General features: G+C 50.6%; 3 protein-coding genes across 7 annotated transcripts; 2 read left to right on the top strand and 1 right to left on the bottom strand.

Moving 5' to 3' along the window:
• Positions 1 to 2,562: 2,562 nt before the first annotated feature.
• On the bottom strand, positions 2,563 to 15,368 carry Tldc2 (TBC/LysM-associated domain containing 2). Of its 3 annotated transcripts, XM_032904620.1 has the most exons (7): positions 15,243 to 15,368; positions 13,293 to 13,376; positions 11,463 to 11,609; positions 10,688 to 10,840; positions 8,056 to 8,151; positions 4,103 to 4,176; positions 2,563 to 3,001 (listed from the first exon to the last, which is right to left on the bottom strand). In XM_032904620.1, the coding sequence occupies exons 2-7, from the start codon at positions 13,323 to 13,325 to the stop codon at positions 2,866 to 2,868; spliced, it is 639 nt and encodes a 212-aa protein (XP_032760511.1). In that variant the 5' UTR covers positions 13,326 to 13,376; positions 15,243 to 15,368; the 3' UTR covers positions 2,563 to 2,865. The 3 variants fall into 3 exon arrangements, with proteins under 3 accessions (XP_032760511.1, XP_032760513.1, XP_032760512.1); XM_032904622.1 differs by lacking the exon at positions 11,463 to 11,609 and having other exon boundaries at positions 15,243 to 15,364; XM_032904621.1 differs by lacking the exon at positions 15,243 to 15,368 and having other exon boundaries at positions 13,293 to 13,400.
• Positions 15,369 to 21,278: 5,910 nt separating this feature from the next.
• On the top strand, positions 21,279 to 89,186 carry Soga1 (suppressor of glucose, autophagy associated 1). Its single transcript, XM_032904619.1, is given in 16 exon segments — positions 21,279 to 22,130; positions 22,133 to 22,242; positions 39,528 to 39,752; positions 45,358 to 45,516; positions 57,142 to 57,204; positions 57,798 to 58,973; positions 61,563 to 61,703; positions 65,402 to 65,527; positions 67,251 to 67,481; positions 67,742 to 67,846; positions 68,734 to 68,901; positions 70,784 to 71,035; positions 74,704 to 74,775; positions 75,657 to 75,727; positions 77,512 to 78,862; positions 84,099 to 89,186. Coding segments are annotated over 16 exon segments (4,965 nt in total). The 5' UTR covers positions 21,279 to 21,562; the 3' UTR covers positions 84,246 to 89,186.
• A 7,458-nt stretch (positions 89,187 to 96,644) lies between these two features.
• On the top strand, positions 96,645 to 106,643 carry Dsn1 (DSN1 component of MIS12 kinetochore complex). 3 transcript variants are annotated; one of them, XM_032904617.1, is made up of 10 exons: positions 96,645 to 96,796; positions 97,111 to 97,434; positions 99,476 to 99,549; positions 100,473 to 100,545; positions 101,600 to 101,690; positions 103,364 to 103,423; positions 103,807 to 103,884; positions 104,936 to 105,083; positions 105,870 to 105,957; positions 106,386 to 106,643. In XM_032904617.1, exons 1-10 carry the CDS (start codon positions 96,772 to 96,774, stop codon positions 106,469 to 106,471), a joined length of 1,047 nt encoding a protein of 348 aa, XP_032760508.1. In that variant the 5' UTR covers positions 96,645 to 96,771; the 3' UTR covers positions 106,472 to 106,643. The 3 variants fall into 3 exon arrangements, with proteins under 3 accessions (XP_032760508.1, XP_032760506.1, XP_032760509.1); XM_032904615.1 differs by having other exon boundaries at positions 105,870 to 105,943; positions 106,386 to 106,622; XM_032904618.1 differs by lacking the exon at positions 105,870 to 105,957 and having other exon boundaries at positions 106,386 to 106,527.
• Positions 106,644 to 110,500: the final 3,857 nt, after the last annotated feature.

Below are 110,500 nucleotides of genomic sequence, written 5' to 3'. Positions count from 1 at the left end.
TTCTTTTATAAGTGTTGCCTTGGTTGTGGTGTCTCTTGATACAGTAAAACAGTGACTAAGACAGATACTTTAAAAGCATTAGCTTGTGTATTTTTAGGATTAATTGAAACCTTTCTCCTTTAGCTACCTGTTTTCTCAGGATAACTCTCCCATCGATTCTGAGCTCTTGGGACAAATGATTGTCTTTTGTTTTTAATTCAGAAATTGAGACAAGGGAACAAACTAGAATTCAAAATTGAAATTGTGTTGCACTGTGTGGTTAAAGAAATAAACAATCCTAGACCTGCTGAAGAGGTGCCTGGCACCCTGCTCCTCCCCAACGCCCACCCCCTTCCATGCTTCGGGAGCATTGGGAGCCGCTCCTTCCTCAGAGGAGCTGACCTCAGTCCCTGTCTTTATGGTACAACTCCCCCTGCCCCCTGCTTTAGGAGGGCTAGGTTCAGAGGGCATCTCACAGCAGGCTGCTCCCCAGGCTGCTGTGAGTGTCTCCAGACAAGGTTGCACTCCAGCTCCAAGGGACTCGCCGCTTGCCAGCCTGGAGACGGGCCTTCGTCCACCTCTTCTGAGCTGAACTGATCAGCTGCTCAGAGACCACAGACCCCACCTTCTGGCTGCTCTCTCCTGGAACCACCGTGGCTTCAGTGTGTTTATGGGTTTCAGAACATTCTGGACTGCCTTTGTGAGCTTAGTGACTGTGCAGTGAGTCTCGGGTTCCCTGTGTAGCTTGCTGGTCCTACTCGTGCAAAGCCGCCATGCTTCTCCCTGCAGCCCCCCTCACCTCCAACTTTGCACAGCTTTACCGGCAACTGAATCGAGTTGGAGCCAAGGGTGGTCACCAGGAACACTGAAGATTCGGACACTGGGGACAGAGGCAAGAGCGGCAGGTAACATCTTAGTGACGTTCTCCTGGGTGAACAGTCCTGGGCTGCCTCTCTCCTCTGGGTAGCCAGGTTCTGTCTTGTCCACTTGTGGGTGAAGAGTATTTGGTGTGTCTGCCCCTATGGGGTCATAAGTGCACAAGGGAGGTGCTAGCTCTTCCCCACTAGCCAAGGTGCCTCTGTAACTCCGGGAGACAGCCAGACTCCCCTCTCCTTCGTGTGCCCAGACTCGAGGTTAAGGATTGCATAGTTTTCTGTGAATGTCGTTTTATTTTTGTCAATCTATATTTTTTTAATCATTGTGGTTTATTCTGGAATTTTGTAGCCCTAATTTTGTACTATGGGATGCGGGAAACAATTCTGAGCCCTTTCCTGCACCAGGCAGCTGTACTCTATGCCTTTGATGCTGTTTTCCTTGTGAGCACCGGTGTCATTTATAAGACTGCATAAAGAAGCAGAGATTTAACAGCCCAGCCTCGCGAGTTACTGAATACCGTCAGCTTGCTGTAAATAGAGCCACAGGCGGAGTGATGGTGACTTCGGCTGGGTAAGGGGACAGCTGCAGTAAAGCTTTCCCGAGTGTGTTTCTATCCAGAAACTAGAGGGCAGCTCCGTAAGCACCGTGTCCTCAAACCCCGTGTGCCCGGTTCGTAAAGGAACGCATTTTCTGCAGGGCCCACGTAGATGCTTCTTGGCGTTAGCACTGTGTGCACGACAGTGGTGTTGACAAAGTCCCGGGTGCTTGGTTTTCCTCACAGAATAAGAGCAGGACATAGTTGGCTCCTTTCCAGCAGGAGGCAGCGTGGGAAGGGTGGTGGGGCCTAAGTTCAAAGGCTCTTGTGCCTGAAAACGAGCTCTTTCCTCTCAAGGCCCTCGGGTTCTGTCGACAAACGTTCAACTCCTTTGCCCAAATCTATATATTGTTCAAATGCAGCCCTGTCTCTCTCCTGAGCTCAAGTGACAGATGTGTGAGCACCTGCCCTGATGCTGACCTTCAACCCCGCCCGCCCTTTGGTTTCTAGAAGAGACAACAGGGCAGGAGCAAATGGTGCTTCTCTTTATTAGTTTTTAGAGGCAGAACCCAGCCTTCTGGGTTTGACAGAATTCTTCAAGTGAAAGTAATCTCTAAAACACAAAGAGAAGGATGTGCGTGCATGTGCGTGCGTGTGCGTGTGTGTGCGTGTGTGTGTGTGTGCGCGCGCGCGTGCACATGTCGGTGTATATGTGTGTGTGCGCGTGTTTTGTGTGCGTGTGTGCGTGTGTGTGTGTGTGTGTGTGTGTGTGTGCGTGGCATGTACGGGGTGTATATGTGTGTGTGTGTGGTTTTTGTGCGCGTGCGTGCGTGTGTGTGTGTGTGCGTGTGTGTGTGTGTGCGCGTGTACATGTCGGTGTATTTGTGTGTGTGTGTGGTTTGTGCGCGCGTGCGTGCGTGTGTGTGTGTGCGTGTTTGTTTGTTTGTTTGTGGTTGTGTGTGTGTGTGTCGTGTGTATATGTGTGTGTGTGTGTGTTGGGTGTGTGTGTGTGTGTGCGTGTGTGTGTGTGTGCGTGTGTGTGTGTGCGCGTGTACATGTCGGTGTATATGTGTGTGTGTGGTTTGTGCGCGCGTGCGTGTGTGTGTGTGTGTGTGTGTGTGTGTGTGTGCGCGCGTCTGTGTCCCGCTTGACTGGAAGAATATGAACATTTATGGGGGGGTAGGATTTTGTTTTATTTTCTTTTGCTTTTTGGTCTTCTAGGGATCGTCAAATCCCGAAAAGACAAATTTTACACTCCTTCAGTAAGAGCGTCTTTCACACCTTTATAATCAGTTCTTGCTGGAGAACAGTGGCTGCCCCTGTTCTTGGGTTTTCGAGCCATAAGGAGACTGGCTGAGAGCCACAGTCCACATGAGGGCTCTTCCCCGTTTTGAGTCAGGCAGAATGGCTGTCCTGTACGAGCATTGCTGGACAGCATCCAAAAGTGACCCAAGCATCTCGGGTCCGGGGAGGTGTCAGCTTAGAGCCCAGGCCTCCAGCTCCCTGATGCAGAACTGCTCCCGCCGGGCCAGCACTTCATTGTCGAAGGTAGCACAGGGGTAACTTCCGCCATGGTACAAGTCTCCATCCAACCACAGCCCAAACTGGCCACTGAAGAGAGGGAATAGGCCGTGGAGACAGCTCTGTAGGTAACGTCGGCTGTGCAAGCACAAGGACCTGCCCCCAGCACCCACATAAAAAGCCAGGCAGGTCACATGCTCCTGTGGCCCTAGCACAGGGAGGGCAAGGGCAGATGGTGAGGACTGCCAGTGTCAGTGATGTGGTGGAGATGGGCCATGGCCATGTGCGTGCACACACACACACACACACACACACACACACACACACACACACACGAGAAATCATGGCACCGTTGTAGCTCCCTCAGCCATGGCTGTCCTCATCCCTTACACCAGTTTATCAGGATGTGTGGCATTTTTTTTTTTTAAAAACAGTCCCTTGGCTTTAAGAACTGTATACTGTGGTACAGAGCCATCACCTCCACCCAGCTTTACAACACTCTAATCTTCACATTTGAGAAAGAACCCAGGAGCTGGAGAGATGGCTCAGTGGTTAAGAGCACTGACCGCTCTTCCAGAGGTCCTGAGTTCAATTCCCAGCAACCACATAGTGGCCCACAACCATCTGTAATTGGATGCTCTCTTCTAAGGTATCTGAAGAGAACTATAGTGTACTAACATATAAATAAAATAAATAAATCTTTTAGAAAAAAGAGAAAGAACCCAGGCTGGAAACAGGAAGTGGATCAGTAGTCAACAATGGCCAATGTACCCTGCGTCCTGTTGCCCCTCCATGGAGCTGAGCTGAATGCAGAATGCTTTTGTTTTACCTTCAGGGAACAACTTAATGTGCTTCCATGTTAAGGGCACACCAGGGTAAGAATATCCTTCACTCGTTTCTGCCAAACTCCCACTCCTGTTCCAAAACGTGCAGGCTGCACATCTTCTAACGAGTCTTGTCGCATGGGCCTCAGAACTCTGGGGTTTCCCCATCTTGCGACTCTAATCACATCCACGTGGATGTCCCCACTCACTTCAGACTAAGATGTCACTAAGCATGTGGCCCTCTGGGGATGGGCTGTGGTGCTGATGCCAGAGGGCATGAGAGGAAGGCAGCCTGCCCATTCCACCTGCAGCACCCTTGGGAGAGGGACACGGGCTACCCCAGGATGTGGGGGACAGAGACACGCACCTTCCACTGCCCATCATCAGTGAGTCCAGGTCTCCTTTCACAAAAAAAGAGTTGTGCCCTGTCCACTTAAAGACCTGGGTGAAAAGGAAAAAGCAGTGTTACCTCCCAGTGTTGCCGTTGCCGTTGCAGTCTGACTCCAGGCCACGTGGTGGCAGTGTTGCGCAGGAACCCGAGGCTTCTGGGCTCAATGACTACCAGGAAAGACCGGGCTCCCAGACCTCAAGATTTCCATTTCCTTGGACTTCACCCCTTATGCCCTCTGCCTCGAATCGCCTACATCCTAGCAGCACGGAATAAATGCTGGCAATAAAACAAACCTCTGAGGCTTCCTGATTTCAAAGATAGAAAGAGGGAGACAGCCAGGCCTGAAGCTGGGATGGGACCGCCTCTCAACCAACCTATCACATGACCTACAGACCTTTAAGGCTCGCCTTGACCTCCTGTGAATTTCCATCCCACCATCTGGGTCACAGCCTCCTCCTGATCATAACTCCCCCCACCCCATATGCTTCCCACAACCCTCTCCATAGTGAGCTGCAAGGGCCACCAACTTTAAATTACACTGTAATCTTCTACCTAAAGCCTTCTGGTGCCCGCCACTGTGAAGGAGACAGAGTGTGCCTGCCCCCATCCCTGCTTTTCTCCGGGCGCTCTCCTCCCTTACGGATTGCACCTGAGTCACACTGACCTTCTCGTCAGCCACCAGCACCTGAAGGTGCTCATGCCTTGGGGCCTTTCTGCGTTCAGACCCCTCTGTCCACAGCACCGCCCCCCAACCCTGTCCCGGAAGGTCACTTCTTAGCCTACAGCCTGAGTGCCATTGCAGAGAGCCCCATTTTTGACTTCCCTAGGTATCCACCCCCTCTGAGACAGCTCCATTCACCCAGCAGTGTGCCTCGCCTTGTCTGCCCCACTCCAGTGTAATTCTAGAACTGCCTGGGTGCCTCGCTACACTCATGAATTAAAAGAGTGAAGACTGGAGAGCCAAAACAGGCAATAAAGTTGCTTTTAAGGGCCCCAAAGTACAGTACGTTGCTTCCTGTAATCAGACGTCCCAAGTGCTAGGAACATCACCCCCAACTCCCAAAGAACAGAAAGATAAAGGCCAGGCTTCGAGGGGATGCGACAAAGCTAACAAGGGAGGGAGGATAAGAAGACCGGATTCTTCAGCGTGTCCACGCTTCTTCTGCTATCTTCAAGGACGCAGGACGCGTCCTTCTGATTTGAAAGAGCAAGATAAACTTCGCTCCAGGAGAAACTAAGATAAAGTTCGCCGTGTTACTTGGAGTGGCAGTTACTTGTGCAAGCGCTGGGAATTCATAAAGAGCTCCAGCCAAGACACAGGCAAGGATCGAATTTTTCAAAGTATGGGATTCTGTAATAACAGGCCGGGGTGACAGTGACCCCTGGAAATAATGACTTTCGTGTAATAATTTTTTTTTTAGCACTTACACAGCGGGCACGGTTAGGCATTGGTTAGAACAGTAGACACAATAGCAAAACACCTGCCTCAGGGGTTGGGGATTTAGCTCAGTGGTAGAGCGCTTGCCTAGCAAGCGCAAGGCCCTGGGTTTGGTCCTCAGCTCCGGGGGTTGGGGAGGGACACCTGCCTCAGAGATGTTAAGGAGAAGGCAGACAAAGGACTAAGCAATGGTATGTTAGAGACGCTAGCAAGAGAAGTGACACTCAGGGACAATAAAGATCTAGAAGGGACAGTCACTTAAAGGAGTCAGGGTAGTTGCTGTGCTGGGCGCGGTAGGGTGGTCCTGAGGATAGTGTGTTCGGATTCAGAGGAAGGGCTGCTGAGCAGAACAGCACATGCTGAAGCCCTGGGTCACCGTTGGGCCTGTATTTTTTGCCTTCCAGTTTAGGCCAGCATTGCTGGGGCAGAGTGAGGGGGAAAACAACCAATATTAGAACGAGGCTGGGGAGGAGCCATCAGTATACGGCTATCACGAGAAGAGCCGCAGAGGAAGCAAGGGCAGTCAGCAAAGATAAGAACCAAGTCCCCGGCTCTGGTGACGGCAGTCAGTGGGAGGTTCCAACAAGAAGAAAATACTAGAACTTTGGGTTTTTAGTATAAGCTGCAGAAGGAAGGTGTGGGTGACAGACTACCGTCTTGGGGACGCCTTTCCCTTTCTCCCAAGAAGAGACCACAACAGACCAGGTATATTGTTAGCAAGGCCACCCACACCCCTTTAACCATCTTGGTGGGGGACTAGATGACCGTGTGACAGAGCGTATTTACCAGCGTCTGTGCATTGGAGGGGAGACTTCTAATAACAAACGAAAGCACCCACAACCAGCACTCTGTCCATTTCACAGAATGCTCTACGAAATTACATGTTCTATCTCACACACCGATGCTGTCCGCCTTTGCGGATCCTGAATGTGCACCCTTCTCTGCCATAGCCTCTGCCTCCGGTGTTCCCTGCCTGAGTGGAGACTCTGGTGTTGGTTTGCGTATCTCCCCTCACCACTGACTGAGTTGGGTGTATTCCCAACCACTTTGCACCTCCGTTCCCTCATCTGTGAGACGAGGCGAGGATAGCAGTGTACACCCATGGGGGTTTCACGGCGACTGAATGTGCTGCTCCGTGAGGTGGCAAACACAGGCCTATGAGTTACTGCCGTGACTATAATTTATAATAGAGGTTGTGTGGGCTCTGCCTATCGCGAAGCACCCAGCAGCTTCAGTCAGCCAACAACTGAACGGTAGGAAATCTGCAGGTAGAAGATGTTAGGGACCCCTTGTCTCCCTTCTTTTTGTTTTTGTTTTCTTTTTTGGTTCTTTCTTTTTTTTTTTTTTTTTTCGGAGCTGGGGACCGAACCCAGGACCTTGTGCTTCCTAGGCAAGCGCTCTACCACTGAGCTAAATCCCCAACCCCAAACAAGTAAGATCTTCCATTTTTTTTTTTTTTCTTTTTTTTTTTTTTGGAGCTGGGGACCGAACCCAGGGCCTTGTGCTTCCTAGGCAAGCGCTCTACCACTGAGCTAAATCCCCAACCCCCCTTGTCTCCCTTCTTCAAAAGCTCCAGCCCTTCAGCAGTTTGTTCCCTCTGAGGTCTCAGCCACCAGTGCCTGTCACTGAGCTCTTCTGTGTATCCTATGGGGGACCTGAGCACCCAGTCACCAGCTTCCTAGTGAACTCTGTGGGTCCATCCACCCATCTCTTCGCACGTTCCTCCTCCCTTGCAGCTTCCAGCCACTGTCTTCATGGTCACATCCAGCACTTGTCCTTAGCGAGGAGTCCAGGGAGCCCCTCCACTTCATTTCGAATGGCCCTCCACCTACCTACTCCTTCCCCTTGTCCTACGCCTTGCTTAACAGCTGCCCCCCAAGTGTCTGACCTCGTGGAGACCCCTCCTCTCCGACCCCACCTTTGTTCACCCTTCATTCCCTCTGGATTTGCTGGCCTTCTGCCTGGTCTCGGCCCTGCAATCCACTTGGTGTTTCCACTCCCGCCTACCCCTTTCCCATTCTTCGCTGTGAATGCTGCCTGCCAAGAGCTGGTCTGAGAACTCTGGCTGCTCTGGTACAAGCCTGGTCAAGGAAGAGCTGCACCCCTGTGAAAAGTGGACAGAGCAGGGATAGCCTCTTCTGGCCACTCGTGCTCTCTGGGGCCCCCTTCTCACACCCAGGGACGGTGTAACGCCTTCTTTCTCCTGCAGGCTTCGTGTGCATGCTCTACAAGATGCACTGTGTGCATCCTCCCCCTCCCACACCTCAGGTCTGCCACACTCGAACCCATCTTGTCCTTTCCAGCCTGGAAAGTAAATCTGCCTCCCTCCCTCACTGAGTTCATGGTTTCTGGAGATCTCGATGGGCAGCTAAGGGCACTACCATGCCTACCATTGCCCTGTGGAGAAGTGGACAGGAGGCAGCCCAACATGGAGACTCCCCAGAGCTGTGACCTGACATAGCCTTCCTCCATGACAGAGGTTGACCCTTACCTTTAGCTGTGGGGAGAAGGAGAAGAGGAATGTCTCTCCAGTACCATAGAAGCCTTTGCTGAGTCGGAGAGCTGAGGAGGAGAAGGCACCAAACATCTGGAAAACAGAGAAAATGGCAAGAAAGGAGCTGGGAGTTCACCAGCCAACTCATCCACCAGGCTTCGGAATGCACGCTTAGTCTCTGGGACTCCTGGGGAGTTGGGTGCAAAGATGGGGGACATGGCTGCTCCAAGGCCCCCAGGCCACCCTCTGTCCCACACTCCTGCCTTCCCTGAGTTGTCATGACTCCCCCACCCCAGCTGCCACCCTCTGTTCTAACTGTCTGTGTCTCTGTCTCTCTTCAGGGTCCTGCTGTGTAGCCCAGGCTAACCCAGAACTGACTTCCATGAGAGCCTTTATATGCATGTGATATGCCCAGCCTACCTTTTCTTAAATATATATTTTTGTGTCTGTCTGTGTATATTCTATGAATGTGAAAGTGCCCGTGTGTGCGCGCAGGTATACACACACATGCACACGCATGTACACGCGCATGCACGCACACACACACACACACACACACACACACACACACACACACACACACACACACGCACGCACATGCGTTCATACGGAAGCCAGAGGCCAGTATGGAGTACCTTCCTCTGTTGCTTCCCACCTTATGTTTTGAGACCGGCTCTCACTAACTCCAGGACTGACCAATGAGACTGGTTGGCCAGGCTCCTCCTGCGCCTGCCTCCTGTGGGTTACAGACAAACCTGGCTTTTTTCATGCCTACTGAGAATTGAACTCAGGCCCTCATGCTTGCGGGGCAAACACTTTACTGACAGAAATATTGCTTTAGCTCCAGATGTACTTATTTTGTAGAAAGACTGCTTCCAGAAGAGGTGGAAATTACAGGGGGGGAAAAGCCATCATCAAAACCCCCCTCTTCCTCCCCAAGGCGATGTATATAGCTTTATGGATTGCTTCCTTCTGGCGCCTGTTCAGTACCAGAGCACAGACTTTTCTGCACACTGACAGCCCACACATAAGCTGTTCCCTCTAACCTTTTGCCACCAACTTCTAATGTACAAAAAAGCCAAGGGCTGGGGGTAGAGTTCAGCTGGTTAAGTGCTTGCCCAGCACACACCGGGCCCTAGATTCAAACCCAGTTGAACTACCACCGATGATGATGATGATGATGATGATGATGATGATGATGATGATGATGATGATGATGATGGGTCAAAACAAGGACAGATTCCTTCCACCTTAGACCTAACAGGAAGTTTGCTCTAGCTCCCATACTGACTCCCTTTATATTTCTCAGGCCCACTTGACTACGATACTATGACCCTTCAGTCCTATCCACCAGCTCCTAAGAATGGGGTTTGCTCTTTTATAAGCCCGGGGCTAGTATCACATCCAAAGAGAACTAAGGACAATTCTGTTTGTATCTGTTTGTATCACTGTGTATTCAGTTGTCCTGGGTTATCTCAAGAATGTGCTTCACGTCCTGCTTTGAAGAGAAAGGAACACGTTGGACAGCTATGGCTCAGCGCCTTGCTTCTCGCCTGCCTGCTGTTTGCGTGACTGACAAAACCACCTTCCTTCTGTGGGATGGCTATTGGGATTGGGGTACGGATCATCACAGTGCTGCACAGGGACTTCTGGGATGCAGGATTCAGGCTTAACGCTAGGAGGAACTTCTCATTCATAGCACATAGCCTGTGCCACAGAAGGGGCTCTGTGCAAACAGCGCGAGTTTCCTGGCTCTCAAGCAAGAAGTCTTCCCAAACAGACTCTCCTGTCTATTTGGAGCTGCCCTGAGATCTCTTCCAACTCTGGAATGTTTCTTCTGCAGAGGAACATTTAAAACCGGCTTGCAATCCTGCCCGCCTTTCTGCATAAAGAATCTACCAGAAATTCTATTGTTTGAGTGACCACATAGGTTTTGGACACAGCCGTTGAAGTTTCTCTGTGGCATTTAGGAACAGTCTTTGCTGTCCCCTCTCTGATTTCCTACAATCCATTCCTCCCCCCCGCAGCTGAGGATAATTTCAAAATATGTACCCATCGTTTAGATACAGATCCCCTGCCTGAAACTGTCCTGAAGAGCCAGAGGTGGGGCATCTGCCTGTACTCAGCCACTGGAGAGACTGAGGCAGGAGGATTTGCAGCTCAAGGTCAGCACAGTCTACATACGGGGTTCTGAGCCAGCTTGTGTCTTAGTGAGAGAGACCCTGTCTCAAAATAAGTCAAAACAACCCAGCCGTGATATGGTGCTTGCAAAGCTAAGAGTGTACGTAGTGCATGGTGTCAGCGGGTAATTGCTCAATGCCCTCCTACCCCACGCCACCCCCACTGCCACCCCCACTGCCACCACTGCCACACACACAAAAGAAATTAGGCCTAACACTAAGAGTGATGGCCCATTTCTGGCTTGATCCTGATCTTCTCCATATCTCTTAACCCGGCACACAGAAGTGGTTTCAGACACACGAGTGGCTCCAAGTGTGACTGGTCTCAGTGTCACTATCCCTATACCTTAGGTGGTGCAGTCTGCCACCTCTGCTTTCTTGTTTATTACCCTTCCCTGGACAGTACCCGATGCTCTGTCTAGGAGCCCCCATGCCCTGGCCCAGCTCACCTGGCCATCCTGGTCTCTCAACAGCAGCAGTACTGGCCCGCTGTGACCCTCCATCTGTCGGTATAGCCGCTGCAGACTGAAACCATCCCTTGACGTGCAGAAGACCAGATTCCAGGGGTGGCCAGTGACCCTCGGGGGCAGGTGGAGACTGAGCTGGAAGTAGGGTTAGAGCTGGGTGAAGGGATTGCCCCTCCATCTGCCCCCTCCCCTTACTCACCCTTCGTTTTGCCCAGAGGCTCTGTGTCCATTAGCTAATCTTCGCTCCCATTTTACAGATGTGAAAACTGAGGTTCGGGGAGATGGAGACTAGATGGCAGAGCCTTCGTTCTGCCCAGAGGCTCTGTGTCCATTAGCTAATCTTCGCTCCCATTTTACAGATGTGAAAACTGAGGTTCGGGGAGATGGAGACTAGATGGCAGAGCCTGGATTCTAACCCAGGGCAGATCTCTGAGAACTCACCTTGGTTACCTGGTCTTTAGGGGACAGATGAGAGAGTTTCCTCTCCTGGCACATTCCTCTGTGTCTGTTCCACCCCAGCACTGGCTTTAGTCCCCAGGATCCATGTCACCCTTGCTAGGTTTCCCAATTCTACCCAGTGAGAAGGATGGTACTAATATGACTAGAGAGGACAGGAAGCCCAGGGAGAAAGCATGATTGATTCGAGGTGACGTTTAGCTAGGGACATTGCAGCTTTGACTTCAGAGCCCCTGGGTGTGGCTGGAATAGGGAAAAGGACTTCGGGGCTGAAGTCCTACTGCACAGAATGTGCCCAAACCTGCTTAATCTCTGAGGCACCTAGGACCTGGCTGGCTTCTGTCAGTTGAGGCTCCACAGGGTCCTGGGGGGCTGGGGCTGGGGCTGGTTCCTCCTCTTCCTCCTCCTCACCTTCCTCTCCAGACAGTGTGTCCTCCATTTCTGTGGGCTGTAACGATTCGAAGAAGCTTGGTAGATCGAAGGACACAGGGGCACCAGCTGCCACCCTGACATCCCATGCTCAAAAGCTACAGTTGTCTTGTCCCTTGCCCAGGCTCCTGCAATGCTAGCCCACCCAAAGGAGCCGGAAACACCCACCATAAGCAAGACTCTGTCCCTGCCTCCAAAATGCTTTCTCCTGGCTAGCCACTGCTAGTGAAGGAAGGGGGCAGGCCAAGGCCTGCACAGTGCCACCCAGAGGGGAATGATGGTCTATTTCCAGTTTGCTCTAGCCCCAGGGCGAGCACCGGGCTCCGAGCTCTAAGCCTGGAAGAAGATAGAAGGGCAGGTGGGGTCCAGTTCTGCTGCAGTTGTGTATGTTAGGACAGGAAAGAGTGGCTTCAACAATAAGATCCATCACAAGAATGGCTGGCATTGATCATCCGGAGCTCTGTGAACAGACCCCGTGTGGACAGCCTGCTGTTATTGGTGTCTTTGAATCCTCTCCCTGTGTCCTAAGAAGGTGCTGCTGATCTCTGCATCGCACAGGAAAACCCTGGGGCTCACTTTCAGTCAGTGCGGGAAGAGTGCTGTCACACCTAGCTCTCCACAAAATGTGTGATCGTTCACATGAGTTGTGTGTTGCTTGAAATAGAGGCGTGTGTGTGGGCGGGTTGGTGTGTTGGTTGTTTGTGCGTTTTGAGGGCGAGCTGGGATTTTATGTGCGTGTGTGTGTGTGTGTCTCTGTGTGTATAAGGTGTGTGTATGTATATGTGTGTGAGTGTGTGTGTGTGAGTGTGTGTGTGGTTGTGTGTGTGTGTGTGTGTGTGTGTGTGTGTGTGTGTGTGTGTGTGTGTGTGTGTGTGTGTGTGTGTGTGTGTGTGTGTGTGTGTGTGTGTGTGTGTGTGTGTGTGTGTGTGTGTGTGTGTGTGTGTGTGTGTGTGTGTGTGAGTGTGTGTGTGAGTGTGTGTAAGTGAGTGTGTGGTTGTGTGTGTATGGGGTGTGTGTGTGCGTGTGTGTGTGTGTGTGTGTGTGTGTGTGTGTGTGTATGGGAGGGCAGGGCTGCTGCTTGGACTCCATGCTCAGCTCACTCACTTCATTGAGTTTCCACACTCTGCCACGGTGTGATCGAGTGTGCATTCACACATGTGAGTAGGCCTGTGCACAGTAACATTAGGCTCATCGCAGAAGGAGATGCCCGTCTGAGAAGGAATACCTGCTGTGCCCCTCCCTTACCTCTCCTCCACTCAGGTCAGACATGGAGGGATCCTCAGGATGGGATAGTCCCACAAGGGACAGCAACAGTGTCTATTCCCTCTGGAGGAGGGTCTCAGGACCTTGGATGCCCCAGGTCCTCCATCAGCCCTTTCTTTAAAGCCCCACCAGCTGGAAAGGACTTAAGAGGGGTAAATACACCCAGACACACACACACAGACACACAGACACACACACACACCATATACACACACACCATACACACACACACACACATACACACACCCCACACACACACACACCCCATACACACACACACCCCACACACACACACACCATACACACACACACCACACACACACACACACACACACACACACACACACACACACACGAACACACCATAGCCCAGGCCCCTCCCTGCTAGGGAGCTCATCTCCCTTCCCAAGTGAATTCCCTGCTTGTGCCGGACACTTACCAGCTGAGTGTACCGCCATTGCCGGCCTTTCATTCTATCAGAGCTCAGGACAGGGTGTAGTCCTTGGGCCTGGCGGAGGAAATGCTGCAAGACAACGGCAGCAATGAGGAGGTGCCTGGGCACACCCCACTGGATCCATGCCTACCCAGCTGCCCTTTGCTCCCTCTCACCTGTGATCCCCAGGCCAAGTGGCCATGGGGTGGGTCTGTGAGCAACTTGGCATTTAAGGTCGCATGTGCAGCCAGCACCTAGCACATGTTAGCCATACACAGCTGGAACCTAGCACATGTTAGCCATGCACAGTAAATTCCAGCTGTAAATTCTGGCCACTTCAGTGCCTTTGCCAGAAGTTTGGCCTGGGAACATTGATTCTCTTGTAGGAAACCTAATGTCTGGACTATGGATTCAGGACCATTGGTTCCCTAAATAACTGAGAATAAATCCATTTGCTATTTGCACCCCAGGCCTCAGTTTCCCATTGTATAAAATTTAAAAAATATGCTAAGCCAGGCATAATGGTGCATATATTTACGGCCAGTACTTGGGAGACAGAAGCAGGTGGGTCTCTGCAACAAAACCAGCTTGGTCTACAGGTCAGCCAGGGCTACACAATGAGACCCTTCAAGAAGAAGAAGAAGAAGAAGAAGAAGAAGAAGGAGGAGGAGGAGGAGGAGGAAGAGGAGAAGAAGAAGAAGAAGAAGAAGAAGAAGAAGAAGAAGAAGAAGAAGAAGAAGAAGAAGAAGAAGAAGAAGAAGAAGAAGAAGAAGAAGAGAGAGAAGAAGAAGAAGAAGAAGAAGAAGAAGAAGGTGGTTATGTGTATTTGTATTTGTATTTGTGGCCATGAACTAAGGCTCTCCTTCCATCTTTATGTCGGGTCTAAGAATTGAGCTCTGGGTTGGGGATTTAGCTCAGTGGTAGAGCGCTTGCCTAGCAAGCGCAAGGCCCTGGGTTCGGTCCCCAGCTCCGAAAAAAAAAAGAAAAGAAAAGAATTGAGCTCAGGTCATTGGGCTCGTATGACCCAGTTGTACCCACTGAGTCACCTCACTGCCCTTCTATCTAACATTCAACATATTGTACCAAAACCCTCAGAATACTTTCCAGGACCGACAGCCTACAACCGTGTCCCTGTCAGCCAATGAGTGTGCAAAAGCCTGAAGGGCTGTGATCAGACCAAAGAACTGACCTTTCGAAGACATAGTTTTGCCCAAGGGTGTGTGGTTCAGTAGGAGGTACTGTGTGCTAGGTACTTACCTAGCAGATATGAGGCCCTGGATCCAATTCTAGTATAAAGAGAAAAGAAGGGAAGGGGAGGAAAGGGGGAGAAAGGAAAGAAAGAAGGATAGAAGGGAAAATGAAAAGGAAGTGAAGGAAAGGAATGGGGAGAGGGGAGAGAAAGAGCACAGACTGTAGCTCAGGGATAGTGGCAAATCACACCCTCCCACACACCCCCTCCCCCTCTTACCCAACACACGGCAGCTTAGCCCCAGTGTGCACAAGGCCATGGGAAAAAGAGGAGGCAGGGAGGGGGATTAGGACAGAGAGAGAGAGAGAGAGAGAGAGAGAGAGAGAGAGAGAGAGAGAGAGAGAGAGAGAGAGACCCTTACTTGGTTTTGCAACCTTGGGCAATGACTCCGCCCCTCCTCATCTGTTAGCACTACGTCTGTCTTGTAAGAAACGAAGATAACGTCCAGGCATCGTGATGCTAAGCCTAGCCTCCGTCCTCCCATCCATCCTCCCTCTCCTGTGCTCAATTTTGTGTGGTGAGCTGTAGCACCTGCCCTTTGGTGCCACTGGATTATCACACCCGCCTCTTGGAGAGATCCAGTGTTCAATTCCTGACAAAGGCCCACTTGGCCTCCTCTTGAGCCTCAGTCAAATCCAAGGTGAGGGTCAGTAGGGGAAGGGAAGGGAAGGGTAGGAGCTAGGAAGAATGCGGCTGAAGATACTCACCCCAACAATCACTGATGACCCTTCTGCAGCTCAGCTCATCCACTGAGGCCTCTGTTTCCCCCCAAAGAGACGGCCAACCTAGAATGGCCTGTCCACCTGGCTGTCTGGACACAGTGACTTGGGTCCCAACTCTTGTCTTCTGTGTGTGACTGGTGTCTCTGCCCCGCCCTGGTTCCAGTCCTTCTCCCAGCCTCTTATACCTGCCCTGAGGCGGCAGTCCTGGCTCCATGCCAGGTCAGTTCCAACTGGGAAGGCACCAGTGATTATCCTACATCAGAAACTCAAATCCCACAAACACAGGAACAAGACCGTGCTGCCCCCTACTTAGCTCTGTTGCCATCAGCCGCAAGATGGGAGAGATACCAGGCTCTGTGCCACCAACGTGCTTCTCTCTGGCGCCTAAGTAAGTACCACTTGTTTACTGATGCCCACCGTGGGGTAGGGGTCAGTCCTCTCACTTAAGGTTAGAACTGGTGCCGTGCGCAAAATGACAGGAGAAAGGGCTGTACTGCGGGCTCTCCACCAATCACACACAAGAAAGGTCTACACTTTGGGTTCTCCACCAATCACTGCAACCTGTAGGGAGCCTAGGTCTAAACTCTACCCCAACCAACTCCCCCCGCCCCGCCCCCTACCCCAAGGACTTTCTTCATTGGCCTGGGTACATTTGGCAAGGTCTCTCACAGGAAACCCAATGTCTGGCACACAATGGGCACCCTGCCAATGGGGTTACTTCTCTAAGTGTGGCTCGCCGTGAGGACTGCTATATATATATATTTTTTTTGGTTCTTTTTTTTTCGCTTTACCACTGAGCCAAATCCCCAGCCCCTTTATTTTTTAATCACAGGACTCAAACTTGGAGGGGGGCTTCAAAGGGAGCGGCTCCACAGGGCCAGGAGTCCCTGAAAAACATGCTGGGAAGATGAGCTCGCTCACACAATGGCTCTGCCTACCTCCACAAGCTAGAAGACTGTCCTAATGGCCATCAGATGACTTGGGCTTCAAGGCCAGGTAACCTGAGGAATAGTCCCTCCAGGAAGTATGGACTGCCTAAGGATTTGTATTATAGGGAAAACAGGAAAATAAAGGGTCCTGTTGTCACCTCAAACATGGCTGTTGCAATGGGTGTTTGAGCTATAAACAGCTCAGGGTCACAGGCCTGGGGCTTCCTCCTCCCCTCTCCCCCACTTCTTTCTTTCATTTTGTTTTTTTTAAATCGTTATTAATAATTTACTTATTTCCATTTCATATGCACTGGTGTTTTGCCTGCATGCGTGTCTGTGTGATGGAATGTGTCAGATCTTGGAGTTACAGACAGTTGTGAGCTGCCATGTGGGTGCTGGGATTTGAACCTGGATCCTCTGGAAGAGCACTCAGAGCCCACAACCCCTGAGACATCTCTTCAGCCCCCTCTTTTAAAAATTTTTTGAGTCAGGGTTTCATGATTTAGCCTGGCTGGCCTGGAACTGGCTATGTAGACCAGGCTAGCCTCAAAGTCCCAGAGATCCTCCTGCCTCTGCTTCCTTGGTGCTGGGATAGTTAAAGGCAAGCGCTGCCACACCTGGCTTACCCACTGCCTCTTGCAGACACCTTTCCCCTACATTCAGTACTTGACCACCAAGCACTCTGAGAGACCAGTGAGGTTTGCCTGGCTGTCCCGTTCTGTGTCCTCATGTCCTGAAGATTCTGTATGTGATATGACAGGAACACCCCCATGCCAGGTTACAGTCCCTTCAGAGATGCCACCGTAGGAATTCAGGTGCTCCAGGGCCTAGTAGCCCTGCCCTGCCATGCAACTCTCTTCATCTTTCTCTGCCACCAGACTTGCATGTCCCTTCAGAACATGACCGTCACCACCATCACCGTCACCCCCAGGAATGACTTTTGTTGTGTATGGTGCTGAGAATTGAACCCAGGACCTTACTTAGCATGCTAAGCAAGCATCCTATAATCGAGCTATATCCCTAGTCTTTGATTTCTTGAGAGAGGGTTTCTCTATGTTGTCAAGGTTGACCTAGCATTCACATTTGGGGGGAGGGGTTATTTTTATGTCTGAGCATTTTGCCTGCTTGTCTGTACCTGTACCATAGGTGTCCCCAATGCCCAGCAGCTCAGAGCCCTTGGAACTAGAGTTACAGGTGGTTGGTTGTGAGTCACCAAGTGGGTACAGGGAACTGAACCTGGGCTCGCTCCATAAGGAACAAGTACTTTTAACCGCTGAGCCATCTCTCCAGTCCCTGCCTCGAACTCTTGATCCTCCTCCTTCACTCCTAAATGTTGGCATCATAGGTCTATGCCACTGTGCCTAGTGCCTTCAGGAAACGATGTATTCACTGGAGGGGAAAGGTGAGTGGGGGTGAAACACTCACACTGAGGATTATTTCCAAGAATGAGAATGGAGACATTTTGCAAAGGGGTTTCAGGAATGTGTGGAAAGTGTTTCCTCTGCGCTGTTAAGGGCAGAATCTAAAATTCTGTATTATTTCAGCAACACAAGTTGAAAAGAGCCAAGAGAGCACGACCAGAAGGGGACACCCCTGTGTTCACTGGGCCGTCCCGCTCTCCTCTGAGCTCGGGTGGGTGTGGCACCTGTCTGACATCCTCCCTCTGGCTCTCTCTTTGGACTTGTCCGCAGATGCTTCGGACTGGCTCTGTCCTCTATGAACTGAGGCTCTCTTACCCTTTCACACCTCCAAGCCCGTCCTTCCTGCCGAAACAAACAGTGGCGTCACTGTTCTGCCTCGAAAGCCGGTAATGGGAGATGAACTTGACATCACTTGAGTCCTCGCTTCCGGCCAACAGTGTCTGGCTTGTCGAAGCAGAACACATCCTTTCTCCATGGCTTCTAGATGCATCGGTGTCCCCTTAGCCACCACAGTCATGTTCCTCAACCTCTAAGCTCAACCAGTTCTTGTCAGCATGGAAATCTACTTCCGGATGTAAATTAGATGCTGCGACTCCCTGCTCACAGATTCCAGTGTTTGTCACTGCAACACGGACAACGCAGGCCGCTGCTTATGACCCCTGGTTCCTGCTTTCCATTCTTATATCTCCCAGGGGCTTCCAGTCATAGTAACCACCCCTCCCTGAACATCTGTCACACTCTCTCCTCCTCCAGGGACATTGCCCTTACTCTTCAGCCTGCCCCAGATTCTCTTCCCAGGCCCTCCGGCTAGCTCAGCATACAGGTCACTTCCTCAGAGAGGGTTCCCCAATAACCCTGTTCACGTGGTTTTCATTTACCAGCCAGTGGCTTATTTCTTTCATGATTCGTATGATGAAAACAACCTTCACTTTGGTGAGTTAACTTCTGTTTGGTTTCCATCCTGTCGGTCAGTTTGGCGGGCTCCAATGAGAGAGCCGAGGCTGATCTTTCGTTTAGGTCCCCAGCCCCTTCATTTCTTACAACCTGCCGCTAAAGCCATCATTGAAGGCTTCCTCCTTGATCAGATTTTTTTTTTTTTCTAACAGCACCCTCTGGGTGCCTAAGTTGGATAATTAGTAGCAGGCCCTAGGTTGGGTCAGCCTCTGGTCAAACAAACCAAGCCAGGCTACTTCCAAGCTGTCTGACGTGGCCATGCATTCCAGTGACCCACTGCCGTGTGAAAAGAAAATGGGGCGGGCGAACCCTGCCGCCTCCAGAGAGTTGTTCTGCAGTCCGTGTGGCTGGTGAGAGAACTCACTTCCGCTCTACTCACCACGGGTGGTGGCTCAAGGCCGCCAGTGAAGCATCTGTAAGCTCATCCTCTCAGGTCTGGTGGCCAGTGGGGACTAGAGCTGGAGTTGGCGGGACTGACCTCACGTGGCCACCCCCCCCCTTACTCTTCACCTGGCTCTTGGATTCCACGGATGGAGAGAGGGAGCAACAGAGAAAGCTCGTGAGCGAGAGGCTTGACAGATGCCGTGTTACACAGATCTTCTGCCCAGACTGGAGGGCAAGAAGGAGACCCTGTGGCCGCTGGGAGTCCCAGGGTCGCTGTGAGAAGGGCTATTGGTTAGATGGAGAACAGCAACTCCTGAAAGTTGTCCTCTCACCTTCGCCTGTGCACTGTGGCATGTGTGCACTTGCGTGAGTACATGCATGTGTGACATGCACGCAATAATAATGATGATAATGATAATAGAGCAACTGGAAGATATATACATATATATATATATATGCTTCTCTTTGGAGAATGCAACCAAGTTCTTTAATCCTTAAAAACATAAGTTCCTTAATCGACAAGGGTTGACACACTTTTATGGTCCCACTGTTTGGAAAGGTTAAACCCATGAATTCAAGGCCAGTCCGGCAATATAATGAGACCCCTGTCCTGACAGAGAGGTGTGGGGGGAGAATGGAGCATGGTCTGCATTAGTGCTCACCCAACTGAGGATGGCCCCAGGCACACCCTCTCACACGGCAAAACCCAGGTTCTACACGGGAGGAAAAACACAGAGCCGGCAACAATTTCCAAGAACTGCACAACCTCTCTGTATCATAATGACGAGCCCGTAGGGGCAGGGACAATCAAGCTAGTGAACGTGTTACAGGTATATTAGACCAGGCTAGGGCTGGACTCTGAGGCCTGGGTGTAGGAGCATTCCCCTGGGGTCTCTAGCCGAGGGTTCCCAAATCACTGCCCAGCAACCTTACCCGGGCCCTGCTTGTACTTCAACGTGGACGGTGCACGGTGGGTAAGAGAAAAAGGAGTAGACCTTGAACTAGCTGGTCATATTGTAGGCCAGGGGAAGAGAAAGGGGAGGAGCCAAAGTAGAAGAGAAGAGGGCAGAGGAGGACGAGGAACCCATGGAAAAGAAAGGGGAAAGGAGGAGAAGGGGAGAGAAAGACAAAGAAGGGTATAAAGGAAGAAAAAAGTCTGCATAGTGTCTCTGTGTGTGTGTGTGTGTGTGTGTGTGTGTGTGTGTGTGTGTGTGTACATGTGTAAGGGCTATCCTTCTGGGTGGCAAAAGATTGGGCAACCACCATGCAGATGAGTGCCTTTCAGGGCCAAAGAACTTTCTATGATTTAGGCGCAGTAAGGAGAGAGCAGAGGTGAGGAGGGTGTGAGGGACCCCGAGAAATCAACTCTGTTACCCTGAGTAGCTCAAGAGGAAAAAAAAACCACGCCCATCAAGACTGGGGCCTTTTGAGTCCATGGGGTGGAGACGACCTGACCCTGTTAGTATTCAGGGTCACAATCTTCAGCCCATGCCAACACCCACCCGGCCTAGAACCTGCCCCTCAAGCATCTAATGATCTGGCATCTTCAAGGCACAGCCTGAAGTTAATCGCAAAGACTGTGAAACTGGGGTCGGGGAGACAAGGCTATGCCTGGGTTCACAGGCAACTAGGGTGTGCAAAGTCCGGGATGCACGAGGGGTACCACGGACCCTGCGGCAGCGGACAGAGAGGCAGGAGGAGTCCAGTACACTCCGGAGGCGTGAGACTCAGGGTCCATCCTACTTCCTCCGCTGACCAAGACCCGACCGCGTGCCAGGTTGTGTTCAGTTTACGGTTCTATAGGATGGGGTCGTTTGTCATGCCCAGCTAAAGGGGGCGGAGTTCGCGCAGGCTCAGCACCCACAAGGGGCGCGCTGCGCGGTGCTGGGTGTGCATGGATGCTGGCTCCGGCCCTTTGAGGTCCGCGGGGCCTCTGCCGGGGAATATTCTCTCCTGCCGTCCACGAGGCCCTCACGGCGACGCCGGGCTTCCAGGCTCCTCGGCCGGGTGTGATCCCCCAGCCCGTAGCGGAGCGACCGGTGTCCCGGAGCGGCAGGAGCAAGCGGAGGCCGCGGCTGCCCAGGCCCGCCTGACCCTCGAGGGGGTCGCTGTTGCCTCGCGGATCCCTCCCTCGCTCCCTGCTCGCGTCCCTCCCCGCTGCTCCCGCCGCGTCCGCCTTTTGTTCGCCGAGCCGCGCGCCCCCGAGCCGAGGCAGCGGGGCGGGGAGCTGGCGGGGCTGCGTGGGGGGCGGGCCGCGCCGGGCGGAGCCGGGGCCCTGGCCTCAGCCGGACTGGGAGTCCGAGGCGGCGATCGCCGAGCAGGCTGCAGTCGGGGTCCGGGCGCGCCGGGGGCGCGGCGAGGCGGAGGGGCGGGTACCGGGCGGAGCCGGAGTCGGAGTCGCGGCGCCTGGAGGAGATCGGGCCGCGCGCTGCGAGCACCGAGTGGCGGAGAGGCCGCGCGGCGTGGGGCAGGGCCCGAGCGCAGCCCCCGGACGCAGGAGACCGGAGCGCAGTCGCGGCCTGAGCGGCGGGAGTGCATCCGAGAGCCGCCGCAGGGACACCCAGGCCGGCCGCTCCAGGGCCATGCGCGCCGCTCGCTGAGACCCGGGGAGGCCGCGATGGAGGCGCCAGCGGGAGAGTCTTCGGCGCGAGGCTACGGCCCCCCGCCTGCGCCCGCGCCCGCCGCGGAAAGGAAGAAGAGCCACCGCGCGCCATCGCCAGCCCGGCCCAAGGACGTGGCCGGCTGGTCCCTAGCCAAAGGCCGCCGCGGCACAGGCCCGGGTGCCGCTACAGCCTGTGGCACGGCGTCTTCGGCGAGACCGGACAAGAAGGGGCGCGCTGTGGCTCCCGGTGCCCGGGGCGCAGGGCCGCGGGTGGCCGGGGTGCGCACGGGGGTCCGCGCCAAGGGCCGCCCTCGTCCGGGTAACGGGCCCCGCCCGCCGCCGCCGCCGCCCAGCCTCACGGACAGCAGCTCCGAGGTGTCGGACTGCGCGTCGGAGGAGGCGCGCCTGCTGGGCCTGGAGCTGGCGCTGAGCAGCGACGCCGAGTCTGCCGCGGGCGGCCCGGCGGGGACCCGCACTGGGCAGGCGCCCCAGCCCGCGCCGTCGGGGCAGCAGCCTCCGCGGCCGGCCGCCTCCCCGGATGAGCCGTCGGTGGCCGCATCGTCGGTGGGCAGCAGCCGCTTGCCCTCAGCGCCTCGCTAGCCTTCTCCGACCTCACCGAAGAGATGCTGGACTGTGGAACTGGAAGCTTGATGCGGGAGCTGGAAGAGCTGCGTTCTGAGAACGACTATCTCAAGGTGGGGACCTAGGGGAAGAGGGGAGTCGCAGGGGCGGGGGAGGACTGTTCATCCGGGCTCAAGAGCCCCAGGGCCCGAGGCCACAGGCAGCCACTTTAACGCTGACCAAATAGGGAGAGACTGCCCCACCTTCTCTTTCCACTTTTCTCGTGAGGGGGATTATGGCTAAGACACCGACTAAAGGACCACGATGTGCACTCTCCCACCCGCGGTAAAACTGTTTTAGTGGATGCTCGGATAGGTGAGTGGGGATAGCCAGCCAAGGCTGACCTCCACTTTAAGCTGCCCAGGACCCCGCCCCCAGGTCAGCAGGCCTTCCCAGCTCTCCGTTCTGGAACCAATGTTCTTGTGTCAGGCTGCCAGGGAAACCGTGGCTATCCCCTGGCAAGGAGAGGCAGAACACCATCCTAAGTCCTTACCCAGGGCCTCCCCGGCAGGCCTGTCCTCGCCTGCCTTTTGGGGCGGATCCAATTTGAAAGCGTGACATCTGGGAACATCCCCTTGGCTTGAGTCCACTTCCGCCCAGTCTAACGGTCCCACAGCCTGGGAGGATGATGTCGTGGGAGAACTGGTTCAGAGGCCACTTCCTCAATCCCAGGATATTGTCCTCTGTCCCCTCTGAGAGTGGTTTTGGGCAGACTTGGCCCGTGTTCCCTGTGGGAAGAGGGAAACTGCCCTGCTGACTAGGGGTATTCCCTCTGTGTGTGTAGGACTGGAGAGCTGTCTGGGAGAAACAGTCGGCTGTGACGGGGGACCGAGGTGCAGCCCGTGATCTGGCTGCCTCTTCCTTGACACGGTGGCAGCTATGGGGACAGCCCTGCGCTGGCTTCTTGACCTTGGCATGGGAAGCTGGAATCTTTATGGGCTGTACTGCCCCAGCTGGAAGATGCTGCAGTATTGTCTACCCTTGACAGTCGATGGCCTGGCACAGCACCCAGAGTGGCCTGGCCAGGAGCCATGGAGTTGACAGTGCTCTAATGACATGTCTGCCCTGCAGCTCTTAACTGCCCCTTGCTTCTACTGTCTGGGGGCGGGGGTGTCTTCTTCCTTAGGGTGTTGGGGTGTTGCTCTTGCTTTCCTTTGGGTCCTCTATCCAGCATGTTCTTAGTAAACTCCTGTACACTAGAGGACACAGGTCTATCTGACAAAGGACTATTTATTTACCACCTGTTTGTAGCCCAGGCTTCCCCAGGCCAGGCTTCCATTCTTTTTCAGTGAAATGGGGGTATAAGTCTTCACAAAGGCGTAACTCGGTGTGGACATTAGATAGGTGGGGTTCAGTTAGCCGGTGGAGTCTTCTGACGTTAGCTGTCAACGTGGAGTGGGTGAGGGTGGAGACAGTCTCCTGGGATGCTCCTAGTGGCTTCCTGAATTCCCAACCTCAACTACTCCAGGCCTGGACTTGAGCACCTTCCTCCAGTAAAGGAGGACAAATCACAGTTCTGTTCTGTTCTTCCTGCCCAGATCCTGGCCCCTTTCCTGTACTCCCAGGAACTGGTGAGACAGAGCCCTGAACTCCATCTGAAGCCACCCATGAGTATGTAGATGGGAAAGTGGTCCCAACTGGCTGAGGGTTGAGTCCAGGTTCTCCTAGAAACCAGGACTGGGTTGAGTTCCAGTTCCAGGGCCAGCCTGCGCCTCAGTTTCTGCCGTCCATTGAGTCTTTGTGCACAAGCTTCGGGCCACTGTAGGATCTGTAGCTTCCTGGCTGTGTGATCTTGGGCACGTTACTTACCATGCTTGGACCTGAGCGTTCTCCATCTTAAGAATTAAGCAAATACACACAGATCATCCTTAGAGATTAAAAGTGCACGGAGCTAGAACATGGGCACTGTAGGACACTTTAGATGCAGTAGCCGAGATATCCTGCTGCTCTCAGGACAGAGAACATGGTTGCTTGTGCATCTGTCTCATTCTTTTGTGGATTCTGTGGGAGCAGGCTGGAGTCTTCCTCCTGACCTCGAATTCATTCATTCATTCACTCACTCACTCACTCACTCACTGTTTGCTTAGAGCAGATTTTGGAGCATGACTGAACTAGGGAGAGCCTCAGTGACATCAGAGTTAAACAATAGTCAGAACAAAACACAGTGTGGCTGGTGATAAGGGCGAGCTTTGTGGAGATGGGGCGGGGACTCGTGGAGGCCAGGAGCTGAGAGATGATGGAGCCAGCCGAATAAGGAGCTACAGTAAGAACATTCTAGGCTGGAGAAAGTTGGGCAAGTGAGGAAGGGAGCCATGCTGACACTCGCTGCATGCATTCGGGCAGTACCCACATTGCTCTGCAGGACCGTTTCCCACAGTGTCTACCCTCACGGAGATACAGCGAAAGCTCTGTGAGTGTGGACTGTACACCTATATTGTAGCTTCCTACCATAGGTGTTATTTTGTCACAGTGCCAGGGGCTGACTGTAGCCAGAGCAGGAAGGGTTCCTGTTCCAGGCAGCCAGGGCTGGGAGTCAGGGAGAAGCCGTCTCCTGAGTGTTTCCTGTTTCTCTAAACCACTTTATGTCTGAGGTACAGAAACTGGGTTAGAAGGAAAATGACTCCAAATCCCCAGTGTGTGCACCGCAGACTGACCTTATGAGTCCAGGGACTCCCTGGATTGCAGCCGGCTCTGGCCAGGTTCACCTCCTAGTTTGTGTGTGTGCTAGTGTGTGGGTAAACTGTTAATAAGAAGGACCCCTGGGTAACTGCCTATCCCCTGCCTCAAGAGTCCCTGCTCTGGGACCTGAGTTAGGTAGCAGACCATCTAGCCTCTGCCAATGATAAGACAGAAAGCGCTTTTCCAGGGAAGGTGGTGAGCTTGGTGTCACTTGAACTGTTTCCAGAGAGAGGTCTGTATACAGGCGTAGGGTTTGTGGGGAGCACAACGTAAGTGGTTCTGAGTATTGGCTGTGATCACAGAGAGCAGTTGGGGAGATATGTGTGGTGGCTACAGTCTGACATGGGGTCCCTTCTAGTCGAGGTGTTTGGGGTCATCCACTGGGGTTTTCAGGACCCAGAAATATGGGTTTATCTGCAGGGCAGCCAGGTTAACTGTGTTTGACTTTGACCCAGTGGTCTAAGGTCCCTGTGACTACTAGCCATTACCCATGTGCCGTGCCGTATCTCAGAGTACTGGCGCTCAAAGATCTGGCTTGGAGCTCTGATTCTACTTTTGCTGTGAGGTCAGGGTCCAGTGGCTGGGCCTGTCTGAGATGCTTTTGTTTGTGTTTTGTTTTGCTTTGTTTTCATTTGTACAAAGGATACGACGGGGTGTGACTGGACACTCACAATGGATTTTCTCAGTAATCAGGGAGTAAATAGTAAATAGTAAAGAAAGCCTCTGCAAGTGAGGTCTTTGGGTCTCTTGAGGAACCGTTAGGATTTTGAGCCAATGAGTAGACACGATGTCTGTGTGTTCATTTTCGGAGGAACTGGGAGGAGCCAAGAGGGTGGGCGTCCTGAGCCCTTGAGGGTTAATAAACCGAGTGCTGCTTCAGGCAAGACAGAAAGGCAAGATCACAGGTGAGGCGCCAAGGCCCCTGCCTGGGGTTCCAGCTGTGCGTCATAGATGCCATTCACAAGGTTCCAGAGAAAAGCCCTTACTGACTGTCATTATATAGATGGGCAAGTGGAGGCTCCAGGATTCTGTCGTAGAGCCCACATTCCAACCCTGCTGTTCTACCTCAGTCCGGTTCTTTCTGCCTTGTGGCTGGCGAGATGGAGCTTTTGATTGCTATTGGCATGTCTGGTCTTGGATGGTGGTTGGTGAGAGGAATCCTGTAGGCCAGATGCCAGGCTAAGATCTGTAGGCAGCTATGGTGAGTAAGCTCAATTGGGGAAGTGTCTGCTCAGCGAGCACAAAGCCCTGGGTTCCATCCCTAGACCTGCATAAGCCAGGAATGCTGGCACACGCCTGCAATCCTGGCGTTTGAGAGGCAGAGGAGGGCTATCCTCGGCAATGTAGTGAGTTCAAGGCCAGCTTGGGCTAAGACTGTGAGTCACAAAAAACAAAAAAACCTAAAAGGCTGATATCTACGTAAGCCTGTAGGTAGGGGTGTGCCTCTGAGGGGATCACGCTTGTAAAATGGGGGTCAGATTATCATGGACCCCTTTATTGTGAGGATGCGTACCCATTGCTCAGTAAATGTGCCAACCCAGTCACCATCCTTTCCTAATGTTCCTCTCTTCCTCCCTTCCTCTGATGGATCCCTGAGTCTTCCGAGTGGCTAGCCTCAGGCAGTTCCTTTAAAGCTCCTGGGAGGTAGAGGAGGAGGGACCCAGCTAGTCACTATGTCAGCAAAGTTCGCTGGTTCCTGCCCTTAGTTGTAGCTTCTGAGGGGAGTGCGGTGGGGGGAGCAGCTCCGGCAGGATGGAAAATGTGTGTGGCCGCTACTGCAGCTGGAGGAGACCATGAAGTTCAGTGTACTCTGCAAGGAAGGGGCTGGGCCTGGGTCCCCGGACACAGTCTTGTACACATAAACACATGTACACTTAGTCAGAGCTCAAGCCTAGAGGCCCAGAGCTACTTACTCATGCCTGGCTGATGTATACATTCAGTGACTCACTTATGCTATATACGTCCGGAAGCCAGCCTTCTAGGCACGTTCACAATGAATCCACATGGAAAGTGACAGACAGACCCTTCATGCCACACACTACCAAACACAACACATACCAGCTGGAGACTCCGGGCTGGGAAGCACACACTCCTACACACAGCCTGGAAACACTCTCAGACCTGGGAAGCCCTTCTACATGGGAAGGTGTGCACATAAATGCACATAGACATTCTCTATGCACGCCAGCATCCGTAGGATCCCAGAGACCCATCCTTGTCAGGTGACACAGACACTGGCTCGCCTCGGAACCCAGAGCCGCCCCTTCCTCAGAGAGCAAGCAACCTTTGCGCGTGCACCTGAGGTTCAACAGATTTCAGATGGATACACTCACAGGCAGGATGGACCCAACCTCCATACACATTAGTCCTGACAGAAAGGTCGATCATGCAAATGTCAGACGTGGTGTTTGCTTAACGAGGGCACGTAGACATTCATGCTCATACATACACACATCTGTTTATACTGACTGTGACATTTCACCCACACACATAAACACAGGAAATCTTGGTCAGTGTCCCCCTGGAGCTACTGTGTATGGTCCTTCTGTTTCCAGAGGTCATAAGGCTTCTTCTTAGCGTGCTGCTGGGACCATGAGGAGTCAGGACTGGGTTTGTAGCTGTCTGGATCTGGGAGCTCCAGGGACCCAACTGAGGAAGACTGCAGGTGGAGTCTGTAGGTCTCCATGACTGGAGAGGCTGCATCAAAGCTCCCCAGGCTCCTGAGCCAGGCCCTGTAGGGCGACGGGAAATAGACTTGTGTCAAGCCTGCCACAGAAGGAACAGTGCCTCAGGACAACTCTTCTAATCCTTTTGGAATTTCCTGCTTACCATGTCTCTCTCTGCTGCAAGTTCCAGAGGCCGTGATGCCCTGATCTTTAGAGGGTGCCCATGTCTCATCTAGAACTTACAGAAGTGAGAAGAGATATAGGCCCCCAAGAGCAGCTGAGCGGGCTTCCTGGAGGTGGCGGTGTCATAGCTGGGGGTTTGCCTGAGTGGCTGCCTTAGTGCTCAGCATTGGAGGGACTTGTTAAGTAGATGTGTGGGCCTAATTGGTCAGCTCTGGTTCTGCCCTGGAAATGCATAGGCTTAGAAAGGAGGGCTGGAGCCAGGTACGGTGATACATGCACTCAGGCGGCAGGGGCAGGAGTTCAAGGCTAGCTGGTACCACAGAGTGAGACCCCCGTCAGGAAAGGACAGAGCAAGAGGGAGAAAAGAATAAAGTTGAGTCATGGGTGGGAGAGTCGTGGAATTAGAGGGTGCGGTGGGGAGTACTTAGGAAGGGTACTAGCCTAAGTACCATAGGCATAGACCCCTGGCTGGAAGATAGCTTTGTCGTTTTATAGCAGGGGTGGGACCATGTGTCCCTGGTGCCAGGCACAGAACTGCTGCTATCTCAGGGTGCTAATGAAGGCAGAAGCAAGGAAGACTATGAGGTCCCATAGGCACACTCCGCTTTAGAATCAGATCTAAGGCCAAGCCGCACCGTGTTACTTCCTTCCTGTGCATTTTGCCTCTGGAGAACCTCAGTTTTCCAGTCTGTATAGTGGGAATTCAATCCCCTTCTTGCAGATATTTGGGGAGATAAGAGTTCAGACACATAAGAGCCCATCACTGTCCTGTATACAGAAGATGAGAGGAACCCCAGGCTCTAGGTAGCCTCTGTGGCAGAGGGACACTCCAGAAAAGGGATTGGTTAAGTTCAAGGCAAATGCCTGGCTGGCAGCCAGGGTTAACTGTGGCCAACCCCTGTCCTCCAACATATGACATCATTTGTAGTCAACACACCCTTCTGGTCCAGGAAGGTGGGGCAGCACGGTGGCTGCCTTTGCTGGCTGTCCCAAGGTAGGACAGGAGTTCGAAGCTATTGTCCATCTCTCTGTTGAATCAGTCAAAAGGACTGAAAGCACAGGATCTGAATGAACACCGGCTGTAGCTGGGCCTGCGCTTTGCTCTCTGTGTTCTCCCTTCATGAGCCTCAGCTCTATAAAATGTCCTGCACCATCAATGCTCACGTTCATCAGGAGGGAGCCAGTGTCCAAGGAGCTGGTCCCCTCTGTTTTTCACTCATTCTGGTTCTCAGCCTTCAACAGCCCCTGGCTCTGGTCTGACCCCTGAGAACCCTGGGTCCTGGGTTTCAGGCTGCTCCTTGCTCTGGATGTGCCTATCTCTCTGGGAGATGTGTGGAGCCATTTGCATTGTGGGTATCGGTAGACACATTTCTCCTTTGCTCACCTGCCCTAAGTCACTCTGACCCTGATGGCCAAAACCCGTGCCTCGCTTGCAACCTAGTGATGCTTGCTTACTGGTGGAGGACCGCCCTTGGGAAAGCATTCCAAGATAGCGGTAAAAAGGCTCCTGCCTCGGCCACAGATGAAAGTAAAGATGGCTGGTGTGTGTGTGTGTGTGTGTGTGTGTGTGGTGTGTGTGTGTGTGTGTGTGTGTGTGTGTTGTGGTGTGATTCCCCAACTGCCTGAGCCTGCTCTGCTCTTCTGGACTCTTCAATAGCACCAGACTTTGCTTGGCCACCCCTCCCTGGTCCTGCCTTGCCTAGGCCCCACCCCTCCTGTCCCAGCCCATGCCTGAGGCTGTGTGCCTTTAAGTTATGCTCCCCCAGCCTTTCCTCCCAGATGCCCTGGTGCCTTCTTTGCCCTTTCATTACCTGATCCATTCTCCTGACCCCTTTCCATGAGCTCCTGGGGGCTGCTCCAAGCCAGGTTTCCTGTGTTAGGTACTAGGAGCTTTGTAGGGACTTCTCGGTGGGACATTTAGCTCGCAGTGACTAGATTGGTTAACCGGTGATTTCTGGTTTCACAGCAACCACGCCTGGTTCTGCATGGCAGCTCGGACCTTCCAGAGTGTTTAGCCCTTCCTTCTAACCGGGCTTAAACTGAAGCCCAAAGAACATTACGTCACCTTGCTAGCTAGTCACATCAGCTGCAAATGACAAGAGGGATTCAGGCTGTGTTGGCTCTTGTGATTTTTAAATCCTCAACTCCCTGCCCTCTTCTGTTACAGATTTGGCTGAAGCCCAGAGGTTGGGGGATGTTGTCAACAAATCCTCATCCAAAGCTGCCTTCCTTCCTGTGCACTCGGCAGGACAGGAGGGACAGTGTCTGTGCTCCCTTGAGTGTGCCCAGCAGCACAGGGCCTCGAGGCATTACCCCTAGGCTTTGAATAGGGCAGTGACAAACCAGATATGACCTTGGGTAGGCAGGAGCCCCTGGCCATCTCTCTGTCCTTAACCAACTCTCTCTCTCTCTCTCTCTCTCTCTCTCTCTCTCTCTCTCTCTCTCTGTCTCTCTCTGTCTCTCTCTGTCTCTCTCTCTCTCTCTCTCTCTCACACACACACACACACACACACACACACACAGAGACAGAGACAGACAGAGACAGAGACACAGAGATAGAGACAGAGACAGACAGAGACAGAGAGAGACAGAGACAGACAGAGAGGAGAAAGACAGAGAGAGTGTATGCTTCCTGATAGAACATCTACCTCATATGCAGAGCTGTGTCAGGCCTGGAGACCACCTCATGGGCTGTGGGGCCTTATCTCCCTCAGCCTCAGTTTGCTCCCTTGTGAGGTGGGAAGGGTAAGAGTAGAGCTTGCCTCAAAGGATCATCGCTGAGGAAAGAGACAATGGCTTCTCATCTACCTGGTGTCTGGCCCATGCCACCCTCTGGAAGTGCCAGCTTTCGTTACTTTCGTTGCTCCATTTATGAGCCTCAAAACGAGCCCAAGTCCTGACTCAACTCCTCTACTTTCAGGCTTCTTGCCTTGGGGACGTAGGGAGTAACTGCACTGTTGCCACGAGCCGGCCTTGTCAGTGCTCTCTATGGTGTTGGAGAGGCAGGGCCCAGAGAACTGGGACCTCATAGATGTCTTAGGATTAGATATCCCCAGTGCCAACGGAACGGGGAGCATTGAGATCCTGTGCCCTGTGACACCTGGCAGTTTGTGACCTCCTCTGGGAAGCTCGATCCTGACTCCCTCAAGCCTCTGCCCAAAGAGGCTGAGCTGAGTTGAACTTGACCTGGAGGCAGGAGCTCAGAGCCCTTCTCAGCCTCAGTGCCTTTGAGTTCCCCTTCCTCTGCCTCTGGAGTATTTGCATTTGAGCTGAGAGGGAAGTGAAGCTTTCTGCAGCCCTCCTCTTGGGGTCTGAGTGCAATGATCTCATCTGGAACCTTGTCAGAGTCCCGGGGAGGAGGAGGGACAGCAGATGGCTTTTCTGGCCTTTTTGGGTGGGGTTGGCCTGCTGTCCCTGTGGCCATTGCTGGCCATCCTGCTGGTCAGCTCTTCCATAGCTGGGGTAGGTTGCCAGGGGCAGAGTGGGTGACAAGTGACCTAGAGCCAGGATGGCAGATGGGTAGGTAGCCTGGGCCTTGGCCCAAGGGAGGGCCATGATAGCCAAGTGGTGTGGGAGGAGGTGGGCAAAGTGGAGCCTCTGGTCCTTTGTAGAGTGGTTGATTCGAGTGGAGTTCCTGGTCCCTTATAGAGCTCAGCCTTCCCTGTTCTGAGTGTGCGTGAGAGCTGGGAAGGAAATGATACATTTGGGTGAGATTTGGAATCTGTCATGGCTGCGGCCCAGTGTCACTGTGCTGGGAGTTGAAGCCTCCATGGAGACTGGAGTCTAAAGACAGTTTTCTGCAGCTGCTCAGTGGGCTGGTGGTCCTCCCCTCAGCCTGACTGTCCCCCCCTCAGTCTAGCTGTCCTCCCCGCAGCCTGGCTGTTCACTCATGGCTATGTCTTGAGCCCCTGTGTATATACTAGGCCAGGCCTGGCATAGGTGGTTCACTCGTGACAGAAATGGGCTTTCCACAATCAAGCAGACCAATAAGTAAACTCAACGTCACCAACAGAACTGTGTCTTGCAGGATGAGGGAAAGGGAAGGCTAGCCTGCATGGCTTTGCAGGAGGCCTAGGCAGGAGGTGCCACAGGCCACCCACCCAGGAAGGGCAGAGGCCGAAAGCTGACAGGCCAGGTGATTCCTGCTGCTGGAGGAAGACTCGGGTGGCTGGAGTGTGGGGTGGTTGAGGGACACGGAAGTGAGACGGAGTGGGGGTGAGGCCTGGTGGAGCCTGAGCTCCTGGCACAGGTTTGTTCTGCATGATGAACAAGACGCCCCCCCCCCATGGAGGTTTTGTTTTGCTTTGCTTTTTATGTGTTTGAAAAAAAAGATCTCACTGTAAAATAAGTTTTGATAAACACACTCAGTTCCATAATTGATAACTCCATTCAATATAAGGATTAACTAATGCCTATAAACAAGGTACATTAAAATCGTATTTCATTTTTTTTTTAAAGATTTATTTATTTTATTTCATGTGAGTGCACTGTAGCTGTCTTCAGACACACTAGAAGAGGGCATCGGATCCCATTACAGATGGTTGTGAGCCACCATGTGGTTGCTGGGAATTGAACTCAGGACCTCTGGAAGAGCAGTCAGTGCTCTTAACCACTGAGCCATCTCTCCAGCCCTAAAATTGTATTTCTTCTTCAATCTATTCTATTTATCTACCTACCTATCTACCTACCTTTCCATCTCTAATTAATGTGAGTGCAGGCATGTGTGTGGGGGTCAGACGGCTTGTGGAACTGGGTTCTCTCCCTCCATCAACTGGGTTCTTGGAATTAAAGTCAAATTGTCAAGCTTGGTGGTAAGGGTCTTTATGTACTGAACCATCTCACAGGCCCCTAATTAAAAAAATTTTTTTTTCTGTATATAAATTATACCTGAGAGCTAGGGGTTTAGCTCAGGGCCAGAGCCTGGACTTAACATGTGAGACACAGTGGGCTTAATCCTTCCCTATCAAAAAAAAAAAATAAAAATAAAGGATTAGAAGGGTTCATTGTTCAGCCAAACTTCCTCTACAATCAAGGCCATCTCTCTACCATTGGTCAGTTCTCTGTCCCATAACCTCACCCATCCACAATGTCACATGCATGGCATCCCACAGTGTCTACTGTGACTGGCTTCCTTCATGGAGCCAGAGCCCCGCTGCTCCAGGCTTTCAGAGCCCCACCCCTCTGCTGCTGCTGGTGTTACATGGAGGGGTCACGGCTTAGTCAGGAGACACATGGGCTGTCCCCAGGTTTTGATAATCATTTGTGGGTTCGAAGTGGGGAACATTTAAACAGTTTTAATCACATTTTGAGAAGTGATAGAAGGAGGGGGAGGGAGAGAAGGAGGGAGGGAGGGAGGGAGAGATCACTGCATGCCTTGTTCTAAGTTAGGAGTACATTGTGGTGAGGGAAGAGCAGTCATGGCGAGAGCCAGGACCTGACCACCAGGCCTACTGTAGGCACACGTTAAGTGTTCAAACACCCGGATGGGCCAAGGTTGTCAGTGTTTCTGAGGTAAAACAGGAAACAGGGATGGAGCGGGAGGCCTAGGTGTGCAGTCTGTGGGCGTTCACTGCGCTCGGCTGTCAGTTCCCAGCTTCTGACCCCGCCTGGACATAGCCAGATGTCAGATGTGGTCCATAGGCCTCCATGTGGCACCGGGAGCCACTCTCTGGTGAGACAGAGTCGAAGAGCTCCACCCACCATCCTCTTGTCTTCAGGAACCTTGTGTCCTCTTGGCTCCTTCTCTGGGTTGGAGCTGTCGCTGGGGTCAGACGACCCGCTGCCTACGCTTGCTGTATGTCTGCAAAGGGACGTCACGTCCAGTGATTTCCATTTCTCATAGGCCAGATCCATCATGCACACAGTTTGTACTCCTGTACCAGGAAGGACTCCACCAAACCCACCCCCCACTTTGTTCTCGCGGACAGTCAGTCATCTTACCTCCATGTAGGCAGCACAGAGTCAGTCCTTGAACCTGAAGTCAGGGCTGGCCGGGAGGTTCCAGGGATCTGCCTGTCTCCGTGCCTGCACAGCGAGCGCTTTGCTCATTGGACTATCGCCCCAGCGCTGATTTCCCCCTTTCTGTGCTCTGATGGGAGCAATCGGGGGCTGGGATAATAACCCAGGCTTTGTAGATTATGGTGCTCCCAAGAGAACAGAGGCTCTGGTGTCCTATTCTATGCATGGACCCTGTTAAGTCTCTGCTGAGACCCTCAGGATAATGTCTTTCAAATACAAGGAAGCCAGCTAGATTGAAAGTTACTAAAGTATGCTACAACCATGATATAGTTATGTGTTTATTAACTCTTTTTTTTTCTTTTCTTTTTTTTTTTTTTTTCCGGAGCTGGGGACCGAACCCAGGGCCTTGCGCTTGCTAGGCAAGCGCTCTACTACTGAGCTAAATCCCCAACCCCGTGTTTATTAACTCTTGAATTCCGATGGCTGCTTTAACAACTGTAATTTCAAGGCACTGATGAGTATTAACAATATTTTGACATTTTTGCAACAACCATTATAGGACATGAAAAATATTAGTAATTTTTGGTGTCCAAGTCTCAGGTGCTTCTGTTACAACCTCACTTTGTTCTTGAGACCACAATGGAAGGAGATGCTAATTCTGAGAGGTTACTGCAAATAAAGGTGTGACTTTGTTGAGGAGCCGCACAGAGGAGGGGTTTCCTCCAGGGCTCCACCTGTCTGGGTGGGCTCGGCAGGGCCCGTTCCCTGTGATGGACACAGCTCTCTGTAGAACGGGTTCCTGGCTTGCCTTGCTTTCTGCGAGGACCCATGAGATGATTCACCAGGAATGTCTGTATAAACTGTGGCGTCTCTTGCCACCCTGCAAGCCTATTATTAGCAGCATTGTGAGTTCATGTTGGGTCCTCCAAGCCAGCCTGAACCTAGAGACTCTTCCGGGCCAATCTCCCAGGAGTCCTGGGAACTGGCCATCTCTGAGAGGTTGCCTCCTGCCGGCAGCCCTCTTGGATCACCGTTGAACAGAGAGATACTTGACATGTAGGAAATGGGTGGGAAGCGGGCAGTTCCCTGGGCAGGCAGACCTTGCTATCCTCTTGTGGTGGCACTGGCGTCAGCCTGGACTCTACCTCCCCTTTCACACAAGCCCTAGACCTGGGGTCAAACGGACCGAAGTCTCCTGGCTATGGAGAGAGACTGGGCAGGCCAATAGCCTTTCTTTTTCCTTCACACCTTCCCATGGTGCCTGCTGCATTCCACATCCTAGGGATGGTGGGGACCAGAAGTGGGCAAGACCGGGTCTTACCCTGCCCTGCTTCCTCAGGCAGTGAGAGGAAGAAAGATGAGGGGGAAAAAGCGAACACAACCATAAGTCATTACCATCAGGGACCATTGCAGTTCAGGGTGTAGGTTCTGAATCAGATTTAGGGAGAGAGGAATGTTCTGGAAAGATGCGAGAGCTGGGAGTTAGCGCGGTGAAGGTCAGTAGAGCATAGCAAACGGCCTGAGTAAAGCTGGAAGAATGCACAGTTAGCATGTCCTGGCCTAGGGCCACTTGCCTTGTATGGAATCCAGCTTCACCCCTGCCTATCTTGGACAGCTCTGGGAAACTTCTGTGCCTCTGATGCCCCCTCTGCAAAATGGGAGCATTTTCAATGCCGCCCACAGGGTTAGGAAGGGCATGAATGGGCCTATGTTTGTGAGCCTCCCATAGGCCAGGGACAGCCTTTCCATCCTAGTGTATCTGGGTGCAGGTGCAAGATAGGATAGGGAACAGATGTGAGGGGTCAAAGGTCAGGGGCTTGGCCCTGAAGCAGAAGCCAGTGGAATGAGCCTGAAAACCACCAGCTTTTTTTTTTTTTTTAATTCAGACTTCCTCTCATCAACAGACACTGTCTTCCGAACAGAGCCAAGGGACCTTGAAAAGGGATGACCATGCCGGGCCGCACTGTCCCTAGACCCTGCCCTCCGTTCCACTTCCTGTCTGCAGCCTGGGCTTAGACCTTGTCCCCTTCAAGGGACAGAGAGTAGCACGAAATCAGAGCTCCGTGGAACTGCGTGACACTTTTCTTCAGCTCCTTTAGGGTTGATAACGGTCTAGAGGTCTAGTTCATTTCAGGGTGTGGGGGTTGAGACACTGCACAGTGTCGCCTTTTACTTCTGAGGTACAGGGTGAGATTTGGGAAGGGGAAACCTCAGAACCTTGTTCTATGAGATCGAGCCCTCTTTCTCGTTTTCCTGTAGAAGAGTTCAGGAGGCGGCATCTCTGTGGGGCCTCTGGACTGCCTGTGTCTCAGCTCTCTCCAGCTGGACTGCCACCCCAGGGCCTCCGAAGGCAAAACCTTGAGTGCAGGGCCCAGGTGCCCAGAAGATCTCTGGGCTGGGTATGGACACCGAGCCTCTGTCCTTTCTCTGCCCCCACCTCAGACCCAGACACCCAGAGTCTCTGCCTAAGCTCTACAGTGTCCACCCCATGTGGCCCACAAGTCTGCTTTTGTCAACTCAAGCCGTGCCAGGAGGGGCTGGTGGGTGTTTTGCCTGCAGCTGGGGCAAGCCCCCCTAGAGGCCTCAGCCCCGCAAACCCCTTCAGATAGAGTTGGCATGTCCACAACAGCCTGCACTGTGGTGAAGACAGTTCCTCTGAGAGACAGCTGTGGGGGATAGTCATTCACTCACTTCTTCCCTACACGCCTGTGGCAGGCTCAGAGCCAGGGACTTGTGCTGAGAGATGGACTCTTGTCTTCCGTAGGGAAGAAAGCGGGAATGTCTTGCCTCAGAGTCCCTCGGGGAATCCACCCCCAAAGTTCCTGACTTAGTGGGTCTGGGTTGGGAATATGGGGGGTTTGCATAGTGCTGGGGGTAGAGCCACACCCCTGAGCGTGTTAGGCAGGCACTCACTACCAGTGAGCTGTACCATTCTGGGAAGCACTGTCATTCAGAACCAAGTAGAGAAATTGTGATTTGATATTTTCTGTTTGACCGTGCACTGCTTTCACAAAAGCCCATTACTTAAAATATGGTGGGACATCTCCTCCTGCGATCTGTATGGAGGGACGTCTCCTGCGGTCTCAGTGGCACACATCTGCCAGTGAGTTTCGACAGCTTAAGCTGGAGTGTGCCTGTGTTCCCCCTTGACTCATTCTGACCTAGAGTCACTTGGGCCCTCACAACTTCCCAGTCACCATGCTCTGTCAGGAAAACAGGGTAACATGTGAGATACTCATGGATGTCTGCCTTCACTTCCTGCCTCTTCCTTCCTGCCCCCTTCCCTGCCAGCTGAGCTGGTGCATGAGCGCCTCACTTCCCCATTTCTCCCACCGACTGTCTCACTTCCTCCCCGTCCACTCTGGTCTGCCCATTTGGGCATGGCGTGGGGTGGTGACTCTGTGTGCTTTGAGATGACTGCGCTCCACTGCAGCCAGTAGGCAGGGTCACACTCTGGGGTTGCTGGGAGCACACCCTTAGGACACAGTCTGGCTCTCTGAGGAGGGATACTTGCGTTGAGGGAGACGGCATGTGGTGGGGTGGAGTCGCCAATCCGTCTCTTCTGTCTTCTTTCCCGGGTTCTGAGAAATAGTTCCAGAAGCTAGGCAGATGGATGGGAGGACCTCTGGGGGGTGTGTTGTGGCCTGGAAATCTTGGCTTCTTACCTGCCCATCAACCCAGCAGGCCACACCCCTTCCCCCACAGGGAGCCATTGCAGCCAGGCCACAGCCTGTGCTCCTCCCAGTAGTGGCAGCTGGCAGGCAGATGTGAGGAGAGGTCTCCTTGATTCCTTTTCCGGACTGTGCAGACCCCTGGGGTGAGCAAAGGGTGTGGAGAGCAGAGGAGATCCCACCTCTACACCCTCCCCTTTCTTCCCATCCTCCTTAGGGGTTTCCAACCCTCCAGATGGGCGTCCTCTCCAGAGTGGCCTTTCTGTTCCTGGTTGCCTCCCTGCTTCTGTCAGTGCCAACCTTGTGCACTTTTGGGAGCAGAGCGTTTGTCGGGGCCTCGTCCCCGATGACTCAGTTTCCCTTCTGCATGCAATTTTGTCAAGCGCACAGTAGATATTACTCATGTTTGTGACTCAGTTTCCACATTTCTTTTTTTTTTTTTTTTGGAGCTGGGGACCGAACCCAGGGCCTTGCGCTTCCTAGGCAAGCGCTCTACCGCTGAGCTAAATCCCCAACCCCCAGTTTCCACATTTCTTGTGAGACATAATTATGTGCGTCTTCTGCAAGGTGTTCACATTCCCCTCCATGTAGTGTCTGAGAGTCACGTCCCATCTTTCTCAGTGAAAAGTCTCTCTTATTCTCTTCATTAGCTAGGCACATTTTCTTTCATTGGATCAGCACTGGTTGGGAGTCTGCAGAGGGTAAGCAGGCGCTGGGTGTGGGGGGCAGGCAGGTAGGGCAACCTTCAGGCTCCTCCCACAGTCACTGGGAGACCAACTGTTAAACAGTTTCAGATGAGCTGAGGGGGTGAGACTCTGACGGAGCTGTGACAGAGGTGGCAGTAGCTGGACTTCCTGATCGAGGTCATCTTTTTTTTCTACCGGAGACAAGGCTTTACTATGTATCCCTGGCTATCTTGGAACTTATTCTGTAGACCAGGCTGTCCTCGAATTCAGAAATCGGCTTGTCTCTGCCTCCCAAGTGCTGGGATTAAAGGCATGCACCATAGACAACCTCTTGGTGTGTCTGGATACATTGAGTTCTTTTCTACTTCTGAGTCTTTGTATACACTGTTCCCTCTTCCTGGAAGTCTTGTGGATGTTGCTTCTTGCCTTGGCTTAAATGTCCCTTCTTTAGATATGGTGTCCTTGGCCATGTCCCCTAGCCACCCCCCCATACCTTCCACATTACTGCTCACTGCCATATAACTCATATTGTTACTTTGTTATTTTTGCTTCCATGATACTTAAGGGTATCTGAATTTTCTTTTTTGTTTACTTTGTTTTTCAACCAAGGCTGTGCACCAACACCCTTTCCCGGTTTTTTGTGCTGCACAGTGCAGGCTATGTAGCGTACACTTCTGAATGTTTGTGGCGTGGTTCCCTGGTGCATGTTCCCCAGTGCTTCTGCAACATGCCTCTACTGTTTCCTCCATCGCTGTGACAAAATGCCCGAGACAAAGGAAGGCTGTATTCCCTATGCTTTTGGAGGCCTCCATTCAAGGTCATTTTTTTGCCTGCCATGACACAGAGCATCAAGGAGGCCGATTACCTCACGGCGACCAGGAAGCAAAGAGAGAGGGCAGAGGGTATCAGTAGCCCTTCAAGGGCCCTCTCCAAAGATGTTGTACCCTTGCCTCCTAAAAAACGGTCCACCACCTCCCAGTAGAGCCATGAGGAAGACTCGGCCTATAGCAAGTGACTTTGGGGAGCCTTAAGATCCAAATCGTAAGAGTGATGCAGCTGAAGATGATCTTCCAGGTCTCTGAGACTCGAGTACTGGTGGGCCGCATGTCTGCTGAGTGCTCTAGGGCAAGCATCATCTTCTCCTGGGCCTTTTGCCCCTTGTAGATGCTTCACACTTGTGGAGGCCCTTTCTCCACCTGCAGAGCCTGTCTGTCTTCTTCTACTTCTCCCTCACATTGCTGGTTCCCACTAGCTTCCCTCTCAGGTCCCACCCAGATCATCCAGAATCACACTCCTGTCTAGAGACCCTTCTCTTAGTCTCACTTGCAAAGCCCCTTTTGCCCCGGAAGGCATATATTTACGATCCCGGGAATTCAACTGTTGCTGTCTTTGGGCGGTGGTGTTCAGCCTGTAACCCCAGACCCTTAGGTCTGCTTGCTGAGTGTGGCCAGCATTCAGGCACCCTGGCTACTGCCGTGGCATCTTGGGGGTCTGACCAGTTCTTTTTCCCCTGAAGGATGAGATCGAGGAGCTACGGGCTGAGATGCTGGAGATGCGGGATGTCTACATGGAGGAAGACGTGTACCAGCTGCAGGAGTTACGGCAGCAGCTGGACCAAGCCAGCAAGACCTGTCGCATCCTGCAGTACCGACTTCGTAAAGCCGAGCGCCGCAGCCTCCGGGCTGCCCAGACAGGCCAGGTTGACGGTGAACTCATCCGCGGTCTAGAACAGGACGTCAAGGTCAGTCTGGGGTCTCCGCCAACCTTCATAGGTGCCCTTGTTGGGTGGTTGGATTATAAACCCCATTGGGGATCCCGGTTAGCCCTGTGGCTTACTGCTTGCCTTGAGCAGATTATCGTGCCTCTCTTGGCCGCAGTTTCCCCATCTTCAAGGGGGAGCCCTGATGGATCGACAGGTGCTCCAAGTGGGATATCCAGAAAATGGTATGACAAGAACCCACCTGAAGCAGCAGGAGGCTGTTTCTCGTGTGTCTGTCTGCCTTGTGTATGGCTTTGACCTCTGAGTAGCCCCTACTTGTGGTCCCTGCTCAGCTCCACAGTTGTCTTATGGAGGGACTGCAGCTGAACTGGGATGGTTCAGAGCTGGGCTCCAGTATCCCTGGGCCTTAGGATTTTGATCAAGTCATCTGTGTTTCGATTTTCTCATCTGCAAAATGGGTATAAGACCATACAATCCAGGACATTGAAACCCTGGCCAAGACACCAGAGGGACCGACAGTGAGTAGCTACTGTTACTGCATTAGTTTTCCGGAGGAGGGTGCCAGGGAGAAGCCCCTACCCAGGGTCAAAAGTCAGGCTCACCCACCTCTCAGACCTCACTGCTGGACCCCGCTCTCCTCTGTCTAAGGAGCAAGCAGGAATAGCCCCAGTCAGACAGGCCAGGGATCAAGGAGAGAAGTCTCCACTGCCAGTCTTTTTTTTTTTTTTTTTTTTTTTTTTTTTTTTTTTCGGAGCTGGGGACCGAACCCAGGGCCTTGCGCTTACTAGGCAAGTGCTCTACCACTGAGCTAAATCCCCAGCCCCCCTCCAGTCTTAATGTAAGCCCCAAACGTGGGGACCCCGAGCCAGCCTCTGCTCTCAGAACTCAGTCCAGTGTGAACAGAGAACCGAGGGTGCTGGGATTGGTACAGGCATGGAAGGAGCCTAGGAGTTCCGCAGTTAGCCCAAGGGAGAAGAGGGCATGAGCCCGGGATGATCTAGGACTCCAAAGGGCCCCCGAGGGCAGACAGGTGCTGAGCCCAACACACACACCTGCTGCGGGAAGGGCCCTGAGAATCCAGCCCTGCCAGCCATTCAGAAAGGACGCTGTTCATTCGGTGACCAGTGTTGATTTAGGAAGGCTGCGACCCCACGCAAGCCTGTGTACCTGTGTGGAGCCAGTTTTCTTGACTGCACACCAAGATCCTGTTACCTGAAAACAAATAAACAAACCAAAAACATAAACAGAACACGATTTTAAAAAAAAACCAAAACTCTCCAGTTCCCTCATTGGTAGGAGACAGAGCAGGGAGGGAAAGAGTGGAGCTGTTCAGGCGAATCTGTGATTGGGCCCTGATCTTTGAGGATTTCTGGGAGGGACCCTGGACAAGCAGACCGAGAAGAGAGGGTGGGGAGCAGGCTGGTGGGCGGGGCATGAGCAGCTGGGGTGGGGGTGGGGCTCAGCCCTGCAGGAGGAGGGGAAGGGCCCCTTCTGTTGGGATTTGAACTAGCCAATCAGCATTTCCGCGCGTCTCCTGCCCACCCCCGCAGCTTCAACGCTGAGCTCATGCTCTGGCTCAGCCTTCGCTAGCCGCGCAGCTTTGCCGGCATCCTTCGTCCCAGTGTGCAGGGAATGTTAGAGGCAATTATGGAGGTCCTCAGAAAGCTGACTTCCCTGGCTTCCCCTAGGCAGGCTGAGGGAACCAGGTGGAGAGGGGTTGGGGGGGGAGTATGCCTAGGGATTCCTCTCCTGCACAGCAGGCTCCTTGGCCCTATGCCCTTAGGGCTTTTGAGCTTGGGTGGTTTTATTGAGCTGGTGTGTTATTAGTGAGATCCCAGCCGCCACCCTAGAGCAACTCTCCCAGGCTTTCACTTTTTGCTGGTCCACACAGTTAACGAGCTCTCCGACCCTCAGCAGGAGACTGTCTACCGTGATAGTCTGGCTACTTTGTGGCTATGTGGGCTTGGATAAGCTGCTTCCCATCTCTGATCCACTATGGAACATGAAGATAAGTTTAGTATCCTATACAGACTTTGATGAATATAAAATGAAATTAAGAAATAGTGTCCTGTGTGGTAGGTGTGGCACCAGTCAGCTGAGCACGTGATGGGAAGGGGTCACGGCTGGGGGACTCTGGGGTCCACTGCTTTTCTTGTAGTAAGCCCCAGAACATGTCATTAGTATGAACCCCATCCTTACATAAGGATGCTCTGGCCTTGGTTCTGTGTCCTGGGTGACCTGCATCACTCCTTAGAGCCTTAGTTTCCCTCTGCGATGAATAGGGTGACACACCCATCATGTGATCTTGGAGTTTGGTCACTCGTGCCTCAGGATGTTTGCCTGGCCTAGGGTGCTGCTTCTGGTTCCCATCTCTCACCTGGAAGATCAGAGCCACAGGGACATACTGCAGTCCCAGGTTCGGAGCCCAGAGGCTGATCTACCCAGGAGCTGGGGGCCGCCTGCTGCTGATGGCCTTGGGCAGGGACCAGGGCCAGCACTGTAAACAGTGACCTCATGGCTGAGCACATTTGTTTGTGGCTGCCTCTCCTCTCTCAGTCTCCCGGCCCTCTCCTTTGGGTGTAACTGTGGGCCTAACAGACAGGCACACGCGACCCTGCAGGCTCTTTGGCATAGAAAGCCATGTTAGGACTTGCTGTTGACAGGGCATTGTTCACGGCTGTATTCCTTCAAGTCCTGTCCCCCCCACCCCCATCAGCTTCAGAGTTGACCCATGCTTGGTACCTTCCTAGTCATGTGACCTTGGGCAACTGCCCTTTCCTTTCTGGGATTCAAAGCTGACATAAAATATGTCCCGAGTGTGAGAAGAGCCTGTGGTTATTGCTTAAGGAGGAGCTAACTGACTCTATAAGTGGCCTGCCTGTGAGAGCCCAGGGCCCTGGGACCATTGGAAGTCTTGATGAGGAGATGGCGGTGGTACCCTTTCCTTCCTGACTCTCACGGAGGCTGCAAGGCACTAGATGCAGGGAAAGCTTGTGGCCTTTTCTGTTTGGAATGCTGCCACTTCCCAGGGGACAGAGCTTTCTTAACATTTGGCTGTGGGGACATGGAATCCATGGAGATGGGAGAGGATCCAGGAATTCTGATGGTGACCGGATGGGCTTCCCAGGTAGGCCATGGTGGAGAGACAGAGCACTTCCTACCCCTATGGAGGCATGTTTGGGAGAGGACCCTCGGTCCCAGTGTCCCTATTTGGAGGGGGGCAGGGACAGTGGAGGAGAGTGTCCTCCACCCTGCTAGGGCAGGTTCATCTCTCACACATCCTCCCTTTTCAAGTTCTGGGTCTTGATTTGTTTACCCAACAAGCATGTATTAGGCATGTATTAGGCATTCAATGTATGGTGAACCCAGGGCTGTTGCTGGGACAAATGTGAATGAAGCCATGACCCTGGTGTCTGTGGCTCACCACTTCACCCCAGTACCAAGGCCAGATGAATGAATGAGTGAATGAATGAATGAATGGTAAACCTTAAGCCTGGGCCAAGGTGGATAAAACCAAAGAGGCAAAGCAATAATCGTGGGAATGCATTTAAAAAAGAAAAAGAAAACTTGTTTGTGGCTCAGCTGACAGAGTGCTTGCCTAGCAGTCACAAAGCCCTGGGGTTGGGCTTCAGCTCTGCATAAACTCGGCTAGGTGGCATACTCGGATTAGCACAGCACTTGGGAGGCAAAGGCAGGAAGATCAGAAGTTCAAGGCCATCCCTGGCTAGTAGCAAGCTCAGGGCCATTCTGGGGAGGAAACTTTTTTATGTCTCTGGAGATGTAGTTGAGCGGAAGAATGCACAAAAGTCCAGCCATTCCCAGCACAGCCTGAAAATCAAAATCCTTGTGTAGATGGCTCTTTGACCTTGCGCCTTTGAGCTGCATTACGAGCTCTCAAATATTTTACACAATCAAAAATAGGTCAAGAAACCATGAAATAAATACAGCTTCTGTAACACACTGAATAGACTGAATTATTTTAAAATAATAGAAAATAAGGAGCTTTGTATTTTTCGAGCACCTTCTGGATTCCAGCCACCAGGCAAGCACCAGCGATGCCTTTTGCTCGCTCTAGCAGCCCCCAGGAACAGTGTGTCCACCCATCTGCTGCTGACCAAACTCAGACTCCAGATGCTCAGAGTCCTGAGTTTGAATCGTGTTTTCTTCTTGGCAAAATCTTTTTCTTTTTTTATATTGAAGGGTAGAAAAAGTTCTGTGGCCCACAGTGGCTACAGGGGAGGCTTGTGGGCCTCCGTCTGGCCTCCTCAGAGATCTCCAGGCTGGAGGGAGGAGTGGGGCTGAGGAGGGAGGCGAGCTGTGCCCAGTTTCCTCTCAACTGTTATTTTTCCTGGCCTACCCTGCATGCTGCCAAAGGGGTCTGTGCTGAGTTGGGCTTGGGCCCAGGCAGAGGGCAGAGCCAGGGAGGGCCTCTTCCCTTCCAGGGGGAGGGAGGCACAGTCATTTCCGACATTGGCAGCCTGGGGTGCTGGGCTGTCTGTGCCACACAGGTCTTGCCGACAAGGCTTTCAGGCTCCTCAGGGGCTCTGGCTATGCTGACTCCTCCAAACCCCAGGGACAAGGCCAGGCCCAGCCCAGCCCTGGCACGCTGTGTGTGCCCCTGAGAAAGTCACTTCAGCTCGGACCTTTAGTAAAGCATAGCATCTAGTAGGTAGGTGTTAGCAGGACCCAGCCTGCCTGGGGAGTGTCACCTATTTGCATATTCCAGCTCTGGAGGGCTTCCTTCACCCCACCTCAGCTCCCCTGCCCTGCCTTCCCACACCCAGCAGCAGGGCCAGGACAGAGGGAATCCTCCAGATTTGAGGGTGCTTTTCCCGCCCAGCCTGTACCTGGGATTAGAGACTGCTGTTCTGTTAGCTACATCTAAGGGATGACTTGGACACTTGCCCAGCTTTTGTCATTCTAGCATGTTCTTCATCCCAGAACAGGCCTCAGGGTCACTGTGACCTCCAGCAAATCATGCCTGTCTCTGGACACCAGTTCCCTGGAGCGGCAGCCACCAGTCACTAGACACTCACTGTGGCAGGCACTGGCTGAAGGCTTTGTGAGCAACAGCTGATCTGATCCTGCTGTCGGCCCGGAGATTGTCTTGCTACTGCCGTGCCCATTTTATGTCCAGAACACTGAGGCACAAGGCCAGGAAAAGATTGTCTTGCTACTGCCGTGCCCATTTTATGTCAAGATCACTGAGGCACAAGGCCGGGAAATGACTTGCGGAGGGTCACAAACTACCCCTTTTGTACTGGGTTTGCAAACCAGCTCTCTTCCTTTCAGGCCCTTGTGGAGAAGACAGGGCTGGCGGTATTGTTTCTCGGTAGAGCAATCGCCAGAGAGAAACAAGGCTGGGTCCAGACTCCAGCACCGCTCTGGCTGAATGTAAAGCCACCAAACAAGATCATCACAGTTTTGGGGAGCAGCATACTGGGAGCTGGGGTGCCTGGGTTTGGATCTGTGACTCCCTAGATTCATGGCTCTTGGGACCTCTTTGCTGAGTGAGAGTGAAGAGGTGACTCTGTAACCGGGGTGGGATGCTCACTGAGACTGGAGGTGTGTCCTCCTCCAGCTTGAACCTACCACCCCACCTTCTCTCTCTCCCACCCTGGCTCAGGTCTCCAAGGACATCTCCATGCGGCTTCACAAGGAGTTGGAGGTGGTGGAGAAGAAGCGGATGAGGCTGGAGGAGGAGAACGAGGGGCTTCGACAGAGGCTCATTGAGACAGAGCTGGCCAAGCAGGTGCTGCAGACAGAGCTGGATCGTCCCAGAGAGGTGAGGGCTGCAGCCCCGCTGGGGCTGGTGCGATACGTATCCCCGCCTGGTCGCTCGAGGACCGAGATGGGTCCCCTTGTGCCTTGACAGCGCCGTTTCTTCAGTCACCCTTCCAGCATGCATCTGCTGAGCACCTAATCTGTATTCAACCCTGGTGACTCTCTCTGGGATTCACCGATAGTACGCTCAGCCATGCCCAGCATGGGCCTGGCTCTGTGCCTCAGTTTCCTTATCTATAAGGTTTGGCATTGGTTCCCTGGTCATTGACAGGGCCACTGGCTAGCTCGTGTGCAGACATTTTAGGAACTAGTGTGCTGCGGCCCCTTGGTTTGAGAAGGATGCTAAGCCTGGTCTCCTACTTCTGTCTCTGAATGTGACTTCAAGACCCCATGTCCCCAGTCTTGGTTGATGTGACCTTCTCCAGCTGTGTGTTAGGCTCACGTAAGGACAGTTTCTCTCAGAAACCTTCGCAAAGGTCCAACAAAACTGCGATCGTTCCGTGGTCAAGCAAACAACATCCGTCTAGGAAGAGCGAGGCAGGTTCTCAAGGTCATGCAGGCTACAGGGGACTTCACAGTGGAAACCCGTCATCCCGGGTGGTGCTTAAAGCCTGGGTAACTCCTCACTCCTGGTGGGGTTGGCAGTCCAAGCAGTCGGTGGCCTCTGGCCCCAGAGGCGTAGCTGGCCCTCAGCTGGTTGACTGCTCATGAGGTATCCAAGGCTGAACATTCTTCTGGGGCACTGATCTGCTTCCCAAGAGGCCCAGCATACCAGAAGTTCAGGAGGGAGACATCACGGTCCCCAGGGCAGAGCGGTCCTGTGGCTGTCCTTCCCACTGGGCATGTTGGTGCTATGTGCCAGAGCCCCGTAGGGTGGAGAGAGGGAGAGCGGCCCCGAGGGCTGCTGTGGAGTGCACCGTACTGTGGAGCTGGGAGGGAGGCTTCCTGCTGCCCGTGGGCCGGCTGTGCATCCCACACAATCTTGTCTCTTTCATCTCGGTGGTGAGCACAGGTAGGGAAACGGAGCTTGCTGGGTTTGTTCCGGCCTTTCCTCGGCAGAGACAATGTCTGAAGCCACTTCTCCCTCCAAGTCCCAGCTTCTTCCTCTGTGGTGCCAGTGTGCAAATAGTACCCAGCTTAGGAGGCAGTTTTTGGATCCCTAAGAAGTTTGTGCAACCAGAGGAATGCAGCCCAGTGGTCGAGCATGGGGGGCCCTGGGTTCAAGCCTTCTGGCCGAAAAGCAAAAGGTCAATATTGTAAAGTTCCATTTATCTGAGATACCTAGAGTAGTGAGATTCATGGGACGGGGAGCAGAGCTCCTCCGTGGGGGGAGGGAGGGCGAGACTCACTGATTAGGGGGGTTGGGGTGAGAATAAACAGGGAGTGGGGAGTGAGGTTGGGACGATAAAAGAGATTTAGGAATTCAGATCATTTTAGCTACATAGTGAGTTTGAGGCCACCCCAGGGTCTATGAGATCTTCTCTTTAAAAGAGGACCTGTGTTCAATCTCTAGCACCAAAATAAAGGTCAGGAACGGTAACTCTAATGCTAAATAGATTTTTCATAGTAAAATAGAATGTTTAAAAGGATACGTTTATACTATATAACCTTTCCCACATGTTAAAAAGTAGAAAATGGGGGCTGGGATTTAGCTCAGTGGTAGAGCGCTTGCCTAGGAAGTGCAAGGCCCTGGGTTCGGTCCCCAGCTCAAAAAAAAAAGAACCAAAAAAAAAAAAAAGTAAAAAATGGGTTGGGATTTAGCTCAGCGGTAGGCGCTGGCCTAGCAAGCACAAGGCCCTGGGTTTGGTCCCCAGCTCCGAAAAAAAAAAAAAAGAAGTAGAAAAATGTGTACTGATATGAGAAGCTCTCCAAAGTATGCTGCAAACCAGGGAAGGAAATTATGAAGCTAGACCTGGCGGTTGAAGGGGGAGGTTCTAGACCTGCCCAAGCTGCAGAGTATGTTTATCTGTGTGTGTATGTGTGTGTGTTTGTGGGTGTGTATATGTGTATTATGTATGTGTATATATGTGTCTGTGTTTATATGTGTATATGTGTGTATGTGTATATGTGTGTGTATGCATATGTGGGTACATATGTGTATATATGTGGATATGTATTGTGTATGTGTGTTTTGTGTGTGTGGGTATATATGTGTGTGTATATATGTGTGTGGGTATATGTGTGTATATATATGTGGGTATGTATGTGTGTATGTGTGTTTTGTGTGTGGGGGTATATATGTGTGTATGTGTGTGTATATATGTGTGTGGCTGTTAGTGTGTGTATGTGTGCATATGTGTGTTATGTATGTGTATATATGTGTATCTGTGTATCTGTGTGTGTGTATCTGTGTCTGTCTGTCTGTCTGTCTCTGTGTTTGCGTATGTGCTCCACAGTAGGCATGTGGAGGTCAGAGTACAGCTTGACGCAGTTGGTTCTCCTCTTCCACACCCTGAATCCCAGGTGTGCAGCTCAGGTCGTCAGGGTTGGTGGCAGCTGCCTTTCCCCGATGAGGTGTCTCACCACGCCACCCTACCCGCGGAACTTTAAATGTAAAATTTAGGTTTTTAATGTAAAGGTCCCAGAATGGACCCTGACACAGAGTAGGAGCTGAAGACACTGCTTCTCACTCCTGGGAAACAGATGGCCGAGGCCTGTGTAACCTCCTGGCGCTTGGTGCTGGCTCCAGAGCCTGTTTATTTGCTGTTTGCCCTCTCCTCCTCCCTCTCCTTCCTGACATGGTTACCATGGAGACAGGGGTCCCTCAGCAGTTCTGCCTGAGCTACAGTCCCGTCCTTGGGCTCCTCCTTTTCCATCCCCACAGGTTGATGAGGTGATGTTGTCACCGGGCTGGGAATGGGAGCCCCTGCCCTAGGCTGATGCTGTTGCTGTGGAAACAGCTCTTGGCGAGACAGAAGGGAGGTGGCATGTCCTCACTGCTCTCTGCGGTGGCACTGTGGCCCAGCTGGGCTGCTGCTTCAGAATGGTAACAGCAGCTGCCCCTTCATGCCCACTATCATCCCCCTGTCTTCAGGCAGAGAGCCAGAGTGAGCCTGATTTGTCCTAACATAGCCGCTGTGTCTTCGTGCTTACCCGGTGCCAGGCACAGCTCCCGGCCTCGCCCATGTGCCTTCCTGCCGTTTAACCCTCCGTTGTCCCTGCTTCGTAGGTACCACTCCTTGGACATTTTTAAATCACAGTTTAATTCAGTGACCACAGAATACACCATTTTACAGTTCAGTTTCATAGATTGGGGTGCCGTCATCAGCAGGACCGAATTCCAGAAAGCTCCCATAACTCCTGTAAGTAGCCCCACACCTGTTAGCAGCCACTCTCCACCCCTTCTCCCTCTAGCCCCTGGCAACTGCAGGCCCGCTGTCTCTATTGATGTATCCAACCAGGAGATTGCATTAAAATGGAGTCAAGCAATGCGTGATCATTGGTGGTGGGCACTCCTACCTCAAACGAGGTTTTCAGGGTTTAGGTGTCCATGTGGAAGACCTTGTTTTTCTCATGGGTAATAATCCGATGTGTTGGGTAGAGTGCCTTAATTACTTTGATAGACATTTGGGTGGCTTCCGCTTTCTTGCTGTCACAAATAATGCTGTGATGGACAATCATGTTCAAGTTTTTGTGATTCTGCATGTGTCTCTGTTGGGTATGTACACAGGAGCAGAATTGCTGTCTATGGATGAGATCGGGGGAAAGATAAGTAGGGGATTTAGACCCTGGGCCCTGGTTCTGCCACACTCACACTGACTCCTAACGGAGTTGGCGCTCCACTCCTGACTCATCAAAGGGCTTTCCCAGAGCCTACATCTGTGATTCCTCATCTGGATTTCCTCCTTGATGGGTGGGGAAGAGCACCTCCTACCCCTTGGGGTTGAGCCTGGTTCTACTGCTGTACAATGTGTTCTGGCCCCAGTGTGTGAGCTGCAGAGCAAACCCAGCCAAGGAGCCACGTAGACCTGGGTATGGAATCTTGGCCTTGCTGTCTGCTTGAGATCGACTGCAACCTTGGGCAGATGGCACAGCCACTCAAGTGCTCTGTTTACAGAAAGGGGAAAGCGAGTCCTGTAAGCTTGGGGGTGTTTGTGAAGATTAAATGAGGCAGGCTGGGAAGTGCTCAGCATAGAGTAGGCGCTTGCTAAATACAGTACGTGCTATTGTCGTTGCCATCTCAACCAGCCACTGGCTGTGGGCCTGGAGAAGCCTTTGCTGCCTCGCACAGGGGCTCTCCCCACAGAGCTGGCGGCTGCACATGGAAGGAACAGCTACGCCGAAAACCGTTGAGTCTCAACTTAACTTTTCCTGCCTTCGGGTCGGCTGTAATGCTAGGAGACCTTGCTGACTAAGCATGATGATCTGAGTTCAAATCTCCACAACCCACGTAAAACGTTGGACATCATCCCGAACAGACCTGTAACTCCGACCCTGAGGGACAGGAGGATGGCTCAGGTTTGATCACCTCCAGGCTCAAAGGAGCAAGGCGGGGAGTCACAGAGCAGGACACCCGACCTCCTGGCTTCCACGTGTGTATAAGGGTGTGTGCATGCACCACACCCATATACCATAATACATAAACACACTATACAACTTAAATTTTTAAAAATTTTTTTTTCTCCACCCAAGTGGTGGTCCCTCTAGGGGACTATGTGACTTGCCTGCCTGATTTTGGCCATGCTGCAAGGAGTATACCTCACTCTAGAGACGGCCCCCAATCCAGGTCCCCTTCATGGTCAGTTCTGTGCACATAGCCATCTGGTTTCAGTGAGACTTGTATGGACCCCCTTTTACGTTGGTGAGTCAGCATTGAGGAAGCACTCGAGGTATTGGGGACAGAGGGAACAGAGCTTAGACAGCTCTCTCCTGAATTTAGGGTGCTACCTGGAGGCTTCTGGGGAAGAGAGACCTTAGGCTCCTGCTGAGAAGGGTTGGGCCAGGGATTCTCAAGGATCCCCTAGGCTGCTCATATGCCTTGTTGAAGGGTAGGGAATCTGCCTATGGGCTGGGTTCTCCCGGACCTTATGGCTTCGTTATCTCTGGTGTCCTGGTCTACCCTCCACAGGCCTAGAGCCAGCACAAAGGGGCTCTGACAGACCTTGGCTCCCTTGAGGGACAAGCAGTCCCTCAGGCCCCGGCCAGCTGCCACTGAACAGAGGGAGGGTGGTCTTTGTGCTTTTGGAGCCTGCCTTGGTTTCCCTTTTAAGCTCAGGGCAGAGTAGAAGCCCAAATGGTTTCCATGTGGTGGGACAGGGTCCAACCCCAGGCACAGCTTTGAGCTCTCTGCCTGCTTCCATTCTGTGAGGTTGCCGCCTTAGTCTGCCTGCTGGAAAGGCTTTCTAGAGAAAGCAGAAATGTACATTAGGTGCTTCCCTGCCCCCGCAACAGATTCACAGCAGTTAAAGAACGCTCTAAGCCCCACAGAGAATCCTTCTGAGGTTCTTGGAATCCACTACTCTGGGATTCCTACTTGAGGGGTGAACACACACATAAGGTTTCCTGTGTATGCACAGACATTATTTTTTTGCTTCCTTAAATTTAAAAGTGCAATATAAACTTAATGAGGCAAAAATCCTCCCACAAAGGCACAGAAACGCATACCTGGCATGACCCTGAAGAAGGTTCCAGCAAATTCTGGCTGCATTGCCCGCCCCCGAGGGCAGGCATTTGGGAACCTCCTGCTTCCCTGTGTTCCTCTTGTGCTCTCTGAAGCTTCGCCCTGTGACTAAGGAATCTATCCAAAACCACAGCTCTAGTCTAAATGGATACAAAGTAACCAAAGCCTTACCAAGCCCCTCCCCTCTCATCCGCCTAACCTGAGATTAACAGTTTACTTTGTGTCTTTCTGGGTCTTCCTCTGTGCTTAGCCATGTGCCTCTCTGTGTCTTAAAGAAATAACTAAAGAGGGGCTTAGGTTGTACACAGAGTTTCTGTAACGTGCAGGATCATGTTGCATAGAGAGAGAGAGCCCTTTAAATGCCGGACGCTTTTGGGTTTTCTTTAGTCTGAGGTGCTTATTATAAAAAAAAAAATAATAAAAATCACAGAATCAAATAAGCATAGGAAGGAAAGAGTCCCAAATAGCACCGTCTATTTCAACCTTAATCACAGGGCTGAAGGTTTAGACAGAGCTCCATAGGCATCAGTTGGCAAAGATCCCTCAGGGAGGGGAGACGGATGGGGCCAACATGAAAGGGGCGTGGCTTTGTCTACTTGACATATGGCTTTGCTGGGGTTTTTTGTTGGTGGTTGGTTGGTTGGTTTTTGGTGGGGGGAGGGAGGGAGGGTGGTTTTTGTATATGTTTTTCAAGACAGGATTTCATTGTGTAGCCCTCGCTGTGCTTGAACTCACTCTGTAGAGCCGGCTGACCTCGATCTCAGAGATCCGCCTGCCTCTGCCTCCTGAGTGTCAGGATTAAAGGCGTGTGCCACCACCACCCATTGACAAATGTGCTTTGTAACAAGACTTTTTATGTTATGTGGGTGTTCCTGCTTTGCTTTCCCATAGGGCTTGCTAGGTAGTCCAGGCTCCCCGGAACTCACTGTATACCAGGTTGGACTGGAATTTGCTATGCAGACAAGCTGGCCTTGAGCTTGTGCCATCCTTCCTGTTCCAGTTCCCAAGTGCTGGAACTACAGATGTGTGTCGCTATGCTTGGTTCTCCAGTTTCGGGTTCTGAGTAACAGTCTACTGAGATGTAATTCACACACTCTGACGTCTGCCTTCGCCCTTCTTATTTGCAGTGCTGGGAACTGAACCCGGGCCAGCCAGATGCTCTACTATTGAGCTACCTCCCTGGCCCAAGTTTGACCTTGTAAACTGCACAGTTACTGGGCTGCACAGTTGTGCATCCGTCCTTACTGTTGGACTCCAGGACCTTTTTGTTAACACCCTTAAAAAACCTCACTCTTTTTAGCGGCCACATCTCATTCCCTCCTTGCCCAGCTCTGGGGTACCATTAATGTATTTTCCGTCTTTGATAATTTGTATGGCCTGGACATTTTGTGGAAATGAAACCTGGTGCCATGTACCTGTTGTGTGATAAAACTTTTCCTGAGGAGATACAACACATATCTGTTCACCTCAGATCTGGACCCCATGACAAACCAAAGTACAGATACCACCCTAGTCCAATGTGTGAAACAACACATTTTATTGGAGTTACTTACAGGAGTATGGGTGAGCGGTTTCTTCCTTTTTTTTTTTTTTTTAAATTTAATGCATATGCATACACTGTAGCTGTCTTCAGACACACCAGAAGAGGGCATTGGATTCCATTACAGATGGTTGTAAGCTACCAATGTGGTTGCTGGGAATTGAACTCAGGACCTCTGGAAGAGCAGTCTGCTCTCTTAACTGCTGAGTCATGTCTCCAGCCCGGGTGAGGGGTTTCTTACAGGAACACAAATGACTCACGGATCACTGCATCCAGCACTGGTGACAGCTCACAAAAACTGGGAACCTGGAGCATACTGCACAGCCTGTAGGCAGCTCAACAGGTTAGAGCATGTTTTTTCTTAGTGACTCTGGTCTAAACTTCTAGGCAATTTCCCAGCAGCCAGGCTGTTTTCTGATTCTTCCATGCAGGTGATCTGCTCTCAGAGTCATCTTTGCAGTTTTTTCCTCTGAGAGTGGAATTCAGCTTCATTTCATGAGAGAGGGACTCTCTGCTTTTAATGCTTATTCTGGCAGAAAAGGAGCCTAGTGAATCTGGTCAATTTCAGGAACTTCCTGAACCTATTTTGAGTTGTCTTCCTGCGTAAGGAACTTCCTGTAGGATAGAATGTTTTCAGCTGGGAGGACACTGTTACACAACAGGATAGCCTGGCCCATATAGTGTCTTCACAGTGCCCATGCTGCCTGGGCATCAGGACCTTGTTCCTTTCATGACTGAATAAGTTTTTACTGCATGGACACACCACAGTCTGTTCCTCTATTCCTCATCTGGAGGCCATGTTGGATTGGAGGCTTTATTTGTAGGTTTCTTCCTTCCCTTCACAGAGTGTTCTGGCTTTTTGTCAACCACTATCACGACCCTCAGTCATTCCTACTGGCTTTTTATATCATCTCATGGGTGCATATGTGATAGCCTGAACTTCTTGGGGTCCCTAGATAACACAGGTTCTTTGCTTCCTTCCTGGGATCAGGGGACCTTGGTGGAGCTGTGATCACTTGAATCATGGATTCCTCAGTGTGTGTGTTCTCCAGAACCGACACCACAGCCAAGGCACCACCCAACCGGTGATGGCAGGCCCAGTTCTCAAAGGCTGAGTCTGACCCAGAGCACCACCCCATCACTGCCTGGGAGTCTCCCTCTGAGCTCTCCTCTCCAGTGCCCTTGCCCTGGTACACCAGCTCTTGTGAAGGGCTTGTTTCGTGATCCCCTTCCCAAGTCCTCTTTTGGTAGCCTGGCGCATTCAAACCCATCTCCACCTTCCCATCTCATTTGTGTTCCCAGAGTTCTCTATGACTTGATTGGGTTTTAAGATGGACTTAGAGTGGGCTGAGAGATGTGAAAACACCAGACCCATCAGGTGACCTCATCCCAGGACTGGCAGGCAGAGACAGGCGAATTCTGAGTTCAAGGCCAGCCTGATATATAAAGTGAGTTCCAGGATGGCCAGGGCTATACAGAGAAACCCTGTCATGAGAAACCAAACAAACAAAACCCAAAAGCAACCACAGACTATAAAACGAAAAACAAAACAACAGCAACAACCCCACCCCTAACCCCCACCCCAGACTCAGGAAGGAACCCTGAGGCTCTCTGGCAGCCAGCCTAGCATAATGCAGGAAAATGAGCAACCCTGTCTCAGGAAATTGAGATGAAGTGATGGAGATGTTCTGAACACATGACACACAAATGCACGCACACATGTACACACACGTGGGCACCCATTTGGACACACTTTCACACTTGATAAAGCCGACCTGCTTACCTGGGAAACCACTTTAAACTTGGATGGTTGAGACATACCCCAGGCCAGTTATTGCAGAATCTTTGACATGGTGCCTGGTCATTGGTGTTTTCTTAAACCCCCCAGTGATTCTTCCCTGCATGCAGGCTAATCATAGACACGTTTTCTCCTACCAAGCCTTTGGAACTAAGGCAAGAGTTTTGTCAAGAATTGGTCTCAGCTTGGCTTTGTTTTTGCTGTAGAACTCTGGTCAAGTCCCTACCCCTCTCTGTTTCAGCAAAACAGGGCATGCAGGCTTAGAGAGATGGCTCAGTAGTTAAGAGCCCTAGCTGCTCTTCCAGAGGATCCGAGTTCAATTCCCAGCACCACATGGCAGCTCAGCCATCTGTAACTCCAGTTCCAGGAGATCCAGTGCCCTCTTCTGACTTCCATGGGCACTGCACTCATGTGATGCACAGCCTGCAGGCAAAGCACCCATATACATAAAATACAAGTAAATGCTAAACAAGGTTTGTTTTATGTCAGTGGCTTGCCTACAGGGGTGGGGAATGAGAGGTGAGGGTTGGGGGCAAGCATGTATTTAAAGTCACCTGGGAGCATTTTCAGAAACCCATGTGGGGGATTGGGGATTTAACTCAGTGGTAGAGTGCTTGCCTAGCAAGCGCAAGGCCCTGGGTTCAGTCCCCAGCTCCGGGAAAAAAGAAAAGGAAAAGAAAAAAGAAAAAAAGAAACCCAAGTGGGCAGCTCAACTCAGAAAGTTGAGAACAACCTAACTGTGGTTTCAAACGCTGCTGGTGAATCATCCCTCTCTCGGGAGGAAGCAGTCAACGGAATCATGCATCTAAGTGAATGACTTTTTAAACAACAAGTAACTCGCACTTATTATTGTAGTGTTTCCTCAGGCTCCCCACCGTGGGGCTTGTGCCGTTTTGCACTTATGCCAGCAATAAATGAGCCTCCTTGTTTAGCTATAGCCTCACCAATAGGACGTGTTGTGAGCTGGCCCAGGGTTTTGCTAGTCTGATCAGTGAAAAGCGCAGCCTTGGTAGCTTTGCTCTGGGTGTCTTCTTATCGTAAAAATCTGTTTGTCTTCCTTCCGTAACTTTTTTTCCTTCTCTGAACCTAGAGTCCCACGCACATAGGGCCTCTATCAGTGAACTGTATCCCCTAGTCTTTCTTTATAGCCTTTTTTTTTTTTCCAGAGCTGGGGATCGAACCCAGGGCCTTACGCTTGCTAGGCAAGCGCTCTACCACTGAGCCAAATCCCCAACCCCTCTTTATAGCCTTTTTATTACGAGACAAGGTTTTAATCTGTTGCACCGGCAGGCAGGCCTTGAATTTATGATTGTCCTGCCTCACTGGGCCTGACTTCATGTTCTTTCTTGTGTTCCTAACTCTCTTTCCTATTGTAGATATTTCTTCCAGCTCATTGCCCGTTTTTTAATGTGTGTGTGTGTGTGTGTGTGTGTGTGTGCGCGCGCGCACACGTGCATGCACGTGCATCCATCTCACTGCCTGTTCATCTATCTGTCTGTCCATCTGTCCATCCATCCATTCATCCATCCATCCATCCATCCATCCATCCATCCATCCATCCGTCTGTCTGTGTCTCTGGGGATGGGACCCAGGGCTTTGTGCTCTGTCCCTGAGCTGCACCGGATGGTTTGCCCTCCTCCGTTTTGTGTCCCATGCGGTGTTTGCCTGTGTAATCAATGCATTGATTCCCCTCTCCAACGCTTCTGGGTTTTTCAGTCCTCGTTTGTTGTTAGTCTCTCTTGATCATTTCTCAGTCTCCTGGCTGTTTCTGGTTTTCTACCCATATTTCGCTTGTTAGTATTTATCCTGTGTTCAAGGTCCTATGAAATGTCACTTCCTGTAAGGCAGAGGCTTGCACGCAGTCTTAGGGAAGAGCCCCTTTGGCTGTGAGGGAGTGAGTCACAGCACATAGATGGGCTCAACTGGAGCTAGTGGCCCTGTGGGGCCGAGGCAAGGGGGGCTGGGCTAGTCTTTGGGTGTGAATTCCACCCAGGGAGAGCATGTAACGTGCTCCCCGTAGCCGGTGAGCACCACCAAGAACGGTCCTCAGCTTGGAGGTCTTCCGGGCCTGAAGAGGCGTCCTTGGCATCTCGTTTGTCTGGTTCGCTGCTATATGCTCTACCCTCTGAGGTGTACCCGGATACTCGGGCGAAAGACAAGCGTCAGCCATGAAAACACACAGGCCAGAGACATCTGGAGTGAGCGGGATGTATGTACTTAGGAATGCACACGTATGCAGCAACACACATGTGTGGCAATGGGTTTGAATGAGAACAGGGGAAAGGGATACATGAGAAGGGTTAGAGGGAAGACAGTGAACAGAGAAAATGATGTAATTATAGTATAATTGGGGTAAAAAAAAAAAAAAAAAAAAAGCCCAAAACGTCAAAGATGAACAAGAGTACAAATTCTGATTTCCAGCCCACGGGGACACAGTGGCCAGAGTGGGCGCAGTGGGGACTGCACGCATGTGCGGGGGCGTCGAGCCATTTCCTCTAGTACTTCCGGTCGGTCTCCCCTGTGCAAGGCGCTCAGTGATCCCTGGTTCTGCCGAGGGTGCTGGTTAACCGGCTGAGTCGAGACCCTCACTGTGACTCCGTTTTGTGACACCTCTTCGGATGTCTGTCATCTTTGTGACCTTTCAGTTTGCTTCCTTCTTTCCCTTTAGCATTCCTTGAAGAAAAGAGGGACCCGATCTCTGGGGAAGACTGATAAGAAGCCTACTGCACAGGTGGGTCCTCAGCTCCGCGTCACGCACCCTGCGGTTTGTAGTTTGCAGGCTCAGACCAGCTTTAAGCGTCCTGGGTAGTCCCCAGAGGTCCCTACCCCTTCCCAAGGTCTCTCCTGCCCCACCCTCCTCCCCTATGCATTTTCTCAACTTCCCCAGTTTAGTTCCTCCACTCTAACCCTATACTCAGACACTCCTGGACCCACAAGTTGATAACCCAACATAGGGACAGACAGATCCAAAGTGTATCAGTCCCTTCCCCACTTGATTGCCACCCAACTGAGACAAATCACTTCAGCTCTCCAGTCTGCTTCCTCCTCCCGTCCCATTCAACAGTCATCATGTGTGAGAGTAATGTTTATAGATATGGGGCAGTTCTAGCAGGAATGGCCATAGTCACGTGTTAGAATGTCACCTGCTCCAGACTTCCAGATTGTAGGTAGTATGTTCTGGTCAACGTCTCTGTGGCCTCCAGGCCTTAGAGAACCATGCTGATTCACCCCTGTGTTCTCAGACGGTCAGTCAGGGTAGCCCAGAACCCTGTGACCAGGTCCAAGCTGACACTAACCTTCCTTGTTGCCGCCATTGGGCTGCAGGAGGATAGTGCTGACCTGAAGTGCCAGCTGCATTTTGCAAAGGAGGAGTCGGCCCTCATGTGCAAGAAACTCACCAAGTTGGCTAAGGAGAACGACAGTATGAAGGAGGAGCTGCTCAAGTACCGCTCTCTCTATGGGGACCTGGATGCAGCCTTGTCCGCAGAGGAGCTGGCGGACGCTCCGCACTCCCGTGAGACTGAGCTGAAGGTGCACCTGAAGCTGGTGGAGGAGGAGGCCAATCTGCTGAGCCGACGCATCGTGGAGCTGGAGGTGGAGAACCGGGGCCTGCGAGCTGAGATGGACGATATGAAGGACCACGGGGGTGGTGGAGGTCCCGAGGCCCGGCTGTCCTTCTCTTCTCTGGGTGGTGAGTGCGGGGAGAGCCTAGCCGAGCTGCGGCGACATCTGCAGTTCGTGGAAGAGGAGGCTGAGCTGCTGCGGCGCTCCTCTGCCGAGTTGGAGGACCAGAACAAGTTGCTGCTGAACGAGCTGGCCAAATATCGCTCGGAGCACGAGTTGGACGTGACGCTGTCGGAGGACAGCTGCTCCGTGCTCAGCGAGCCTTCGCAGGAGGAGCTGGCAGCCGCCAAGCTGCAGATCGGCGAGCTCAGCGGCAAGGTCAAGAAGCTGCAGTATGAGAACCGCGTGCTCCTCTCCAACCTGCAGCGCTGTGACCTGGCCTCCTGCCAGAGCACACGCCCCATGCTGGAGACCGATGCCGAGGCTGGGGACTCAGCGCAGTGCGTGCCTGCCCCTCTGGGTGAAACTCTGGAGCCCCACGCAGGCCGGCTTTGTAGAGCCCGCGAGGCCGAGGCACTGCCCGGCCTACGGGAGCAGGCTGCCTTGGTCAGCAAGGCCATCGACGTCTTAGTGGCTGATGCCAATGGCTTCTCAGTTGGCCTCCGCCTATGCCTGGACAATGAGTGTGCTGACTTGCGATTGCATGAGGCACCTGACAACAGCGAGGGCCCCAGGGATGCTAAGCTTATCCATGCCATCCTGGTGCGTCTGAGTGTCTTGCAACAGGAGCTGAATGCCTTCACCCGCAAGGCAGATGTGGCCTTGGGAAGTTCTGGCAAGGAGCAGCCTGAACCCTTCCCTGCTCTGCCCGCCTTAGGCTCCCAGGGGCCCGCTAAGGAGATCATGCTGTCCAAAGACCTTGGCTCTGACTTCCAGGTAAGAGGGCACAGGCCAGGGTCCTGTTACTTTTATTACAAACATGTTCTGAACCAGGCATATGACAGAGAGACACAACTTCACAACTCCCCTGCAGGGAACAGTCCCGATCATTACCTAGAACATGACCAGCCCCAAGGCAGCCCTGGTCTTCAGGATAACCTCCTGGTTTTTATCCATCATGGAGATTTATATAAATGGGCTGTGTTCACCCCACCGACTATTTGCTGTTACAGGTAGAAAAAAAAAATGTATGTATTCCCATCTAACTAGGAATAAGGCTGCTGACTATGCAAACTGCCAAGGATGCGTTTACTGTGATGGACATTGATTCGGAGGTCCTATCTTTTTGTTAGATTTTTTCCCCTTTTCCTCCTTTCCCCTCTCTCCTGTCCACTTCTCTCCCCTCCCCTCTCCTCTCTCTTCCCCTCCCCTCTTCTCTCCCTTCCCCTCCCCTCCCCTCCCTTTCCCTCCCCTTCTCTCTCCTCTCCTCTCCTCCCCTCCCCTCCCCTCCCTTCCTCCTCTCTTCTCCTCCAGTGCTGGGGACACAATTCAGAGCCTCATACATGTAAGGCAAATACTTACCATTGAGCCACATCCCCAGTCCCTTCTTTTTAAAACATTTTTAAAGTTTACATATGAGAGAGAGAGAGAGAGAGAGAGAGAGAGAGAGAGAGAGAGAGCGCCCCACAGAAGTCAGAGGAAGGTGCTGGAGCCCCCCCCCCACGCTGTTGTGAGCTTCTTGATCTGGGTGGTAGATACTGAACTCGGGTCCTTTTAGAGAACATTAATGATTCTTAACTGTTGAGCCACTTCTTGAGGGCAGCTCCTTCTTTCCCCATCTCTTTTGTAACTAAAATTATTACACTTATTTGGGGGATTCAGGGAGAACCGTTGTGTACACATGGTGGTCACAGGAGTCAGTTCTCAGGTGGTCCTGGGGATCAACTCAGGTCGTCAGGCTTGGTAGCAAGTACCTTCACCTGGTAAGCTATCTTTCCAGCGCCCCAGTCCCCACCCCTTTTTGTTTTTTTTTGAGGCAAGGTTTCACTATGTGGTCCTGGCTATCCTGAAACACACTCTGTAGACCAAGCTGGCCCTGAACTCATAGAGATCTGCCTGCCTCTGTCCCCAGACTGCTGGAATTAAAGGCGTGTGCCACCACCGCCCACCACCAGCCCATGATAGTAAATTTAAAAAGTATTTTAAACCTTTTGAGTGGTTTTTGAGAAGCTTAGTCTTGACATCCATGACATACTACCTAGAAAAACTAAAATAGAAGAGGCACTTGGGAGAAAATTTAGAGCTCATTATTGCAAAGCGATACGTAAGCATTTGGAGCAAAGATAAAAATAAGCGTACGCCTCCTGTCCCTGCTGCCACTTCCTGCCAGTACCTCTGTAGACAGACTTGATGGGCGGTGTTCAATAGGGCCTTCACATGCAACAGCCACGTGGGGATGTGGCTCAGGGGTAGAGGACCAGCCTTAGCAGATGCCACAGGTTCTATCCCCAGTACAGAACAGAAACAAGACAAAACTCCCAAGACAAATTTCAAAGATTCAATTAGCAAAGTGTAGGATTGAGCTGCAGTTTCTTCGTTGCAGTTACATGTCTCAGATGCTTGAAGCTGGCCGTATCCCGCGAGTGCCCTTCTGAACCTCTCCCATACGCCCTCTCGTGTGCTTGGGGTTTGCTCTCCTAGCCTCAGGTTATAGCTACTGTTGCTATGCAGTGTGTTTCCTCATCCCCTGCATGCCCAGTCCATTTGCTGGGATACCTGGTGGATGGTTCCTACCCTTTGTGCTTAGCCCAGGACGGGTGATGGTCTGCAGAACCAGATGGGTATAGGATTCCCACTGTTAAGGGTCCTTACTGCCTAGTGAGGAGGATTAATCAGTATGTCGAGCCTGTGATATGACAAACAGAAGAGGGACTTATCAACCAGGAACTTGTCCTAGATCTCGAAGAAGCTCAGATTATAAAGAGAAGGAGCACAGTAGGTCCAAGGAACAGGGCGCAGTTGTGAGGTTAGGCTGCAGAGAGCATGGAGTGGAGTGGTTTTCATCCTGAGAGAATGGCAAGAGATTTCCGTGTGTGGCACTGCACTGTATTGTACTGTAGCAGCTTCAACTCTCTGCTGTGACTTAAGACAGCTTCTTTTTTTTTTTTTTTTTTTTGGGTGTGGGGACCGAACCCAGGGCCTTGCGCTTCCTAGGCAAGCGCTCTACCACCGAGCTAAATCCCCAACCCCAAGACAGCTTCTTGAAGCAGGTGGAAAGACCCACGTTGAGTCTCCCTCTTGTGTCTTCCTGAAGTAAGAGTGAGCAGGGACCACACAGGTCCCAGGGTGATGGAATTGTTTCAGAAGGCTTCGCCATTCACAAAATTAGTGTTTCCGCTTGCCTCATCGCTCGTTTGCAATAAGCAGATGAGTTGTGGCCGTGCACCCTGGTGAGGCTGGTCCAGGTTGCAAGACCGATTCACCTGGGCCCCCTCTCGTGTGAACAAAGCCCATTATGGAGCTGAGGCCTGGTGGGGACTTTTGTAGCACTCCTGGGCCTCTCCCATGGATCTCTTCTGCTTGTAGCCGCCTGACTTCAGAGACCTGCTGGAATGGGAGCCTAGGATCCGAGAGGCCTTCCGTGCTGGTGACTTGGAGTCCAAGCCTGACCCTAGTCGGAACTTCAGGCCTTACCGAGCTGAAGATAATGATTCCTATGCCTCTGAGGTGGGTCTAGGCTGAAGTAAACTGTTGGGTGGAAGCTGATTGGCTAGGACCTCCAGAAAGCAGGAAGCTGATTGGCTAGGACTTCCAGAGAGCAGGCAGTGTGGCCCTTGGAGGATGATGGTATGGGATTTGAGAATTCTGTTTGGTTTTAAACTTCTGACAGCTGGGGGATGGGAGAGGGAAGGAGGGAGACGGGGGTGGGGGGAGGGAGGGAATAATATGAAACTGTAACCCCAGTGTCAGGATGCTGAGGCAGCAGGAATGCTGAACTGAAGGCCAGCCTGAAATGACTAACTTATGTAGCAAAGAAGCAACAGTCTCTCCATTCAGGCTGTTTGAGTTCCTGTTGTGAGTCTCTGGGGTGCTGACTGTGAGATCTTGGATAAGTCATTTTACCTCCCGTGAATCGTCAGATTTGCCACAGACAAGAACGGAGCCCCTCAGAGGGTTGTTGGCACAGCCTCTGTGGGTGAGGATGAGGACAGTGCCCACGACAAGTCACTTGGCCTCAGGGAACCTGTGTGTGAGCCATTCTGCTGGTCTGGTGGCCTTAGACATGTCCACAGCCCGTGGGCCCAGCTTTCCACTGCAACACCTAGAATTATTAGAGTTGCTATGATTCTCTGATTATTAGAGTTGTCAAACTCTCTAATAAGGTGGTCTGGGCATCCTCGTAACCATGGTGAAGGAGGAAGAGGGAAAGCCCTGTGTGAACATGGAGCTAAGTCGTAGTGCTGTGTACTTAGCATGCAGAAGGCCTTAGCTTTGATTCCCCAGTCAAGAGATGGATATACATAGAGGGGAGGGACGGAGGGAGGAAGGAGGAAGAGGAGGAGGAGGAAGAGGAGGAGGAGGAAGAGGAAACAACCTGAGATGCTTAGATCTCATTTTCTGATCTCATTTACGCATTGACTCAGTTTCCATCATTCCTCCTCCCCTCCCCTAGCTAAGGGCCAAACCCAAGTCCTTATGCTTAGTTCTCTACCACTGAGCTAAATCCCCAACCCCCCATTCTTTTTTATTTTTAAAGATTTATTTATTTATTATATATGAGTACACCGTAGCTGTCTTCAGACACACCAGAAGAGGGCATCAGATCTCATTACAGATGGTCGTGAGCCACCGTGTGCTTGCTGGGATTTGAACTCAGGACCTCTGGAAGAGCAGTCTCTCCAGCCCCAGTTTCCATCATCTTTACTGAGTAGCTATGACTAAGCATGGTGCCAACCCCAGTTCAAGAGCGATGTGCAGGGCTGGAGAGATGACTCAGCGGTTAAGAGCACCCGACTGTTCTTCCAGAGCACATGACACCTTGCCCGATCTGCAAAGATTTTTAATACAGAACAGGTGTACAAGACACGCCTCATATCACTGCAGAGACAATGCCAAATTATATTATTGGCCACATACTTTTTTCACAGCAGGACACCTGCTATGCCTGGGATCATTTCCACCTTCCTGTTCCTGGTACCAGAAATACTTAATCCTTTTTTTTCTTTGCGATGGAGTCTCACTGTGTTGCTCAGGCTGGCCTCAAACTCACAGGTTCTGGTGATCCTCCTGCCTCATGCCCACTTCATCTCGTCTAAAAAAATTTGTTACTGGGGTATAACAACAAAGTAGTGATGGATGGGGCTACAGCTCAGTGATGAGGTACTTGCTCAGCACGTGTAAGGTGTGCACATACATGTGCACACACACATGCATGCACACACACACACAAGAAGACACATACACACACACACGGACACACACACAAGCAGACACATGCACATACACACATGGACACAAATGCATACACAAGCAGACACATGCACACACAAGCAGACACAGGCACACACATAGACACATAGACACATATGTGCACACACATGCACCACACATGAATGCACATACACACAGGGACACACACATGGGCAACACACATCCATACACACACACACACACACACACACACACATGGACAGGCACATGCACCACACATACACACATATGCATACATACACATGCACCACACATGCATACACATATACATATGCACCCACACACACATGCACACACATGAACATACAGAGACAGGGAATGGCAGAGACAGAGAAGGGAAGAACAGGTCCCTATGGCTTTTCACAAACTGAACACTTCTCTCTCCTTTAGTGCTTTAAGACAGAGTTTTGCTATGTAGCCCACACTGGCCTCAAGATCATGATCTTCATGTTTTGTTGTTTTTTTTTTTTTTTTTTTTTTTTTTTTTTTTTTTCGAGCTGGGGACCGAACCCAGGGCCTTGCACTTGCTAGGCAAGCGCTCTACCACTGAGCTAAATCCCCAACCCCAATCTTCCTGTTTTGTAATTAGCATCTAGAATCATAAGCAGACTCTAGACTTCTGTGTTCCCTTCTAGTGTCTGTCTAGACTTGTAAAAGAAGAGGTTTTAAAAATACTTTTTACATTTATTTATTTAGTGTATGGGTATGTGCACACAGTAGAGGACAATTTGTAGGAGTTGGTTTTCTCCTCCCACCGTGTGGGTCCCAGGGATCAAACTCAGGTCCTGATGCTTGGCTGCAAGTGCCTTTATCTGCTGAGCCATCTTGTCGGGCCAGGAACAAATTAGCTTCATTTAGCTCTAAATGCTTCTAAAACACCATTTCCCTAGAGAATGGAGACCTTGGTTAACTTTTAAAAAATGACCTATTCCCTAGTCATTGAAATCCACAAACAAACACTATTAAATTTGTGAGCTGCATCATTACCTGAGGATACGAAGAAGACCAGGATCAGTACGGGGTTAACCACAGTGATATTTACCATATTTCTATTATGCGACAGCACACAAAGACAGCATCTGTAGCTGCCCATCTGAATGGAGCTTTACACGTACAGACCCACTCAACACACTCGAAACCTTGTTTATCATTTAAACTGCATCTATGTTTTTAATTATAAACAATGAACTAGCTTGCGAATGGCAAACCCTTAGAGCTCTAGCTACTCGGGAGCCGAAACAGGAAGAGACCAGTGAGCTCAGGAGTCTGAGACCAGCCCGTGGGAAATTATGAGACTTTGTATTAGAAACAAGTAATCAATTAGATTTAATCAGTTAATTAAATCTAACCCATTAAAAAGGCTACGAACAACTTTGTGACTCAAACTTAGTTTTCACAGGAGTTTTCTTTTTTTTGCAAATAACTTTGCAAGAGAGAAATGTTAAGATCAGGGCTGGAGAGATGGCTCAATGGTTAAGAGCACTGACTGCTCTTCCAGAGGTCCTGAGTTCAAATCCCAGCAACCACATGGTGGCTCACAACCATCTGTAATGGGATCTGATGCCCTCTTCTGCTGTGTCTGAAGACAGCTACAGTGTACTCGTATATAATAAATAAGTAAAATATTTTTAAAAAAAGAAATGTTAAGATCAGATTGAGGGGCTGGGGATTTAGCTCAGTGGTAGAGCGCTTGCCTAGCAAGCGCAAGGCCCTGGGTTCAGTCCTCAGCTCCGAAAAAAAAAAAAAAAAAAAGATCAGATTGAGAGGATTTGATGTGTATTGTTTCCTTTAACCATCCTGATGACCCCCTGGGTAAGGACAGGGCTGTGCCTGGTGGAGGACACTCCAGCTTCTGTTGATTCCCTGCTACTGCGGGTCTTTGACCACAGCCTGTGTCTTCTCCCTCCTCCTTGTCTGGCCCCCACCCCATGTAGATCAAGGAGCTTCAGCTGGTCCTGGCCGAGGCCCACGACAGCCTCAGGGGCTTGCAGGAGCAGCTGTCCCAGGAGCGGCAACTGCGGAAGGAGGAGGCTGACAGCTTCAACCAGAAAATGGTCCAGGTGGGTTTGTAAGCTACTACAGCGTCTCTCAGAAGGGAAGGTACCGGGTAAAGGGCCTGTTCTTTGGTAGAACTCCAGCATGTGAGAGGCTCCGGGCTCTGTTCCCAGCATAGGAAGAAATCAAACACTACTATAAGCAGGGTCCTCAGAAGGGAGTAACACTGGGGGAAACCCAAGCTTCCCCAAGCCTGCACTGCCAGGGTGTCCCTGAGTTTGTTACTGTCATCTGCTTGGCTGGGCTGGAGCCATGCACGTGATGTTAGCTATCTAGGGGACATCGAGCCTACTTACTCTTTCTCGGTTTCGCTTTGTTATATTTGCTTGTTTGTTCGTTGTTTGTTTGAGACAGCGTCTCTCTATGTAACCCTGGCTGTTCACTTGATATGTAGACTGGGTCGACTCTAACTCACAGAAATCCACCTGCTTCTGTCTCCTGAGTGGCTGGAATGAAAGCTGTCCATCACCACGCCTGTCTCTGTTTCATCTCTTTTTTTAAGAAAAAAATTTTTAAAGACTTTTTATTTTTAGTTACATGCAGATGTGTGTGTATACATGCACTGTCCGTGTAGGTGTCTGCAGAGACCAGAAGTGTCAGGTTTCCTTTGATCTGCCTGACGCAGGTGCTAGGAATTGAACCCGGTTCCCCTGGAAGAGCAGTCAGTGCTCTTAACCCCTGAGCCATCTCTCCAGCTCTTGTTTCACCTCTTGGCCTCAGTTTCCTGTCTGAAATGGTGCCCATTTCAAGCCTGGCTGAGGGTCAGTTTGATAGTTCTGTAGTAGCATGGGTTAAACGTTCGCCTTGAGGCTGGTGACATGGGCAAAGACACTTGCCACTGAGCCTTACAACTTGAGTCTGATCCCCAGGACCCACACAGTGAGAGAGAACTAACCTGCTCTCTTCTTCTGACCACCACACACAAGCCACGGCAGCCATGTCCACCCATACACATACAAAACAGTAAGCAAATGTAAAAAGAAAAACCCGCCCCACTGGGTGGCCAGTGTGACCCGCCTTGCACGCATTATAGCCTGCAGGTCTCAGACTCGTCCCTTATGAGATGACCCCGCTTTACTGATATGGTAGTTGCTGTGGAGGGGGTGCATGGTAGGACATGCTGAAGAGGCGGAAGGATTGCAGACAGGAGCTCACAGAGCAGACGTGCTTTGCTCAGAGCTATGCATCCCAGGCCTTTGGCTCCCTTCGCTGTGAACCAGTGTTGCTTCCTAGGATACTTCACATTTCTCAGCCTTCCTTAACCCAGCATGTCTCTGCTCTGCACCGCCCTCTCTGCGGTCCCCACTTCCCTTCACAGCTCCCAGACCAATGTGAGCTCATGGGAAACACCAGATGCTCTGTAGGTGCTCAGAGTAAGGTGGCCAGAGACCGTCCCTCAGGCTGTTTGCTCAGGGTTTTGAGATTGGATCCCTCCCTGGCATCTGGGCTCACCTATGAGACTACGCAGGGTGGCTGAGCTTACACATGTGGGTTCTGGAGTGTGCACTCGGGTCTTTGTGCTTGTATGGAGGGCACTTTAGTAATGGCTCTCTCTCCAGCCCACTGCTGCTGCTTCTGAGAGTTCTTCCTCCCTGGATACAATGGGCAGCTGGCGGAAGAAGCCCTGGCAGGGGTCCCCAGTAGGCACTTGCCTTTAGTGTTCCCCCCTTCCCTTGTCTGGGCCTGGAATCAACTGGGGGCCTCCCATGCTCACTCCTGTCCTGACAGCTGAAAGAAGACCAGCAGAGGGCGCTGCTGAGGCGGGAGTTTGAGCTCCAGAGTCTGAGCCTCCAGAGACGACTGGAGCAGAAGTTCTGGAGCCAAGAAAAGAACATACTGGTGCAGGAGTCCCAGCAGTTCAAGCACAACTTCCTGCTGCTCTTCATGAAGCTCCGGTGGTTCCTCAAGCGCTGGCGGCAGGGCAAGGTTCTGCCCAGCGAGGAGGATGACTTCCTGGAGGTACGGCTGAGCATAGCTTTTGCCTGGGACTGGAAGAAGGGAAACCTGGGACATGAGTTCTGCTTCTCCTTCTTGGCCCGGACAGTGCCAGGTTGGGGAGTGGGTCACAGTTAAGGTATGGGAAGTCAGTGACCCGCTTTGGTTCATCCTGGACCACCCCTCCTTCCTGCATGGCTGCGCCATCTCCTTTCTACCTGGACTGCTTGCTGGTTTCTCCGGCCTTTGAAGGCTGAGTCTATTGAATGTGGTTTCTCACACAGGTGAACAGCATGAAGGAGCTGTACCTGCTGATGGAGGAAGAGGAGATGAACGCCCAGCACGCGGATAACAAGGCCTGCACAGGGGACAGCTGGCCCCAGAACACGGTGTGTTTAGCTTCTCCTGGTCCTACCTCACCCGCATGCACCTTATCCATTAATGAGCACTTCCTGCCGTCTTCTCGGCCCTGACTGGACACAGGGTCTGTAGATGGTCATTGCCTGGATTCTGGACCACCAGTTGCTCAGTGCTAGGGGGACATCAGTCATCCCAGGGTAGTGACAGAAGGCCAGATGTCACAAGAAGGGGAGCAGTTAATCTGTTTGTTGTATAAGAAGCAGCGTTAGAGAAGGGGGTCCCGTGTTGTGCATTTCCATGGGTGAATAGAGGCTCGTTGAATTCAGAATGGAAAAAAGACTGCATTGAACCCAGAGGACTTCATGTACAGAGTTGTGGCAAGGTGCGCTGGAGTGGCGCTGGCCGATGGGACATTGCGGGAGGGTAAGGATACCAGGCCAGGGTCACACAACGAGAGGGCTTAAGTAAGAACTGGCAAATCAAGCCACAGGTCAGAGGGGGCCATGAAGACATCCCCCCAGGGCTCTACAGTGAGCTGGAGTTGGGGACAAGCAGTGTGTAAGGATTCAAGGCAGGGGTTGGAATCCAATCTGGCACCATTGAGGGGCTTCATGGAGGCACCAGCTCGGGGAGAAGGAGAGACCTGTACCCTGCGGCCTGCCAAGCCTAGGAAAGGTTGTTTCTCTGCATTTGGGCAGAATAGCTGCTCCTGTAATAGAACTCATTGTGTATGAGACTTGCTGCTCAGCTCAACTATTTAGGACAGCCTTCAGCCCCATTTCACTGGTGAGAAGACCTGTTGAGGACTCTCTGAGGCTTCTAGGGCCCCAGCTGCCCCGCTGGGTAAGGTCAGCTATGCCAGGGCTGCCCTCCCTGCCTTCACAAAGTTCCTGACCAGGCCTTACTCTGTCGGCAGCCTAATGAGTACATCAAGACCCTGGCCGACATGAAGGTCACACTGAAGGAGCTGTGCTGGCTGCTCCGGGACGAGCGTCGGGGTCTGACTGAACTTCAGCAGCAGTTTGCAAAGGCCAAGGCCACTTGGGAGACAGAGCGGGCAGAGCTCAAGGGCCACGCCTCACAAGTAAGCCTCTTTGTGTGTGGAGGACACTCCCTTTTCCCCAGCCCAGATCTAGATGGTCAGGTCTCAGAGGCGGGTGCTAAGGAAACACAGGACCCCCTGCCCTTCACCATGTGCCCCAAGGAAATTGACAGGAACATAGGTTGTACTCTGGACTCACAGAATGCTTCCATGCCCGTCCGCGTGCGTGACATTCGGCATGACTCCTAATAGACCTGACTAAGGTGTTGAGAGAGTGAAGGAAAGTCACACAGACGCAAGGATACACAGAAAGCTGGGGTCAGGTGATCTGGACTCTGTGGAGAATCCACAGTGCTCTGGAAGCACAGCCTAGTTACTATGAGGTTGATTAGAGCACCAGAGGTGGTTCTTAATGCAGATAAACCAGGAGGGTGGGGATTACAGTGTACAACAGGATCAGGGGACAAGTTCAGCTAGTCTGGGCAGGAGCACTCTGTAGGGAAGCTGCCTCCAGGCTGCGAATACTGGAGGGGGCTGCTGTGGAGAACATCTTCTGCGCATGCTCTCAACATCACCCACACACAGAAGAAGGCTTTGCCACTTCCCTCTGAGCCTCGCCCTGGTGGGGCAAACCGCTTTGACACTTCTCCATGGGTCCCAGGGTCTCCAGGTGTCTTTGATGTGACTGTGCCCATGTCGAGAGTACACAAACTCAGGACTTGACTCATTAGGGCTTCTTCCGCCCTCACACCTGTATGTGGTACTAAGCTGCTCCCGCCTGGCCTCCACTGTCTACTTTCCTCATTTGCTTTCTTCTCTCCTCATAAGGACTCCTAGCCCCTGCTCACTGGCTCTAAAGTGTTTCTCATACTCAAATTAGGGGTCTGCCCTCCAACCACCCAGCCTGACTAAAGGAGCTCTCACCAGCACCCCCAGGAGTCTGGTCTCCGCTGTGTGCCTGGGGCAAGTTGTTTCCCAACTCTGGCCCAACAAGTGGGAAGGCAGGCTTTTCATTCAGAACATGCTCTGACTTCCTGCTTCTGCAGACTGGGCCCCTGGCCTCCTTCAGCACATCTTGGCCTCAGGGGGCCTTCCTTGTCATCTGTGGCCATGGGAGACACACACCCTGAAGGTCTCTGCTGGCCAGATGGCCAAGCAGGCCCAGAGGAGTTGGGTTTCTCTCCTAGGTATTAAGTAGCAGACCCGCTCTTACTCCCCAGGCTTCTCATCTCCTTGTTCCCATGGGTGCGTTTCCACCCTTGCCTGGTGTGCAGTCTCCTTGCTTTCTCCTGTGCCCTGTGCTCTTCCCCACTCTGTAGATGTCAGTCTCTCTTCCAGCCTCACCTCCCAGCGTTCCCCTAGGCCCCCTCACGGCTTCACAAGCCCAGCCATTCCAGGAGCTCTTGCTCTCAGACCAGCCTCCTAAGGATCAGCATTCCCAGATCCATGGGGCCAGTGAGTCTTGAGGCCGTATGTTTCTTTCCTGCCTCCCCATGATGAGGTCTAGGCGGAGAAAAATATGTTGGATCATTTCTGCACCCGTGTATTATGTGACTGTGTGTATATGTCCCCGTACAGCACCTCTGGGATGAGGGGGTAGGAGTGGGGAATAAAGAATGTCTTCCACCCGTGGAAATTGGGACTGCTGGTAAGAATTGATAAATGTGCCATTTATCAGTAGCTGGGGGCTCTGCCTATTGTAGCAGGGTGTGGAATGCTTACCTAGTCCCTTGGGGCTTCAGTGAGGGACAGGAAGTAGTGCTTTGCTCACGGGGGCTTAGGAAGGGAACATTGAGTTCAGGGTCTGTCTTGTATGTAGGAAGGGGTCCACAGCATGTGGAGGATCCCTGAAGGCTTCCCCTGTGTGTGTTTGGAGCCAGTGTCCCCTGCCCGCTATCCAGCTAGCTGGCACTTCTTCCTGCAGATGGAGCTGAAGGCTGGGAAGGGTGCCAGCGAGAGGCCCGGGCCCGACTGGAAGGCTGCACTGCAGAGAGAGCGGGAAGAACAGCAGCACCTCCTGGCAGAGTCCTACAGTGCCGTCATGGAGCTGACGAGGCAGCTGCAGATGAGCGAGCGCCACTGGAGCCAAGAGAAGCTGCAGCTGGTGGAGCGGCTGCAGGGAGAGAAGCAGCAGGTGGAGCAGCAAGTGAAGGAGCTGCAGAACCGACTCAGTCAGGTAAGGCCCTTCTGCCGTGGTAACTGGAGCCCCGAGCTCAGAGAAAGCCGTGAGAGCCAGGCCCTTTCCTCTGAGGCGGTCTTCCGGGCCCCTCGCCACACCATCGCTTGCTTTGCTCTTACACATGGCAGCCTCATAGAAGGCTGTCGTTTCCCGAGCACGTCTGACAGCTTAGCAGCTGCGATCAGGAAGTGCTTTCGTCTCACAAGTTCTCACTGAGCAGGTGTCAATCATGTGCCCATCACTAGGGCTTATCAAGACGCAGGACCCAAAAGGGAAGCGCCAAGAGTGATTGGCATAGGAAAACTAGAGTCTCTGGTATATTCCATCAGGCTCCCTCCCTCTAGCTCTGCAGGTGTACATCTGTGGAGGGGCTTCCGTTTGACTTGATTTTCTCTAATTGAGCCATCATGTTCCTGCACGTGCACTTCCTCTTCCGAGGAGAACCTCGCTCCATTTAACTGACTCCCATTCATTCCGCACTGACAGCATCTAGGTTTCATGTGTCGTTTGGAGCCGGTGACGTCACTCAATTGGTAGAGCCCTGGCCTCACGCAGATGAAGCCCTGGGCTGGATTCCCACCCAGCACCATGGGATCACAATGGCAGCTCATGCCTGCTATTTTGGGGGAGGTAAAGGCAGGAGAATTAGAGCTTCAAGGTCATCATCCTCGGCTACTTATGAGTTTGAAGCCAGCCTGGTTTACATGAAACCCTGTCTCAAAAAACCAAACACGCAGAAAGCAGCCAGAGTCTACTGTAGTCATCGCACGTGTGTGTGCGGGCAGTATTCACAGTGCTGCATTCCAGGGCTCTGACATGGATCGAGAGCGGGGTGAAAGCCAACTTCAGGAGGGTTTCCTCGACGTTTGTGTGTATGTGCACACATGTGTGCGTGCATGTGTGTGTGTGTGTGTCTGTCTGTCTGTCTGTCTGTCTGTGTAGCCAGAGCAGCGTGCTTGCTTCTTGCTTGCCAGTTCTCATGACCCTCTCCAGTCTTTGGACTCACCTGATGAGGAAGATGAGCATCCCTCTGAGAGCTGCCGCCTTTGTATGTCTTCTCAGAATGCCGACTTAAACCCTTTCAGCCTTGTAAGGTCACTTTGCAGAAGAGAAAAATGAGCCAAAATGTCCTGTTTCTGACAGGACAGAACTATGCCAAATCCCTCACATTTAAAGTCTTACTTATTTCTGTTTTATGTGCATGAATGTTCTGTTTGCTTATGTAGGTGCCATGTTCACACCTGGTGTCCCCCGGCTAGCGTCCCCTCTGGTTTCCTGGAACTAGAGTTTTAGATGGCTGTGAGCTGCCATGTGGGTGCTGAGAACTGAGCCTGAGTCCTGGGGAAGCAGCGAGTGCTTTTAACTGCTGAGCCATCTCTCCAGCCCCAACATCTGGCAGAGTCTTGATTTGAACCGACCCCCTGCATGGGACTAGGTTTTCTCTAGTATCACGGTCACTACCTGGAGAAACTTCGTTCCTCTGATGGTTACATTTCCTTGGTGTCTGTGTGTGGCAAGTTCAGACTGGTACACCCACAGTTCAAACCACATCCCTTGTGCCCTGCGGAAAGCTGATTAGAGCGTCTTTTTCTACCATCTGGCCACTTCCTGTCTAGGAATGATTCCTCCTCATTGTCATTATTTTGGTTTTTTGAGACAGGGTTTCTCTGGGTAGCTCTGGGTGTTCTGGAACCTGCTCTGTAGACCAAACTCCCGGAGATCCTCCTGCCTCTGCCTCCCAAATGCTGAGATTAAAGGCATGCACCATCACCACCTGACTTTTAATATCATTTTTTAGTGGTTTGGAAGTGATTAAACCAGATCTGTGCCATGCTTAGTGAGGTAGCAACATACTGCTGGGACCTGCCGGCTTGTAGGTACACTCCTGTTCTTGATTTCCCAGCAGCGACCTTGTATGGCATTTGTTGGCTTCCTAGCTCTTGTCTCCTGCAACCTTTGATACCAATTTGCTTCCGTCCATTCAAACCAAGACACCCAAGCTACATCCTATATTTCTTATTTTCTTCCTCCTTCCTCCGCCCCCCATCCCTGTCCTTCCTTTTTTTATTTGTTCTGAGACTCTGTGTATCCCAGCATTTGGCCCAGACGAGCCTGGAGTACTCAGTTGTCCTGGCCCAGCAACTCCAGAGCTACAATCACAAGTCAGTGCCACATCCGTATAAACTGTGCTCCCAGTCATGCAACATGCAGAACAGTAGATAGGAAGAGTGTCTTAGTCAGCGTTCCATCCCTGTGAAGAGTCACCCTGACCATCGCAACTCTCATGAAGGAAACGTTTAATAGGGGCAGTTAGCCGTTCCAGAGGTTTAGTCTCTTGTCGTCATGGCGAGAAAAATCCATTGTCGTCATGGCGACAAGCATGGTGGCATACAGGCAGACATGGTGTCATGGTGACAAGCATGGTGGCATACAGGCAGACATGGTGTCATGGTGACAAGCATGGTGGCAGACAGGCAGACATGGTGCTGGCGAGGTGGCTGAGTTTTCTACATCCAGATTCAAAGGCAGCAGGAAGAGGCAGCGACAATGGGCCTGGCTTGAGCATTTGAAAACTCAAAGCCCGCCATCCCCAGTGACACACTTCCTCCAACAAGGCCACACCTCCTAATAGTGCCACTCCCTATGAGCCTCTGGGGCTCACACAGGGGCTCCTGGCTCTAATCAAATCCTTTCTATCTCCTATCTCCGGGCTTCATCTACACAAGGAGGATGGCTGTTCTCTTTTTATCTCTCAGAGCAGCCAAGGGAATATAAGAGCCAGCCACAAGAATGGCACAGCGCTCCTAGGTCCCTCTGACTGCCCGGGCCTTGGCTTACATCTTCATCTGTGATTGGCGCTCATTCATGCTGGGGTGACATTTGTTGCCGCCCCTGCTCTGTTTGTATTATGTTGGGTTCTTAGTGAGCAAAATTTGAGGCATGGGTTCAAGTGCAAACAGGCAAGCAGCCTGTCCTGGTGCTGCTGAGGACTTCCATTGGACCTTCGGGAAGCAGAAGGCACAGCCCAGTTGCTTTTTCAGAACTGAAAGGTTGGGGGAGGGGACGTGAGCCTTACTAATGCCCTGGGGAAACTAGGGTGAGTCACCCCACGTGGGAGCCAGTTGTGACGGGATGGAGGAATTCAAGCAGAGTGATGGTGTGGTGCCCGTCATCCCAGTTGCTGCTTGGACTGCTCACGTCTGGGCCAACCTTCTGTTGACTTCATCCTCTCACCCACTACATGGAAATGATGCCAGCCACACCTGCCTCTACGGCTGCTGTGAGGAGTAAACGAACTGGTGTGCCCATGCCATGGATCCCCTGGAAGTGCAGTGCTCCAGGGAACACCTCAGGACTCAGCAGGATGGCAGCATGGTCCCTGTGTGAAATGGCTACTGCTCGTCCGCCCTAGCTGTTGTTCTATGACTGCTGGATAGAGTAATGGAGCAGTAGCATCTGTTAACCCTATTAGCCAGGTCAGGAAGACGCCTGCTGGTAGCTGCTTGTATTATTGTTTCCCAAATCCACCCTGTGCAGTCTCAGAGCTACTGTCAGAGCTAACCCCAGGCCTTGCTGTGGGTCACGTGGCCCTGAGAGTTGAGGCTGGGGAGTGGCCCTGCTCAGAGTAGCCCTGCCCACCAGCCCACACTCTTTGTCTTTCTTAGCTGCAGAAGGCTGCCGAGCCCTGGGTCCTGAAGCACTCAGATCTGGAGAAGCAAGACAACAGCTGGAAAGAGGTGAGAGCCTCCATCCCTGCTACCCACGTTCTGCTGGCCCTGACTGTACCACAAAGTTCCTTGCTCGTGAGAAATGTGACAGGGGGATGCTAACTTTGTCCCAGAAGCCACACTGTCCTTACACCCTGGACTTCTTAGCCTCAGAGTCACTACCCCATGATTCCTGACTATGGAGTTGGACTTGGGCAGGGTTCTCTGCTGTGGCTGTCTGACCAGGCCTGGGAGAAACCCCAGGCAAGTTCAGTTATACCTCCACAGAAAGCAGGCCTCTAAATAGCTGTGTAGTCTTGAGTGAGTCACGCTCCACCTCTGGGCCCCAATTTCTCATTGCCCTGGCCTCATCCTGAGTGGGGTCAGTAGGGTCACACTGGAGGAATTCACACTGGAGGAGGTCAGGGGGACTGTTCATAGAACAGAGCTGAGGAATAAAGGTTACATACGGGTTCCTCAGATCATCTCTCCTCATGATGGCTACTCAGGATATGGGGCTACAAAAGCCACATGCCTATTCTGGGGAACTGAGCACACAGGATTTACTCGTGGGGGTGCTGTGTTCGACCCAGTGAGGGAAAACCTCACAGCCACTGTCCTCACCGTCAACTGCACAGCAGCTGTCATGGGAAAAGTTCTGTCTCAAATGGTCCCCCTCTCTCTCTGGTTCCTCTTTGCATTCCAGATACCTGACCTAGCTCACATTGCTGTCGTAAGGGGGTGAGAGGTAACAGTTCAGACACGACCAGTGGACCCTTTCGATTGCCAATGACTGCATCTCACTCTCCAGAGGAGAGAACTCATGTGTGGAGTCTAGGCCCAGCTCCCATGCTAGTCTGTTGTCACGCACTGGTCACCGGAACTGACCTTCTTGTCTCTTCCTTTGACAGGCACGAAGTGAGAAGACCCACGACAAGGAGGGTGTTTCTGAAGCTGAGCTTGTGGGAACCGGCTTAAAGAGGTGCTGGCCTCTCGTCCCTCGGTCCTGTCCCCTGTCCTTTACCCCACTACTCTGCCCCCAGCCCTATAGACTTTTGGCTTTGACTCTCTTTACTCCCTGGTCCCGTGTGTCCAGTCGCACCCCTGTGAGAGTTGGGAGAGCCACCAGATTTTTTTTTCTTTGGGACCCCAGTATTTCCTCAGCTGCCCCTGCTGGCAATGGTGTTGTTTAGCTCCTTTGGGGGTTCTCTTTTTCCCCCTGGAATTTGAATCATGGTAGATACCCATTTTGGGGATTATTGGTCAGTGTCCATTGGGCCTACCACCATGCTATGTCCAAGGGGATATGCAAGGGTAGGTAGTGTTCCCGTCATTAAGATCCCCCATAAAAGAAGTGAGGGGCAGTACAAAACATTGTAAAGTGAGGGAGTGTAGCGGTGAATATTTTTTATTATTTATTTATTATATATAAGTACACTGTAGCTGTCTTCAGACACACCAGAAGAGGACATCAGATCTCATTACAGATGGTTGTGAGCCACCATGTGGTTGCTGGGATTTGAACTCAGGACCTCTGGAAGAGCAGTCAGTTCTCTTAACCACTGAGCCTCTCACCAGCACTGCGGTGAATATTAAAGAAATGAGACACCATGCCACGCTATCGCAGCTACTCTGGGCCCTGCGGCCATCTCGCTGCCGTGGTTAGCCCCAGCAGTGACCACCCTTTTCGTTCCCATGGCAGGCGGCTGCCACGCCAAGCCCAGCAGTAACCGCCTATCTCAGGGCTCTCTTGCTGCTGACTCAATTCCCAGTAACTCGGTAAAATAAAAACTCTTGAAGCTTGTAATTTATCAATCAGATTTATATCAGTAAATTCTCACCCCACAAAACGTCCATACGATAAACCCAGAGCCAATTGAAATTGATATAAACTGCCCACCCAGAAAAGACAAATTGTCTTGTAATAATCCATCCCTTATAAGATATTCGTAGCCACCTGTGGCTATGTGAAGCCTCATGGATCTGGGTCGTCCTCTTCTCCCATCTTTTCTCCTCCTTCCTCTCTATCCCGTCTCTCAAATTCTCAGCCCACTTTTCTTTTCACTGCCCAGTCACAGGCCTTGCCTCAGCTTGTGCCTGCCCTCACCTGCATATAGACATCAGCCCACAAGGGAGTCACTGGAGCCAGGGGGCCAGGTGTAATTCTAGCTCTGCCATTTCTAGCATCGGGGCCTTGGGTGCCTCCCTCTCTCTAGTGGGATAACTGGAGACGGCAGAGAGCTGCACCATGACCAGTCATGTGCAGTAGAGGACTCCAGTAGTAAACCCAACTCTGTGAGATACGGAATGAAGGCAGCAAGTGGGGCAAAGGAATGTCAAATGGTCAACGGGGGGTGGGGAGATGGAAGGTAGGGAGGCGGCTGGAATATTTCCAAGATAGTCACGGGGTAGCTGGAGCTCAGGATTGCCGAGGAACCTGGGGGCCAGCAGAGGCTGAACCAGTCAGAGATACCGCAGTGAAGGTGTGAGGAGGCAAGGTATGGACTCCAGATCCCACCCATCGTGTGCCCAGGGCTGCATTCAGGGGACTGAGCTGTTTCCAGCTTCCTCTACCCAGAGGTTAACTGTGATCCTAGTGTTTGTGCTACTGAAGCAGGTAGAGAGGGTTTGAGGAGGTAGCAGCCAGGTTGGCTACAAAAGATAACCAAGACAGGCTTGGTCGCACATGCCTGTCCAGGTAAGTAGACTAGCGTGCTTGACATGTTATTTCCCACTAATCCTACTTTCTTCTTTTACTTTTCCCAGGACCAAATCGGTCTCCTCCATGTCTGAGTTTGAAAGTTTGCTCGACTGTTCCCCATACCTTGCTGGCGGAGATGCCCGGAACAAGAAGCTGCCCAGCAGCCCTGCTTTTGCCTTCGTGAGTGCTGAGCCTGTAGAGCCTGAGAAAGATGCCAAGGAAAAGCCCGTGCTTCCCGCCCGGGACTGTAGCCACATGGGTAGCCTGGCGTGTCAGGAGCCTGCAGGGAGACAGATGCAACGCAGCTACACTGCTCCAGACAAGACGGGAATACGTGTCTACTATAGTCCCCCAGTGGCCCGGCGCTTGGGTGTCCCTGTGGTACATGACAAGGAGGGCAAGATCCTCATCGAGCCGGGCTTCCTCTTCACCACAGCCAAGCCCAAGGAGTCAGCAGAGGCTGACCGGCTGGCTGAGAGCTCCTATAGCCGGTGGCTTTGCAATTTCTCCCGGCAGCGGCTGGATGGAGGATCCGGGGCCAGCACCTCGGGTTCCGGGCCTGCTTTCCCCGCAGCCTTGCATGACTTTGAGATGTCGGGCAATATGAGTGACGACATGAAGGAAATCACCAACTGCGTGCGGCAGGCCATGCGCTCCGGCTCCCTGGAGAGGAAGGTCAAGAGCACATCCAGCCAGACAGTGGGTCTGGCCACCGTAGGCACGCAGACCATTCGGACGGTCAGTGTAGGTCTGCAGACCGACCCACCCCGCAGCAGCCTCCATAGCAAGAGCTGGTCACCCCGAAGCTCCTCACTCGTGTCTGTGCGCAGCAAGCAGATCTCTTCCTCCCTGGACAAGGTCCATTCCCGCATCGAGCGGCCGTGTTGCTCGCCTAAGTATGGCTCACCCAAGCTCCAGAGGCGATCGGTGTCCAAGCTGGACAGCACCAAGGACCGTAGCCTGTGGAACCTGCACCAGGGCAAACAGAACGGCTCGGCCTGGGCTCGCTCCACCACCACACGGGATAGCCCAGTACTGAGGAACATCAACGATGGGCTGTCCAGCCTCTTTAGCGTGGTGGAGCACTCAGGGAGCACGGAGTCTGTGTGGAAACTGGGCATGTCTGAGGCCCGAACCAAGCCTGAGCCTCCCAAGTATGGCATTGTTCAGGAGTTCTTCCGGAATGTGTGTGGCCGGGCACCGAGCCCCACGACTGCCGCAGGCGAGGAGAGCTCCAAGAAACCAGAGCCCCTTTCGCCAGCCAGCTACCATCAACCTGACGGTGTAGCCAGGATCCTGAATAAGAAGGCAGCCAAGGCAGGTGGTAGCGAAGAGGTCAGACCCACCATGCTGTCCCAGGTGGGGAAGGACGGTGCCCTTCGGGATGGAGATGGATCCTTAATCCTTCCCAGTGAGGTATGGCTGGACTTCACCCTTCTCTCAGAATGGGTGATTAGCGTAGAAAGCTCACACTCTTCTGTTTTGTGCTGTTCTGTGTTTTGCTTCCTTTCTTTAAAGTCAGAGTCTCAGGGGTTGGGGATTTAGCTCAGTGGTAGAACGCTTACCTAGCAAGCATAAGGTCCTGGATTCGGTCCTCAGCTCTTGGGGGGAAAAAAAAGAAAAGCAAACAAAAAAAACCCAAACAAAGTCAGAGTCTCATGTGGCCCAGGCTGTCCTTGAACCTTCTACGTGGCTGAGAATGACCTTCAATTCCAGATTCCCTTGCCTCTGTGCTGGAATCACAGGTATGGTCATGGCACCTGGTTTATATGGTGCTGGAGATTGTATCCAGGGCTTTGTGCATGCTTGGTAGGTAAGCACTCGACTGTCTTAGGTAATCCCAAGACCCTCTTGGCTCTTAAACTCAGGGAAGATAGTTGTGTGTCTTAAAAGGTCTCTCTTTTTTTTCTTCCTCCAAGAAAGAGTTTCTCTGTGCAGCCTTGGTCTCTGGATCCCCTGGAGCTGGGGTTACTGTTTTGAGCTGCCATGTAGGTTCTATGACTTGATCCTGGGATCCTCTGGAAGAACAGCCAGTGCTGTTGACTACCGAGCCATCTCTCCAGTCTCCTGGGTTTTATTTTTGTTTTGTATGTGTATGTATGTGAGTCTGCTTGAGTCTTTGTGCATCATGTATGTATATTCGGGTAGTTGCAGAGGCCAGAGGGTATCAGGTCCGCAGAAACTGGAGTCACAGGCAGCTGTGTGCAGCCTGGGTGCCAGGAACCAGCCCTGGTACTCGGCGTGAACAGCAAGTACTCTTAGCTGCCTAGCCATCTCCAGCCACACCGTCCTCTTGTGTCTGCCTTAAGGATCAGGCAAGGGGACTGGATTGATGGCTCAGTGGTTAAGAGCACTGACTGCTCTTCCAGAGGTCCTTAGTTCAAATCCCAGCAACCACATGGTGGTTCACAACCATCTGTAAAGAGATCCAATGCCCTCTTCAGGCAGGCGAATGTATAGGCAGCAGAGCATTAAATAAAATATATTAAATAAATAAAAATTTTAAAAAAGGATCAGGCAAATCTGATCAAGCACCTAAGAGACATTGACTGAAATCCCTCTGTCTCAGTTTTGTATTTTTAGAAGAAAGGAACTGATTGGTTCAACCTGGATGAGCTGTATCCCCTTGTTCTAGTTAGCTGGAGGTCCCCTGTGGACTCAGCGAGGGCTCCAGGAGGAGGCACAGAGCCCTACAGAAGGAGAAGTCAGTGTGTACGGTGAGATTATGACTTCTCAGCAGGCCGCGTCTGTTACCGGACGTTAGGTGCTTTCCAGTTTTCCCCATGATGGAGAGTGCTGTGCTGACTGTCTCGATACAAGAGCTTTTTAAAATTTACATTTCAGAGCCTGGTACTCGTGGTTCATACCTTTATTCCCAGCACTCAGGAGGCAGAGGCAGGTGGATCTCAGTGAGTTTGAGGCCAGCCTGGTCAACATAACGAGTTCCAAGCCAGTCGGTGCTATATAAGAAACCCTGCCTCAAAAACAAAACAAAACAAAACAAAAACCAAAAAAACAAATTAATAAAATTACATTTCAGATTATTTCATTTGATTTGCTGAAATTGGATGAAAGAATATTTACAAATTTATAAGGCATTTGATGTGTTGTCTTTCAGAAGAGGTGGCTGCACCAAATAAGTCTATAATGTGTGAGGCCCTGGGTTTAGTCCTAATACATTCAAGAAGGAGAGAGGAGAGAGGAAGAGATATAAATATAAGAATGAGAGAGAGAGAGAGAGAGAGAGAGAGAGAGAGAGAGAGAGAGAGAGAGAGAGAGTTAGTTTCAGTGTTAAGAGTCCGGCATAGGAGCTGGCCATCGGTTTAGTTCCAGTCTGAATCCCAAGGCCTGAGAACCGGGAAAGTTAATGACTTTAAGCTGGTCTGAAGGCAGGCAGCCTCCAGGCAGCCTTGTGGTCAGAAAGTGCTCTTGTTTCGGTTTAAGTCTAAAGGCAAGAAAAGGGAGCAGAGGGGTTGGGGATTTAGCTCAGTGGTAGAGCGCTTGCCTAGCAAGCGCAAGGCCCTGGGTTCAGTCCCCCGCTCTGAAAAGAAAAAAAAAAAAAAAGAAAAGAAAAGGGAGCAGCAAAAGATGCTTGCTACCAAACGTGATGATGACCTGGGTCCAATCCTTGGCGGCAGTAAGAAAACTGACCACAAAAGTTGTCTGACCCTGATGGAGTAAGGAAACTGACTCATCAAACTTGTCCCCTGACTTCCTCTGCACGGATGCACACATATATATCCCATGCTACAGAATAGATTGCTGTGTTTTATAAAAAGATAAGGAGAGAAGGAATGTGTCTGGTGGATGTGTAGTAAGGTGTGGGGGAAGGGGGTGCCTCTGTAGGCCCATGCTGAGGCATCCCTTCCCCCTGAGGGACCAGCCACTATACTATTCCACAGTATAGAATACTGTAATATATATATATATATATATATATATAATGTATATATATAGTTAGTATACTATATGATTCTATAGTATAGACTAGAGTTTATTCAGGGCATGAGGAGGGGAGTTGAAAGGGTAGTGGAGACAGAGAAAGGCAGAGAGAGAGAGAGAGAGAGAGAGAGAGAGAGAGCGCAGAGTCATAGAGGCTAGCCATGAGCACATGGAAAGAAGTGGGAGGGTAATGGGGAGAGAGGGAGAGGACAAAAGGATAGAGCAAGAGAAGAGAGAGAGGAGGAGGCAAGCAGTCCCTTTTATAATGAGTCGGGCATAACTGGCTGTTGCCAGGTAACTTTGGGGCAGAGCCTAGACAAAATGCTAACATAAATGAATAAATGTTTTTAAATTAATAAAAACTAAAAGCAGGAACAGAAATCCAATGTTCTAGTCTGAAGTTCGTCAGCCATGAAGCATTTGCTTACTTTGGGGAGCGCCAGCCATCTTATGCTGGCTGATTGGATAAGTTAGTTCCACCCACATTGAAGATGGTAATCTTCTTTACCTGCCAATTTAAATTTCAGGGTTATGCGAAAGCACCTTCACATGAACACCCAGAATAATGTTGGGCTTGGTGCCCCGTGTCTTTATCACCTCGATATAAAATGAACCATCCAAACCAGAAGTGACCGCCCATGCCTTTAACCTCGGTATTTTGGAGGCAGAAACAGTGTGAGACCAGCCAGGTCTACATGGCAAGTTCCAGACCAGCCAGGGCTATCCAGTGAGACTGTTTCAAAAATCGAAATAATAACAACAAATGCTATCATGTCCGTAAAACCATCGCGGTAAGAAGGAACAGCATGCGGCTGGGGCATGGCCCAGCAGTTATAACTCTGTTCCAAATGATCCAATGCCCTCTTCTGGCTTCTGTGCACTGCACACATGTGGCGCCTTTACATTCAGGAGTCAAAACACTCAGATATATATAATTAAATACAAGGGCTGAAGTGTGGTTCGATGGTAAAACCAGTTGCGTAGCACACAGAAGCCCTGAGTTCAATCCCAACACTTAAAAGGGGATAAAAAGGAAACAGGAGTGTGTTACCGAGACCTGCTGCGTGCTAGGTGGACACTGTGTCATATCCTTTATATGTCCTGTTTGACCTGATCCTCACGACACTGAGAAACACAGCCGCACGCCGTTCATTGTAGAGAAGAGGAGAGAGCGTCACTTGCCCAGCAAGTGGCAGAGCTGAGAGAACAGGCGAGTTCTACAGCAGCACGTTTCACCATTTCTCTGTTCTGATGATAATTAGAAGATGAATAAGCCGGGCTTGGTGGTGCACACCTTTATCCCAGCAGGCGGGAGGCAGAGGCCGGTGGAGCTTAGAATCCAGTCTGATCTACAGCCAGAGCTACACAGGGAAACCTTGTCTCCAGAAAACAATAAAGAAAAAGAATGAATCTGCCTAAATACACATCAAAGGTGAATCTGGAAATCCTGAGTACTCCGGGAAGGAACATTTACCGGAAGTGATGGCCTGAATCCTAGAACTTGAATAGCTGAGACTGAAGTACCACAGGTTGAGGCCAGCCTGGCTACATAGTGAATTCAAGGCCAGCTGGAGCTATGCAGTGTGACCCTGACACAAAGAAGCAAACAGAGAGTAAATTGGAGCTGAGGGAGTAGCTCAGTGGTAGAGCACCGGCCTGGTTTGCTCAAGGTCTTAGATTCCAACTCTAGCCCTTGGGGGGTGGGGGGATCCAATTGGAAAATATGTATTTTCATTCAGGAGAACACTATAGAGCCTTTAAAACAGAGATCCAGGAGCAGGGGGGATGGCTCGGCAGTTTAAGATCACTGGCTGCTTTTCCAGAGGACCTGGGTTCGATTCTCAGCATCTACATGATGGCTCACAACTGTCTGTAACTCTAGTTCCAGAGTATCTGATCTCTTCTTCCAGACTCTACAGGCACTCCATACTTGGGGTGCACAACACACATGCAGGCAGACTGCTCAAACACAAGAGAACAACAACAACAAAAAGAAAACCAACAGAGACTTAGACATTCACAGCAGCAGGAAAGTATTTGTATCTTGCAAGTGTGAAGTAAGCTTTGGGGATGAAGTGGTGTTGGTCATGTGTCTTAGTCAGGGTTCCTATTCCTGCACAAACATCAGGACCAAGAAGCAAGTTGGGGAGGAAAGGGTTTATTCAGCTTACACTTCCACACTGCTGTTCATCACCAAAGGAAGTCAGGACAGGAACTCAAGCAGGTCAGGAAGCAGGAGCTGATGCAGAGGCCATGGAGGGATGTGACTTACTGGCTTGCTTCCCCTGGCTTGCTCAGCTTGCTTTCTCATAGAACCCAAGACCACCAGCCCAGGGATGGTGCCACCCATAATGGACTGAGTCCTCCCTCCTTGATCACTAGTTGAGAAAATGCCTTACAGCTGGATCTCATGGAGGCATTTCCTCAAGGGAGGCTCCTTTCTCTGTGACAACTCCAGCTTGTGTCAAGTTGACACAAAACCAGCCAGTACATCTTGTTTGTGTAGAATGTTGAGAATCTCGACCTTGGACAGCCCTTGCCTTCTGTGTGCCATGCAGACTTCATTAGAATGTGGATCCATTGCTGTCCTGGTATGAGTAGCATGGTCTAGAGCAGAGTTTCAGCCCCTGAGGCGGAGCTGAGTCCTGGCTCCTGGGTGGCTGTAGCCAAGGCCTCAGGCTGCTCCTGATCTCTCTCTTTCTCTCCCCAGGATGCTGTCTGTGACTGTAGTGCCCAGTCGCTTGCCTCCTGCTTCATCCGCCCATCCCGAAACACCATCCGACACTCTCCTTCCAAGTGCAGGCTGCACCCTTCAGAGTCAAGCTGGGGTGGGGAGGAGAGGGCAGCTCCCCAGTGAGGCACAAAGCAGCCAAGCTCCCGCTTCAAGCAGCCCAGACCCTGGAGATGAGACAAGGGGTCATGTCCTCAGCCTCAATCCATCCAGGAGGAACAGCAGCTGTGCCACTGCCAGGGAAGAGCTTTCACATTAAGGTAAAGCACAGTGTCTTGCTGACTGCTGGGAAGTGACCTCTGATTTCCAGGGCAAGGCAGTGAGCAAGGAGAAAGACTAAACCTGGGTGACCAGAACTGGGCCTCGAAAGCACCTGAAGAGCTTAGCAAGTCAGCTCTGGATCCTCAAGGGGGCCTGGTACCACCCATACCACGTCTTAGAAGGATCCAGAAAAAGAGACATTTCTGGCCAGGCTCTAGGAACAGGGCTGGCAGAGATGCTCCCTACTGACCACATGTGGAGGAGAAGCCACTGCGAGGATTCCACTCTGCTTAGGGCCCAGCTCGAGGCTCTCAGAAGAGCTGGGCCTGGGTGTGACTGTCACTTCTTGCCCCCTCCTCTCATCCCTGCTGCTCTGGTTGCTAGGCCTTCTTGGAGTAGGGAAGGGGGACATGATAGAGCAGAATTCAGGGCCAAGTCCACTTGGAATCCTGGAGCCCTGGATCCCCCTGCCTGTGCCCACATGTAGCAAGAACCAGGAGGCAGGTAGGAGTACGTAAGGTTCAGAGTAGCGGGCCAGAAGTGCCAACTCCTTTGTCCTAGGGACTTGAAGGTCCAACTTCCGTAGGAGACTCGATGAGAACAGAAAAGGGTAGCACCCATCTCGACGGCTGAGGTAAATGCCTACATGCCATGCCCTCCTCCCTAGGGCCTCTTTCTTGGTAGCGGGGATGGGTACCACAATCTTGCAGCAGGCAGAGGGCAGAAAGGCTCCCTGGGAGAGACTGTTAGTTCAGACCAGAGAGAGCACCAAGAGGCCAGTGTCCCGGGACACAGCCCCAGACAAGGGCCTACATTGTTTATTGACTAGATTGTTTATTTGAATTTTTCATACTATAAATATTTAAGGTGATTTACTTTATTTTAATAATTTAACTTATCCCCTCCCACCTCCTCAGAGCCCCTAAGGTAATTTATTAGAGGTATTCTTGCCTCTGGGACAGTGTGGGGCTTGTGACACCATGGAGTCCTCCATGTGGCTGAGGCAGCTCAGCACCAGACTCAGGTCTCCTGGTTTTGTCAGAAGGGCCCTCGGCAGAGCAGGGGCTCTGCACCTTGTTCCTCCAATACCACCGGCCGTTTAGTCTCAGAGTGCTACACTTTCCTCATCGCCTGGTACTTGGCCCGGCCTCCACAGGCCAGACTGTAAATGCTTCAGACCAACGGCAGGCCAGAATGATGTCCTCACTCCCCAGACATCACCCATGATCCTTTTCATCCCGTCCTTCCCTCCAACACCTCTTCTCATGAGTCAAACAGATGACTGCAGCTCTGTTCCGAGCACAGTGACCCTCCCACGTTCCCGAAGTTAAGAACTCGTAGGAAAACAGGACGGGACTTGTAGAATGTTGTCTATTGCAGCTTTGCACATGGATCTGAGAGTGTCTACCAGCCTGCCAGCCTGTTCACCAGCCCTTCTCTTAGCCTTATAGCCACTCATGGCTCCTCAAACCCAAGCTCTACTGCCTGTCCTTCCTGCACCCCTAGGAGTCGTCTGAACCACACCAGTATAACTCAACTGCAGTATGGGGAGGGCTCACATGCCTCCCCTTGGTGCCAAGGAACCAGTGTCAGTTGTACACGTGCGATGCACCGCCCTCCTGTTCCTGGCCGGGGACCGGGATTCATCCAGGGATGGATTAGCTTTTGTGCAGAGGTCCCCTCGGAAAGGCAGAGAGCCAGCTGCATAGCTGGTTTGCTCCAGGACTAGGGAGCTGCCTCTACACTCCCACCTACCTGTACCCGGGCTATCTTCTTAGAAACACCTGGGCCAGTTACCCAAAGCCCCTCGACCCCATTCCCTATGGGCAGTTTATCAGGGTCAGTGCTTTCCAGCAGCTGTTGACTCATGCCCAGTACCTTGTGTGGGCATAGTCAGCAGACCAGTGGACCGTGGGCCAGGTCCCTCCAGGATGCTACTGCTCTCCTCTAAGAGGTCAGAGGCCCCTTTAACGTTATTTCTAACTGAGGGGACCACACCAGGCCACAAGCCACCAGAGGCCTTCTGCCACCTCCCAGAGCTGCTGAGAGCTTGGGAGGCTTGGAGAAAAGTCCCCGTAGTCCTGAACCTCAGGGCTTAGGGGCTCTTCAGCCTTACCACCGTCTCCGTATGGGTTGTGCATTTCCACTGTCTCAGCACCTGGCTCCTGTGGCCCCCCCAACAGGTGTTGCAAGCTCCAGGTCTTGTTTTTCAGTCCCCGTTTCTAATTCTTGCTTGCCACCGTGCAAGGCCGCTTGTCACTGTCCCTGTGGAAGCCTCTGGACATAGGGCTCGATGGGGTTGAAAATGTTCCGTGTAAATATTGGTTTGGTTTGATCTTTAGCATTTTACTTGGTAACTGGTTCTGTTTTCTTTGGGGGTGGGTTGGAAGGGTTGGTTTGTAAATCTCTCTACTCTTTTGAAATGTAATTTCTAAGTTTGTTTGTTTCTTCAAAATGCCTTTTATGTCTTGGTAACATTCCCAAAGCAGAAAACTGCCTGGCTTCCATGGGGCATGCCCCTTGAGGCCTGGAGGGTCATGGGAAGGAGCTCTGCCCTTCTTCCTGCCTGTGTTCTCTCTATACACCTCTTCTTTCCTCTTCTTCCTCTTTCTCTTCTTCCTCCTCCCTACCTCCTCCTCCTCCTCCTCCTCCTCCTCCTCCTCCTCCTGTTCCTTCTTCAGCTTCTACTCTACTTCCCGAACCAATGTCCCAAGGAGCCCTGGGATCCCATCCTCTAAAAGATTGCCTGGCTTGTGCCCACAGGGTTGACACAACTTGGCTGGGGGCATGAGGGTGAGTTAAGTTACATGAGTGAAACCAAACTATGTCTCACCTCTTCCCAGGGCTAAACCAAATGAGAGCATTTCAGAGGCAGTGGTGACTGCTGTTGAAATGAGAGTCAGAGCCCTTTTGGGCCCCTGACTGAACAAGGCCTCAGCATCCCTTCCCCTTTGCCCCGTAGCCTTCCTCCCAGTCCTTCTCCCACCAAGGCTGACCTCTAGAGATCTTGTTCTTTAGGAGCTCCGATTGGGCCATGTCTCTTGGCCTCTCCGGGGACATTCATTTACCAGCTGGCCTCCGGTGACAAAACTGAGTACTTGAAAGACTTGACCTTCTTGGCATCACCATGCTGCGCTATGTATCTTTCATAGTCACATCTGCCTCTCAGCTTTGTCCCTTCCCCAGGCTTCTTACCACTCACCCAGAGTTCCAGCCTCAGTTGCTCACTGCCTCCCTCTCCCTCCTCACTGCAATAGCAAACATCCCTCCAACCGTCCTCCCTGGAGCACTGTATTGTTTAGAGGTCACAGCACCATCTCCTCTTCCCTCCTTAGTCTCTCAAGGGCAACTCTTGAGGGGCAGTTTTGACAGGACAGGGCTTAGTGTTCTCATTCTACAAAGGAGTAAACAGGTTTTTGCCCTGGAGCCCTGAACCAGGAAGTCATCAACTTTAATAGCTGGATTCTTCCCTGCTTTCTGTACAAACTCACTGGGACGTTGGCTAGATTCAAAGCATCCCAAACTCGCCACTGCCAAACCCAGAGGCAGGCTTTCAATTCTGGACCTTTGTTCCGGAGGGTAGCCCAGGGACCACTGCACCCGAACCTCTGAGAGCAAGTTCATGGTGCAGATTTCCAGACCTGACCCCAGCCTCTGGACAGAGGTCCTGTGGGTTTAGCCCCCTGGAGATCCTTAAGCACCAGTGACCAGTGTTAACATTCAAAATACCAGCCATTTATAACTCTTGCATTTTGAGTTAGTGCTCATAGTGTAGGTCCTGAACGAGAGCCCTGAGCACTGAGCTGTGATTTGGGGGGTGAGGGTGTCGTAGACGAACTCTGCTTTGGGTAAATTATTCCAAGGGTTTTCAAAGGGCATCAAAAACAGTCTTCCATTTTAGTCATGTTTCATTAAACAAAGCTAGAAAGGCTGGTTAATCCTGGCCTTTAATCCTGGCTACTCGGGAGGCAGAGACAGGAGGATCACGTTCAAAGCCTGTTTGGGAAATGGAGTGAGTTCAAGGTCAGCTCTGGCAGTTTTCTTAGGTCTTATCTCAAGGATTTTTGAAAGTGGTGGTAGCTCAGTGGTTGACGCTTGCTTCACATGTGTGAGCCCTAGGTTCTCTCCCTACTCTTGGAAAACAAACAAAACTGGGAAAATCAGAGGATGAGAACTAAGGACGTGCGTCACAGGAGTAGAGCATTTACCCAGCATTGCCAAGGAAAAAGAAAAAGAAAAACAATTATTCCCCCAGTCTACCTGCTGTAATCCCTATAATTACCCAATTTAAATTATTCTCCCTTCCTCCCCCTGTTTTTTGTTCGTCTGTTTTTTTTTTAGACACGATCTTGCTGGGTATCCCTAGCGGATCTGGAAATTGCTGTGTAGACCTTAAATTTGTGGTGATTTTTCCTGCCTCTGCCTCCCACATTCTGGAATTACAGGCATGCGCCACCATACCCAGCCTTCATTTTCATTCTCGAGTTTCCTAGAGGCTATGGTAAGAAGAGAAGCAAGTCGGGCCTTTATCTCTTTCATCAGCCGATCAGGATCGCTCCCAGAGACAAACCAATATGGAACCTGAGGTCTCTTTAAAGACCCTGGAGCTGATTGGTGTAATACCAGGTTAGCCCAAGATGAGACGAGTTTTCCAGAAGATGATTTACAAAATAATAAACTGCCACCAGTTTGAATGACTTTGGCCAAATCACATGGCTAGTCTATGCCTCAGTTTCCCCAGCTATAACGTGGTGGTTGTGGAGAAGACCAAATACATGATGCCTGTTCCTTTAAGAAAAGCTGATGCAAATCTGTATAAATCTGAGTGAATCTGACCATACTATAGCCATCGAGCCCCTCAGTAGCCTGTACCTCCTTCCCTCATTGGCCTTAAATGGAAAGGGACCGGAGGAGAAGCTCGCCAACCTGCTCACAATTTAAAACGCTACTGTCGTCCTTTTGTGTGCGTATGTGCAGGAGTTTGCACAAGCTGGGAATGAGACTCAGAGCCTAGTGCAGGCGAGGCAAGCATCTTACCACTGGGTTACGTCTCCAGCACCTAAGAGGCTTTTTAACAAGTATTTACTTTGCAACAGAGGCTCTTGTATCATTAGTTGGCCTCCAACTCACTATCCAAGGATGAGCTTGAACTCTTTCTGCCTCTGTCACCATTGGCATTTGCCATCACCCCGGCCCTAAGTGTCCTTTACATTCTCAATACTGTGTTAGCCACCGCTGTCTCCAGAACTTCTTGGCCCCAAACTGAAATACCACACCCCCATAATAATTCCTAACTAACCTACACAGTGACTCCCACTTCTGCCCCAGGCTGGGTGACCTCTGGTCTGCTTTCTCCCTTCTTCACTGGCCTGTGTTAGGTACTCAGGTAGACAGAACCCAGTATTTATCATCTGTGTCTCACCACTTTGTGTTTTACATGTGGACAAGGGCCCGTGGATTGCCCAAGGCCTCTGAGCAAGGGGCCAGCACATCCCAGAGCTCCTGACTCACCGAAGATTCTATACATAGTGATTGAGGGATGCTCCGGGGGTGTAGCTGAACCCCCATCTTTGTTGGGGTTCACTTTCCTCCTCACACACCTCCCCTCCTCCTTCATCATTATCCATAGTCTCCCTCCTGTTACTACTTCTTAGCTGGTTCCTGCCACCAGATGAAGTGGTCCTAGCCGAGGGCCAGGTTTTCTCTGGAGCCCTAGGCTCTCTATAGCACTAGCCCTCAGCCTCCTGTGTCCTCTTGAGTACTGTTCCCTCCTGTGGATTTGTGTGTGACCTCGGCTGTCTCCTCCCTGTGCCAACAAACTCACATGCTCACCTCATCGGGGAAGTGGCATGTCTGTCTTCCGATTCCAAGGTTTGCTCTCAGATCTGGAATTATCCCGTCTTGTGTTGATTTTGTGTTTTCTCTCACTAAAGCTATCTGCTTCTTCCATGGATCATACTTCTCCATCTCCTTCCAGTCCTCCTCCTCAGACTCATCACTCTCTGCCTCCTGTCTTCCCTGTCCTCAGTCTCCCCACAGCATCACCTTCCACTGGGAGAATGCATGGTGGACACGGACAGACTTGCTATTCATTCATCCTTGAGTCTTCTCTTTCCAGTCCACTTTTTGTGGCTTTGGTATAAAGTGGGGCAAGCTTGACCTCTCTTTCTTTTGTTTTGTGCCTCTCTGTCCATCCCATCGGCTCTCCCCTGCAAATCAGCTCATCTCGGTAGAACCAAATCCCCTGAACCAACAGCATCTGCAGTTTGCAGAATCCATAGATCCATGAGAGGGGACCGAGGACATGGTCCTGGGCCACAGTCCCTGCTCCAGGCTTCTCCACCTGACCACTTTCCTTCCTCATGCCCCTGGGACCATCCTCTTCTCTCTGCCTACCCCATTGACCTGGCCTCCCCTTCCTGCCCTTCACTAGCTCCATGGTTTTCTCTGAATATCCTGGAAGAACTGAGGCAGTTGAGTCTGGCTTCCTTGTCACACCACATGAAAAGCCACCAGTGCCACTTCTATGAAGAGAGACCTCAGCTGCACTGTAATCTGGAAACCTATCCCAAGTTTGAGCCTCCCCTTTTATGGTCCTCATGGGAGCACTAGGATGACCCTATGGGCCCCAAATATCCTTTGGGTTTTGGGGCTCTGGAGCCTCCCCTGGATCCACTGGGCCTGGACAACCCTTGTTCTTCTCTTGGCTCAACCATTGATCTCTGTGCCTTAGTTTACTTCTCCACCCAGGGGGCTCACCCACCACATCATTCCTAGCATCTATCCAGACCTCTTGGTGCCTCTGCAACTGGACATTGCCAACGTGGCTTGCCTTGGGAGGTACCAGGTTGCCAAGGTGGCTGGGGCACCACTGACAACTCCATCCCCACAGTAGAAACATCACCAGGAACATTGACAGAAGTGAAGATTGTTGGCCCACTGAAGCAGACCCAGCAGGTTGGGGTACGAAAGAACCTCCAGTCGTTCTGATGTGGACAAGTTTGCCAACAGCAAGGTTGTGGCCCCAGGTGAGCTTTCAGTGCAGCTTGGGCAGGAACTGGGGCTGGCCTGAGCCAAGGACAAGGGGAAACAACCAGTCAATGGGAGTCCTAAATTCAGGGCCTCTGGCCCCAAACAAAACAACACCGTGGCATTTCCTCTTTCTGGAAGCTGGAGTGAAGGCAGCGGTCTTGCAGTTTCCCTGTTATCTCTCTGGCTCCATTTCAGCCCAGCTCCCCATCCCCCACTTTCAGGATTTTCAGGAAAGCTGCATAGGTGATCACAGCAGGCAAGGGGGAGAGTCCCTGGAAGCAGGAGGCAAGAAGGACCCTTTTCATTTATCCATTTGGATCCTCACCCTTGCCAGAGGGCCTCTGTCCAAAGGGAAAGAAACCCAAGGCTGCAAGAAGAAAATCCCGTGTACACTCCCATGCTGCACCTCCTCATCCTCCTGATTCCAGGGACTCCATGTAGACAGTGCCAAAAATCAGTCCCAACCCCCAGGGCCTAGGGAAGAGCTAGAGCCTTTCCTCTCCATCTTGCTCCCCTCCTCAACCTGGCCAATACTGTGAAGCCCCTTCCCGCTCAGCCTGGTTTCCTGGTGAGGGTCCTGCAGTCGTGGGCCCTGCCGGACCCCTCAGGAGGGAAGGGACCAAGGGCATCCTTGGGCCAACTATCCACCTCTCCCTTCCTCTGTTCTGTCCTCCTCCTCTCCCTCCCACTGCCCCCCTCCGCCTTTCTATCTTCAAAGGCTCCTTCCCAGGACATATTGGGTGGTAGGACGGCATCTAGTCCACCAGCTGTCTTTGCCCTGTGTCTTATTTCAGATATGAGAACTGTACAGTGTAAACTTACAAAGTGTTTTTAATGGTTGTAGATTGGAAATAAAGTATGTCATATAAACAGTTGCCTGCTCTCTGCTTTTCCCTAGAGAGGTGGGGAGGGGGGTGCGGGGGTGGGGGTGGGGAGCCCATTTGAAAGCTGACACCAATCCACCTGGAGTTTCTTAGGAGGAGGGGGAAACTGGAGCCAGCTGGCTAGTTTGGAATCACCTAGATGGGACCACTACGGTGGGGTGTGGGGAGGGGGCTTCTGGTGGCTCATGGCTGGTAACTCAGTGTCTCTCAGGAAGTGTGTGTCACCACAACTGAGGAACAAGTGCAGAACATTCAAGAAGGAGGAAAATAGTATCAGGCTTTTCCGTAACATACTTCCAATAATTTATTATGGGGGGAAAAGATACTTTTAGGCATTACAGTGTGGAATTAATACCCCAAATGTATCCTATCCTACCATGATTATGGGCTGAAGATTTGGGAGCCGGGCAGTTCTACTTCGGTGTTTCTGGAGGCATGCGATCAGCAACCAACCAGGCTGTGAGTATTTGTACTTTCGTGTGTCTGGGGATGGAACCCAGGGGCTGTTTCATGCATGTTAGGCAGGCAGTCTAGCAGAGAGCTTTAGTCCCAGGCAGCCTGCCTGTGTTACTTGTGTTTCTAACCGGAGCTTGAAAAAGTCCTTTACGAAATAGCTAATTCACAAACCTGGCAAGTCAGTGCTGGCTGTCAAGTAAGAGACTCATTTTCTCCACAGGGAGAGATGCTTGTGTGTTACAGTGTAGCCACTAGCTTTGTGTGTGTGGGATGGGGGCGGGGGAGGGTCTCTGAAAGGGCAGGGCAGAAATCACAATGTCTTTTATGGTTAAGCCTTAAAAGTTACATTTCTAAGATATTTTATTGGTTATATAAATTAGCTGTTTCCAGTGTAGGAGGAAACTACACTCCAGGAAAAGCTTTGGTCATGGGGTCATCTTGGACACTGTTTACTGTATGTGAGGAACTCAGTAAAGAAGCTGCCAGGGGCTGGAGAGATGGCTCAGTGGTTAAGAGCACTGACTGCTCTCCCAGACGTCCTGAGTTCAATTCCCAGCAACCACATGGTGGCTCACAACCATCTGTAATGGGATCTGGTGCCCTCTTCTGGTGTGTCTGAAGACAGTGACAGTGTACTCATATACATCAAATAAATAATATTTAAAAAAAAAAAAAAAGAAGCTGCCAATCAGCCCTCTCCATAATATGGTTAAGGTTTTTATTATAAATATAAGACTGGACTACCAGAGGTGTCTGGAGTAGTTCAGAGCAGAGAAAGAAGTAGACTGAACATACATGGCCAGGGCTTCAGAAGTGGGAGAGAACAGTGGAGACAGCAAAATACAAAGAGAATAGAGCAGAGAGAGGGGTCTGGGGAGGACTAGCCAGTGCAATAGATACTTTCGATGGTGACGGAGCAGCATGGGCTTGGCTAAATTGTTAAGTGCCACCACAGGTTGCCATATGTCCCTTTGGCTGATGGGAACCAGTTTTACCAGTTCCGGAGGAATGCTGGTTTTTATTTAACTGCCAGAAATCCTCCTACAATCCAGTTTTAGCTCTGGATATTCGGACAGCCTGAGACCTAACAGTTTTAGAGATCTTCTCTTTTGGGACGGAGGGGTGGCTAACAACAGCCAGACCCGTGCTAGCCATGGAGGCTATAATAATGGGCTTGGGAAATAAGATATTAAGCATCAATTACAGAATTGGGGAGCCCCAGGGAGCACACCCAACACTGGGATGTCAAGCAGATGGTAATGGATTATAGGCAGGAAACAGGAGAAGTTCAGAGAGGGAAAGCTGCCTAAAGGCCTGGGAAAAAGAGACAAAGACAGGCATGCTGGCATGCATTGGTCATCCCAATACTCGGGCGGGAAAGGCAAGAGGCTCAGAAGTTAGTGTCATCTTTGGCCAGCCTGGGGTATATGAGAAGCTGTTTTAAAGTAACCAGAAAAGGGGAGAGGTATGAGTTCAAGAAATGAAAGTCTGAGAGGGAACAGGGAAAGGATTTGTATGCGTCTTATGAACAGAAGGGAGCCATGGAAGAATTCTAAGCAAGGATTTTTACTGAGACTGGATTTCACAAGGCAGCCCGCCCCAACATAGTAGTCTCTGGCTGGGACTACTGAGCTCTGTTTTGGGGACATCAACACATGTTCCAGAAAGTGGTATTCAGGGAATCAAGAACACACCTCTTTCAGACAGCTGTTGGAGCTATTAGACAAGAATGGCAAGAGTAGAAACTTCTGAAATACACATTTCTACCTTTTATCAGAAAACTTGCGAGGGCCCACAATTACATCAAAGAATGGCCAAAATTATGCTTCAGCCATCCATCTTCTGCTTCTTTGGGGGATTTTTTTTCTTTTGTTTGAGACAGGGTCTCATTATGTATCCTTGGCTGGCCCGGAGCTTTCTATGTAGACTAGGCTGGCCTCAACCGCACAGAGATCCCCCTGTCTCTGTCTTCCCAGTACTGGGATTAAAGGCATGCGTCACCACAACTGGCCCTGTGGACTCTTTCGTACTACTCTCAATTCACAAGGTTCAGATCTGAAAGGAATCACTTCATTGATGTGTGGGGGCATTCCGATGCCTCTATATCTTGTCCTGAAGAAGACCCTTCCAGGCATGAGACAATGGAGCAGGAATGGGTTGGGCTCCTGGGAGCACTGAACATCTGGGGTCAACATAGAAGGGTAGAAAGAGAAAGAAAAGGCTTTCCAGGCAAAAAGCATGCTCGAACAAAGGAGCAGGGGCAAGAATTGGCATGGGGTGGCAGCAGTAGGGTTGGCCTACAGTGTTAACACTGGCGAGGGGTGTACTTGAAATTTGCTGGAGGCTTAAGGGAACATGAGAGAGGCCCATGGAGCAGGAGTAGGTAGTCAGGGGACAAACTGAGCTCGGAGCTCCAGTTTTCCCCGGAGAAAGTCACTGTTCACACTTTTGGAGAAAGAGATAGATGGAGAAGCGATGGCCTGGAACCGGAGTACAGCCCCAGACTCTGACTTTCACAGGTAGGATTACGGCAGGAAAATCACCAAACTGCTGCTTTGGAGAGGACAATCCCCCGGTCTGGGTGTAGATACAAAGGTAATTAATCCGGATTTGGGTGAAAACATTAGGACTAGGTGGGCTAACGGCGAGAACGTTGAACCGCAGTACGCATGCGCTCCAGGAGGCAGGGGTGGTGCCTGCGAGCGCGGGAGCCGTACGCCGCGCGTGCGCAGTTATTCGGCGGGAGTTTCGGAAGTAGCTGCGGCAGCGCGGAACCTGGAACCAGACTAACAGGGAAGACGACCCTCTGCGGTGACGCCCAGTCTGCAGAGGTGACCTTGGGTTTACTGTTTCAGGAACGGGGAAGGGGAGCTGGGCTGGACGGGCGTCACTCTGGGGTTCGGAAGTCGAAGACATTTCCCCGGATGTGGTTCGCTGTCTCCGATCCGCCTCTCTGCCCAGCCCACCCTCGGCTCCCAGCTGCCGGGCCCCGGGGCTTGGAGACGTTCTCGTGACAGGACACCTGAAGGAAGGCCACTCCTCTCTGCCCTGCACTGCTGGCATCCCTGACTCCTGATAGTGGCCACGGACAGGGCAGAGGGCTGGGGTGGCAGCAAGAGTTGCATTGCTGTGCTCCGGGCTGGCTGCCTACGGAACCTGGGCCTTCTGATACAGTATCTTATTCAGAGTTGTGGAATGAGTTGAATGGCCTGATGTAAGAAGGCCGTGTGCAGGCTCATAAGCGCTTACGTGTCTGTTGTCCAAGCTTGAGTCTGTGATCAGCTATAAGGATTGTGGTGATTTAGCTCCTTGAAGGACCCTTCTTTGTCCTTTCAGTATGGTCCCTCAGCATCCATTCGTTTTTCTTTACCAAGCATCCTCCAAGTTCAGAAGTCTTGGGAAGGAGACTTACATGCGAGATGGAGGGATGCCCTTCCCTGCCTCTCTCAGTCTGTTGTCTGTGACAGGTGCTGGGAATGAGAATGTGGGGCAGTCTACAGCCGGTTCTAGAAAGAAAAGATGTGTGGCCACCAAATTCTGCCACAGAGAAGTAACTTCGTATGTTTTATGGGTAAAAGGACAAATGTGTGCAGAGATTAAAAAGTAGGATTTGGGGTTGGGGATTTAGCTCAGTGGTAGAGCGCTTTGCCTAGCAAGTGCAAGGCCCCTGGGTTCAGTCCCCAGTTCCAAAAAAAAAAAAAAAAAGTAGGATTTCCAGGAATGGCAGAATCTGGAGAGAATAAGAAGCGATGATGTGGGGTTGTTTTGTTTGTTTTCTAGTTTGGAAAACAAAGATCCTAATGCCGTCATCAGAACTGGGAGCTAGTGACTCACAAAGTGATCAGGAACTAAGATAAGGTTCTGTGTACCTAGTTCTCGTGACCCCTGCCGAGAATCGGCTGCAAGCGAGGGCAGTTGAAGCATGAGGCCCGTTATGGGATAGTGAAACCCCGTGAGACTGGAGCCGGAATGTGCAGAACAGATCACCTCATTTTCCTGTTTTCCTCTTTTCATCCAGGATGACTTCGGCGACCAAATCAGAAGGTGAGCTAACGTTACGGTGAAATTCAGTGCCTCTTGCTTTGGGTTCAGGCTCCTGAACTATCAAAGAATCCTCCTGGGCTCCTGGTGGATTTGGAATCACAGGTGTGCAGATTTGCAAAAAGGCCTCCCTCTGTGTTTCCATCACCAGGGAAATGGGTTTCCCTCCTTCCTCCTTCTCTTCTGCCTAGGCTCCTGGGAAGCTGTCGTGTAGGCATGCGCACTTTCTCTTGTCACCCTTTGCTCAGATACTTACTGAGGTGCATATCTGATGCAGTCTCGATTTTATATTTTGACTTTTCTGTGACAAATGCTAGACCAGGGACCAACGATGTCGGAGACTCAGGATCGTCCATTGCAACCAAGTCTCGAGCCTTTGGAAGCATTGCCTCGATCCTCTGCCTACCAGGAAATGATGGCACAAGGCACTTCAGAGGAACAAAACCACCTTGGCCGGAGCCCCAGAGAGGGGGAAGGTTGTGGTGCTGACCCCCAGGAGGGACCTCAGTTGAGGTCCTTTCATTTGTCTCCTCAAGAACAGTCTGCCCGTCACAGAGACAGAAGGCAGTCCTGGAGGCGAGCAAGCATGAAAGAGATAAACCGGCGGAAGTCGTTGGCTCCTTTTCACCCGGGCATCACAGGTGGGGTGCTGTGTACATAAAACCGTGGATTTCCAGCCCCTCTAAGAGGCATGGAAATGAGTGACGGAAAGTGTAGCAGGTAGACAGGACTTGGCGACATTTTTAGCTATGCAGCTCTGAACACATCACCTTCTTGAGCCTCAGTTTCCTCACCTGTACAATGGAGATAATTCTGTAGGCACATTCTTGTGTTATGTACCCCAGTGCCACACACCCAGTGGGCGTTTAGCATTAATCGATGTTTACGTGTTAGCTGCCATGAACAGAGATTCTGGTTGTGAATCGTTTAACACGTCATCCTGTCTGGGGTGCTGGGGATTTGAGTTTCCTCTGCGTCTCATACCCTACGGTGGGACAGAAGGCCAACGGGCTGATGACCTGCTTGATTCTAGCCTTTTTAACCCAGAATGACCCAGAAGGAAGATACACGTAAAGGACATTAGGTGGGGATGGGTATATAGTTCAATGGTGAGGTACATAGCTATCATGCCTGAGGCCCCACATTTAGTCCCCCGTTTGAGCCTGAGCTTCAGTTCCGCTGTGTTCAAAGTCCTCAGTACGCTGGGCGGAATAAGCCTCAGAACACTCGCCCTTGGCGGATAGCGGTCCCTCAGTGTTAAAGCCACGGGGGTTTCCTTTAACGTATCACTGTCCTTTCAGGTGGCCGCATGTGTGGAAGGGATCTGAGTAAAACAGCCAAGTCCCAACACGGCTGTCGTAGTGCCGTGGGCTCTACTGCCTAGACGTGCCAGGAGAGTACTCGTCCGTGACTAGCCCTGCCTTCCCATCCCAGAGCATCAGTTCATATAACGCGGACTCACCCATGTAATAAGACGAGTAATATTTCTGGTATCCCTGGCTGCCTGCCAGGCTTACGGCCAGAAAGACCTTCAGCTGAAGGGCAAGACTCCTTAAAGCCAACTTCCTCCTCTATGATAATTGGTTTTAAGTGGATGTCATTGAGAATAGAGCATGTACGTCTTACAGCTGTTTGGGTCGGTAGCGTGATTACGTAAGGCACCACCAAGTCCATTCCCGGGACTTGTACAACCTCGAGCAAAGAGTCTTAACCAGATGCCAGGCATGGCCATTCTTGCCTGTGAACTCAACACTTTGGAGTCCGATACAGGAGGTTTGCCAGGAGTTTAAGACCAGACTGGGCTATATTTCAAGACCATGTTTCAAAAAAAAAGCCCAAATACCTAAGAGATGTTTGCCTTCAAGTTTTAGTGAGACGTGCATAGCAGGAAAGAAAGGCGATATACAGCGGGTGTTCAGCTGGTACTGGCTGTTAATATTAGCTCACCACAGGCAGCATGCCACAGACCCTGCTGGGATACGTGGGTTTGAAGAATGGCTTCTTCAGCCTGTCTTCAGACAGTCCGCTTTCCTTATCTGATTGAGTTCCTTCATTCATAAAGCAGAGCTTATATTGTTTAGAAGAAATGATTTTTACTTTTCAGTGCTGAGGGTAAGATTCAATCCAGGCACAGTCAAGGCAAGGGTTCAACCACCGAGCAGCAGCCCAACCCCAGAAGACAGCTGTTTGGATTATGTACTGAAGCACATTGCAGTGCCCTATTGTACAAATGCCTTCGAAGAAAAGGTTTCTTTTGTAGCCCTGTCCTAGAACTCGCTCTGTAGACCGGGCTGGCCTTAAGTTCACAGAGATCCACCTGCCTCTGCCTCCCAAGTGCGGGGATCAAAGGTGTGCGCCACCACCGTTCGCCTAAATTATTTTCATCATCCTTGTTTGCTTTTTGATTGACGTTCAGAGCACTAGGTTTCATTATGATATAATCAAATGCTTTGTTAAATGAGGTTTTAATGTAATGCATGAAAAGATTCCATTAACACTTACAAATTTGGATGCATGAGAGAATGCCAACTTCATTCCTCAGTGAGCTTGGAAAAATTAGACTTCTGTTCTTGCTCAGAAGGCAGCTTGCCTTAAGCTGGGTTCCATGGAGAGGGAGGACATTTTTCAGTTCTGCTGTCGTTTTGCTAAGTTTGATGTTCACTGAATGCTGTTTTACGTCAGAGCTCAGCAGGTCAATCAGTATGAAGTTAGCACAGAACCAACGGCTTGGCGCCCTCCTGCTCTCCAGCTTCCAGGTAAGATTTCCAGGGAACAGATGTGTTTTCATTTGTGTTCTCTATGATTGTCACAACTTCAGGGAGACATCAGTATCAGCGATGAACCCAGGAAAAGATGCTTTGCCATGCTGTGATGGATTTAAAAGCCAGCTTTCACCTGGGCAGCTGACTGGTCTTTGCACTGAGCCTTACTGCGGCTCTGGGAGCGGCTGAGAGGTTTCCCAGTCTCTTTTGCTCAATGGCAGCAGTGGTGGGAGTTGGAAGTGGAGAGAGGTCAGATCTGTTACTGTAGACGTTTCAAGGCTAAGGACAGGGTGGATCAGTGTAAGAAGCACTTGGGTTTCTTTTAAGTTATGTTTCATGGCATTGGTGCTTCTGACTGTTTAGAGAAGCAAGTTATTTGTGTGAATTAAATGACCGTTGTTTTCCCTGAGTTAAAAATCAAAACATAAGCCAGGTGTGGCAGTACATGCCTTATTAGATAGATCTCTGAGTTCAAGGATAGCCTGGACTACACAGAGAAACCTAGTCTTCAAGAAACAGACAAAAAAAAAGTATGTCTTTGTATGTGTGTATAAATATATAAAATATGTAATATATAAATATATACATTTGTATATAAATATATTTTTAAAATATGTAGAGAGAGTGAGCAACAGAAGTTTTCCTTATATACTTATCTGTATAAAAAGTATTGGATGGGGGTTGGGGATTTAGCTCAGTGGTAGAGCGCTTGCCTAGGAAGCGCAAGGCCCTCGGTTCGGTCCCCAGCTCCGAAAAAAAAAACCAAAAAAAAAAAAAAAAAAAAAAGTATTGGATGAAAAAGTTAGGCTCTATAGTTTTGTCATGAAGTTCATAGTAACGAGAAGCCACAGACAGCTTACTTGGGAGACTTTGGTTGTTCTAAAGGTGCCTTTCTTTTTTTTTTTTAATTTATTTAGTTCTCTGTTGAAAAACTTGAACCTTTCTTAAAGAACACTAAGGACTTCAGCCTTGAGTGTTTTAGAGCCAAAGGTGAGTTGCTAAGCTGGTCAGGTCTCTGGCCTTTCTCATCCCTTCCTTTGAAGCCAGCCAGGACGTTTTCAGTCCTCTCTAAATTACATTACAAATTGCTCCTATCACTGCATTCCTCACTGTTGCCTGACTTCTCTGATGCTTTCTCTTCAGTGATAGCATTGACATTTTTGGGAAAAAGTGAAATTATATAGCTATCTAACTGCTTTTTCATGAGTAGAGTATAAAAACACTTATCCAGTTGCCTCCCATTTAGCTATCCACCCAAAGAAAAGGATAAGTTTTCTTTGGTATTTTTGTTGCCCTCCCCCCATACACATATAGTTACTTTTCTATTACTGTGATAAAACAGGACCACTGCAACTTTTTTTAACTTATAAATGAGTACACTATAGCTGTCTTCAGACACACCAGAAGAGGGCATCAGATCTCATTACAGAGGGTTGTGAGTCACTGTGTAGCTGCTGGGATTTGAACTCAGGACCTCTGGAAGAGCAGTCAGTGCTCTTAACCACTGAGCCATCTCTCCAGCCCCCACTGCAATTTATAAAAGAAAGTATTTAATTGGGCTTACAGTGTCAGGGAACTATAGTACATGGTGCCAGTGCAAAGGCATGGTGGCAGAAATATCTCAGAGCTCACATCTTGATCTACAGCAGGGGGCAGAGAGTAATAGAACAAGTCTTTTGAAACCTCAAAACCCACACCTACAGGCACACCTCCTTAGCAAGACGATAGCCCCCCAGATTTCCACCAACTGGGACCAAGTATTCAAACATAGGCGCCCATGGAGGCCATTACTGTTTAATCCATCCTAACCAGGCCTAGGTGCTGGGCACAAACCCAGGACCTTGAACTTGCTAGGAAAGTTCTCTGCCGGGGAGCTAACCTTCAACCCCAGAAGTCTTTGCATATTACATGACTGTTCTGTGTGAATGAGGGCCGGGAGGGGATAGGAGACCCTAGACCTGGAAACCCCTTAATATCTTCGTCATCTGCTTATTGTGACCATTTGTGGTCTTCCTATCTTATGACATAAATTTATCTTCTCTAGCATCTTCTCTCTCTGAAGAATTGAGACATTTTACAGACAGGCTGGGAAATGATGGAACTCTACAAAAATGTTTTGTTGAAGATTCAAAAGAGTAAGCGCTGTTGCCCTTCTGTCCTTAATTGAAAAACCTGATTATAATTAAACTGTGGCTCACATAAGTCCATCCAGCACCTATGTTCCACCACACTCTGTAATTATTTATTTTTGCTTTCTTGAGAGAGGGTCTCTGTAGTTTAGACTGGCCTCAACCTTTTGGTGACCCTTGTACACCCACTGCCCACGTGTTGAGATTACAGGCGTGAGCTGCCATGCTTGTCTTGTACCAGACTCTTCTAGATGAGGAAGGGGATATAGTGATAAATTAGTCAAGTCCCCTTTGTCATATTTGTTTTAGAGGAGATAACACAGAAAATTCTGTCTCAGTCAGTGGTAATCCAGGAAGTCAGCGGTAGAATAGTGTCAGAGGGAATGTTGAGAGAGGACCTTAATGGTTTCACTTTAGGACTGAAACAAAAAGCTGGGTAGTGGAAAGTGACAGCTGTGGAAAGAAAGATTGAGGGGACCATTCCTCGGGTCTCTGATTGCCATGCAGAGGGCCACATTCAAATGATGTTTGCAAGCAAGAATATTAGCAGAATGGACTGGCAAGATGGCTCATTGGGGAAAGGTAAGCGCTCTCACTGAACAAGCTGACTCATGGACTTATTTTTATCTATGCCTCCCTTGGTTTAAGGAAGCGAATTCATTGTTAAATTCACTTCTTACTTCCACATACACTGTATGATGTGCACACATACACATAAGTAGAATTTATGTTAATAGGTTATCATCCCTTTGGTAGACCTTCAAGGGTGGTGGGGCTTTCATCACAACTCTAATTCCACCCTGGAACGAATCATGCACTATATCTGAATTTGGAATTCATGCAAGGTCTTCCCTTCCACAAGTTCTCAAGAGTGACATTTCTAATCAGACATGAAATATTTTAGCCCAACAAAACCTCTTTACATATTTAAGCACAGACTGCTGCATCTCTTCTAGAGATACAGTTCACATGCCTTGGTAGACAAGAATTTCGTCACTGCTAATCTGTCTTTAGTAGTGGAAAGCCACGGATCTTTCATAGTTCAGCAGTTTCAGTGCCTGCTTTTTTCCTATCAGAGCTAATCATCTAACCGAGCTGAGCCATGAGAGATTGCGAGGAGCCAGGACATAGGCAGTCTTAAAAACCAAGTTTCTGGGCTGGAGAGATGACTCAGTGGTTAAAGCACTCACTGCTCTTCCAGAGATCCTGAGTTCAAATCCCATCAACTACATGGTGGCTCACAACCATCTGTAATGGGATCTGATGTCCTCTTCTGGTGTGTCTAAAGACAGTGACAGTGTACTCACATACATAAATTAAATATATCCTAAAAAAAAAAAAAAAAAAAAGCCCAAGTTTCTTTTAAAACTAAGGTTTGCCTTTAATTTTGTTTGCAGTAGTCAATGGACTTTTAAAGCTAGGGAGAGTAAACAACTGTCTTTAGGAAGGTTAATTTCCATGGTATATGAATGAGAATTGATGAGAAAAACATTTTAAAAAACACTTAGCTTCGACAAGTGCAGAGTAGATACTGTGTTGCCCGCGCCCCCCCCCCGCCAGAACATTTTCTGAACAATAAAAAACAATATATTTTAGTGCTATTAAAATTATGTAACTCATGGAAAGCAAGTGTTTGACAGAGGATACATATTGATCCTATAATATCATCTTCATTCCAGAAAAGCACCAGATTTCTCACTGGAAGCATCAGTAGCTGAGGTGAAAGAATATATAACAAAGTAAGTGAAAGGACCAACCTAGCCTTCCTGGGAAAACTGAACTTTGTTCTACTTCCATTAAATTACCAAACCTGGAGAGCCTGCCTGGAGCACCTGGTGGGTGCACTTGCGTGTCTGCTTTAGACGTTGCAAGGTTTATGAACAGCCCTGGTGGACAGTTTGATAGGGTGGAGTCTAGGAAATAATGGTGTTAATTTGATCTTAACAGTTTGTGTAGTATTTGACTAAATTAATATCCTCTGAATCGGTTGAGCTTTCTAATCCTTTAACGATGTTTTAATGCATTTTATAACCAGATTATCTGCCTAAAGTACTTACTGTTGCCCTGAGTGATTACAAATGTCGGCGAAAGTTAATTGAATTTCCCTTCTCAAATTCCACAGGTTTTCTTTAGAGCGTCAGGCCTGGGATCGGCTCTTACTGCAGTACCAGAACGAGGTTCCACCTGAAGAGATGCCCAGGTTAGACCTGGGAACTGGAAAGGAGCCACTGTCTTTTTACCTCGTGGAATTTAATTTAAGTTTCTTTCAAATCCATTTGTACAAATTGAGTGTTAAATCTGTTCTCATACTTCAGTCGATTTAAAGTGTCTTCTTGGTGGGAAGGAAAGAACAGAACAGAACTGCTTCCAGGTTGTGGTTTTGGCCACCATTCACAATGCTCAGGGAGACGGGCACATAGCCATCTTGCACCTGTTCACCTGGTACTGTGCCAACAATGGTCTTCAAGAGACATTAGTGAGCACATGGATTTGAGCTGTAGATAGGAGAGTCCCTTGGTTAAGGCCTTAGTGAAAACGGCCATGAAGGAAGTGGCCCAGGAGGTATAAGGTGTGAGCGGCCATCTTTGGCAGTTAAATCAGAGGGAGGTGGGAAAGCAGTAGATTTTGGTTCATTTAGCTTCTGAACTAGTTTTGTTCATTTAAAATATGGTCTCACAAGGCAGCCATGGGTAGTTTCAGCTTCCCGATTGCTAGGATTTTAAGTGTAGCATCATAAACCTCTCAGCTGGCATTTGAAAGCTTCTCCTCAACTAAATCTCAAGTGCAAAGCAACTGTAAAATAGTAGGTGGGGGGCTGGAGAGATGGCTCAGTGGTTAAGAGCAGTGACTGCTCTTCCAGAGGTCCTGAGTTCAAATCCCAGCAACATGGTGGCTCACAGCCATCTGTAATAAGATCGGATGCCCTCCTCTGGTGTGTCTGAAGACAGCTTCAGTGTACTCATATCCATTAAATAAATAAATTTAAAAAAAAGAAAGTTAGGGGTTGGGGATTTAGCTCAGTAGTAGAGCACTTACCTAGGAAGCGCAAGGCCCTGGGTTCGGTCCCCAGCTCCGAAAAGAAAAAAAAAAAAAGAGTTAGGTGATATATTACAGAAGTGATGTAAAGAGACTAAGAAACATGACTTTTGAGGAGGACAGTGTTTCCCTCTCAAAGACTCTATTATATTGTTTCCAGGAAATGATTCAGGAAAAGTTCCAGGAAAAGTCTTTTACTTTTGTTTTGTTTTTAGAGGATCAACTGAAACCAAAATCAATGAAGTGAATATGGACCCTGCAGCCTACCTTAGGTCTTCCCAGAAGGAAGTTCTTAACACGAAACCCGACTATCAGAGAATAGTACAGAGTCAGAATGAAGTCTTTGCCTATATGGAATTAGTGGTAAGTTCCTTTGGGCTTCTTAGGTTGATTACCTCGCTTTCCAGACCCGTCATCTTTTTTAGCATTATGACATTGTGACAAGACCGGACATGACATAAAAGAAGGATTGGATCACTTTGGTTGCTGATTTTAGTTCATGGTTGCTTAAACCCAGTTGACTTAGACCTGTGGCCATGCAATAGACTGTGACGGGAACATATGACAAAGGACATCCCTCCCCTCATGATAAGGGGTCAGAAAAAGAGGGAAGGAGTAAGGGTCAGGTCCTAACAGCCACTTCAAGGTCAGACTCTGAAGAACCTTAACTCCTTCTAAAGGTCCCATCACCTCATGGGGGTAAGTAACACTTGAGTAGCAGCAACCAAGCCTTTTAAAGTGTAGCCCTCGGGGATACTCCAAATGCAAGTTAAATCCTAAGCTTTGGAGCTTAAAAGAGGGCATCAATCTCTCTACCTTGGGAAAACCGGGAAAATTTAAAGTAGATATATGATGTTAGATACCAACAAAATGGTAAAAGGAGTAGACAGTGCAGGAGAGGCAGGGCTGCCATTTTATATACAGTGACCAGTAGAGGACCTGGCATCTTACGGGTAGAGGTTTGGGGGTCAGTCTCCTGGGGCATAGAGCAGGGCGTGGGGTGTGTTTCAGTGGTGCCAAGAGAGAATGTCTGCCATAAACAGTTCAGGCTGAAAGACCAGGGCATAATGCCCAAAGCAGGAGGGAGCTGGTCTGGCAGTGCAGGGAATCGGAGAATCCCTGCAGCTCACGCTGACCTTTCCCCTGCAGATGGATGAGCTACAAGGAGCAGTGAAGCAGCTGCAAGCCTTCATGGATGAAAGTACTCAGTACCTCCAGAAGGTGTCAGTACAGCTCAGTAAGTGCATCCCTTGAGGGGACCAAGCTTAGGGTCGGCTCTATGTGATTCTCTTTGGGATGCAAACTGCTTTTCCGGGCATAAGGTCCCTAGACTTGTTGTACTTCCCATAGGAAGTTGAATGTTGATAGGAAATGCCTCGATGTAAATTCCATAGATGCACTCCATGAAGATACCCGGTGTTTTCACAGCTTTAGTTTCAAGGATGCATGAAGTAAAACTGCAGATGCTCTCCCATTGTTTTTCCTTGGGCTTCCTCCAGCCATTGTCTTATTTGTCACACCATGCTGGCTTTCCTACTAGACTGCCATCTCCTTGAGGACAAGGACTTCATGTGTCATTTGCTACCCTTCACTGTCTGGCACTCTGTCTGATACATTTTGTGTGAATATAATTGAAATGTATTTTTTGGCTTCTTTCCTCTGCAGAGAAGAGAAGTATGGAGCAGTTAGATTCTTCACCTGCTCGAAAACTGCTCAAGCTCCATCTACAGAGCTCATCTACCACCCAGTGATCAGGATCCTATCAGGGATCTTACCTCACAGCAGTCAGCTGGGAAGTCCCGGCCCTACAGCACTCTCACTGTTCCTGAGTGACTGCATGTCTGTATCCAGAAGAGAGTGTTAAGGACACTTTTGTAATAGTGTGCAAGATGCTTAAAATGACCTTCATTGCTCTAAATATCTTTATGGTCAGCGCTTTTCATCCCATAAAACGATCCAAAGACATCTAGAACCAACCTTAAGGCAATGTTTTAGGGGCCACGGTAGATTGTCGTCATAAAAGACTGATGCTTGGGTTCAGTCCTCAGCTCGGAAAAAAAAAAAAAAAAAAAAAAAGACTGATGCTAAAGTTTGAGTGTGGGACTAAAGGCAGATTATAGGAGGTTGTCACATAACGGGTGTGCATGGACATTTTTAAAATGCCCATTTTCTGAAGTGTCCTAATGTCTGTAGAGTGCTTTAGTTTTTAATTTTGAATTGAATTCCTTTGGGAATTCCCCTGCCTCCCTAAGAATTGAGCCCAGGGCTTTGTGAGTACTAGGGAAACACTCTCATGAAGCTGCATCTTCATTCCCCATGGTTTTTGTCTTTTTTTAAGTTCTAGTTCCTGAATGGCACCTGGACCATAATAGCCCTGTGAGCTGTATTTTAAAAACCATGTGTTGTCATTTCCTGTGGCTGAGATATAGTCACTTAACCTCTTATCTAGAACATTAGAAGGGTGTTAGAAGCTATACTGTAAGGACACTGTAAGGATTCGTTTAAAGAGTAAAAGCCTAGAACAATGTTAGTTTGTTGTTGAAGATTTAAAAGTGAGTAGACAGTAGTTAATGAGGTGAGAAAGCTAGTATCTAATTTGGAATACCACATGGAGAGCTCAAGCAGATACATATAAAGTCTGGATTAGAAATAAATTTAAGTTATGTCTAGCTGTTGGAGTGATGTTTTTGTACATTATGTGACAGTGTGTCTCTGCCTTTCCCTGCCTTCCTAAAGCACCTTCTGATTGGTTAAAATAAAAAGCCTATGGCCTACAGCAAAAGGCAGGATAGTAAAGTAGAACATCCAGAAAGAGGAACTCTGGGAAGAAGTCAGGCGCAGGAGATTTGCCACCCAAAGTGGGATGTATGAAACTGAGGCAAGGTAACCAGCCGTTCAGCAGACATGGAATAGTATAAGTGGGCTAATACAAGTTAAGAGCCAGTTGGGGAACTAGCCTAAGCCAAGGCCAAAAGCATTAGAAGTATAGCTTCTTTGGGAAAGCATCAAATGCTGGATGCCGCCAGTGCAGATGGAGGACCAAGGGCTCAGGATTAGGAATCTGCAGCAGCCTCTGTGGAGGATACAGCAGTGGTTGAGGACCATGGAGGTAAAGTTGAAGACAAGGAGTAGATCCCCATCACCAAGCTGGGCCGCCTTGAAGATCAAGTCCTTGAAAGAGATCTACCTGTTCTCCCTGCCCATTAAGGAACCTGATTATTGACTTTCCTGGGCACATCCCTAAAGGATGAGGTCTGAAGATCCTGCCGGGACAGAAGCAGCATCCACTGGTCAGCAGACCAGACTTAAGGCTTTTGTGGCTACTGGGGACTGCAGTGGTCACGTTGGTTTTGGTGTTAAGTGCTCTCCAAGGAGGTACCCACTGCCATCTGAGGGGCCATCATTTTGTCCAAGATCCCATCATCATCCCTGTGCAGAGAGGGTATGGGGGAACAAGATTGACAAGCCCCACACTGTTCCATGCAAGGTGACAGGCTGCTGTGACTCTGTCCATCTCATCCCTGCCCCCAGAGGCACTGGCATTGCCTGTTCCGTGCTGAAAAGGCTACTGATGATGGCCGGTATAGATGACTGCTACACATCAGCTGGGGACTGCACTGCCACCCTGGACAACTTTGCCAAGGTCACCTTTGATGCCACCTCCCAAGATCTACAGCTACCTGACCCCCAACCTCTGGAAAGAGACTGATCCTTATCTGGAAAGAACAAGTTTCCTTATCAGGGATTTCACTGATCTTGTGAAAACCCACACCAGAGTCTTTGTTCAGAGGACCCAGGCTCCAGTTGTGGCTACAACTTAAGGCTTTTTATACAAGGAAAATAAAGTGAATTAAGCCTGATAAATAAATAAATAAATAAATAAATAAATGCCTCCATGTCATTATTTGGAATTTGGGGTGGGCATAGAAAAGCCTGGACAGTTAACACCTAGTTATTAAAGACAGCATGATACTGTCCAAAGTAGAAGAAAGAAGAAAACCATACAGCCTCCAAGAAGGCCAGTATTTACGAATCAAAGATGGTTTTACTGACTTGTTTCAAGAGCAGAGAAGACTAATGAAGAGCATGGCCTTGGGCTGGAGAGATGGCTCAGTGGTTAAGAGCACCCGACTGCTCTTCCAGAGGTCATGAGTTCAATTCCCAGCAACCACATGGTGGCTCACAACCATCTGTAAAGAGATCCGATGTCCTCTTCTGGTGTTTCTGAAGACAGCTACAGTGTACTTATATATAATAAATAAATAAATCAAAAAAAAAAAAAAAAGCATGGCCTTTGGAGCATGTCTTCATCTCAGTTTAATCTGAGGGGTAAATCATCTGTCTTCAAAGGTGACTGACCACCTTCCTCCATTTCCTTATTCTATCACATTTGCTTATAAGTGTTCAAACTTGAAGGTAGGTAATGTGTATGGCACCTTAAAATGACTAGAACAGTAAAAAAGCAAAGCATGACAACTTAGATCTCAGCACTCAAGAAGTAGAAGCAAGAGAGTCAAAGGTTGAAGGCTCTTGGTTACCCAGCAGCCTCGAGGCCAGTAGACTGCGTTAGCCTGTCTCAATGGTATTGAGCTCCAAGCATTGTTTCTGCTTATCACAGCTTTATAGGAGAGGCCTTGTTTTTTTTTGTGTCATTTATAGGACACTGGAAAAGTTTTCCTAATTTAGCCAATAATATGTACTGAGGATAAACTGGCGCCAGTTCAGTACTTTGTAAATGTTAACAATTAAATATAAATCACGTAATAAAAGGCCACCAATACTAGTTGTGCCTTCATTCAGATTGGCTTGGGCCTGGCCTGGGTTTGTTTCATCCTACACTTCTGGGTAAACAATTCACTGAGGAAAGATGGCAGGAACTGATAACAGGCCGTAGGTTCTCAACCTACCTAATGCTGCACCCCTTTAATAACATAAGTTCCTCATGTTGTGGTGAACCCCAGCCACAAAATTACTTTGCTCTTCATAACTATAATTTACTACTGTTATGAATCAAATGTCAATATCTGATAAGTAACCCCTGTGAAAGGGTCTTTCAACTCCACATGTCATAGAAGAGTGCTGTTTTCCAGCTTGTTCTCCCATGGTTTGTTCAGCCTGCTTTGTTATAGCATCCAGGGCCACCTACCCATAGTAAGCTGAGTTCTCCCATATCAGTCACTAAGAAAATACACCACATAGGCCAATTTGCTGGTGGCATTTTCGAGAAAACTGAGATTCTCTTTCCAAGTGACTCTACGTTATTTCAAATTGACATAAAAGTTGCCGGCACATCCAGGCCACATTTTGATTCTAGTCTGGAGAGGTGAGTTGGTGTTTTAGAGTATGCACTGTTCTTTTTTTTTTTTTTTTTCGGAGCTGGGGACCAAACCCGCTTGCTATGCAAGCGCTCTACCACTGAGCTAAATCCCCAACCCCTGAGTATGCACTGTTCTTACAGAGGACTGGAATTTCGTGTCCAATCCGCCCTATCTTAACATTCTGTAGCTCCAGCTTTAGTGGGATTTGTTACATTTATATGCACATCACTGCCCCCACACACACACACGTGCACTTGCACAATTAACAATGAAAATCTTTCACTGTTGAGTCATTAACATGTTCAGTCGTTTTTTTGTGGAGTAATCAATTCTCATGTTATACTCAAGAAAGTAAATGATAATGGCTGCCATTTGTAAGAGATGGAAGAGGACTAGGAATTTGATACCTGAGAATCGAATCCCTGAAGCCAGATGATCTTGAGTGTAGCTTTAAACATTGTT

The sequence above is a fragment of the Rattus rattus genome, chromosome 5 (assembly GCF_011064425.1).
Source record: "Rattus rattus isolate New Zealand chromosome 5, Rrattus_CSIRO_v1, whole genome shotgun sequence".
NCBI lineage: Eukaryota > Metazoa > Chordata > Mammalia > Rodentia > Muridae > Rattus > Rattus rattus.
The sequence above is the reverse complement of the archived record's forward strand: the minus strand, read 5'-3'. Positions and strand labels throughout refer to the sequence as shown.

Excerpts from the sequence above, each read along its gene's own strand:
- Dsn1 (XM_032904615.1), top strand. The coding sequence starts at position 96,772 with ATGACTTCGGCGACCAAATCAGAAG. Across the intron at positions 99,550-100,472 it reads TCCTGCTCTCCAGCTTCCAG|TTCTCTGTTGAAAAACTTGA; the intron begins GTAAGATTTCCA and ends TAATTTATTTAG. Across the intron at positions 101,691-103,363 it reads TTTGTTGAAGATTCAAAAGA|AAAAGCACCAGATTTCTCAC; the intron begins GTAAGCGCTGTT and ends TCTTCATTCCAG.
- Tldc2 (XM_032904620.1), bottom strand. The coding sequence starts at position 13,325 with ATGAAAGGCCGGCAATGGCGGTACACTCAGCTG. Across the intron at positions 11,610-13,292 it reads AATGGCGGTACACTCAGCTG|CCCACAGAAATGGAGGACAC; the intron begins GTAAGTGTCCGG and ends GAATCGTTACAG. Across the intron at positions 8,152-10,687 it reads TGAGAGACCAGGATGGCCAG|ATGTTTGGTGCCTTCTCCTC; the intron begins GTGAGCTGGGCC and ends TCTGTTTTCCAG.